Below are 144,179 nucleotides of genomic sequence, written 5' to 3' on the forward strand. Positions count from 1 at the left end.
ATTTATTTATGCGTTGTTAAAAGCTTGGTGATACAGTGACTGCTCACTGGACACAGTGAGTGAGTGCACTAAGGGAGCTCCTTGAAGGGAATGTACATGTGCCATCTACTTGTGTCTCACTAATGACTACAAATCATGCTGCATCTCTTCAATCATACGCTCCTGTTCTGTGGAGCAGTTCATACTCCAGAGGATGAGCGGTCTAAAAAACAGGTTGACACTTTGGAAGTGTTCCCGCATCCATCAATCAATCTCTGTGATTCTTCAGAGATCATTATTGTTGAAAATAGTGAGCGATCTCACATGTCAGAGATCACCGAATTTGAACTCTATTTAGTTTGTTGGTGTTGAATTGATTTAACCCTCCTGTTGCCTTAGGGTCAATTTGACCCCATTCAATGTTTAACCCTCCTGTTACCTTTATATTTACTGACATATTTTACCCTTGGGGTCAATTTGACCCCAGCAATTAAAACCTCCAGAAAATTATTAGAATTAATATTGTTTTCCAAGTTTAAGTGTGAGGTACTTTATGTTTGTTTGTTGACTACCTAAATAGCCCTTTAAATATATAAAAAAGTTGATATTTCTTATATGTTTGACACAGTGAAAAACAGCCTGGGGTCAAATTGACCCGAAAGAACACCGACATTAAACATTGAATCGGGTCAAATTGACCCTCAGGTAACAGGAGGGTTAAGGACATCTCATTCAGTTCGGTGGACTGGACTGCCTGATTTGGAACGGTCCAAATGTACAAGCAGTTGCCCCAAATCCTGTCTCAAAAGTGATGATTAGTAAAGAAGATCCCCAAGTCTGTAGTAATATGTAATCCATCTTCTAAAAGGTTTATATTAAAATCACCTACAGTGTAACAAAGTTCATCCTGACCGTTTATCAGGTCAAGAGAACCGAACAGACTTTCTTTGTAATCTTTGATGACAGGCAGGCGATAAATAGCACCAACAATAACATTCTTTCCACCAGAGACAACAGAGAGCTAATATATATATATATCACATCACTTCAAAGTTAGATTGTAAAGATGTCTCTAGAGTCCTCTGTAAGCCATGTTTCTGATAAGGCAACAACTGTAAAACCAGGATTGAGTCGAGATAAATAATAAATTAATATGTCATAGTTTGTGGAAAGACGTCTTGTATTCAGATGAAGAGTAGATAATATATTATGATTCTTGTAACGTTCTGGTGACCCCCAACTCCCCATGTCCCCACTTGACCCATATCCCCTCTGGTCACCCAACAGTCAGCTGTGGTCCTTCACTCAACCCTGGCTCCTGTTGTGTTGGCTAAGAAAGCAACTCGTACGACGTCCAACTTGAATCTCTCACCAGTCCTTCCATAAACAGACCTGCTACTGTGGTCCCACTGGCTCAACATGCAGTGGATGTTAAAGTTGTAACTCTGCTTTCTTGAAGCTTTTTGACATTAACTCGGTGGACCATAGAATAATGCTTGTCTGCCTTGTGAAAAAAGGTGACGAACATTTTCCTTCCTGCATTGGAGTGACCTGTCCGCGACTGTCCAGAGTGATTGTTCTTTAGTCCTCCGTCTGCCCTCAGTGCCCCCGTTCCTATCTGAGATGGAAGTGGAGAGGCATGTGTGGGCACCCGGGGGAGCCCGTGCTAACTTTGCGCCTGTCCTCTGCCCCCCGGAGACGGGGCTTTGTTTGAGCAGCGCCTGGCTGTACAATCAAACCCTGACCTTTTCTTTCCTCGGACATCGAACGTCAGGTCTACCAAATGCACCATTTCTTGTTTCTATTCACCCCAGTGTTTGTCCTGTATGTCGCATCACATGTTCCCTCATTGTGAGGACCAAACTGATGTGTCTGTACAGAAAGGGAAGGGTAAAAAAAAAAAAAAAGGCATTGAATTATTGCGGTCTTGTATGAGACAGGGGGATTGCCTTCGCTTTTTTGACACCGGGTCTTTTTTTTCTTTTCTTCTCGCAGCGACGAGTATAAGAAGCCAGAGAGAAAAAAAATGAATAGATGAATGGATTGAGGAGGAGAGGGCAATATTGATCATGTTTTATGAACTCGCTAGTCTGACAGGTGATCTGACGGCGAGGAGCTGCCACTTGTGTTTTTGTCCCAAGATCCTCCATCACAATGTCCAAGGTAACAATCAATCTATCAATAAAAAGGCAAAACAAACAAAAGGCTGAAAATGATGCATCACCCCCCACGCCCCTCCTTTCGGTCGCTGCGAATAAAAACAATGACAACCAAATAGATTTGAGCGAGCGCACAAAGGCCCCACTGCAAACTGGGGTTGGGAGGCGGAGGCGCTAAACACAATTCAGCCTTATCGCGTGTCGTAGGCCTCCCTCGCTGAAATGATTGTTTCACTCAAATAAACAGATTGAATATATCATGCATCCTTGTTGTAGATAGAAATAAATCTTTCAAATCGGCCTTTTCTTTTTTCTCCCCCCTTTATTCCAACAAAGCAATTTCTTAGCAGGCGTACCGCTGACTGAGGAGGCCGTCTCTCATAAATTCACCCCGGCGAGTGCATAAATCTCCCTTAGAGATAACATCAGGTGTGGATTGAAGAGAGCTACAGAGCAGCAGGGACGTGGTAAAGTCTCTGCATGTTTGCACTGCGGGCATGAGTCTTTCCGGGTGTATACACATTTGCTCAGCACCTGAGACCATTTACTGTGCGCGTGCATTTTGTTGCAAGGTTTTATAGGTGCATCTGCTGTCTGTCATTTAAATTCGATATCCTACACGTGTTTACATGCTGTGTTGGTGATTTTATATGATCGATTTTAACACGTGATTATCCGGCTGCCACAATGCACATGATCTGCCCTGATTCCTCAGTGGACGGCTCGGCCTCATCTGCATCATATCAGTTTCTTTGGGTTGAGAGTCTGTTTGTCCACGGTGTATCAATTCAACCATATTCAACTTTGCCCACAGTTTTCTTGCCCTTTTTCTCTTTTAATCCCCACCATCTCTCCCACACTCTCATCCTCAACCCTTTGTCTTTACTTCTTTTCTCTCCCTCTAGCGTTCTCCTCCTTCCTCGCCTCCTTTCCCCTTGTCCCTTTTTTTCTTATTTCGTTCTCGCTCTCTCCCACCATGCAGCCCTGCGGTTACTTTCTGACTTGTGTGCAGTTTAATAATCATTAGGACGGAGCCCCTAATGAATAAAGTCACTCGGACTAATTGCTCGCAGTGTTTCAAGATACGAGACAGCGTGGAAGGGAATGAGAAAAAATGAGAATGTGGATGTTTAATAGCTTGTTGGCGGGATTTTAAAGATGTAATTAGAAGCGCTTACAGTAGGATGACCACACACCGCTTGTTTGTTTTTTTGCAGGACACGATGAATCTTTTGGTTGATGGCGCGAGGCGGCCCTCGGCAAAAGAATGCGGTTGATAACACGCAGAGAAATAAGTTCAAGATCACTCTGGTTGGAAAATTAGACCAAGTGGAGGATCCATTTCTTCCTCCTCTCATCTGAACATTTGACTGGTAAAAGCATGACAGCCACTTGTAAAGATGTGTATTTCATGTGTGTCACCACAGAAAAGACACATGTGTTGTTTGGTGAAGTGAATTTAAAAAGTTTCCATTAGAGTTATTGAGGCTTTTAAATTCTAACCTCAGACCACATCAGTGTCGTCCGGTCCCCTTGAGTGTGATTGGTCCAGAAGCCCTCATGCTAATATATTTTATGTCTTAAATAAATGCATTTGGTGATTATATGCCTTAGTGCAACACACACACACACACACACACACACACACACACGTGCACACGCACACTCACACCCCCACACACATCCACAAACCCCTAGTAAACGAAGAATTGAAAGTTTTCTCCCAACAAGAGAAAATTGGAAGTGTTGTGAGGTGAGGACCCTGTCACTCTGGATCAAACATATTAGTAGCCACCTAAGTGCAGGTGGACAGGTGTAGCTTAGCCCCGGGGTGACACGGTATCCTGGGGAGACTGCATACAAGCATTGCAGTGTGTGCGTTTGTGTTGTTACTCCAAACACTCTCAAAGGAGTATGCAGGTGTATTGATTTTCAGCACCATGCTATAGAAGGAAGCCTTATATTGGCATTAAACCCTTTTGACATGTGAACCAGTGAAAACCACATTGTGCACTTGATAAAACACACAAGCAAAGAACTGTATTTCACCTAGCATGTGAAAGACGCATTAAGTGCACGCCCGCGTGTGTGTGTGTGTGTGTGTGTGTGTACAAGAGCAGCAACCACACAGGAATTTCTCTCTGAGCTCAGACTGAATTAAAGAAACATATACACATCCAAATGTTTTGATTTATCACAACCTGCACACTGTGCCGGTTGTGATAAATGTGTAGGCATACTTCCGCAACCAATGCGCCAGGCATGACAATTGGGCTGCCTCTTCACGCTAAAACATGGCCCAAAGGGTGCAGCGCTTGCTTTTTATGTCTCTCTCTCACGCTCTCTCTTGCATGCCATTCATTTTTTTCCCACTATGAAGGTGTTACCAATTGGAGGAAACTAAAACATTCAGGCGAAATATCTTTGCTCTTTGATGTTTGTTACTCGAGTGGCGACCTGTATCCCGTGATATCCTGAAGACCGTGATGACAAATATACAAGGATTTCAAGTTACTATGTTCCCTAGCAACATAAATCTATATCCCTCCCCCTCCCCATGTTCACGCAAGCGTCCTCAGTTTCACTAGCACCCTCGTGAAAGTAATGCCGCCCATGTGAAGATTGCTTCCGAGTCTGACCGGGCGGAGTGGGGGAGGTGGGGTTAGCGCTGGGTTTGAGTGTCCATCAGGGAGATGATGGCATAGCCCGATGGAGCGAGGTGGTTGGGGTTATGGGTAATAGTCGATGGCCTTCTGGCTTTCACTTAGGCGACCAGTTAGTTAGGTCAAGAGTGGGAGTATACCACCTCCACCACCACCACTACCACCACTTCCTGTGATGCTTTTTTTTCTTTCATCCCTCGCTTTGCTCTTAACCCTTGTGTTGCCTTCGGGTCATTTTGACCCGATTCAATATTTAACCCTCCTGTCGCCTTCGGGTCAATTTGACCCGATTCAATGTTTAATGTCGGTGTTCTTTCGGGAGTCAACAAACAAACATAAAGTACCTCACACTTAAACTTGGAAAACAATATTAATTCTCATAATTTTCTGGAGATATTAATAGCTGGGGTCATATTGACCTCAAGGGTAAAATATGTTAGTAAATATAAAGGTAACAGGAGGGTTAAACATTGAATCGGGTCATATTGACCCGAAGGCAACACAAGGGTTAAACAGTTTACCCAAAATGTAAAAGACATATTTCCCAGGAAATACATTTCAGAAAAGGAAAGCACCAGCCACCTCCAACACTGCATGAGACAACGCATTTAGACCCTATTAAATCTGGTGAGTCACTGTTCTTCCTAATGAACACACATAACATCATTTGCTCTTTGTAATTATTTATAATCTGTTTTTCTCTTACTTTCTTCTGACTCTCACTGTATGGCCTATTTTCTGCCCGAGGAAAAAACAACAACATTCAGAACGCCATATGTATGAGCATCAGGGCAAATGTTATTTGCTCAGCCCCCATGGCGGACTCAATTCGAGGAGACTCCCTGCAATGGATGGCTGCCATGTCTTCGCCCCAGGAGCAAGGCAGTGGAACGTTCAGAGGGTACAGGCGAACCTCTCATGGTTGTTTCCCGACCTGCGCAATTCAGAGCGTGGCTTGATGCTCTGTGCGGAGGCCCGATGTAATTCATTGAGAGCCAGATGTCGAGAGGCAGGCCACCTTAAATACAGATGGGTGTTTGAGTTTCAGATTATCATTTTCTGTTTGGGTGTTAGCGAGTAATTAAGGAGTGAGGATTTGTTTAAGGGTATTGATCTCGTAAGTGTGCTTTGTGTGCATTTAGTCAGGGAGGACGGGGGGGGGGGGGTGACGTGTGTGTGTGTGTGTGTGTGTGTGCGCCACAATGGATTTGTTCACATGCATGAGCCGTGAAGCAGGTGGCAACAAAACAACCCCCTCTCATAGGTCCAGAAGTGTCTCCTGTCACACTGGTTTTGGTCATGCGGGTGGCCCTCCATGCCAGCTAAACATGCACAACCATCAAAGCCAGCAGGCTTGCCCTGTGAGGTACGCCAGACCCTCGCTGTCCTCTTGCCAGTACTCATTCAAGCTACATTGTACCTGTCATTACAACCCCATACACACTTTTAACTCTGTTTGTCGGACATAGAATATTCACATGGAGGGTGCTTTAATGCATGTTAATCAAGAATATGTATTCACACAAGGTTTTTTTATTCAAAAACAAACTGCTACTAAATGGTTATGTCACAATATAAGGTTATACAACAGGGACACCGTGAATGTTTCTTTAAGAGGAAGGAGCAGTTCACTGTTGTGCAGCTGTTGTCACGTTGGCATCAAACGGTGGTCGGCCCGAGGGTGAGACAGCATGAGATTGGTTGCAACATCTTCAGGCCCTACAATGGGATCTTGTTTGAGTGGTTGTATTGTGTTAATTCCATTGCTCTGAACACGAGTTGATGAATTGAGCTGGTTGCCTTAGAGACAAGTGGCAGTAAAAAAAGAGCATTTCTAATGTTTTCATGGCAAAAGACAGCCTGCCTGTGAGAGCCTTGAATTAAAAAAAACCTCCCTTTGTTGATATCAATTACCAGGTGACTGTTAATCAATTACAGCGACGGCATAATGATTTGTTGTCAGATGTTTGAGGAATGAGCAATGGCGGCCTGAGTTGATTTTATCCTTTTCTTTCTTCTTTCCTTTTGGTTTCCGGTTGACATTTCGTTCTCAAGACAAAGGCAAAGTGAGGTAAACAGTCTCCTTTTGGGTTGGTTTCATCTCTGTTCGGATCCCCCTGTTGTTGGCCAACTCTTTCTTTATAAGCAACAGAAGAGGAGCTGATTGTTCTTTTGCTCTGTAATTTTCTTACTGATGGGCTCTGTCGGCTCCGTCTGTGGCCACAAAAGCCCGCTTGACAACTCGACAATTACCGCCACTCAATCGAGAAAGAAATGCTGCTGCTGCTGCTGCTTGTTGTTGTTGCATAGCTTTCCCAGCCTTCAAAATCGCACAACATTTTAAATGCTTCGTCGCGGATGTGGGTCCAAATGCAATCTAGCATACTTTTTCGAGAAATTGCCTTATGCTGCAATGATTGATTAGTACATCGATGCACAGTAATCATTGAGATAAAAACAGCTGAGAAATGCGCCTTTGAAGACTGTAACAAAGACCCGAAGTTGGAAGAAATGTCCGGTTGCTGATATGTTTGCTGTGTGGTTCCTTCATTTCCTGTTTCGCAATAACAAATAAAGAGTTATTTAATGAATCGTTTTGATGATTTCCATACATAGGATACGATGAGCGCAGTTGATCTGGACTCGGCTACACATACCACATGTGCTAGCAACAGCTCAGCTTCTCGGTCACTGCTACATAAACAATGTGGTTGTCAATATGGTTAAAAAACACACATGTATTGCTTTTGAAAGTGGCGTACCAGTGGTTTTTCGATGATAGACCTGAACTTTGACTGGTCGTCTTCCCTTACACTGTTCCATTATCCTGCTGTCTCCAGAGCAGGAGCATAGTTCTATTTGGAGCCCAGCAAAGCTCTCAGCTAATGCCCCCAGGGATGCAGCGTCATATCTGGCCAGGAGCGATGCAGAGACGTCTGTTGGTGGCGGCTTTGTGGCTTGCCTTTTACAAGCACATCTGGCTCCGGAAGATTAGTGTGCTACTGGACCCCAGGAAAATACACATCACGTGTACTTCAAGGAACACAAAAACAACAAGCCTCGGAAATGCTTTCCGGAGCGTTGTGCCGGGGAAGAAATGAATCCCTGCCATAAACAGATTTATTTATGTCAGAAAACAAATCCAAATGTGAATGTAAATATGCAGAAATTTGATTTGTTTTCGAGAACAGGGAGTTAATCAAGTGGAAGTTGCTTTTAAAACATGCCATCAGTCTCCCGGAGTTCCTCGATCATCTCACTTGCCCTCTAATGTCTCTCCACACTTTAAGCTTTTAATGTCTTTGAAAAATGGTTGTCTGACCGGCACATCCATTTTTCCTTTCCTCCTTAATGACAATTGTGTATTTATCTGTCCCTGTTTTGCTGCGGCGTTGGTAAATAATACACTCTAGGATGATGAACAATCCATCGTTGGACATGTTACGGCAGCCTCGTAATGAACTGAAGTCGTTTGTGTGGCAGTAATTACACACGCCTCTGATTAAAGATGGCTGTGCTGGATAGTATTTGGGTAATTATTCCCTTTTGCTCTATGTGATCAGCTCATAATGTCCAGTCAGGGGTAGTGCGGGGATGGGGAGGAAGTTAATGACATGCTAAGGCTGGTTGGAGTGAATATCCAGTCGCTTTTTCTCAATCGCTCACTCCCTTGGCCTCTGTCGTCCCTGCAGCACGAGTGACTATCTTTATGTGTCGTGTCCCAGCATGTCGCCACTAGCCAGGCTAAAGTAATTGCTACCGAAATGGCCTGGTTGCACTCAGCCCTCGTTATATGAATGCTAATGACAGCTAGCCGTAGCTCTTAACACGAACACGTGACTGCCCCACCAACAATGCTAATTTAAGTCATCTTTTTTCCCCCCTCTTCTTCTTCTAATTTCGTGCTCCATGGATGACCTAATCCCTCTCCTTATCCCAAATTGCTGTTTGTAATTAAGACTTCACTCCCTCATCTCTCTATTTAGACACTCTGCCTCAGCCGATCGGCTGTCTTTCTTCCAGCAGTGCATTCCTTGATCCTCCCTCCAGATCGGCATCATCTCATCTCGCCAGAGGTTATGTTTTCGTCAGACCAGCCACACCCCCTGCAACGACCATCATCCATCACACACGCAGACACAAACATCCATTCAGTTCAACCGAATGACCCCAAAGACAGAGTCGAGGCACAGGGGAGTTGAGAGCTAGTGATGTTAGTGGTCAGTCAGCTTCATTTCAAATGTTTCTGGCATTAAGGACTCTCAAGGCTGAGTCGAGCTGGAACGCCACCTGTCATACCTGCTTCAATGTTCACATCGACAATCTGAATGCACCAGGTAGCAGCAGCCCCCTCCCTGCTTCCTCCTGTAGAGGTCACTGTGTTCTGTCCGCCGGTTGAGCTAAGGGTTATTAGCATGTGGACAATAAAGAATCTTAGTCAGCCGGGCGCAGGATGAGAGAAAGACGCTTACCGCTGTTCCCCAACCAAACAACGAGGTCCAGGTCCCAACCTTAGACCTAACATTTCCAAAAGCAACGACCACAAAGGGGAATGAAAGCTGTCGGACAGATGACTCCCTTTAAGGCACGTCCAGTGATATGAGTTGAGTAGAATTGGAACAAGTTCAACGGGAGGTACTTAACCCCTCACTCTCTGAAACATGCGTCCAAAAAACTTGACTACAATGTACACCTCTCGACCCCGATGACCGAATCCTCAAGATTAGTCTTAGCGTGTGATGTATTGAACATATATTGTTTTAAAGCGGTGAACCTGATGCTTTATGTTCTTAGGTGGCAGCTTACTGCAGTAGTTGTTTGGGTTTGGAAATGGTAAACTATCTGCTTTTGGCTCATGTTGTACTTTTACCTGCACAGTTGAGGCTCGTGCCAAAGTCACAGAGACACACAAAACGGGTTCCAATGCCAATTCATATGGTTTCCCTTTAAATCTTGGAACAGTGACAACCTGTGCCGTTTCAACTCAAAAAAACAACAACAAAGATTTTATAAAATTAAGCCAGAGGAAAGACCAAGAAAGAGACATCATTTTGCCAACCGACCACAGCCCCATGCCCACAGAGGGGTGCTGTGGGGCGCCATCCCAGACAGAGAGCGGCACAGGAAAAGCAGAAGAAAGCAAAGCGAATGGGCAGTGAGAGGTGGCCCCCGGTTTATCGGCTGCGGCAGGCTTGGCGAAGCTTCCCAATGCTCTGGGGGAGCCCAGTGCCACCGTTTTAATCAATGTAAACGAGGACGGAGGGGACTTCCGTTAATGCTTAGCAGCGATTCGCAAGATGCCAAGAACAGGGTCTCCACAAGCCATGGCGGACCTGGCAGCGGCCGTGGCACATGCCCAGGAGAGAGGCGCCAGGAGCCGTTTGTTTGACAAGGCCCAGAGATGGAGCTCATGCTAAGAACAGAGGGGCTTTGTAGTCGGGGCCAGATATGCTGGAGCACAAGCGGGAACGCGCACTCACACATATGGCGAGACACAAAAACACACAATTTTCGTACACGCATTTGATGGACTTACATGACCTATTGAGTCCAGATCGTGCACTTTTTTTTGGTATCGTTGTCCATTCTCAGGGAAGCACGTTCTTATACAAGAGCTGCATGAAGTCCCTGGTCGACTTATGCACACGTGCTTACACCAAGAGAATAATACTCTCCACAGGCGAGCACACTCGCACACAGGAGGTTGATCCTCCTCTGCGCATGCACAAACACACAGACACACACACACCTCTTTAGACTGCGGTCATTTTCCTGTCATGATTTAAACAGTTGTTCCAAGGCCTCTTCCAGCCACCCATCCACCAGCCCTCCCCGGCCCGTTTCCCCTTCTCCCCCTGTTCTTCTTCTCGCTCTCATCTCAGCCAGAATGAAAGTGACATCTTTGAGCCTGCATCCCTCAACTCGCACTCCGCCGCGCTCCGACTTGACAGCGGCACATTCAAGGCAGTGTCAGGCTGAAATTATACTGTCTGTGAAGCTCAGTAATGAGGCAAGGGATACAGACGCACCGAAGAACAAGCACACCCTGGAGCAGTGAGAGTCAACCTTCGTCTTTGAAGAGTGATGAGGAGTTGAAGGAAGAATCAAGTGGATGAAATGAAAAGGAGTGTTTGTTTTTATGGAGTCTGTTTTATCTGATACTTGAAGATTGCAGGTTCAATACAAAATGTGTGTAGTCTGTTAATTTAGTGCAAGTGCGCTTTCCCTTGAGAGGTAACACTTTGATTAAACCAGAAGATGGGGGTGTGATTTTGATATTGTTTCACATAAACATTACTAAGCATCAAAGGCAAAGCTTCTGAAAACACGTGTACCGAGCACTCGATGTGCACTTGTGACACAGTTTCCCAGGGAACAGCTCTGTTCACGATGTAAATGAGCATTAGAATGACATCATAGTTAGCATAAGGTCAAAATACTCCACTGAGGTTGCAGCTTCACATCACTGACAGCTGACACGGAGACGAACCTCCACTGTGGCGGCTGTGCGCCGCTCACTGTCACTCTCAGCAGCGGCGCCGTCGCTCCTGCACTTGGGATGTGTTGTCAAAGGTTGTGTTCATGACTCAAGCCCCCTTGACCTTAGTTTCATGGTTTCCAAGAAGAGGGAGATGATGGTTATATGAGTATAATAAATGCAAATCTTGTAACTGCAGCATTTTCAAGTGAACTAAAAAAACAATATGTGAAGCATCTAGAAAGAAGAAATATGTTGAAAGTGGGACTTTTCACTCATGGCAGTGCAGTCCTATCATCCTAGGGAGGTGTTGTGTACGTGGCTCTTCCTTATCTGGCAGTGCATGTGCTGTGGAGTCATTCCCTTCTACTCTGACTCAAATCATGTGCTACTTACTGCAGGCCAACTTTAATGGAAGGTTCGTAGCCAATCCCTTTGCCCATGACGAGCCTTCTCCCCTGCCAACTGCTACTGACACAACTCGTGACACAGCCCAGGAGGAAGCCAAATGTAGGCACAGAGGAGGGGGTGCATGGGCAGAGAGAGAGAGAGCGAGAGGAGGGGTGGGTGGGAGCCAACTCTTTAGCCTTCAAGGAAAAAACGAGTTGCATATTTCTGCCACCATGGAAACATACCTCGTGACAGCACCTGCCCCCCAACATAAGCTGCCCCCGCCGTGACCTGTAGCATTCCACATCAAGTCTGAAGCAGCCGAAGGAACAAGTTTGATTAGACGACGGAGAGCGAGAGGAACATGAGAGAGATTACACACCCTGGGATAGGGGTACAGTTACAGTCAGTGGATAGGGGTGAGGGGGTTGGCGATGGTGTTGAGCTACTCTCGAATCTCTACAAGAGGTACATTCTCATGCGAGAGGGAAATGAGGGACACTTGAGTCTAAAGTTTCCATGGATGAGTCAGCCAGCTGGTGTGAAAGAGATGTTAATATTCAACACCAAAATCGACACAGTATTTCCAGGGTCATTGCAACAGGGATTGACATGTTTAAACATAGCAACGGTGGCAGGAGGCACCCACCTGCAGGTGCACACCTACTCCTACTGTTATTGGCCAATTATAACTACGTAACGTGCCTCTTTTGGGTTACAGTTCATCTATAACCTTATATAAGCATTCACCTGATGCTTGCCTGCTAACATATTCAAACAGAATGCCAAATGCTTGCACTTGGCATAAGACTGAAGAATGAGATCTGTGATCAACCAGAGCCTCGTCTTGAAACGGATCAAGCTGCACTTTCCACACAGCGGATGGAGTTTCAGTCCCATGACTGAGCTGCCTGTGTGGAAATGGAAAGCCAGCTAACACTGGTTGAGTCACTCCCAACTGCCAACCCTTTTCTTGCTCGCGCATTTGCCTTTGTGGGGGGTATCAGTTCCAGCTCTCTTCTATGTGCAGGCACACAACATTGGCCCTCCTCCTCCTCCTCCTCCTCACTCACACACAGAGGCACGCGTCACCCCTGTCTGCCTTCAAATGATATGTCCTACTCTGCCCCCGCAGAGCGAGACCATGAATGGGCTGGAAAAGTGGGGCCCCACAGAAGTGGGTTCGCCCCATGACGTGTTCAGCATGGAGGAAACATGAATGGGAAAGGTGCATGCATATGCTCAGGGATCAAACACTAAGTAGATGAAAGAATATGGTATGTATGAAGCTTAACCATCAGGTTTCTTGAATGGGGCCTTCATGCACTGGGAGCATTTAAATGTGATTCAACCGAGAAATATTCTCGCGCTTTTAATTATTCAGCATAACCCGACTAAACCTTCTGTGTGTTTCCGACAGTGGTGTAATTGATTACAACTTTCAAATGCTCGTAAGTTAGTGTCAACCCGATGCTCAATGGGCATGAAAGCCAACGTGCTCCATCAGCGCGTCCCTGGGATCGACATTAAGATGCAGCGCACTTGTTTTCGACAGAGCGTTCTGTAAGAGCTGCACAAGTCGACGGAGTGGGAGCCGAAGAAGCTTCGGTGGGAGCGTTGGGGATCTGCCCTTGCCCTTGGTGGACGTGTGTTTAAGACAGGCGGGCAGCTGTTGGTGCCGGCTGGAGGAGCTGCTTTAGAGGCAGGGGTCCATCCCGTAAATGGAGCCGTGCGGTTCTGATGGATAAGCACATCAGTTCCCCTCCTGCAGGGTCAAACAAATGGAGGGTTGCACAGAGCCTGTATCACTCATGATGAAGGGAGCAGGGGAGGGAGGGACTGAAAGGTCTAGGATAAGAAGAACAATCTTCTTTTTTTGAGAGGACATGATTCATTCAAGGTATTTTAGAGAATCTTGATTTTCAAAATAACTTTTGGGGTCTCTACAAGATGGATCATGAAGAGTTGAAAGATTTAAATCCCTATAGTCATACAAGACACACAAAGTTAAAACTAAATTTCAAGACGTAATCCCCATTGTCATAGCACATAGAAATCGTCACCACTGCAGTGTTAAATGTCTCACTGAAAGCCGCCGAATTTAGATATTCACTCATCAATGATTGTCGTGTGGCTTATAACGGTGAATCATTGGCACCAGCGGACTTTGGATCCTGTAAATAAACTCTGTAGATGCAGTGAAAGCCGTGATGTAGCATAGCATGCGAACGCAAGATCTTTCTGCAAGTTCTAAAAATATGTATTTGAATGTTGTTAAATATTATCCTCTGTTTAAAGTTAGGTTAACCTCCATCCAGGGAGTTGAAGTATAACTGGATGGAAAGACAGAATAGGACATGTTCAAGGGGCATATAGTTGAAGATGTAGGTGGAGTATGATCCGTCTTTACTGTATATATTCTGGTCTGGGTTCACGGATTTCTCTTACCATGTGCCCAATATCATAAAGTACAGAACTCTTTGTGACAAGTAATTGCTTTAATACATTGTTACACTTAATGAAGAAAAAAAAAGTAATGACAAATGTAAAAGGAATTTGTTGAAAACAGTACTTTATCCGTTGCAACCTCAAAACAGTTTTTTTCTGTAGCTTCATAGTTTTCCCTGACTACTTGAGTCCTTCGTGCTGCATGATGTTAGCGTGTGGAGCTCTCTCTGCGCTGACATTGAGACACTGCTGAAGAGGAGACGTCCTTCCTCTCCGGCCCATCCCCCACAGTGCTGCTTCATTTAGCCTCCATTCCTCAATCCCTCCATTCTAACCAGCCAGTAATTTATGTTGCATCATTGGGCCCCCGTCTCTATAAATCAGGAGCCCCATCTATGGAACATATCTTTTTGATAAAGCTGCCTCTTCATCAAGTGCTGTTGACCCTCCGTTACTAACCGCATTGATTCGTCTTCAGAATATTTTCGGCTTCATGGGCGTTTCTAATTTTTTTTCCACCTTCATTTTTATTTTTTGTTGAAGCATGACAAAAATGGATCTATGGTAATCATATTCCATCTGTTACACTGCACTCGGTCCATTACTACACACCATCCTTGCTTAACCCTGAGAATTTCTCTCTCTCTTCCTCCCTCCCTCTCTCTCCGATTGTACCTTAATGTTGCTGTTCGGGAAGCAGAATCTAATTCCAAAAAAAGCCTCTACATGCTTACAGTCCCAACTATCTCTCCTTTCATTCTCCAGCCTCCCAGCTCAATTTCACACACACACACACACACACACAGACAAACTTTGGTCAACGGCAACTCCTGGAAAGCAAACAGGCCTTTGGCTGGAGGAGCCAGATAGGAGCTGGTTGGCTCCCACCAATCCTTTATCGGAGTCAGTCCTGCACATCAATAACACAAACCCCACCATCCTCCTCTCTCGCTCCATCCTCTGTCACCAAACACCCTCCCTTCCTGCTCCTCCTTCTCCCTTCCCTCCAGCTTGTCCTCCTCCACTTTTAATCTTTCAAAACAAAACAGCAAAGCCCCCTAAGAGAAACTGCATTAAACTGAGAAAGTGATAAAGCAGTGCTTTTTTAAATTTCTTTAACATTTGAAGCTGGAATAATTTTCCACATTTACATGTGCCTTTTTAGGTATCTTCCTGTGCGTATGCTAATAACCTGTTGATCTTTGCGTCTGCTCTGTGTGGCCTCGGTCAACTCTACCACGCCGACCTGGGCAGACAGGCATGAACATCAGTCAATTAAATACTTTTAAATGCCTTCCTGTTACTCAGGCGAGGGCTTTGGTTGTGCCGTGTGACTCTCACTTTGATTTTTGTGTCCAAAGCTTTCTTTTATTGACGATGAAGGGAGAAGTCATTTTTGTATTCTTCCGAATGGAGCGGCGATAGCAGCACATGTTCACCCTGAAATTATCTGGATGCTCTGATTGCTTTCAGGTTGTTTGATCTTTGTACCCCACATCCAGTGAAACTAGTGTCATGAGCTAGATTGTGGAATTAGCTGAACACACATACACACTCACAGAGTAATCCCTGTTTGTCTCCTGAAACATGATTTGAGCTGGTGTCTCGCTGACCCTCCGATAGAGCAACAACCCACAACCTTAAATATCCAAATACACATTTGCATTTGTTTTTCGGCTCGGTTACCGTGATATTTCCTTAGCATGGCGTGCGCCTGTGCATTTTCACATAGCTCTGGGGTGTTAGCCTCAGGGGGGATAAACACGACAAGACTTCTTGCTAACTCCTTTCACATGGAAGAAGTCACATCCCAGCCAAATGTGCAGCAATACTCGCAGAAAGCCTCTGAGCAAAAATGTGCAATTCCCTTTAAAACCGTGTCGCATAAATTGAACATAAAAGAAATACCGGTGCATTTTATATTAGACGTTAAAACCAGGCAACATGCCACTTAAGGGCACAAGGTCTCGCTCTAACTTATACTGAATCAATAGTGCAGGCAAAAAGGCTCACTAATCAACCTTCCAATATTGCTATTTGCATATTTGATCCAGGATTTATTCAATGGATTATACATATTACCTGCATGATGTTTAATTGCCTTTTTAATAGACTCTGTGATTAAGCAAGGAAGTCGGCGTAGGCTGGTGGAAGAGACAAAATGAACACACACAAAAAAAAGGAATCCTATTAGAACAAGTTGCTCGCATGCTCCGGAAAAGCGTCTGGAGGTGCCGGAATGAAATAAAGCAGAGATCCGTCTTGTGATAGAGGCGGCAGTGGCTGTTCAAAATTCATTCATTTGCCTGGTATTTGTTTAAGGAGATTGAAGAGGAGGCTGCTTGTTCCAGTCACCGCAGAGATTTTATATCTTATCATGCGTTGACAGATGACGGGCGTGAGGCACAAAACCCACACGCGCGGAGTATTGTTGCATTGCGAGCGGCTGCGAGGATGAATTAAAGTTTTAGTCTTAGATGTAAAGTTTTCTGGCACTTTTGAATGATGTGGGGTGAAAGCAGGGATGCTGACCTTTTAAACACACATAAATAGTACATAACCATTATCAACGGCATGCACATTCTCACAAGGAATGCACTTTGCCACACAAATGTGCGTCGGTAGATGTCAAAACCGCTTGACATTTCTTCTCAGAGACTGGAAGCTAATAGCTCCTATTCATGCATTAAGAGAGAACCCCATTGCAGGAGGCTGAGCCCTGACAATGGGCTCCCTTAATACACAAGCAATGGACTCGCTAAACTTTGGTGGTCTCAGTGCCAACGCTCGGTAACCCAAGTGAAGCCCTCCAGAGGCCAAAGTAGGCCGAGAGGGTTGTGTGCCAGGGTTCATTTGATTGTGTGTCCTCATATAGTGTGAGAGCCACTGCACTACATTCTCAAGCTCAAATGCCAGTTCCATCTAATAAAGCTCTTGATAGCTCATTCCAAAGGCCGTGGATGCAGACACACACATATAACATACATTGGTACGTTTTGGTAAGTACGCAATGATCACATTGCCTTTTCCTAGCAAGGGGGAAAGTAAGAAAATAAAATAAAAAAACTCTCAGTGAGGTCACCGTCTCCTACAGTTAGCGGCCAGTCACCTGCTCTCATTAATAAGGAAATTAATGTTGCATTCTGTTTCAATTAACCTTCCCCGACTACAGGAGCAAGACTGGGAGGGAGGCCCTGGTACCCGCCGAGGTCAAGGTAATTGAATCAGAGGTGCAACCATGACAAGGCCTAGGAGTTGTTGCTATGGCGTTGGGGGCAACTGCGCTGTCATTAGGGTGGAGGTTGAAGCTGCGGTGTGTCGGGTTGTGTGCTATCTCAGACGTGTGACAGTCATCATCAGCGCCATCAGCCTTCATCACTGTGGGGTGACTAATTAGCCGATTGCCTGACTTGATTGTTGGCGGCAGTGCATCTGCATAGTGACTGAGGTAATTTATAGCACGCTTGGAGGAAATATTCAACATGACAACAGAATTATATTGAGAGTGAATTAATCTGTCTGGTATTTGTCAATCTCATGAAAAGAGAGAATAGCACCAATTTAGGTCTTTTTATTTTCTTGTGAAGAAGAAATAGAAGATTCCTCAGCAGGTCGTATCTCTGGCATTACGCCCATATTGGGCGATTCCACACCTCGACATGTCCATCCACCGCTTACTATCAGTCCCTATTGGTTTGTTTACATGTGAGCCGAAAGGAAGCCGTCAGCGCTTCTTAGAATACCATGGCGGGGTAAATTGTTTCAGAAGGGTAATGCTGCCAAGACTAGATTTTTATTAACATAACAGGGAAATATCAATAATTAAGATATCTGCAAAGTGTTCACAGAGAGTATATTTATTTTTCCAACATCTCCTCCTGCCAACTAAAGTATGATGAACATTTGTGTTTGCTCGCTCAGCTGAAAGGACTTTCATAAGATCAGCTAACACCTCAGAAACACGTTGACTTCTTTAATATTTAATGACATTAATAATCTTACCTAACCGAATCTCATGTGTTTTAGTGGTCTAAGCCTTACATGTGGGACAAGACACTCAAATATTGGTGCATAATATATTTAGTATTTTTTACAGAACTGTCATAGTACTAACATTTTGTTATTGTAAGATTTCCCCCTCTTTTATCAACCTATCCATTTCTCTCTCTCTCTCTCTCTCTCTCGGCGTGTCTCCGATGATGGTTGTCTGCTCCTCGAATGCGCTGCTGAGCATTGGCCAACAGTAAAACACACCTGGGTGTGTCCAACGATCTGATGAATGACCCTGCGGCTGGCGGTCGGATCGATGCGAAGACTGTGTGTATGTGTGTGCGCGCCAGAACATGTTGGGGGGGGGGGGGGGGTGTATGAGATGAGCAGGCGCATTCTGTTGAGCTGGAAATCCCATTAAATCCCCGCTACCACACACACACACACACACACACACACACTTGCTTTAACACACTACATCCTCCGCTCACACACATTAGTAAACACACCCACTTGCTATCTACGTCTTTACTGACACACACCAGCCCACACAGAGCACATTACCCAACTGTACCTACACACACACACAACACAGGCCCTACCTTTGTTGTAACAGGCCGGCTATAACTCACTGCTCTCCTGTACTGAACCAACTAGAGCAATGCAAAGCTGCTGCTCTCCTCTCACTCCTTCAACACAGTCGGGCACAACTCTCAGATCTTCCGGGTTTTTTCTGGGAAATGTCAAAACGCCTGTAACGGCGGTTCTCACGCAGCACAATATGTTTGTTTGTATGTGTTGTGGTCTAGTGATATGGATACTATGACTCATGTCTCTGCAGGCGCCCAGCATGTCTTTTTGGCAACCTCTATGTGTGTGTGTGTGTGTGTGTGTAAGCAGCCACCTTGCCGTCCTTATGCCTGCGCTGAGAATGTACATCATTGGCCTTCGGAATAATCTCTTTCTATCTGTCTCCGTATGCTTATCCCTCCTCACCTGATCCCTCCTTTCCATCCTTGTCTCTCTTTCTGCCTAACACCTTCAATCCACCTGTTTCCCTCAATCCTTCTTTTGTGTACCGCACTCTCTTGTCGATCGCGCTTCATTTGTCATGTCGCTCTCTCTCTCCCCTCTTTTCATCCCCCTCTCAATCCAGGGGCCTCTAGCGTGACATTCTATCTCTGACACATCATGCATGTCCTGCTCCGACGATGCCGGCGCACTGACAGATCAGCCACAACGTGTGTCATCTGGCTAGAGGAGGGAGAGAGGGAAGGGAGGGCTGGGGGGGGGGGGGGGCAGATAGACGTGAATGATCGACCACTCCCTCCATTGCCCACGACCGGCCAGTCCAACCACAGACAGTTGTGTCCACACTTCGAGACACGTTGTTTAGTCCGGACTAGAATGTGGATATCACGCAGGATTTTTTCATCTTGGTGTGTAATGTCTGCAAAAAGTCAGCCATCCGTATATTCAGTGGAAGATTAAAATGTTGTATAGCACATTGAATATTACACGTTTCTATTGGGATTTTGGGGAGGACACACTGACAAAAAACATCCCGGATAATGGGGTCTATATATTTAGCATTTTTATTGTTTATTACCGTCTGTTATTTTCTGTGGTAATCACATTGGTAACTCCCTTCACTATTTGTATTATGGCTGCACACACATCCATCCTACATAACAATACTTCAATATAACTCTTCACTCAAGCCTACAGGTCTCTAAAAATAGAAGAAAATAACCGATGCATTTCGAGGCCCTTCATCTATTTGACACAAAGACAGCAAAACCATATGCCTGACAGAATACTATATGTCCTTACTGTTTCCCATATCACACAGAACAAAGCTTCTGGCTGGACTAAATGACATGTGTATGAGGGCAATCTGTTGACATATTTCATGTTTTGTGTAGAACATTTGAACCGCAGATAACCCTGGATAAAAGGTCAGTTGATAAGCAAAAACAAAATAATAATCTGCCGTATATTATGACTCTCCATATCAAACTGGAAGATGCAAAGCTGCCCATTAAGGCATTACATCTTGGATGCATGGTCCCAAGCGTTGGCCTGATGGCGGCATTCGATGAAATATCAACGATGTTGCACCGTCCTCCTGGGGGGGGCTTTGAATATTCGCTGTACATTTCATAGCAATCCGATCTGTGCTACAGTAATGAGTCTCACCGCAAATGGAGCAACAAAAGGAATGGCCCAATACTACAGCAGGAGAATAGTTAAATCTGCTAAGTTTCCAAAATTCTGTTGTTGAGAAGAAAGCACGAAGTACAAAATAAATCATGTTAACTACCCAGTTAAAAAGGAGGAGCCCGGCCTCGCATCGCTTTCCCCAGTCAGCACTTGAAATACGGTCGTAGAAAGTGACTACTGTATTTTCCCCGTCTCTGCTTTCTCTCACTATTCCTCCACGTTGTTCCAGTATGTGTGTATGTTAATGGGATACTTGGAGAAACGTAATTAATGCATGCTCATGAGTATCCTATACTACAGTGACAGCACACTGTACGCGCAGTACATGTAGTCAGGCAAGCAATTATACATAATGCATAAATGGAATGCCAGAGCTTATTTCTCCTGTCATTGGCCGCAGCCTCATCGCTGACCTCTCCAGCCGCCGCTGGCTCACACGAGCACTTAAATGCCCGTTAGTCAAAGCAATCATATCAGCGAAGTCACGCAAGGACCAGGGGCTTAAAGCACCCCCTCCCCTCACCCACCTCCCTTTCCTGGCCCGGCTAGCCTTGTGAAGTCTCGCAAATCCGCCACAGTCTTCCCAGCAAATACTGGACACGCAACAGCCAACATGGAGCTGGTTAGACAAGTTGCTATGACACTGCACCTGTGGAGCCCGGCATGTAGTTTCCATCCCCTGTATGCTCCTCCCTCTGATTCTTGCCCTTAGCTATGTAGTTTTGTATAACCTAAATGAGCTGAGTGGAGCTCTCCCAGTAACAGCAGAACAGCTAATAGTCTACATTTCCAGGAAACCGATAAAGCGAAAGTGCAGGGTTGGACTAAGTTTATCTCCCGTATTCCGATACCACACTACTTCAATAATGTTAATGTATAATGTTTTTATTTTTCACCTCCTAATCCGTTCCATTTTTCCAATCTTAAATTGTTACAACATTATTGTGACTACTGTAATACACAGGTGCTATATCTGTTTTTAATGATAGCAACATGGACTCTGTGATGAATTAGTTTGAGCTGTAGTGTCTGTAAAACTGGTTATGTAACCGTCTCAATTCCTGAATTATGCCTTTTTATCACCGACATATGCAAACGAGACCGTCAGCTAGAATAATGTTATTCTTAAGGAGGTGTGCTTAACATCCAGGGCATTATACGTAAAGGTCTAGGGAAGTAATGTCTACCTAAGCAAAGAATGAAGTCGCTGTCTCTCTGTGTGTTGTCATCCAAGCTTCTTCTTGCTTTGTTGGGCCCTCTGGTGACACGGGAGAACCAGAATTAGTCCAGAACAGAGCACACTCTCAGACCCTACTGCAGTAAAATAATTTAAAAAAGGAACTTTGCTGCTTGGAAGTCATTATTGTTTATATTTATTTCCCAAGGAAGAATTTCAAAATACTGCACAATAGAAATGGCTTCAACCAAATGTAAATACTAACACGATAAAGTATGCCTTTCTTTTCATGTTTTAGGAAATATGGTTTCCACGTTAATCTTCCACGCAACTTCCCGTGCCGCAATAGCTCTTTTTTGGGATGTTATTCTCAACCTTGCAATCATGATACTTCCAGGAGCTCCAAGCAGCATATAAAGGAACATCTTTCCCTGTAGCTTTAGGCTTAGACCCTGAGTTATTCTGGGAGGAAGAAGAGCAGTTGATTAGAGGAATCCCATAATATCCCATATAGTATAACACCATTAGTTTCTATCTAGGCTATCATAGGTTAAACTATGTCAACTACCTTACCACAGCACCTTACGTGATAAGTAATGTTTGTATATTATATATATGTGTGTATGTATACATATGTATATGTGTATGTATAAACACTGTTAATCTTCACATCCTGTAGCATGCATAACACACTTACACAAATGAACCCCCTCAGACTCTTTCCTGCCCCAACCCTCCTCTTCAAAACTACACAGTGCCGAACATGAAGTGCTTCAGCCTTGTGCAAATGCAGATCCTAAAATCCATAGTCTTAGTTTAATACTGCACTTTGACCGTGCCTTGAAGTGGCTGCTCCTTCTTCTGCCTCGCCTTCCGTCCTCTCTCTCTATCTGTCTCACTCACTCTCTTCCCCTGGAGCTGGTTCAGTAGTAGTCCGGACCCCTTTGCTCTTTTTCAACCGACTGGATTTGTGCCTTTATAATGAACTGAGTCAGTGCAAGAGAATGAGCAGGATTAATCCAGCCAACGGCATCGAAGGGATTTGATGATGTCATCCGTATGAATGAACCAGTTAGCGGATTATTCCCTCCGAGGTGGAAGCGATCCAAATAAATGAATGTGAACTCCAGGGCAAAAGGCGGAAGAGTTGGAGGAGGAATATTGAAAAGGCAGGTGTGGACCCTGCCCTGGAAACAGAAAGGAGGATGAGATGAAGAGAGAGACTAGGAAGGAGAGGATACTAGGGCAGGACAGATGAGAGGAGAAGATAGAGACAGGAAGTGAATAAGTGAGGATGAAATGATTGATGGGTGAGCCAAGGGAGACAAAAGAAAGGACAAATCAGTGGAAGAAGATATAGGATGGTTTCAAACCTCTGTCTTTCCATCTGTCAGGACAAATGGCATCGTGAGAGGTTGGTCTGGGCAGACAGTGCTTAGTGGGAGGTGTCAGCTTTGAGCTATGTGAGCGCTGGAGGAAACTGTACCGGAGGCCCCAGCTGTGGCAATCACTGCTCAGTGGGCCGCTGGGCCAGAGCAATCAGGCCACCAGCAAGCCATCAGCTGAGCTCTCTCCCTTCTGTGTGCGTCACCCACCTCTCCCATCATCCCGATCAGACATGTAGTCCTGCAACTGTGGAACATATCAGAGAAATTACACACCTGGAATCATAGCGCATCTCAGGAAAATATACAAAAAAAGGAAATAAAAATACATTTCAGTTCATTTAAGAAAAGTGGCAAACAAATCATCTCAGACGGAAGTGATTTCCCTCAAAGTGTGAATACTTTGCCTTGTTTGCTATTGGAATAAACTGTAGCTCAAATAGCGAGGGGGGTGAAGTGGGCCTGTCACATGTACAGTATGCAGTAACACTTGCCGTCATAACAAAAGTGTGCAAGTCAGCAATCAAATGTTTGTGTGAACTCAAAAACACAATAACGGAACATTTTTATACCCAAAAGTACACATTTATCACAGAAGTACCACCACATGCAGTAATGGGCCCTCCTGAGAGCACGTGTACCTTCTGAACCACCATGAAGGGGTGGTTTCGGTTGTTTGTAGCACCTTTACCACTTCACAACCATTGGAACTTTATTTATGGATCACATTTGTGTCATATTTTGGTCATATTTGCACAATCCGACACAGGGGGCTTGTTGTATTTTTGATTCCATTGAAATCAATAGTTGATGTTTTGGATTTTAGACAGAGCAGCAGAAAAGAAAGAGCTCACCAAGCACCACAGCAACATACCCCTTTAATTTTTTCACAATTATCAATATTTGCTGGTGGGAAACCGGTGAGAGTTTATGCTCATATTCAGATAGCTTGTAACGTCTGCATTGACAGTGACCCGGGTGCCACAGCATTAAACCTCTACGTGAGTTCTGCCATCTCCATGTGTGCTGGACGTGGAAGTGCATGGCTCTCTGCTGTCTCGTAGAACAAGTTGTACTCTACATCATTTAAAAATATATAGAGGAAAATCTGCACTTAAACCCACCATTGGGCATTCCATTTAAACTTGTGCTAAAAGTCTAAAAGACTGATATATGGATGCATATTAAGAATGCTTTCCTGCTCTTTCCCTTTCCTCTCCCTCCCTTTCTACTCGCCCCTTCATAAAGGTCTTAATGAGTTGTCGGCGGAGCTGAGGCAAGACATCCGTAATGTGCCATGAAATATGTAAGCCAGGCCTTTTGGAAAAGTGTCTGTTTCATGCCCCCCCTCTTCTATCTCTCTCATGAGGAGAAGGAGAGGAGGTTCCTCTCTGATTAATGTGCACGGCGATGGCGGCGGGGGCAGGTAAGGGGGCGCGGCACAGTCCAACGTATGAATCCGACCCGACACTCTTCCTTTCCCCCTAATTTGATTATTGGACTGATGAAGTAGCAGCAGAGATTAAGTCCTTCATCAGTTCTGAGAAGGGAGGGGGGAGAGAAGACCATCCACTCTAACTCTAGCGTCCTCGCTATATGTCCTTCCGCCTACTCATTATCTTGGTGCCTCTCATCCACTGTAAATCTGAAAAGCGATAGCCAATGATGAGTGTGCTTGTTATTAATCCACCATACCAATTGTTGAAAAGCTGAACACCGAAGTTCTACCATAATCTGTGTATGTACAGCATGTGTGTATGATTTGTTTGCACCCTCTTCTTCTCCCCTCATGTCAGTGGAGGCAATAGAATGTACAAGAGACTCAACAATGAGGCGTCATCAAACGCCTTGCACAAAAGGGTCCCACTCTTTTATGGGCCTGCCCCGCATCTACCCCTTAGCCCTAATTTATGGGCTAGACCTTTCTGGTTCTTTTTATATATGCTCCATATTCATTCACCTTCTGCAAATGGACATAAATCCTAACACCCTTCCAAAACACACACACATACACACACACACACACATACCCCTACACACACACACACACACACACACACCCCGCACCCCTCAGGGCTGTGGTATTTTAAGGCCTTGTTTTCAAAGTAGGAATGGCTAACTGAGGGCCAAGACAGAGAGCCAGCTCCTGCACTTTCATGTTTTATGACTGGAGGGTATTTCTTTTTCTGTGTCTCAGCAACTGCTCAAAGGTTTGGTCGTTCACGATTAGTATCCATATGATCGGACAGAATGTGCGGAAGCTTAAAATTACCCATCACAAAATGTGAAAAGGGGGGGGGGCGCCAACAAATCCAAATTATAAAAACATGCCCTTGTAAACCTGCAGGCCACGTTCCCCTTATAAATCCCAATCCATACTGGAAATGTATGCAGCTGGACCAGACCCTCTGCACGCCCACATTCAACCATAAATTGGGCAATGAAAAGCACCTCATGAACGTTGATGCAAATGAACGATCCCGCTGATCACTGGAAAGAACAGGAAAAGGATTTATTTTCCACACGGAACTTGAAGAAAGAGAGGTAGTCCCTGAACACTCGTTCCCTCCCAATTCTTCCATTCACGTCGTCCTCCAGCAGTGTCACTGCAGCCATCCATCGTGCAGCATTACACACCAGTGTCACCGCAGTGTTTATGTTCACAGCAATCTGACTAATTGCGTCACAACTTGCAGAAATGATTGCGACGGTCAGCGGTATCCCCCACCCTTCAATCTTCTTCTTTTTCTCTAAATGGGAGTTTGATAGGTGAACACAATATATTTGATTGATTGAAGTATTGTTCTGGCCCACATTATGATTAGGACTGATAATTAGGATATGGAGTGTAGTGATGCAAGACTTGCAACTGGCCTCATTTCCCCACTTTGAGGAAGATGTTCCAGGTGAGGTGACTGGAAGCGGCAGTGTGTGCCGTACAGGGCTGCAAGATCTTCCATCAAGTTCTTTTTTTATAGATCCCAACTTTTGCCCGGGAAGTGGCTTTGCCTCTTTCTGGCTCCGGTTTGGTTTTACATTTTACATTTTACATGAGACCCCAGATCTCCAGGAATGTACTCACTATGGAACGTCTTGTTTTATGGAGGGATGAGCAGAATCCAGCATAGGTCACGACATCCTGTCCTCGCCTTCAACTTTTACAGTTACCAGGCATATAAATTGCCATTGGATGTGCGGTGGAATTTTGGCTTCACAGCCCTTGCATTGACTGGCCGCCACCATATTGCACCGTGCAAAACGTACATGCACAGAAGTGTGCACTGGCTCAGTATAAGTGGGGCTCTGATCAATCTGTTGAATGCAGGCCCAGCTGCTGTGGCTGGGGAATTGTGTTGGGGGGAAATCGGAGGATTCGGAATTAGCAACTGTCTTTAACGCATTTTCATTTCAAAGGCCCCTGCATGCAAATCAATGCTGTTCATGTGGAAGGAAGGGTCCATGGGTGTGCCTTCTTCTCTGTTTAACATGTGGCCATGCACTCCTTTTCCTAAAATATCCTTAGAATGATATCTCATGATGTGTCCTCTGAAAATAAGACCCTTGATGTATTGTCACACCTCTCTTGATTGCAGCCACTATTTTATGAGAGTCTCCTTTTTCATAGAATGTTGCAGTTGGTGTGCAGTTGCCAGCAAGAGCCCAGAAGACAAGTCAGGCAATGCCCTTGGCTGATATAGTTGAACAAAAGGTCCTATTGCTCGTGCCAAAAGTCATAATTTATCTCTCAGGTTTTAGGCTGAGAACTTACCACACACAGTGTGCTATAGCTAAAGCTCAAGTACATGCAGTGTGCAAGTGTATATGCACGAGTGGTCTCCTATGATGGAAATCACGATAACGGCTATACTTTATAATAGATCCTAACACTTGGTACACATGTTAGAGTGTTTTTCATCTCTTAGGCTGGCTTCATGCTGAACATCGATTGGCTTAGTGGGGTGCTAATGTGTCTGTATCACCTTCATTGCTTGTTTCCAAGACACGTGGCTGGCACCTCTGCTCTAAAACTTATATGCGAGATACTTAAATTAAAGTGTCTCACTGTGTCCTTCCAGAATAATGTCAGTCTAAAATACAACCTGGTCAGTGGAAAAGCAGCTTACATGACAAGCACGTCTTTAAAAATGTAATTTAAAGTATAGAAAAAGAGTTTGGAAATTGTGTCGTGTTTGGGGAAGTAAGCATTGGCGTTGTTATCGACTCCCGGTATTAGCTCATTCACCTCACTCTGCTGCAGCCTCGGCAAATGCAATGCCGTTGTTGGTGAGCGTGTTTCTGCGCGTGTGGCAAAAGGGGACGTGAACAACAGGAGCTTCCCTGGAAGATGTCCATCGGTGTTCGTAAGTGTGTGTGCCCATGTCAGGTTGTCCTTGTGTCTGCCCTTTGCCTGCTTAGTGGTTGGTTGATTAAAGACCTGGCCTGCTCTTTTTTTATCCTGCATTGATCAAATTCAAGCATGCAGCCAACATACTTTACTCAAATATCATCAGCAACTGTACGGGAGGATATGAATACAGTTTCCAAGGCTTTGTAGGCTACAGACACTAACAGTGTGTGTGTGTGTGTGTGAAGCGTCTTAGATGTCATCGCGAAAGGTTGTGAGTTATCACGTGATGACAGTGTTACAATACTTGGGTCCCCTGTAGCAGGCATGCACAGTGTCCAGATATGGCTGGGGTCAAATAAACCCATGCTTCTGGCTCATCACAGACAAGTTTGAATCATACAGCATGCTGCTAATATTGGACCAAGACACTGTGTGAAAGGGCCAGAGAGCTAATGGTAAAGATAATTAAAGGTTTAGGAACATGCTGGTATTAATGAAACTACTGTGGATGTATATTCTGTTATGTATGAGATATGGTGATCACCTTAGATAGTTTCCTAAGATTTGTTTCCATATATCATATTTTTTTCAACAGTTTGGTGGTAAGTGACTCTGAATACATACAATACCCAACCCTTTGCCACCATTGCATTGCAAAGGAGTAGAAGCCATAATATTTAGCTTCAGCATGGCATTACCTCTAATAATAAAAAACACATTTTAGCGAGTGAAAATTTCGTTTTAAGAAAAGTTTGTTTAAAAAGAAAAGAAAAATGACTTTACTTTTGACCCTAAATAGCCCCATTTTGCATCCCTATATTTTCATGACACCGCTTATCAGTCGACATGTTCCACATTTCACTTGAGATCCATGCAACACAGTGAAGAGGCGTGTTCCACAGCTGGATGGCCAGAACCATGCTGTGTACACAAATTGCAGACTGAGGTTTTGAAAAGAGAGAGAGAAGAAAAAAAAGTTCCATGCAAATCTAAACCCAGCTCTTGATGTCATTCATTCATCGGTCCTGACAATGTGTTTTGCAGTGTAACCGCACGACATGAAACGTCTGAAAGGGAGAGAAAGAGAGCACTCTCCCCTCTGGCTGTGTCTCTTGGGGAAAATATAGTAGTACAGGGATTGTGTGTGTTCTTTTCCCTCCATTTGCTGCACCCCCTCCACTTCCGTCTCCCCTTCTCCCCGGGGTTTCAATTACTGTCTCCCTTCACCTCTCATTAACACTAGCAGGCCGCTCATTCTTAATGCTCACGCACACACACAAACACACACACACACACACACACACACACACACACACACACACACACACACACACACACACACACACACACACACACACACACACACACACACACACACACAGAGACATACAGACAGAGAGCCAGACACAGAGTGGAACACACATGTGAACTCAAATAGAGCCCAGTCAAGTGTATCACACACACCACACACACACAAACCACTAATTCTCATATGTTTCATGCTGAGCTCTGTAAACACAGCGCTGCGGTTTCCCCCGTGTCTGTAACTTGTGTGAAAGGTGTTACTGATAAACAGCAGTTCATCTCCATCATTCATATTCATCATTTTCTATCACATTCAGAGCATCATACCTGGAACCACAACGCATCTTGCATGATTGATGGCATTAATTATTGTGGGCTGATGTTTCACTTTCTTTCTCAAGGCAGCTAAAGTTCCAGCAATATGGTGAGAGACGGCGGTGATGTTTTACGTCGTTGGCATCACTTTACCCATCAAACTCCAGCCTGCATCACTTCATATTTTTCCTCAATATTTTATTGATTTCCTATTTTCCTATTTAAGCAGGCCATTTTCTGCACATAACAGACGTTTAGTTCAATACTGAGGGGAGAACCAACATTCCTGCTTCAACCGTCACAGATGAAAAGGTGCATTTACCTCTTTATTATAGTAGATAACTCTTCACCTCATCCACATGCAGCGGTCACTGGTCCCGCATCCCCCCATCACTCTGCTGGACAAGGACAGGGGGCCTTCTGGTTGAGACATCTGAGTTAGCCAGCAGGCTAATTCTGCTAATACAGATTAGCTCCCATGGGAACTGCTGTATTGATTGGACAACAAAGGCTTGGAGAAAAACGGTCCAACATTCAATTATCCACACCGATAGACATAATGCCATTCTACTCCTCCCTCTCTCCCTCCTTTCCCCTGTCTTTCTCTCCTCATCCCTTATTCTTTACTGGAAGAATCAGTGAGGTTGGAGGAGGGGAACAGACAAACAAGCAGGTGTGTGTGTGTCTGTTATCTGATTGTGATCCTATCTTTGAATGAGAGCCAGGGAGTGTTTGGGTGTTGTTGGTCTCCGGCTTCACTCTCTCTGTCTGTCTGCATATCTCACTCGTTATTAAAATGTCCATTTTTTTTTTTTTTTCAACAGATGCTATTTTGAATGTTAATGGTAGGCTACATTGTATTAATTCCACTCCTATGCAATGCAATGATAAGGCTATCATGTCAACACGGGACATTTGCCTCAACATGGCCCGATTTCTCTTGAGGATGCAGTCGTTATGTAGCCTACTGTCTGAATGAGGGGATGATGTGGAACTGTTGCGTGTTGGTTGCATTATAATCCGGCAAATGTGTCCAATTCACGCAACTAAGAACATTTGGAAGACATTTCCTCGGAGAGGAAACACTGCCCAGGTATTTGAGTTGCTGCTCAGGCTGCTCGTATGACCCCTCCTTACTTTGTTTGCCATCTAAATGCCAATACAATTCAAAAAGCTAAACTGTTTCTAGCTTGTGTGTGTGTGTGTGTGTGTGTGTGTGTGTGCGCAATGCTTTAAAATCAACTGAGCATGTTTGCGTGAGCCGTGTCTCCGCACCCTCTTTACACAGTCACAACGCGAGCCCTCTCTCATTAGCCGCCACCATTAAAGCTAACTCTGATTGCCTGCGGTCAGAGCTGTGTGCCATGCTTCTATTCCTCGGGATGGGAGGATGGGAGGCGAAGGCTTCTCATTTCCTACAGCCAATGACACGTGAAGGCAGCGCAGGTAACAGATGCATCCGCAAAGTATGCATAAACGCGCGCAGGCTAACACACACACACACACACTCAAGTTTCAGCCCCACGCACACACCTGGGTCATCACCATTAGACGAGCCTGGCAGTGCGTGAGTGAGTGAAGTAAACGGCTCACGATCTGAGAGAATTATTAGCTAATGGCTGGAGCATGTGGACAGAGTGTGATCTCTCGGAGGGCGAGATGAAAAAGGAGAAAAAAGAGCCAGAGATGGGGAGTGAAACAGAGAGGCGGCGAGAGGAGCATCGTCAAAAGAATACTTGCACACTTGGATCAGCATCATTGGGTTCTATTGATGTCACACAATGTGAAACTTGATTGGCGAGGTCTCTCTTTTTGGAAATGTCAAAGCTTTCCGAACAGGTGAGAGAATGTGCTTATAACACAGGTTGCCATATTGCTTGTGCCTAATTTATTTCCCATTACGCAAAATGTTAACAAAGCATTAATGAGCTGCTGACTACACCATTCTAACTTTAAAGAACTATGTCAAGGGAACATCCGCTCCTGCTCTGTATGCCATTGTAGCTTTCTGAGTAATAATTTGCATCGCAGCAACATTTCTTCATTAAATCATTTTCACTCAACACTTGAAATGTTCGCAGTTTTACAATTTGGATATACTTCCATGGTTTGTACATAGCTCTACTTTCTGGCAATATAACATATGAGGGAGGTGAAGATGAAGTGTCTGAAGAAGCACAACAACTGGAGCAACATCTTTCTTTTCAGACGTGGTCGGGGCTTTGCTGGAGCGATTGCAATGTCGGGCGGCCTTCTCTTAGGTCACTTCGACCACCGCCTTGATCCAGTCTGAAATATCTCCGCTCCACTATTTGATGGATTGTTCAGACACTCGTGGCCCTTCGTAGAAGAGGCCTTAGTGTCAGGTTATTCTGTCTCCTGACATTTGATTTAGTGCCACCAGTAGGTCAACTTCTACATGAATGGCAGCTGGAACGAGGGTCACGAGTTCACGCAAAGAACGCAGGATCACACGTCACATGAAAAATCCATCTTGTCAGGCAAAGTAATGCATTTAGTGTCCGGTAAGCCAGGGAACGCACAGGGTCAGGGGAGGCCAACATTATCACTTATCCAGTATTTATATTTCAGCATATACCAGATGGATATATGAATGTTGGTGCAGACCTTCATGAGGGGCAGGCGATGCATTCTAACAGCTTTGGTGATCCCTTTAATTTCCAGATTGTGTCATTGTACGGTTGACACTTTGGGTTTTGAGTAGCAATGACCTGAGCTGATCCTCAGGATTTGTATCATCCAAATATATTTTGTGAGGGAGGAGACTTCACTCTGTTACAGCTTTACAATCACAAATGGAGTTATCCTGCTAAGAAATACTCCAACAGAGTAGTACGTCTTCTCTCTAGCACAGGGGTTCTCAAACCCTCTTGTGTTTGTTAGAACCGCCTTTACAAAATAAATGAGAATTTTCTTTTTTTTAACCACCATCTAGTATTTGTACCTCAACAATGAGGTGTGTCATGAGGTCTGTCATATTTATAATGCATACAGCTGTCATTGCAATGTATCAGATACATATTTAATCAACATGTAGGTCAAGATAAGAATTGGAATTTATTCTCAATTGGCAGATACCTAATACTTAATATACTCTCATCGGGATCATGACCCAAATAACTTGATCTCGACATTTCTTGAATCAACAACCGGTCAATAGATGAGTTGTCTTGGCACAAACTGTACACTTACTCCCTTTGTTCTCCATAACAGTTATTAACTGGCAAATATACTGTACACACGTTTTCTGTCACCATGTAAATAAAAATAGAAGGACCTTCCGTCCTTTTCCTATGGTGTTTAAACTATTCATGATTGCGCAAGCTTTTTGCTCGTGTGACTAATATCACCAAAAGTTGCATTTTGGCTTATAGTCTTTCCATATTTAGTCTTGTTGCTCTTCACACTTGGCTTGAGTCAAACCAACCCATTGCCACTGGACAGAGGTGTCAGTACAGCATGACTAGACAGGAGCATATCACACTAACGCATCACCCCTTTCACAACCACCCAGAAGTAATTTCAGGGTTCGGGCAAAAGAGCCAAGTTGTCCAAATGAAAAGGCTCTCGATGAAGAGAGGAGGCCATTTTCCCGAGATGCCGAATTGACTGTTGCAAACAAGAGGCATGACCGAGATAAAATTGGCTCACCTGAATCCATTCCTGGGAGGGGGTGGATTGTGAGATGAGAGGAGGGCGAAAGCGTGACAGAGACTGGCAGAGAGAGACGCAAAGAGACAAATGATATACCATGGCAGAGAAAAAAGGAACGGGTGTGGGTTCAGGTTCATGGGCAACAGAGAGGAATAGAGATGACAGAGTAAAGAAAGAGGAAGAGGTGATATTATATAAGTAGAGGATGGAAGACTGAACTTTCGTATCATTCGTGCTCTTATCTTAACCAGAGCAGTTTAGTAAGAGTTATATCCATTTTTTATCATCATCTCTACGCAAGAGAAGATTCACACCCTCTTTATCATCAATAATAAAACCTCATCCCAGAATTAAAAATGTAATATTTCCTACTCATCTGCTGTGTATCTTCTGTCTCTGGGTGAAATATATTGATACACATTTAGATACTAATATTTCAGAGATAAATTCAATGGAATATGTTTATTGAGATTTGTAAAAGCGATGTTTTAAATTAAAGCTCTGTGTAGATTAAGTGTGTGGATGCAGCTTTTGTATGTCTCTCTGCAATCACTTCCAGTCTTGAAAGCTGCATATTTTAAACAGATATTAGCCATGATATGACTAGAGATAAAAGCTGGTGTAAGTATGATGCAACTTTTTTCCCCCCATCTAACGATCCTAATTGCAGATCACTTTTCTCAAATTAATTTCTCCTCAGCAACTTGGAAACTCTGTGAAAGTTTTTGCTTGGCCGGTATCACACTTTTATAGCCCAGCATAATTGGGACCATAAACCGGGCCTGAGCCTCATTCAATAATGATTCCCCGCTCCAAATACCTGCTGGCCTTTAGCAGAATATTACTTATTAAGCACTCCAAAATATGTCGGAAGTATCATTCGTAAGGTCAAGCGTGGAGAATCTTTGAGAGAGGCACATCTTTATGAGCTTGGCTTCTCTCACATCTCTACGCATTGCAGTTGGCATGCTAATGGTCGCTGGCGGACGTTTGTTGCCTCTAAGATGTTAGTAGCAAACATACACATTTCTCTAGAAACTTTAGAAACTTGCAAACTGGATCCAATGTTTTTTAAATTTTGTATTTAACTTGTTATGTGAAGTGTTTTTTATTAACTTGTTTCTTGGTCTCACTGTTCAGTGTCTCTTCATCAAGTAGTTTCAATGTACGTGTTTCCTTTTCCAACATCTCTAGTGCACTCACAGTTACACAATGAAATGTTAAAATCCAAATGTCTTTTTGATATACATTACCGTTCAAAAGTTTGGGATCACTTAGAAATGACTTTATTTTCAAAGAAAAGCACTGTTTTTTCAATAAAGATAACATTAAATTAATCAGAAATACACTCTCTACATTGTTAATGTGGTAAATGACTATTCTAGGTGGAAACGTCTGGTTTCTAATGAAATATCTCCATAGGTGTATAGAGGCCCTTTTACAGCAACTATCACTCCAGTGTTCTAATGGTACATTGTGTTTGCTAATCGCCTTAGAAGAATAATGTCTGATTAGAAAACCCGTGCAATTATGTTAGCACAGCTGAAAACAGTTATGCTGGTGATATAAGCTATACAACTGGCCTTCCTTTGAGCTTGAAGTTTGGAGAACAAAATTAATATTTCAAATATTAATCATTATTTCTAACCTTGTCAATGTCTTGACTATATTTTATATTCATTTGATAAATAAAAGTGTGATTTTTCATGGAAGACACGAAATTGTCTGGGTGATCCCAAACTTTTGAACGGTAGTGTAGCTTTTCAATAAACTCAAATGTAAACCTTTATTTTTATTCTTGTGTGTTGCTGCTACTGTCATGACAAATTTCCCCTTGGGGATTAATAAAGTATATATCTATCTATCTATCTAGACACTGTGCGGGATGTTACACATCTGATGTGCTTTTTTATCTTGCTAATGCATAGGTCTTGGCTAGGCTTAAAATTGAAATTGTCCAGATTTGAACAATACCCATCTCCACATCTTAATGCCACAAAGATGGACCACACAGCTTGAGGAGCTTAAAAAATAGAGCAAATGGACAATTGGGTTTACAGAACAGAAAGAGCAAAGGGCAATCCACACCTAAAGATTCATTTCAAGTGGCTGTCACTTGCACGTCTCATAGAACAGATAAGTGGCCATTTTATCAAATGCAGCGATCCACACAGAGAGACATGCACATGTGATGCATGACACTTCAGCCCCCCCCCACATGTCTTTATCCGGTCTAAAAAACAGTAGCTATTTTATTCTTTGGCTCATGTTCTGTATAGTGTTGCAAACCCATCTATGTATGAATGTGAATGAACGTGTATTAGTTGAGGGTCCTGATGGGCAGGTGGCACCTTGCATAGTAGCCTCTGCCATCAGTGTATTAGAACATGTGTGGGAATGTGGGAATGGTTCGTTCCAACGCCTCAGTCACCCTGCCGAGCGGAAATAGAATTGATGAATCCAAATAATCCAACAGTTCAGTTATCTTCCTGCATGCTTGTGTTAAGCCTATGTTACGAATGTTTGTTCTCCAGAGTTCTGATCCTCTGTCCTAGGCGCTGTGCTGCTGACAGGACAGCTGGAGTGAATGAAGTCAATGTCGGTGTGAGTTGCACATATGGATGCTTCGCTTCACATGTGAACTCCCATTAATGTTTAACCACCGAGTCTTTTAAAATGCATCATCAAGTGTATGTATGCGATAGACTGCATCCCCTCAGCTCTGGGGATGCTGTTTTATCGTGAATGCAAACTTTTAAAAGAAAAAAATGAATGCCATCAGAGTGAAAAACAACAACATGTAAACGGCAATCTATAAAACACCTTCATAAATTATCAATTTCAAGTCTGCGCCTTATTTAAATCCAATTTATTTCAGTGTGTTGAATATCCACGATACATTCCCTTCGTTTGATTCAGGAGTACATACGCACTCAGACACTCTCGGATCTAATTCTTTGAGATGAATCATCCCCGGTGTAAGCAAGGTTTCATGTTGGTCTGCCTTGTAACCGCTATCCTATTTCCCTGATTGTCTCGTGCTCCAAACATTGTCATTTGACATTGTTGTGTTGTATCTCCATCTCAAGCAGAGTGACGGTGGATTTGCTTGATTTGTTTAAGACAAGAGTTCAATCATCCCTGCAATCCCACAGTGTCACATCAGATTTGATCACACAGGATATTCAAGGGTATGCTGCTGATTATCCCCTGACAATACAGATAAAAGCTCTCTCTCTCTCTCTCTTTCTCCCTGTGTTTCCCAAACACATTGCTCAAACAAACACACACACACGTACACATTCAACACCATGAAGGCTTCCACGTGCTTGTGTACACACAGGCACAATGAAACCCAAACCTTTGACAGTGCACAGACCATCCCCCTCTGGGTCAACAGAGAATACAGTGAGCCTGTGGAGGAGCAACTGTTTCAATGCTGGACCCGTTGTGTACCCATTGTGAGCCAAAGCCACCATCATCAGAAAGACGGAGGAAAGAATCATCCCTGAAAGAACGCCACAGATCGCTTCCCCTCAGCTTCTTCTCCCAGGAGACTGGCAAAGAACAAGGAGAGTCCATCCGATCGAATGTCACGCAAATACACAGCCCCCACGCCCAGCGGGCCTGTGATTGCTGTTGGTATACCCTGGTTATTGACCCGTGCTGTGTGTGATGTGTGAGTTTCTGAGACTGTAAGTTCAGGTGGCGTGTGTGTGTGTGTGCGTGCATGTATTGTTTGTATCAGAGACGGATTGGAAGGCCATCATTTGCTGAGCTGACCCTATCTCCAAGGCACGGAGGCTGCATGGAGAGATCAGAGCTACTGTGATGGAGGAAGGATCTGTGTGCGTGTGTGTGTGCGTGCGTGTGCGTGAGCGTGTGTGTGTGTGTACAGAGAGACAAGATGACATAGCCCAGAGCCCCTCTGCAGCCGAGTCAAAAGGATAAGAGGGAAAGCGAGATGGGCAGCTCCACAGATGGCGGGAAGCTCTGGTAAAACTGTTGCCGTGTTTATATGTGTGAAGGGATGACACTTGGTCACATGTACATGCATATTTAAGCACATGTGTTTTGACAGAAACGTAAAGTCAAATGCAAAATAGGGCATCTAGTCACTGCAGGCTGACTCTACAGCAAGGTGATGTTATTTAAATAATATTGTATATTTTGCTTATTGTTATAAAATCCCATGAATAGACCGAAACCTCTCTATCTCAAAACCTCATGACTTCTTACCGTGTCATATTTTTGTAGCAATTTGGCCAGTTTGTGATTTCAAAACTATACTTTTTTTGTCAAACACTAGAGGTAGTTTTATTATAGCCTCTTTCCATACGACTGAATTTACTTCTTGAACTCAGATTAAGTGATTTTGTGCCGTTTTTCCAATTGAGGAAAACGGTCGACATAAAATCGCATAAAATAACATCCTCCTCACTTGTGTGACACACACAAACTTCTTGTGATGAAAAGTGACTGGCACCCTGGGCAACAGCTGCTTTCGGCCCAAGGCTCACTTTACAGCGCTGTCTAATCCTTATGCAGGTTAATCCAACTCTGACCTCCTCTAGTCCTCACTGACCGATCATATCTCCACCTCTACCACTCTCATTCTCAGCCACCCTTGTCTCCCATCACGAGCAATCTCTTTCCCTCCCTCTTTCCCTTATATAGCCCTTATCTCTCTCTCTCCTTCTTTCTTCTACTTTTGACCTCGCCTCGCTGTTTCTCTTCCTCCCTTCACCTCAGTGTTGCCTTAAGGAGATTTCAAAGCCCATTCGGCAGCAGTTCTAACTGCCAAACTGATGGCCAGATAAAGTCCCCATTTACCTTGTCCTCAGTTTCCCATTAAAGCCCATTTTTGGGGACCGTAACTTTAGAGGAAATGGGAAGGAGCGTGGAGAAAAAAAAAGAAATCACCCACTCGGTCACCCTTAAGCCCTTTTTGCTGTTTATTTGCAGCAGCATGAAGAAGGAAGGGAAGCTTTTAGAGGAGGAGTGGAAGTGAGAGAAGTAGAAATAGGACTGGAAAAGGTGACTTGAAGTGTCAGTGGCCCCGTCCCCATAGGAAGGCATTGCGGTGCGCAGCTGCACCCTCGGGCAAGGTAGCTTCATTGGCAGCAGAGATGGATGATCCGGAACACTGTACACTTTGTGCGTATAGAAGTTATTCATTTTGCCTGCACAAGGGCATAAGGCACTTTAAGTAGCTCAATTAAAATGTATATTTTCCTCATTGATGCCCTCCTGGGTGAGCTGGAGAGATGACAGTGAGGCTTTCTAAAGGTTGCACGGGCCGTTGTGCATGAGGGCCCTTTGGCAGGTGAGTGCAATTTAAAGGGGAATATTTTAGGGCAAAGGCAGGCGGTGGCGTGGCTCATTGGTACAGATATATAACCGACGTGCAATGGTGCATGCCACAAGTGGTCCCCAGAGAGGCTGGGCACAGTGCCAGCCCAAGTTGGCACTGCCACCTTCAATGACTTGGGCATCACTGCCACCACGGGGGGGGGGGGGGGATTTTTTGTACACTTTTTTTCAACCTGAAAGCATTGCTGAAACATTATTAATTCTCACTGCACTGAAATGCGGTTCACCTTCACCATATTTTAATTAACCCACATCAAGGCCCCGTGTATTCCCGAAATGCAACCTCACAACTATCTTGTTCTACACCTTGAAATAATTAGACTACATTGCACAGCGTGACATAAAAACATGACATGGAAACATCGCCTGAAGCAAGCGAGCCTTCCAAATGACGTCTTTGTCGAAAACATCTCTACCCCATCCGAACCTTTAAATGAGCCAAAGCTGACAGACAATCCGGGACCCTAACCTGTCGCTGTCTGTCCATCATGATAATCACCATGTCTGTGCACCCCATGTCTAAACAAACAGACACAAGGACAGAGGTCAAGCAGCTGAGAGTGTTCATAACTATGTGCGAGGCCCCACGCTGAGAATCCCCACCACCACCATGTCCTTTTTAAATCTGTTTCAATGTTAAGCCTCTGTTGTGCTGTTTCACCACGCTGTAGCTGAGGTTAGGTCTTTTTCACTACCTGTATTTATACAGCTCTATGTGGATGCTCTTGCTCAAGAATACTTTTGATTTGGAAAGGAAGAAAAAACTCTTTGACACAACATACATCTTCAATCAACCCATCAACAGTGATCCATAGTGGCAGGGCCTTTATTAGGTATGGAGGCCTGTGGTGTGTTTACTCCTCTTTTGTCTGTAAGAAATACATTCAAGACATTTATTCTTTTTTTCATAAAAGGCTGTAAAAGCCATTATTTGATACAAATCTCACGAGATATAAGCCTGCCAATAGCCTACCAATTAAAAATAAGAGAATGTTATTACTTTTATTCTTTGTAAAAGCTGAGAATTCTGTGAGTTTTCAAAACTATTTTGCTGAAAAGTTTACGTGGTGATATTTATGTGAAATCAAAGCCTTCTCGCTCGGTCTGGTCGAGCTCCTCATTCGTTGTCATTCACTGAGATTGTTATTGATGGCCAAGATTTATGTTTGAGCAAAAAACCCAATACAAGCAAATAATAAAAACAAACCTCCGTCTCTTTTCCCATGTTTGCGCATGTTCTGTTCATGTAGTCCAGACTCACAAATATATATCTTAGCTGGGTCCCTTTTATATCAAAGGAAGACCATATTTGTCCCCTTGGGCTGTTTTTCTGTGCTGCGCAGCAATCAAGGGCCAGAGAACTGGCTGTTAGTCCAGGATTAAAGCCTGCCCTCTCCACATCCATCAGGGGATAAGGTTACACACAGCCCTGCTACTCAGGGGAAGACCGACTGGAGCTCCTTCTTCGGACCCAGATTGATCCTCCACAGCAATTTTAAAGATTGCAGGCAGCAGCGAACTGGCTTTTTGAAGGGACGCTTCCTTTGCTTCTCCAGTAGTCCAAGAACAGAGACACATTCTCTTTATGAAGCCCAGCTCATTTTCAAGCCCGGAGGGGTCAGTGGAAAGAGTCAAAGAGGAACGATGACATCCTGTTTTTAAGGGATTTGGAAACTTGCAAAACTCATGACACTATCACATGAAGAAGAGGTTCATTATCGATGGTCAAGAAGACTGAGATAATTTGACAATTTGCCTGAAGCGAAAAAGTGCTAAAAATCAATCCACTAATTTTCAAGGAAAATATTCCTCGCGCCTGGTCAGCCAATATATCTGTAGCTATCTTTCCTTGCCAGACTTTTTTCTTCTTTTATCGTTTTTCCCCATATATCGCTCTGTCCCCTCTAGGCCTGGGAAAGAAGGATTACTGGTTGTTTTCACTGAGCGCCCTTTGTGAACCTAAAACAAGCTTGCTTTATGATAGCCCTCCCCCCAGCTCCTCTGCATAATACCACATTGCCTATTTAAAATGGAGGCCAAACCAAGCAAATAGCCGGGCCTTATCTTATCCTCTGTCCTTCTCTTCCTTCTCACTGACGAGAAGAAGAAAGAGCGAGGGGTAGTAGTGGGGGAGGGAGGGAGTGACTGATGCCTTCACCGCGGCATATAGGGTTAATGCGTGCACTGGTTGCGTGTAAGCACTGCTAAATGCACAGTGGCTTGAGCGGCCGATGCATTATGAATTTAAAAGTAGGACCCTCATATACAAAGTTGCACGCGCACGGTGTATCATGACCATTCAATGTAATATCTCTCCCACATGCAAAGACCTAGACCCGTCGAGAGATCCACGCGGGCCTCAGGGTGCTCAAAGCTGAGAAGGCAGCTCTTCCCCCATCTACTCCTCTTTCTGTTATCCCACTCTTCCCTCGACTTTCTTTTGACACATGATTGATCTACGCGCTGCTGGACTCAGGTGGGCTGTTTTTATCCGAAGCATTTCTCAGGGAAGACCTGTGCTCTAAATGATTTATGGCTGCGTGCTCTTTGAGTGTGGGCATCTCTGTTTTCATGTGTGTTTCTTGGCATGGCTGCGTGCAGGTTAACTGGCAAGTTCGCAGCACTTTTGCAACATGAGACATCTAAAATATGTAACGAAGAAGACTAACACGAACACAGCAAGCTTGAGGAGCAAAGATAACGTGGACATGGGTAACATAATGGACTCAGGATTTGAAATTTAGGCTAAAATGTCCATAACTCTAGTGGAGGGCTTGAAAAAGGGAGAAGAGATATGTATGGGGATGCTCAATTGAAGGCCCAATCCCAAACCACAAGTATTTAATCTCTGAAGAATAATATGATTTTTCTTTACCTTGACAGGAAATGTCCACCAAGCTAAAGGTTCGGAGAGCTGCTTCAATATAGTGCAACGGTCCTGATCCACATAGTACACTCCTATCCATTAAAAGCCTTGTCAAAAGACCACTTGGGTCCCAACAGAGCTAGTCAAACTAGGGCATGATTCTCACTTATACTGACCACCCGCTTTTTGACAATCTGCCAGGGAGAGTGTGAGACCCTTTAACATGGCCCCCCAAGCCCTGTGAATGAGGTCAATCCATTTCCTAGGTGTGTATATATACGTGTGCATGTGAGGAGTGGTGGAGGTTTCCCCATAATTGCCAATTAGTGGCTAAAGGTATAAGCATCCACCACAGGAGAACGGGTGGAGTTTCTTTTAGTGATCTGGGTTAGACATGTGATTCACATTTTCAGCATTTTAGTGAATTCTGAGTTTATGAGAATCCATAACTATTTGATGATCTTTTTTTTCTCCGATTATTCTTATTGCATTGCAGCTTTATTGGGCAAGGGGCGTAAAGCGATAGCAAGTAGGGGGGGTCGTGGAACGGCTTACAGCAGAGAGTGATAGCTATAGGCTTTATCTTAAAATGCCAATCTCAGACTCATAACTATACGATATTAGCCTTATTATCCATTGTGCTATGAAGCTCACCCGCTGTGAGGATGTGTTCCTCTCGTCCCTCTGTGGTTTTTACAAAATACATTATCTTTGCGACTCCCGTCTGTCTGTACATGCTATGTGGGACATGGAGTCTCGCTGAGCATTCAATCTTTCATGACACCACTACTCTTTAGACCTGTTTTGACACTCCACTCACTCAGCATGAGAGAATCGCTCCCCACTCTGTCATCCTTTTTCTTTTTTTGCCCCTCCTTTTCTTGCTTCCTCTCATACTGTTCCCTCCATCTCTCCCAGTCACGGCGAATCTAACGCTCGCAAACACCGGCTCAAAATGCACCACCAATAGGTGTGTGTCGGCACTGTGTGTGTGTGTGTGTGTGTGTTGGTGTGTGAGAGGAACGGGGGAGAGGACGGAACCAGGAGTGCAAAGCAGGGAACACTATGTAGACACTAAAGAGACACACACAACTACTTTCCCAAGTAAATGTCAGCCTCTTTGATATTCTGATGGTTCACCCTGATTTCTCTAAGCAGATGATGCGTGGCCACTGCAAATGAGAATATGTAGCGAACACACAATTTGCCTGTGAGGGAACACAGAGTTGGGCCACTAGGCAGGCAGACATGTGGTATCTGCAAAAGGAAACACTCCCGGTTACGCACATTTAGCCAGCCGCGTGTGTAAGAGAGAGACTTGTTCAAATGTGAACCTACACATCATTTTATTTCACATTCTTCTCCTCTTTTACATTTTATTTGAAAGTTATGTGTAGGGCAAATATAGAAACATGTGTCTCAAATTACAACACGGCTAACTAGTAGAATTATTTTCATTTTGTTCTAGGCTGTTCTCATACTCTGTTCTGTGCTCCACCTTGAAGTAAACCACTCACACAAATCCCACAAAATCAAAGTGTATTTAATCCCCATATTCACACACGTCCCTGCCAGGTCTGAACAAAGCCCATGTGGTATATATACTGAAGAACCTCTGACTGCGGTGCTCTAATCTGCATGGTGACCACAGCTGGAAGTGGAAGTGATGTCACTTGCTTTCCATTATTTTCTGCTCAAACTTGTTGACGTTCACAGAGCACATCAATAATTCAAAAGGTGACATGACAGTTTTTGGTTTCACGCAACACGTATCTTTAATATTGTAACATTATGACACTGCATTATCTCTAACTGGAGTGTACTTTTAATAGTTTCTAGATTTTATTTGTAATAGATGTTTGCAATTTGAAGCAGCCTTTGACTTGAAGGGAAAAATGCAGGAAGAAAATGTTTTTTTTCTCACTTATTTGAATACTTCAAATTAAGTGTTGGGTAAGGCTACAGTAAGTGAATTTTCTGAGTGTGATTTTATTTAAAATCTCCAACGGGCGTGTTCAGAGAAAAGATTATGTTCATGATCTGAGCGAGAAGAGAGGAGAAGGAGAGTCCCAGCAGGCAGCTGATAATGTCATTGGAACTGCTGCTTCCCTTTGCCCTGGTCGTCTCTGGCAGACTCTCTGCGTCCCCATATCCCGGACCCCTGCCAAAGTGCCCCATCACTCGCTCCATATGGTGCCAAATATTTGTGTGCGTGTGTGAGTGCATGTGGAGGAGGGTTTGGGGTATTAATTCCACCACTGTGAGTCAGTCCTTTCGCTGTCTTTTTTCTTCTTCTCTCTTTCCCCACCTTTCATTTCCATCTGGCCCGACTTTGCTGAGCTCAAGTAAGCCAAAGTTCAGCTGAAGGGCAAACTGACTTTACAGTAGTGGGCAAGAGAGTCATGTGTCTCACTGGTGCTGGCAAGCTACACGCCTAATTGACCCCTCTCCCACACACACACGCACACACACACACACTTTTAAAAAAAAATCTGATTCCATTCCCCCAAAGCTGGTGTTGACAGCACAGGGCGGTGCACGGGAACAGCACGTCCATTCTCTCTAACGCCTCCTAATCACTGGCACTCCTCCTCTCTGCTAAACCTGAGAGGGGAGAAACGAGGAGAGACTCAGGGAGATAATCAAGGAATATGCAATTAGATAAAAAGAGGAAAAAGAAGGGAAAAAAAAGTGAGTGCTGAGTGGCAAGGAATACCTGCAAAGGAGAGACGGGGAATCGCAAGAGACGTGGGAGATAAAGAGGAGAGGGAATGAACACGTCCTATTTGTTTTCGGGGGAGGGGTGTCCATTGTGGAGTAATATTTAGGTGAGGGATACCGTGGGTGAAAAATACCCCGTCGGTTTCTGCTTTCTACCCCCTTCTCTGTTTCCCCATTTCCCTTCCTGAAGCCAGGCGGTAAAGCCACCATCAGTCTGAACAGACACAATCGCTGCGGGCCAAAACAATGCACAGAGGAAACCAGGAAAAGAAAGCAGTGTAAGTAGGCAGAGATGTGGACAATGCGCGAGGGAGGCTGCTGTGAATAGCAAATGTGGTTTGGATGCTGATTTGCACATGCATCACTCAAACACACACACACACACACATACATGATAGAAAAGGCCTATGTGGAAGCTAAACAATGTGTTTAGGTACCTGCAGTGAGGCTTTCTGTCACCCAACATGAGCAAAGACGCGCACTCAAACCACGCGTGTATTTTCAGCATCCTCGCAAATAACTGTATGTTTAGTGCCTAAAAACTAGATGATTGACGGGAAATGCATCATCGCATTATGCTTTCTTGCCGAGAGGTAGATGAGAGAATGTCCCAAGGTAAATATGAGGCTAGAGCCAGCAGCCTGCAGATAGCTGGGCGGAAAGTGGAGGAGCAGAGGGAAGCTAGTCTAGCGACTGAGACTCTGTCCAAAATCTGTCTTCCAGCGCTTCAGAAGCTCGTTAATTAACTTATCTCTTTTTAATTTTTTTATAAATAAAAACAATTGGTCTTTTGATACTTTGTTTTCATATTAAAAAAGCACATAGCACGCAATTAGTGACCTTTGGAGGTCCAGGTAGTCAAGCTTGGACTTTTACTTGCTTTCAGTCTTTACCCAAACTGAGCTGAAGCTTTGTATGCAAAGTGTCGATACATCAATCTTCTCAAATTAGTCTCAACGAGAAAGCGGATATAAATTTCTCCCAAAATGCAAAACTATTCCTTTAAGTCAGTGTCTGACATGACTTTTTGACTACTTGAAAAATTAATGCGTATTATAAATTAACTGGTTCTCTCCTGAATCAGTCTCCGTTGGATCAAAATCTTCTGTTAGATGACAGAAGACAATCTTCATAACAGGACAATTGTACCATCCATTGATGCCATCTGCATCATACTATAAAAATAACAGAGCAATACTGCACATAAAGTAAATGTTAAGAAGGATTTTGACCTTAAACACAGAGGCTTGTGATTACATTTAAAAAAAACATACTCAACCGCCTCAAACTTCGTGACAGATTCATTATGCTGTGTACATGCACACTGGTCTCATACTGACGCCATGGCACGCAATACAATGGTTTGCCATCGCTAATCTGGCATAAGAAGCCAGGCAGCATATTTTTCAGTCCTGCAACGCAGCTTATGTTCTCGCAACAGGGAGTCATACGGTTCTGGCTGTGCTCTCTCTCTCTCTCTCTCTCTCTCTCTCTCTCTCTCTCTCTCTCTCTCTCTCTCTCTCTCTCTCTCTCTCTCTCTCTCTCTCTCTCTCTCTCTCTCTCTCTCTGTGTTTCTGTCTCTTACACTCTCTGAATCACACCAAAACAAACCAAGGCCAGAAATGCTGCCGTATTGCATTGTTCCTCCAACAAACTAATTACAAGGCAATGCATACTCAACCTCCATTTATTAACGACAAAAATAGCACCAAGATAGCGAATCACAGCGCTGCTCATTTGGAAAACATGGTGAGACAAAAGGGAGTTAATTAGGACATGGGAAAAAAGGAATGTAGAAAAAGTGAGTGAAACAAAAGGCACTCATCAAAACTATCCCTTCTCTCGACTGCGCAGCATGAAAAGGGCATGTCAACGATTGAAGGGTTTTGACTGGCAGATGATCCTTTGCTAAATAGGAGAGTAGTTGTTTTTTGAAGTCAACGTGTCTTTAATGAAGCCTGTGTTAACAAGAAAACAGCAGACAAGAATCTCATCTTCTCCTCCCTAACAAGCGGCAGTTAATTTGACAAGCTATCTCCCAATTTTAATCTTCACTTGCTTGTATCTTCACTCATTTCTATACATCTCATAATTGATTAGTTGGACTAATGGTACATGGGTCTGTTAATCGGAATAAAGCTGAATACATAATTCATAACATCACATTGAATTGCACGTGAGAATGATGTGCGTAGAGCTTTGAAAATGAGGGAAACGCCTGCCTATAAATAAATGTGAGCTAAAGTGCCAGCGTGTTTACTAGTGTGACCATTCCCTCTATCAATTATTCAAACTGACAAATGGCCACAGGCCGCCTGGTGTTTTGGCCAATTACAAACGGGCATACTGCGGGGCTAAACAGGGCCACTTTTAGCCTTGGGCTTCTTCTCCTGATGCCTCTCAGTGTGACAAGTCAGGACCCAAAACAGAGCCATCGCCACAGGTGGGGTTGTTGCCTGAAGTCAACCAAAACAACAACAATCCCCAAATGTCAAAAGTAGTGTGTGTTTGTGTGTCAGTGTTTTCAACACATGCGAACAAATGTCTGCAAGTTTATGTGCACATGTGTCACACTGGGTTGCTATCAAAAGGCCATTTAGGGATTTAGTGTGTGTATGTGTGTGTGTGTGTGCAGGCAAAGTATTGCCTTTTCCTTTCTTTCATAACTGTTATTGTTGCTATATCGTGACATTTTCATGCGCATACCTCAAGGCCTGTATTTATGATACAGAGCAGCTTTGCATGGGGTAACAAGACATCGGAGCATTGACATTCGAAAACACAATAACAGAACACAACAAGAGCTCAAGTTCCAGCCGGGAGGGGGAAGAATAAATGCCTTTACTTAAGCAGATAGTTTCGGTCTCATCTGATTGACTGGTCACGTTTCTATCTGTTGTAAAATGTCCATGAATAAACGCTTTACCTTTGACCGCATAACAGTTGATTTAAATATTAATGCACTCACCAGAAATCATCTCTTATGCCACTACTATAATTATATTACTCTGCGGGACAATGATTGATTCAAAATAAAAGATCATGTTTTTTTTAAAATATATGTATGTATTACATCGCATAACCTTTGTTACTTTTGTTTTATAGAAGCTGTAATCCATGCATGAAATGTATTTTAGGACTGCTTCTCATGGATTATTGCTTGATTTTAATGTTAACTCTTTACCAAGCTGAAAAACAAATCTCTCTCGCAGAGTCCTCTCGTCGTCTGCATTGGGCTCACCGGCTTCGATCGGGTCGCGCAGTCGGTCCCGTCTAACCATAACCCATGGATTTGCAAATGGGCTTCGGATGTGGGGATATCACATCTTCATAAAGACCCCTTCTGTGCGGTGTCATTCTCATCACCTCGGACCCTTCCAGAGTAAGAGGGGGGTGAGATAGAGAGAGATGGAGGGGAAAGCAGGGAGGTAGTGCGTGAGGAATGGAGGGATGGGAAGAAGAAAGAGAGGAATCCATCAGTCGTTCTGTGAGGCGTGGGAGTGGGAGAGCGTGGCCTGCCATGAATCACCTCGCAGTCGGCATCACAATGGAGTGATAGGCCCAAAACAGCTGGCCCTATGATCGGTATTGATTTTTCTGTCCTGTCACAGTATGTGTGTGCGTGCTTGCATGGTTTGTGCAAGAGAACATTTCTGGTGTGTGTGTGTGTGTGTGTGTGAGTGTGTGTGTTGTGAGACAGTAGGCAGGGAGGAGCGAGTGTAAATGATTTTCTTCTTCCCTCTTACGTCCAGTGCTGTGTGATTGTGTAATTGGCTGGTATTACTTCACCTCCACTGTACATATGTGCGTTCATCACTCCACCATCATGTTTGCAGAAGCCTGGGACTAGTGACGTCTGTGGAGGTTAGTTCTCACAGCCAAACAACCCGTTAGCCAATAACTCGGACTAAGGCCACTGTGGATTTTTGCCACTATGGACTTTTACCACTGGGACGTTCAACCCCTGACCACCCACTAGCTCGCACACATGACGATGCATACATGAGGCTAACAACTCCCAAACCTCTACTGCATGTTCTACTTAGGGCTCCCCCCCCCCCCCCCCCACACACACACCATTTGTCTGTTTTCTTTTGGAATGGACTGTGAAGAAATGTCTTGGGACTATTCAAAATAAATAGTAACACATATTCTGGCTTTATGAATATTTAAGCTCTTTTATGTCCCTCAAACTGCTACAAATTCCTCCGCATAATCTTCACTTCGGAAAAAAATATTTTCTAAATATGTCCTCTCTCGTTAAAGCTAGAATACAATTCCAATGGCCTGGTTGCACACTCTGGATGAATGCACTGTCAACAATAAATGACTAATTGCTATTTCCCCTTTCAGTCCACTCAATGGCTTTCAATGGAGCCTATTGACTCGACTAGTCTCAGTCTGATGGCTGGTAGAAAGACACCCCCCCCCCCCCCCCCATGGCCACAAACAGACATGCGATAATGAGTAACCTCTGGTGGTCAAAGGGTCAAGAACCTTGAGGGTGTCTGGAAGTGGACTCAACATGAGGGTTAATGACTGTTGGAAAGACAGGAGAGAAAAAGCAAGACAGGAGAGCATACTCTCTGACCCCCCCCCAAAATATATTTTTTTCATGGCTCTGTGCATATACGATTGTTGCATTTCCATATGGTAAAAAAACCAACCTTGCTCTGCTTGTCTTTGCGCTCATGATAAATTAATAAAATGCATAACGATCTTCTGCACGTGAGGCTACCACCAAGAGAGTTCAGATTGTTTTTGTTGTTTTTGCGAGACACAAATTTGAACACATCAACTAACTTTTTGTCAGGTCCCTGGAATACAGCAGGGTTGGTTTAAAGCTGTCTTCATTATGGCAAAGGTGTGATGTGAAGTATGTGTTTTGGCCTGAACCTTTAAGAGATTTGGCTGTTTTTTTTCTTCCAGCAAGCACAGACAGGGTGAGGAAGAGAGGGGACGGGGGGAGGCCAGGTGAAGTGAACATCAACATGGAGCCCAGAAATAAGGCTGAGACCACCTGCCCTCCCTCGAGCGACAGATGAACCAACATAGCTCGGAAATGCCTCTCCTGTGCTCAGAAAACAGTGCTAGATTCTGGCGGCAGCCACTCTTGTCTCCTTGGCGGTGTGGATTTATCGGAGTGAGGCTGCTGTGAAATTCTGCCCCCAAAAGTTCTATATGTGCACCATATATAATAGGATTGCACTATGTATATTCTTGAATCATGCTCCATGCCCAAGCAGGAGTGTACATTCTACATTATCTTAATACTTTAAACAGAGGAATATGTATTATTTGGGACTACAAAGAGAACAATGCTATCACTGCCATATCTAATAATAGCTCCATTACCATATCCTTCAGGGCTGTTACCATGGGGAGACGTGTGCTGGCGTGTGCAGTGAGATATAGCATGAAGCATTGCTTAGCGTCATTTGAAAAGCAGCCATCTAAAAAATACCAGTACTAAGAGACCTCTGATACTGAGGCAGTCCCAGAACACGCCACCAGGAGCACATTCCCTCCCCGACCTCCTCACAGGGTTCGTGTGCACTTTTCCTGACAATGGATGCGCTGTTAACTGGAGCGCCTGATTAAAGGTTGAAGCCAACGCAGTCGAGGCAAAAGAAGAAAAAAGAAAAGCCATTGATGTTTCCACCAACATGTTAGAGTGCCGACTGGGCTGAGACAGAAAGAGCACTATTGTTTGTGAGTCTTGTCAACTTGGAGTTGATGAATTTGTCTTTGTTTTGCTCTCACGGTGCAAACCGTGCAGCATTTATCGGATGAAATGGGCTCAATCTGAGCTTATCTTTGCAGCCGCTGAACAACTTTGTCACAGTTTAAGATGCCCCGTCCTGATGGAGTACTTTTCTCACCCGCTCTTCTATTTTTCCCCTCCACCCTTCTTCAAACAAATCAATACCCTCATAGTTTAGCCTTTCATAGGAAAGATTACAGAGAAATGGCTATTAAGGGCTTAGCCGCTATCACTTCTCCCATCTCAAAGCCACTTAAAAACTCTGGCAGTCTCGGGTTGGAATCCGGGTCCGGTGCCCCGTCAGACTGCGGGAGTAGTGACGGAGGCCGAGGATCACATTGACTTCAGGGATGCACTTCATACTGTGTGCGCACCATCAACTTCTCCTTAAAGAACTTTGATGGGACATAGTCTGAGACACCAAGGACAGACAAAAGTGGACAAGGCCGAGAAAAGTGAAGAAATGTTCCAGAAAGTGTCTCCACAGTTATCAAAGTCACTTTTTTTGTTTTAGCTGAGAGTGACCACTCTTTCAAAACTGGCTTCCTCCTCTATCAGGCGGGGGCTGAGTGTGACTGGAATGAGCAGCAGGTTGTCTGGCCTAAGCAACCAGGGAATCAAAATAGCCCCCACAATCAGTGCAAATATGAAAGGCAGGCCACTGGGACTCCTGGCCTTTCAGAGGAAGCACCCCGGGTGGTTGAAACAACCCAGCGCCCCATGCTTATAGCTACTGAAGTGCTGAGGAGCAGCTGCTATAAAGAGCTACGGTAGCACTAATGCAAAACACGTTTTATTTTTATTTTTTTCGAACACACAGCAATCGGGTATGAGAGTTCCTCATGCAGTGGAAACGCACACTGTTGCTCACGCTATTAGATGTCCGCAAAGCGGCTACATCAGCTCTCGTTTTCCTGCAAAGTGATGAGAGAGAACATGAATAGCATATAATTAGGGTTGTTGGCATTGCTTCCTCGTCTTCTAACTGTGTTTGTTCTCTCCCTTTCTTTTTTCACGAGCCTGAAATCCACAATGCTCATTTGAACATAAAGAACAAGATTTGTGTTGTTTTGGAATAAATTGCTGTGGCTTATTTGCTCTGTATTTCTGGCACTTGTGATTGGAAAAGTATTGTGCCCTCTCTTTCTCTCTCTCTTTTATTCTATCTCTTACTCTCTCGCTCACTTTACACACTTAATCCTCATGATTTAAAGTGCAGCAAATAGGTTTTTCTCCATTTTTTTCCTCACAGAGAAAAAGTGTTGTCAGAAATGAAGCATAAATGATCACCACCAGAAAGCAGTGAGGGAGAAAATGAAGCGACTGAACCACATTCATGGGCGGGATTAGCATGCAGTCAATCATTCACTGATATAGTCCAATGAACACTTCTCAATCAATAAATGGCCCCGCTCCCTCCAGGTAAAAACCTTCAGGGCTACTACCGCCAGTGACCTCAACGCCACCCATTTCAATGAGTGACGGTCTCTGAAACCGGCACTTTGAAAAGTAATGTGGGATTATTTATGCTAAAAAGAAAGTTAAAGTGTTCAGCACGGGCATCACGGACCGACTTGCCACAGAGACTTCCTCTTATTTAGAAATCACAAGTCAAAAATCCTGGAAGAATCCATCTAGTGACCCTTGACGTGTGGTGTCAGTGTATGTATAACAGCCTGTGTATATATATGAGTATATATGCCCTTTAATATGTGTGAATTGGATTAGAGTGATTTATGGTGGTCTTGGGCAACACAAATACCTTTAATATCATTTAAGAATATAATGTGAATATTTTGGGTTGGCTTGATGGACACAGATTGATTTTGTTGTACCACTTTTAGGTGCCGCATGATAAGATGTGCTTGTCCTCGGATTTGATCACCCACTTCAATCCTGTTGTCTTTTCAAGCCTGATTGGTTCGGTCAACCGTATTCTACATGGCACAACACAGCACGAAACAGGAGTCATTGAAGAAAAAGCTGCATATCTTTGGATTCCCCTCCCCCGCCGCCACACAAAGTGCTGTTTGCTTACATTCATTAATATTGAACATGTCTTGGGTCCAAATTACACTAAATGCCACACTGCAATTCTTCAGGTCCCCTGCAATACACCTGCCAAATGTGAAGTAGACCGGGTGAACCGTTCTTGAGACGTGCAAAGGACAAACCCAAATGCAAACAGACGTAACGCGAACTGTTTCCATCCCTTGTGCTAAGCTAATAGGCTGCTACAGGTCGGTTCATACATACGGACCTGACAGTGGTACTTTCTCAGCAAGAAACAGAAAACATGCATTACCCTGAATTCAAAACTCTTCCATCAAGCTTTAAAAAGACACAGTAGATGAGGGACATTAACCTTTGTTTTGATTTTCCAAACTCAGTATAAAGTATTAGTGGAGTATTTGATTGCAAGTGAGTCCGCATTCGCTTTGAGTCTGATGCTTTTTGACACATTCTGTGGGGATATTATTGAAAACGGATTCAAGTTGCACACAAATTCCCCAGTACTCTTGAAGGATATGTCATTTGAAAGTGATACTCCTGCATGCAGCACTCAGTGCAAATCGAATTATCCGTTTGTATTGAAGGAGTTGAACATACTAAAGTTCATACTGTGTCTCCATTGAAATAACACTTTGCGACCTTTTTTGATAATTACATGCAAAGCAGCTCATTGTCTTTCCTGTCTTGTCACTGGCATTTTAGACATAAAAAAGTGTACACATGGAAGGTTTCTGCAGAAGTGAGATCCAAAGGCGTAAGTGTATCGCCACTGTGACATGAATACAATAGCTGGCTGAAATCAAACTCTTGCTATGATTATTTCTACAATAATATCCAGACTTCCCAGCTGAAACCATGCCATTTTGATCCAGCTCCCTCAGATGATAATATAGAGCAAGTCTATGGAAAATTGTGCCCTAGAGCAGTACACCACACTAGTGTTATGGCACCCGCATTTAAGAGTGGTGTTTGGGTGCGGGTGGGGGAGAGCTTTATAGGCAGTTTCACAGAGAATGTCACAGGATATCTTACTTTGGACACTTTTTTGATCATTGTCACAGGCTGCTTGCAAGCTAAGCCTTATTTGTTGTGATCCATGATATTGCAAGATTTCCAGGATGCTTAGGTCACTGTATTCTGGCATTTTGCAGTCCTGGCTCATCTCAACCTTTCAAGTATGTGACTATTTAATGTAAGTTAAAGTAAGCAAAGTATAGTCAATTTAAACTTGCAAAAATGATCTTTATTTGTATGCAAAAATCATGCTTTGCATGCATATAAATAAATAGTTTATACAAAGACCAGTCTTTCTTTTTAAGTAGTTTAAGCACAACATTTGTCAGTCAAATATCATGGGTTTCAAGTTATTACATAAAAGGAAAAGGAAAAAGTATAAAGGTAAAGTCATGATGTCAACGATAAATCAATTTGACAGGGTTTATTGTCGAAAAGTCGAAAATCAAGACAACCCATTTATTGCCAATATGATTTCACTGAAATTATATAAAATCATAATACACTTTCATCCAACTCTGATATGATGTTTTTTCTTTGACATGCTCTAGCTCTAGAAAACTCTCATGGAAAAGCTCTCGGGTGAATTTCAGTCAGGCACATGTAATTACCAAAAAGGACCTCTGCTCCTTCAATGGCTATTCCTGTTGCTTGTCAAGACCTTCATCCTTGGCTTTGATGACCACAAAGATGTTCAGGACGAATGTATTAATGACCTCTTCGACAGCTGTAGCTACGTCATCGTCAAAAAATGTGTGAAATATATCAGAGTGAATGAAACAGTGAATAAAACAGTATACGACTGTATTGTCATTGAGGACAAAGGTGGAGACAGGAAGGGTTGACGAAGTATGTATCCACTGGTCGGATAATCCCAGCTAAGGTTAAATCTACTGTTGAAACTTAATGAACCCTTCAGTAGTGCACTAAGTCATAAACTACCCTGGATTGCACAACGTTGTCTCCTCTACCCGGCAGACCTTGATGAACTCCTCAGGCTTTACACCTGATGAGGCCTCTATTCGCAGACCGCATAGTCTCGAAATATCAACACACTTTCAAAGAGGTTTTGTTCTACCAGGCAAAACCCAGTTGGGTTGCCCTTTTCATTCTCTCCTTTTTGGCTCTCTCCCCCTCTCCCTCTTTCTTTCTCTCACTCCATATCCCCCTCTCTGGCTGCCTGTGGCTCTCTCTGGCCGGGGGTAGCCAGGAACACGGGTGCTGTGATATGGACAGCTGGTCGCTCCTTCTCTCAGGGCCCCAGGAAGTGTGAAATCTGGGATACCTTTCATAGCACATTACCCTCATTTTGGCAAAAGGAGAGAGACAGCACAAAGCCAGGAGAGCAAAACAGAAGGGAGGCAGTTATTTATACTGGAGTGAAATTTCCTACTTCTTTAAATGACCCTGGATCATGGGCCCTGTCATCAATAGTCCCTCATTGATTCGTTTTCTGAATTGATTGAGGGCAAGGAGAGCTAATATTTCTCATTTCGACACGTACATAATGGTTTCAGAGACTTGTCCAATGGAGCTTCAGATGTGTCAATAGATGAGAATGAATAGCCGGCGACTGAGCTTTTTGTCTGACAACCACCTGAGGACCCTTGAGTCTGGTATTACGGTTATTTTGAAATACTACAACTATGTACTGCAATTACTGCGGATGTCGAAGTTGCGTGGCTCATTCGCAAGTAACACCTTCATTATTGTTATTTCACTGGTACATAATAATGCTTCTCGCCACAGCTTGTTCTAGACAATGAAGTCAAAAACAACCAGTAAAAGATGAAAGAAACTTGAACTTCTTTATTGGCCCGCTGCCCTTTGAAGGCTGGTTGAGAATGGCTTTGGTATGACTTCAACAAGTGCCAAGGTCTTGTTCTATTTCAAGTTTGTTGGCTGTCATAGTTTGGTTGCACTGACAAATCTGGATGCTGGAAGATGCAATAGCTGGTAGCATTTTAGAGAACATGATCACATGATGATATCTCTTTTGTGCGTGTTCAGACTTCACTCTTCATTATGACGGAATTTGCTTCTTTTGTTTTGCAAACCCAAATCAAATCCTGATTTCATCACATTCGCCACTGCAAGTGTCCTCCCAGTGGAGAGGGAAATGCAATCTCGATGTGAGCGAATGGATGAAGATGACTTATTTCTCCGAACTCGCTCATTACAAAAAGATATCGGAGACAACGTTGGTGGCAGGGAATGCCAAAAGGAGAATGAAAAAAGGACGAAAGTTTGCTGATGTGTGAAAGCAGATAATGTCGGGAGTAGTGTTTTAACTTTCTCTTATCTGATCGCGGACCTATCTAAATGTATCGGCAGCCTTCTCGGCTCAGTGGCCGTCTGGCTTGAGAGAAACTGCACTAAGATTCCCCCGTCGATACGGTCAGTCCTCATTCGATTAGCGCACCCCTCATCCTCCTCCTGTATTTGGATTAGTGGCCGGAGCGGGTCTCGCACATGGACCAGGATTTCTGCACGTTCCATCCGCAGCTTGTCAGTATGCGTGGGACACCGTGGATCGGTGTTTATTGAATCATTTTCCAAATAGGGGAAACGATAATTACAAGAAGTGGTGGCTCTGCACATTATACAAGTGCTGTGCCATGACTTTGGAGCCAAACGGGCTTTCTTATTAAAGGCGGCCGGGCCAGCGAAGCTCCTAATCTATTTCCAGGATTTCCAAAGCTTCAGCAATCCAGGGATTAGACATTTTCTCACAGATGTAGAACCTTCCCCTCCACCCCCACCTCTTTCTCTCCTGCGTCCTTACTGCTCAGGCCAGGCCCCCCCCCCATATCTCTATCTCGCTCTGGTAGTGTTGGCGTCTGCAGTTTGTCAACGTGAACCCTTTCTATTCTAACACATTCACACAAACACACGTGCACACACACACCAACTGAGATGTGTTCTTTAAATATGGAGCACACACACACACTCTGAGGTGCCTGCTCTGGTTTGCGTGTGGAGTCATGTGGGCATGCGAATATGGACTTTGCGATAGCAGTATCAAAGTCACAGAATGCTAACCTGCCGTCTGACACTTGCACATGTTGCCAGACTATGTGCACATATAGTCACGCACAGCATGTGTCCTCACAGGGAGACACGCTACCACCATTTTTCTTTACATCCCACTGCCGACACATGCACATACAAACGAGCACAAACTGACAGCTGAACAGAAGTCACCGCACCCAGCCAACTTTTAAACATACAACATAGAATGTGTTCATGCACCCTTCCAGAACTCAAGGTGTTGATCATATACATATTTTGGAAACGTAAAGTTATGACAAAATATGATATATTTATTTATTAAAGGATAAGAAGGAATAGGAACATGTACTCTGAACAAGGGCAGACATGGTGAGGAAAAGGTTTTCATATTTAACTGGCTTAGTTTGAGATATTTTTTTCTTTTTATTTGAGCAGTCTAATGGGGATACAAATGCCTTTTACTGTTACTGTTATTTTGATGGTAATCTTTTATGAACCACTGTTTGTACCATTTTGCTGACTTATCATTGTTGTTCATTAGACAATGAATTCAGAAATACAGACAAAAAATAGGTTATCCAAAAGCTTAAAAAATTGATTTCTGTGCCACTCACACACATGACTCGTCAGCCCATGGACTTGTCTTTAGTCCTGTCCTCTCTTCAATGGGATGCTGCTTCACGCCGTCCTCTCGTCTTTTCATTGGTCACTTCCTCTCCTGGTGAATATCTTACACACGACACACAAAAAGTGCCAGTTACCGGTGAGATGAGCTTTTCTGTGGGGGAAACTTTCCTTTTTTTTCTCCAGTTTGGGGTCTGGAGTCTCCTGTCGAGGTGTTCAAAGTGCTCTCACGCCTCACAGGCTTGGGCAGTTGGGGTTGTAGGGATGGACCCCCCCCCCCCCCCCCTCCAACCCCGACTGCACTCCAACCTAATCATGGAACGGCTAACAGATGCGGTTTCCGCGCTTGAATCACAGTCACTGGAGCTTGGAGGATTCTGAGATATTGGCTGGCATACAGGTTCTGCTTAAGTTGACGTATTCATATTCAAGGCTACAGAGAGGTTGAATTTTTTTAAATGGAGCGTGTACTCAGTTTATTAAACGGAGAGTCGAGAACAAAAAGAAATTGTGAAATAAAGATGAAAACGGGAGAGATACGGGAAATTGAGCTGCAGCTGTAGGCTTTTGGGGCGATAAGCCTGTCTTGGTTTGAGCTATTCTAACGTCGAAGCAAACAAAAAATTCTATACAATAAAAATATTGCAGAGGTAGGCCGACCACTTAAAAAAAAAAAGGATTTGGCACATGTGGGCTTCATAAAACCAGCTACTCCAGGGATGTAGACTGAATGTGACCAGATGAGACAGTTAAACACACTCTTCTCCTTCGCAGTCCAACCCCCTGCACGGCGCTCAGGTGGGACGTGGTCTCAGACGAGACATGTCACGACTCGCCTGATGGGATCCACAGAGCGGAATAACGAGGTCCGACAAACAGTCCCCCACCTCTGCCTGCCAGTTTTCCTGCCCCCCCCCGCCCATCCCCCCCTGATCTCCCGAGCAGCCCCGACTTGACCAGCCATGGGACGTTGTGCCGGGGAGGGGGACGTTTGGATTAGACCTGATCCCTTCAGCTTTCAGCACGAGGCAGAGGAAGGCTGGAAAAAGAGGCATTCTATCAGCGAATTAAACTAAGATTCATCCAGGGCTTATGTGATTAAAAGGGGAAGAGGACAGCATCAATTAACCAAATCCCTCCCCAACATTTTCGCCAATATTTGTTTGAGGACGTGCTGTCTGCGATGTAAGCCCCTTTTGATGCCAGGCACACATATTTTTAAAATGGGCCTGTGGCTTTTAATGGGAATGTGAATGTAAAAGAACACATGACTTGCGCATGTTGATAAACTGACATGTTTACGCCTCGATTATGCCGACTAGAAATGGCAACAAAACAGACACGTTGCTAAACTTGACGATGCTATTTTGCTATCTGAGTAACATTCAGAAATCCATCCAGCATTTTCTTCAAAGGGAATCTTGGCGTACATTTTTCGGGAGGCAGGTTAACTCGGAGGACCTTGTCTTTGTGCGTCACCTCAATATGACCCTTGTTGAAATGTCACAGCGAGCGGGCTGAGCCATCACAGAGAAAGGCTCTTGCAACACCTTTGTGTACAGTGTGTCGCCATCTCATTAGCCCTACAATATGGTGATCTGACATCCTCGAGGGTTCTCGCCCCTCCCCGAGACGTCTGTAATCTCGGTTGACACCGCTCCCCCGCTCATTGTTTCCGCCACCATTGTTCAGCCGCCACATCATCGGCTTGATAAACCACGGACATGTCACTTACAATTGGCTACCCCTGATTAGCTCAACAGGCTAATAATAACAGAGCCTGCACACAGGCATTAATAAAAACACACTCAGAAGTCACACGCAAACAAGTGGCATCTCGTAACCGAGGCCTCATTGCTGTACAAGCGTGTCTTTAAAAGTTGCTTCTTCGACTATTAAGCCTAATTAATGGGCCTGGTGTGGAGGGGCGATAACCGCTAAACAGCGATTATCGGCCAGCGTGACACTCAATAAAGAGCCACTCTGCACACAAAAGCCTTGGCTGCACTCAATGGCGAGTGGCAGCAAGGAAACAAGAAGGAAGAAGAGAAGGAAGGGGGAGGAAGTATGAGAGGAGGAGCAGTAAAGGAGGGAGTTCACAAAAAAGTGAGTGATGGAGGCAGGCGGTTGTTAAAACGGACGTGGTTGGAGTGATTCTAGGAAAGGAAGGAGGGGGAGAGAAGGGTCCTTTATCCCTGATCCCCAGAGTGTGAGCAGCCAGATCAGAGGGCTCTGCCAGCCGACAGGGGGGTTCACGCTAGTGGGGCTGCAAAGCACAGCTTTCTGAGACACACGCAAGTGGCCCCTGGGCACACGCTGCAAATAAGATGTTACAAACAGGTTTTGGGTATGGCTATGAATGCCCTGAGCTTCAGCCGGTGATGCCTTTGTCAATCTGTCTTGCGTGCTGACACACACAAGCTTCTGTTTCTTCCACTGTGTATTAAAGTACAGGCAGTTTTTATTTAATGGCCCTGTTTTTATCTCTTTTTGTCTCTGGTACACACACTCGCTCGCGCCTCGTAACCGGGCTACATTTTCAGAGACAAGTCCCAGCGCGACGGCAGCAATTCCAAATTCATTTGGGTTCTATCAGACTGTCCATTTGTTGCAGTAGACTAGACGTCAACATTGTCTGTTTTTAGTAGCACCTGTGCGAAGGTGTTTGCTATGATAGAGGTGGACTGCAAGAATATATTTTGTTGTTGTTATTGCATTTGTTCCATCTCTGCTGACTTCAAGCACCACTTGATTTGAATTGTTAATGCTTATTGCACCGATTGAGACCTCAAAAGCACTGCTCCGGAAGCAAGGAGGATGGATTATTTGTGGACGTTAAGACCAAAAAATGGTGTGATTGAATCAAAAGTAAGGGGTTGTAGTGGTGTTGATGGTGTGTGTGTGTGTGTGGGGGGGGGGGCGTTACAGGTACTGGTGGGAAATGTGATCTGGGAAGTCCAGTTGTGGCAGTAATATATATGTTTGTTATATCAGATGCATAAACACATCATTCGAAATGACTTAAGACCATTTTACTGCCGACATCCTCATTGTTTATAAACTGTAAGGGTTCATTGAGGCAAGATTTATATTTATGATTATGGTTTCTGTGTCTCACAGTGACAATTATTAATCCACAGTCGGTAGCAAAGTTATCTCCATGTACATTGCATTGTGTGGCAGCAAAAGGTGCATTTCTTTTGCCAGGCAATTCTGTCGGCAAGTTATAGAACCACTTTTCATGTGTCGCAGATGATTACAATAACAGTCCATTTATTAATCTTTCTTTAAAAATAGCTTATTTATCATTATAAAAAGCTACAAACCAGAAGTTAATTCTTACATTATCAGTTATATATTTTCTACAGTTCCATTAAAGTTGCAGAAACACTGTAACTGCACCATTACTGTCATTGGGGCGGCTTTAGCTCAGTGGGGTAAGAGGGCCGTCCTGCAACCGCAGGGTTGTGGGTTCCCATTAGTTGCAAGTCGGTCCTTGAGCAAGGCACTGAACCCCAGTTGCTTCTAAGGATGGGTTAAATGCAGAGAACTAATTTCCCCTTGGGGATTAATAAAAGTGTATATTCTATTCTATATTCTATTATGTATATAGTGTATGTATATAGTGTGTGTCAACATGCTCATTCATTGGTTGTTCTATCATTTGTAGGAGATTCACAAGTCTCAGCAGATCGTCTCCTGCATGTTGGTTTGGGATGTGGGAGTTGCTGTCAGTTCATTGATTTCAAAGAACTGGCAACCCAGTTATAAAGTAATCACTGGCAGATGCCATGCTCAACGCAGTGGCACTGGCTGCTCATTAGTAGGGGTGTTACTGAAAGCATGCATTATAATGAACTGCAACAATATATACATATATTTAAATGAGTATCTCTGAATGTCACTAGATATTATTAATAGATCTCAACATACTGCAAGTGTTACCTGATTTCTACGGTTAAATTTGCCTCAGGGATGTACTCTCCGGAGCACGTACATTTGTGTGCAGGTAGACCTGAGCTTTTTCAAAATGCTAAAGTGTAGTTGTCATGTGATCTAGTGTGAAGCTGACAAAAATGAGGGCAGGAGGTGACGCTACAAATGAGCTTGATGCTCGAGTCTAGTTTACATATGAGAGGGTCATTAGGAAAAGAAGGAGTTTCATTCCTTGCGGGATGTCGCACTCCGCCAACACGCGGAGGTGGCGCCTGGCCCAGTCATTTATTTTTCACAGGAGGTTCTCGAACCACATCCAGCCTGTGAAGGTGTTTTGGCTGGGACATATGGACCTTTCATCACCCTCTTTCCCTAAGAGGGTATTCCACCGCTGAGTGTGAGACCACCTTGGAATCTCATTTGGGAAAGCTCTTGTTTTGGGTTACTTTCTGTGTTGCTTTCATTTGTAAACTCGTGCAGAGACATGCACTCGCGGCTGGCTGCGTGTTTGCGTGCGTGGGTTTGACCGTATGACTGAACCCACGCACACAAACATGCAACCGTGTTTGATCAGTGAACTGAGAAGAGGGAGATGGATTCTTATGAATTAAAGAAAATGTGTTCTTTCAAGACAGAAAACAAACTAAATGCTAGTCTTTAATGATAATTACATAGGGATTGCACACCCATTATTGGAAAAGACTATCTAGATGACATATTCTGGTTATGGGTGCATTTGCTTTGGCTGTATGTGTGTGCCAGTATATGCTGGTGGAGTATGGGGGTTGTTGGGGTAATGAAGCACAATGCTTCATAGCCCCTGGAGTTGTATCCCAGTTTGCGAATTACATGCTCATCACAGTCCAGAGCAGCGGCAACTTACACGAGATGTGCTTTTTGACTCCGGGTTGCCCATCACGCAGATATACCTCCAGCCTCCAGGCGAGGCCCATTTACCCTAGACTTCATATTTATAAGCCCTGATGTCTATGAGCTGGAGTGCAGCACGAGCAGCCGAGCGAATGTGCAGCGGACGCAAACCATGCTTGACGTGGCCATCTCTAGTGGAGTAAATAAGATTCCAGCTGGGAGGAAAATGCACAATCATTGCCCGGGAAGTGGGCCCTTCCGCCACGAGATTCATGCAAACCTAAGCAGGCTGCTGCTTATTTTCTTCATTGATGCTGAGTCAGAGTCCCTACTCAGTTAACCATTCTTTAGTGGTTGAGAAATGACTTCAGGAATGTGCCTGGTCTCCTGTAGCAGCTAGCTCTGGTCAGACCGACGTATGTTAGCTTCAGAAATCCATCACTTTCCTCCCCCTCGATTTCTAAATGTCAATTCACACAATATCCTCCCCATCCAGAAACGCTTCCCTTCAGCATGACTGAATTCTCCCAGGGAGATATGTGAAAAGACACAAGGAAATTCACTGCTATCAATAGAAAAGTGTCCTGTGTTATTACAACACTGTGTGCACTCAAGTACAGGCTATAACTTAATCTTCGTGAGGAAATGGTGCTTGGGGCCTGGGAAAAAAAGCTAATTTGCATGTCAGAATAGTCGCTTTAATAGAGAACTTAAAACAAGGTTACTTGATATCGAACAAGTCTAAAAATCTGGCTTCCAAGCTATCTTGTATGAAGACCAGGCATTACTTAAAATAGCCGGCGGAAGGGCCAATCATAATACTATATTTTGAGAATGTAATTTTCTCATGCCTTGCCAGTAATTAACCTCCACACAATACGGTATTGGAAGCGCCACAGACACAATTCCAGCTCCACAGTTTTTTTTAAAGACGAGGCTATATGATAGGCTTTGTGTAACAGGGGAATGGAGGAAGAGGGAATAAAAGGAGCCAAGATTCGACTTTATCTTCTGCAGGGTGTCTATTCTTCTGCATTCTCTGCCTGGTTTTATTCAAAACTGCTGTTTCTTCACTTCTGCTGAATTGGGTTTTGTTCCTGGCTAATTCCAGCTCGTCTCAGTCCAGGACTCGTGGGAACTGTCGCGATCGCTTACAATCACTTCAGTCAAACACCTGGGAGATAATTGACTGGGCTTCGGTCAAACTTGTTTTTTCCCCCTCTCTCTCAATCCCTCTCGCTCTTTCCCTGAGTCTTGACAATGGAGACAAAGAGCATAGGCACAAAAAAAAGATCAGAATCACTAAATCCATTCCCAGACAAGGCACTGTATAGATGGTCCGAGTGCCAAATTGCCTTGCTCCAGTCTGGGCCAACAGAATGTGAACATGGCTGAGGGACAGTTGTGGTTTGAGCTTGGCAGTCCCTAAGGGGATGTGGTTTTGGAGAACAAGAGTGAAACACACATAGACAAATGTATTATCTTCTTTATTCCTTAACAAATGCTTCCAGACCTCAATTCCCAAACCCAGAACCTGCAGCATAGCAGAACTGTGGACAACCATTTCTGCAAGATTTTGGACCCAGGCCTGGTGATGTCATACATGTTCCGTAATGCAGGAACATTTAAGGTTTGTCCTCTATGTAACCAACTGTAGCTTATAATACTGAAGGTGTTAGTCAATTTATCCGGACCCTACTGCATATTTAGTCCGGTGTAGATGCATTTACTTCCACTCAAAACAAGACTTAAACTATCAAATTCTGTCCATGTCTCATTTAGTTCATCACTTGAAGGCAAAATGTCAGTATAACCACTTTGTCTTAATAAGGTTGTGGAAGCATCAAAAAGCTCAAACTGGGAGAGAACACCAGTTGCAGAACAGTGTTCTCGACGGGTTATTAGTCGTGATGTTCTTTACGGATACAAAACACAACAAATTATGAAAATGAAATGTTAAAGTGTGTCTTTGTTGTTGTTGTTGTTGTTGTTTTCCTAAGATGTTACATTGGGGTAGCAGTTGAAGTCGAAGCCCCTTCCACACCGCCTGCTCGAGGGGCCTTTGGCACCGTTTTTTCCCGTCTCGCTTGTCTGTATGAGAGATACGGGGGCGGAATGGGGGGGCCAGAGTGGTTCCGACCGCTGAAACGGATAGCCTGTGCGGTGGAACGGGTGTGACGTTTTGGCTATGTTTATTTATGAAACGCTCGCAGCAGTTAGCAGCTAACCCACAGCGACCGAGAATGGCAGCAAATCGGGCCGACAACGAGGTCCGGGAGCAACTCACCCTTCCAGCAGAGGACATCAACACTCAGTTCACCCGCCATCATTGTTTAGGACACAGGTCCCTGCCCCGACGCTTGTGATATTCGTCACACTTGACGCCGACACTGTTGCGTAAAGCGTCACGCCTCTTTTGCTCCTGGCGTTAGTGTTCGGCACAGTGTGGGAAAGCAAAGCCGGCGCAATGTAGCATCTTCTTCGCGGCAGGATTGTGCAATCTCTGTGCGGCAGTATTATGCAATCTCTAAGGCGGCTACTGAAAGCAGTTGAAGTGTCAGCTGAAGTTGAAGGTCAAGTTTACACTCTGTATGTAGTTTAAATGCTGAAAACAGATGAAGTGGCAGTCTACATATTAGCCATGAAACTAGTCAGGGGCTCTATGAACATCAACACTATCTCCTAGAATCCATCTATAACATTGGTGATAAGTGGCTTCCCTTATCCCACAGCAGTCATGCTCAATACTCCCAGATTGGATGGCACACTTTTCTATTGAGAAAAGAAAGGGAACTAACTAATCAAATGTGTATAAGTGTCTCTAAGTAGCAGGAGCACACATCAAATCACACTCCTATTCATCTTTATACAGTAGTTAGATTTTAAGGTTACACTGTTAGACCTAATTATATACCAGTTTCATACCCACTGCAAGTGGAAGAATCCTGCATTGTGTTCCTATTAGTGAAAGCAATTTACTGAATTTATGTTATTGACTTGCTAATCTTATTCAAGGTCATGATCCACTCTAAATATAATCCATAAAAAGGAACCTTGCAAACAACAGTGGACTGAGTGGACTTCTTATCTTACACTTGGCAGCACAGTGGTTCTCATATACTGTACACAATGATTTATCTTCCATACCATGTGGCCACCTCCCGATGAGAAATCACGTTTTAGCATGGAGGTGGTTATATCCTTGGCCTGTTTACTCCAGTTGCTTGTGGGGCACAGGGTAAAATTAGGGTAATTATTATTAGGATTTGGAAATGTTGACAGCGTGACATAGCCGAGCCCGCCATACTGGCAAAGAAAACACGGTGACTCAGTAACTCTCACCTGTTTATATGAGAGGCAATCCAACAAGGACTGGGGTCTCTGGAGTGATTTCATTTTGTTTGCGTGATCCGTCTCCCTAATGCATCTGATCCTTCACTTCTTTGGATTGTAATACTTTGTGGACGATGCATCCTTTCATTATGAGCGAGGCCTCATTATCCATTTATGTGGCTAATGCAGTATAACCCTTGTGAGCTGCCGTGGACAGGAAAAAAACAAGAGCAAATATAAGTAATTATTATATGTCCAGCATTACAATGCTCTGGCAATTTCAATCCCTATACCCCCTGTGACCGTCACTTTAGTCCTGACTGCTCACGTGGATCAAAACACGATACCATTCAGCATTGAAGTCACGGCAATAAAGTTTAAGAGTCAGAGTACTGGACCCTTTGAAACGCCAAAATGTTGTGTGTCTTCTGAAGACGGTTCTGTAAATTATTTCACACATCCACGAGCATTCATACGCCTGTGCCAACTTTAAACCTGAGAAGGAAAAGGCTGTTGCTATGGGACGGGACGATGCAAGCTATTCTGTCTGTCCCTTTGAGCAATCATCAAAGTCTTAAAGGGTCTGCACATGTGATCTCCCCACGTTGTAACCTACTCGGGTTGCAGTTGAAAGCATGCTTCGATGGCTTGCATCTTAGCGCTTCTCCTTGAACCCTTTGCTATTAGAAGTTCCGACAGCAGCCGTAATGATGTCATGACAGATGTCATTATCGAATGTCCTCCTCTTTGTACTGCACCAACAAGCATGTTACTCACATGATACAACAGAAATAAGCCCCATTTTATTCAGCCGGGGTTATGCATGTGGAATTATTTCTCCATGTATGTTATCACGGTGGCAATTAGCAACATATACTCGTCTTACTTATCACGATATCCCATACATCTCATTTTCTAGTCTATATTAGGATGACTGATGTCTTAAAATAAGAATTGAAACCTCAAAGATGACTATCTGCAACGCTGTAGATGGAACATTAACAGATTTCCTTTTCATTATCAGGCAGGAGCAAGATTAAATCATGTCATCTTCCAATTCCATATCTATCTTAGTGCTATGGAATACATGCTGGCTCAGACGGGGCTTTGGCTGCGGGAGGAATTTTTCACATTTCTGGCCCATTGCGCTCGGCTGGGCCTTGATGAAGCCAAAGGTAGCTGCTTTAATTGCTCTGTTGTATAGACTGTACACAAGGCTACCCTCGCTAAATACAGCATGCTTAGATTAATGGGAGCATTCAGCGTTGGTGCATATTTAATGAGGACTGGAGGCTGCCAGACTTTACTTTTCTATATGAGGAAACACTTTCCCGTCCTTTTGTGACACTGGCGCGCTGTGTGGCGCCCTGGTGCCCGCCAGCTTGTGTCCAGAGTGAAGCTACATCCCACCTAGCAATGACAAGCAAACAAATAAGGCTCTCCGTTCATTTTATTCTAATTGTTTTAAGGCAGCAGTGCAGCTTGAGAGGCATTGTCTGAGATGTTCATACTCTCATTCACAGACACACCCAGTAAAACACATAGACAGACAGAGCACTATGCACATGGACTGTTTGGTACTTTTCCACGGTCACACACAAGAGTGCACCTGTTGTTGCTGCAAACACACACACACACACACATTCATAGCTTATCAAAGAGAAACGAGAGTTTATGATCTGATATGTTACAGGAATAAGGGTGTGACCCTAATTTCCATGTGCATGTGGAGTGCAATGGAGTACAGAGAGAAACAGCAGTCAGCAGAGAAGATAACCCCAAACATTCACTCTAAATTTATGCCAGTATCCTATTCCCTCTCACTGAATTAATGCTTTAATCTCTCCCTCTTTGTTGCCTGTGTACTTGGGCTCAGGGTGTCTGTGTGTGTGTGTGTGTGTTGGGTGTTGGGGGTGGGGGATTATATTTCTTCGCAGCCACTGTTTTAGTAGTTTTTGGAACGGAAGAATTTACCCACGCCGTCCGGAGCCGACGAAATTGCACCATTTCAGTCACTCCTCTATTCAAAGTCACACCAATAGTCCCCATCAGTTCTGCTGTCTTTGCATTTCTCCTCCACAAAGAAATAGCGAGTATTTTTTTAATGGAAGATTACCTTCAAATGCAAGCTTAAAAGATTATGCGCTTCTATATATGTCTTTGAGGTCCATTATTCGATGTCATTTCTTGAACGTTCAGTCCTCTCCCTCGCTTCCCCATCGCTCCTCTTTTGGTTGCTTTCTCATTTATCTGCGCATCTTTAATTCACCACTTTATCTTTTCTAATAACACTCACCTGCTCATATTGTCCTCCGAAACGACCTTTTTTTGCTGCCAGATGCCTGTGTCAAATGTATGACTTAAGGTACTGCATCTTTGATCCTGCGGCTCACTCTGCATGCAGTACCACCGACCCGTCTGCTGACAGACCGTATTCATAATTTATTCCAGTCTAAAATGAAAAATCAAACGTATGCTGGGGAATATTCATTGTTCCCACTGCCGTCCTGCCACCCAACTCCTCGCTTTATGAATTATTTTGACTATTGGTAATGATGTCCTGTGTTGGTAGGCCATTACAGGGGAGGAACTTAATTCGCCCATTGTAAATTAATTGCTTCTTTCTTAGCGGGAGTAATAAAAATGCTATTAAGTTAAATACCTCTATCATTAACCTAACTTGGTTAATATGGGTATCAGTGGGGCTCAATAAACAAAAGCTGTAGCGCCTACCGCCACACAGAGGTAATTAAAAATGCACTGTCATTAATTATATTGGATGGAAGATTGTCCATTGAGTTTGGAGTCGTGTTGACTATTCCCTTCTCGAGCCACCGCTCCATCGTCAGAGTTTTATCAGGCCTGGACTTCCTGCTGTTCATCTGCAGTGTACGAGTCCTTTCATATAACCCAAACCTATCTTATAGTTTCACAAAAGTAAGTCAATTTTGTAATTTTGAGATGATTTTTACCTGCAATAACGCATTTGTATTCTATTCCCGTTGCTGCTCTATCAGCTGATGCCGTACGGTTGAGTCATTATGCGGCAAAGCACACCGCTCATTTCAGATTCTAACAGATACACGACTGGAATTAAGCAAACTGCTATAAAGTGTGTTTGATCAGGACACCATAAAGCAATTGGCAGGTTAAACATCTGCTATCTCAGCCTGTGTAAACAGACATGCACTATACATAAAATCCCGTTGACTGCAACACCTTTTGGAATTCAGCGGAAGTTTTTCTTGTGGATCAAATGCTGTTCCTTTGAGGCACGACACATCCACACTACCTAAATGTAACAGCAGAGCTAAAAGCAGCTGTAGTTGTATTACTCATTCACAGCAGGATATGCTTGTGGGAAGCTGCAATAAAAGGCTCAGTTCATTCCAAAGCCTTATTGCACTAAAAACAAATGACTTACGTTGACGCCCTGCAAACATTCCAGAAACAAGTCAACTGAGGTGCCGGAAGAACTTGTGTGTTGCATCAATAAGTTGAGAAGTGGGTGAACAATATTGTCAGTGTAGAAATTAGCTTTGGAGATATTCTGATTTGTTTGTTCAGGAGACAGCTATGACAGCCTTGAGATTAACGTTGCCGGCTTCATGTATCTCCGAGCTCGTTGTTTTTCTCCTCTTTTGCTCGCCTCTTTTTTCTCCTACTTTTTTCTCTTCCCCTCGCTGTCTCCATCTTGTCACATTTCTGAAAAACTGTTGGCACAGGCGTGAAATTGATGTGATGAAAAACAACTGGGATATCTCGGTGAGCCATTTGCTTTGCCGTTATGGCCACCCTCTCTCCCCTTAGCGTGACTCTCGGCTCTCTGTTGCGATTGGAGGCATACTGCAAATTAGCCAGCAGCCATCTGAGGTTACCAGCCAAGTGCACCGCTGACCTCACTCCCTGCCAAGCTCACCCCTCCTGCAACCAGCTCCACGCCCATGGCTGCAGCCTGAACTCTGTTTCAGTGATGCTTTGGGCTTTCTTTGGTTTGTTTGCTTTGTATAAAATGATAAGAAATAAGAGGCATGATCCATTCTAATAATTTTCTTTGGCACGCCTTTAATATTCCCGAGTCAATTGAATTCATAAAGAGAAGGCGGTGCGAGTTGGGCATTCCTAATGTTGCTTCCGAAGGTAATGTAATTCGAAATTACATTTACGCTGACAAATCGCTGCGGATGCTCAAAGTAACTATGAAGTAATAATGAATAGGTATGCGTCTACGCAGGAGATGAAGCATCGTCCTCAAGCCTGGTGGTGAATTTCTTTATTTTTTTATTACTGACTTTCCGAACAACCGTGGAAATAGAACGTGCAAGGGCAAATACGAAAAAACCTCTCCCCTCAGTTATGTTCATCCTAACATCTCCCACGTGAGCCATGAAATTGCGCTCTGACTTATCCCGGAGCTTTACGTTTACAAGAAGAGATAAGGGCAGTTCAGACCTATTGTTGCAGCCGGCATGACCCTAAACATGAAAGGGCATCTTGGCCATCTCCCATTGTGTGCAGCCACAGTATATATTGAGCTGCATAAACCCAACCTTTTGTGCGAAGTGAAAAGAGAGGGTCCTCTTAATTAAGCAAGTGAGAATGCAAGTGACTTGCTACGATCATAAATGAATACTTAAGAAAGTAACTGTGTCATCCTGGATGTGGATAAACGAATAAGTTGCTGAATGCATGCGGCAGTAAGTGGGTTAGCATGTAAATAAATGAATAAGTTAGCAAATTAGTGTTTAAGTGTGTTAGCATGTAAATAAATGAATAAGGGAGTGAATTACAATGCAAGGGATTTCGCGGGGTGAATAAAGACATTAAGGAAGCGAGTGTCAGCAGTGCAAAGGAAGTTATCTCAATGGAGGAGAAAAAAAGGAAAGCCTTTGAGGACACAGTTGTTAAAGCGCCGCTTGTTGCCGGTCGGCACGAGGCATACATCTGGCTCACGCATGTCGTATATTCTCATGTACAGATGACATGCCAATTACTCCTTAATTACACGCGTCATCTGGACTAAAGTGCCCAACGCCAGCACTGATTAATCCTGTTTATTGTGGCGGCGATGACAGTCCCGCTGGACAGAGCGCCACGAAACACACACCAAGGGATCATGAGCGGGACTTGAGACGGGGTTGACTGGTTCAACTGGAACTTTCTACCACTAACCACGTCAGGTAGCACGAGAAATAAAAAAGGTGATGGAAATCCAGAAAGTGGACATGGCTGGAGGCATAACAACATTTGACTGAAGAAAAAAGAAGAAAAAAAGCTTTTGGTTTCCAAAAACACGGACATTGCCTCCTCACGAGGAAAAGCCAACATTGTTGCTCAGCACAATCTGCAATCTGCTTACACACACGTTCATGTTGATGGGTGGCTGCCAAGTCATTTGAATATCATGTCCAATTCAAATCACCATTTTCCTCACATCAAAACCAATTACTTACGTCATCGTCACATCTGCACCTTATTATTTCTTCCCACTTTAATATTGCTAACGAGGGAGAGAGAGTGCATTTGCGACACGATTTTATTTCTGAAACGGAGATAGTATTGGAGGGGGGGGGGGGGGAGAAGGAGGGGTAATGAGGTCATGTTGGCACACTGGCCGAATCTGTGTGTTCGTGCGTGTGTGGTGAGAATCGAGGCCTTCCTGTGAATGAATACGTAGCACGTGCGAGCCAGACACCCGTCGTAAGCAGGAAGATCTGAGACCGTGACCGGAATATGCGGGGGAGGGGAGGGCGGTAGCTATTAGATGAACACCGAGAAAGTGGACGTGGTCGGACCGGCACAGGGAGGCCAGCGGGGACCGGGGGTCAGGCCCAGCGGCCGGGACAGGCTGTTGGTTTATCTTCAGATGAGTGATGGAACAGGAGCATGGTGAGGTGGATGCTATTGCCTTCCCATCGTTCTCAACCCTTTGTTGAAGTCCACACTTCCTGTCCCCAATCACTCCTCCGCGTACTTAGCCTCCATCTTCCTTCCCCTCCTTCCATATTTGCCTCTAATTCATGCCCTGTCTTTGTCCAAATCGTTCTATCGCTCTCAGCGGCTCACTCCCTCTTGCTTTTGTTACTCCCTGTCACACTCTCTTTCACCATTAGCTCCATCTCCATCCATCTGCTCCTTTTGTCTCTTTGCTCTTTTTCACGAGGATGCCTTGGCAAAAATGGGTATTGACTTTGTCTTTTCCTTCCTCTCATCCCAGCTCCGCTTTCCTTTCCTCCCCCCCCCCCCCCCCCCGCCATCACTATGTACTCCAGCACTGTACATGTTCCTTTTAGGAGGTGATGTGAAGAGTAGTAGAAATGCACCCTGTAAGGGGGAAAAAAGGTGATGATACAATCAGTTTTATTGTGCCGTAAGGATTTTTTTCAGGCTTGTGGTTACACACCCCGTATGCAGGCTGTATGGAAGAATTGCAATTCGCATGCATTTTTTTTTCTCTCTCTCTCTCTCTCTCATTCCCCTTTTCCTTCTCTTTTCATTGCTCAAAATAATTAGACTGCAGTCTGGACTCAGGGGTGTAACGTTTCTGCTCACGTTTCCATGATACAAGAGTAAAATTTTAAAAAAAATTAGAAATGGTTGTGCTGCTCTATAAATTTCTACCTGTGTGTCACCAACCTCCCCCCCCCCCCCACCTCTGCCCCCACTCTCTCCCCTGATGATGTTTTAACGTGGAGTTCCACGGGGCACAATGCACTTGACCTAATTCTTCCCTGGCGCTCCTCCAGTGCTAAGAGTACATAAGGACTGCACTGTCAAGGTATTCCGCCCTGTCTCTCTATTATTTCAGAAATCAAGCAACATCTGTTGTGCTTTGGGCCATCCTCGTGACTCACAGGAGGTTTTCTGCAGTTTGCAGAAAGATGCACCAAAATGTGCCCGTAGCCAGTGACGAGATCTCATTAATGTACTTTTCTCATTCTGGAGTTCATCTAGACTCCTGTTATTAAACAAGCAGATCACAATCCAAACATGATCAAGTAAGCGTGAGCACGTCAGAAAAAAAAGGTAATTAATGTAATGCTTTTGTCTAGATTACACTGGTGCAAATATCAGTGATTTTAACATGCCATGAATTTTGACTCAATCGGTTTAAGTTTGCTACTAAACTTCTAAAGTGCCTGACTGGAAATTCAGCATGACAACAAGCACTATTTCCATGTGTCTTTTGAGTGGACACATATTTAACTCCATCTCCTCCACACAAGCATGTCACATGTCCTCTAGTTACAGTGCTGGGCAAATGGCATCTGTTGGAATTTTTCAGTAATTTCAAAGTTTGGGTTAGTAGCATTTTAAGTCTTTTTTTGCACAGTATTTGTGTTTTGCAGCCCAAACCTTCATGGCACTTGAATTTTAATATTCCAGGTGAGTGCTATACCCAAGCAAAACACAAAGTGCCTAACTAGTCCCTGCCCAGAGCGCTAGTTTAGTGCAATTCTCCACCAAGAGCATAGCACACCAGGCCTGTGCTCAATGCTCACCCTCTATGTGCCACCACTTTCTCAAATGTATCTTGCATGACTCGCTGGTGATTTTTAAACAAGCCCAATAGCAGCCCCACAACACACGGCTCCGAAGGGGGACTCCGACTCGCATCACCATATGACCGTGATATTATTCATCTGTGGCGTTGGAGGCAGCAAAGCCGCCACTTTCCCCCGGCTCCTCCAAAACAGAGCTGGAATAAGAAAGGGGAGGGTGGAACCGTCTTGTGTTGCGCCCCTGGCTCCTTTTTTTGTGTTTACCTGCCCCTGCATGGAACTAATGCTATTTTCAGTTCCAAGACTCCGCCACGGCTAACTGGCCCTGGCCCCTTCATGCCATTTGCCTTGATAATGGGGGCTGGACTCTCAGCGGGAAAAGTAACCAATTTAAAATGTCATAATATTTTTAATTCCGTTGAATTTGGTCAATCGAGTCCTGTGTGATTAGTTGACACCACATCAGTATCTTACATTTGCCTTGTTGTGTATCCACTTACACTTCCTGTTGCCCGTCTTGTATGGCATTGTATCCGATGTTATTGCAGAGCGTTTGACTTCTGTGAAATGTGACCGCTTCCTCCTAATAAGGAGAAAACAATATGACTTGTCAAGGGACAAGAATCGCCCGAGCACCAAAGAACGGAAAGCACATCAAATGACATGCTGGAGAAACAAAGCATAAGCCGTCTTTTAACAGTCTGAGACAACAAATGATTAGATGTAACACTCTGTTATACCTCTGCCCTCAATTAATTCCTATGAATACAGCCACCATGTATTAAAATGGCCAGATGCTAGGATAGATTCTGTTGGGAGCAATGACATGCAACAAAGTGATATGAATCATCACCCCCCCCAACCACACACACACAGAGCTAAACACACACACACACACACACACACACACACATGCTGTGCAGCAGCCCAGTCTCAGAGGGCCAGTGACACAATTTATGGAAAAAGGAAAACAAGACACAGCCACTTGAGTCTGGATGGACTGTCAAAAACGACACTGTTAAAAAACTAACAAACAAAAAAAACACTGTCAGACTGCATTGGAGTCAAACATGTAGGCACACATTCAACACTCTAACAGAGATTTTAATATCAGATTCAATCGGAGACTTTGAATGAAAATGAGAGACTCTTTACAATGAGTCAGAATATTCAAACAAAGATAATTATCTATGGATTAGCCCCATTTTGGATTTGAGAGCTGCACTTGTCAGCTGATTCATGGGAGAAGTTCTTTAATCATGACGACCCTTTGTTTTCTGAGGAATGCCAGCAGCACCACCCCGACTCGAGCAGGTCTGATTGTAGTTGCGCGTGTTGCTGGCCGTATTCTCTGAGCACACAGAAAAGTTGTCACGTTAAATTATTTTTGAGCTGTGAGACATTTAGCAATTAATCAACAGTCACTTTGAATTGATTTGCGATGTAATGGTTCCTGGTGAAGTACATGTGTCTGCAAGGTTGTGCTCTATAATTCAAAGTGTGCAGCTCCGGCATATGACAACATGCTATGCATGAGATTGGTGTGAACTAGTTTTTGCACTTCGACCTATATATTCAGTCCCCTGTCGACATGATATCTGTAGGAGTGGATAAATGCAACAACAGTGTGAAAGCAAGACCCGAGGTCATTGTTTAGCTGGCAGAACACTGGACCAAATATCTCCTCTGATGTGGTGCTACTAAACATTCCCTATTTCTCATTCTGCACGAGTCTGTGACAATCTCGCCATATTTACCCGTTCATTAGCATCTCTCTGTGACTGAAACAAAAGCTGTGGCGTTTCACAGATTACCTGTACTTCAGTGGGGCTGTAGAACCCCCCTGTTCCTCCTTTTGATATGATTCTTATATCTACAAATATCTACCACAGCACCCGTAAATATCCAGCCTCGAGCATGAATGTGTTTGCAGCAAACAGAAAAAGAAAGAATCAAAGGCCATTCAAGAAAGGAAATCATAACATAATATCTATATTTAGCTTACGTTGTCTTAATTGGCATGAAGAGTACAATCAGATAAACCTTTTGACTGTGACTCGCATGCCGCTTCAGGAGAGGGAGGAATATCGTTTACCAGCATATACATCTTCTGCCAAGATTTTTTTCTCTTTTTATTTAAATTTAGTTATTTTTTGGCACGTCTGTATTCACTACGGTGCTATTACTCAAGTCGTGGAGAATCTATCTGACCAGTTGCTACTGTACCGGCAGTTGGGTACATCTGTTGGACACATAAACACCACATAAAGACTGGGAAGGTTAGTTTAACCACTTTTTCATCATTAAATCTCTGTTGTCTGAGTGTTTTTATGTCTGCCGCAGTCACAAAGCCGGCCACCGCGAGCCGCATGTCACTCCCATGTTCCCCCCTATATTATGTCTCCGTGGTACTGGTCCATCTGGGCTCTATGAGGTCACTGCACACGCCACCTGCTCAGATCGGGTGTCGCTGTTGCTTCTGGGTAGCATCTCTGGGCACGCGTGGAGAGGCAGATGTATGGATTGAGTGGTACAAATGCCCTCAGACACCCATAAGCATACACACACACGCACACACACACACATAATGTCTTACTGCACTCACAGGACATACACATGCTCACACACACTCTGCGCAATTTACATATCCAGTCCCGCCCGCAACCATTTTACAGATTTTTGTGCAATTTTTGTGCTTAATGAGACTTACTGTATGCGGTCCACTAATTTAGGGAGACAATTGCTCCTCGCATGCTCAGGTGGACTTAATAGGCTTACAAGACTGAGAATTGGATCTGGGTTAGCAAGTTCCACGGAGTGAAATTCTTACGTCCGAACAGAAAAGGAACCACGTTGTTAATGATCTAATGCAACAGTGTCATGTCAGAATCACATTATTCATGGCCTTGCTAAGAAAATCCCGGAGACAAAGACAATTTACATAATCGTTCAGGTAAATGTGTGAATGGAGGAAGTTAATGGCATTTGGCATTGAAAGATAAGTCTTGCTGTATACCCAACAGATACCCCACTGTGTTTGAAATGTCCACAAAGCTTTTGTTTTTATTTTTGCCGAGGCAGTGTTGCCTATACATGTCCTGTTGACACTATATACATGGTTGATACTGCCACCTGTCCTTTAAATTGCCTCTCAATGGACAAAGAAATACTTTCCGAAAGGCTGAATTACCCACTCTGATACTCTACACGCCAAACATTTGAGTTTACTGTCTCGTCTGGAGTTCAATTCAGGAACGGAGAAAACAACAGAAACACATTTTCTTGGGAAAGTACGATGATTTAATTAAAGCTATTCACACAAATTGCTAAACAACCTACACTATCGTTAGTGCGTTGAGAGAACAAAAACACTGTAAATGTGGTAGACATCTACTCTAATATAGCCCATTTTCATTTGCTGAAGCTCTTCTTTTTTTTACGTTAGTGACAATTTGTGACAATTCTTCCTGGAAAGCCCTGATGAGACTAGTTATTATTATTGCACGAATGACATTTCCTTGTGGTTATTGCACAGTTGTGCAGGAATCCCAGTCGGTGCGGTGACATATTTACAGGACCAGCCTTGTGAGAATGTTGCTGTCACTTTTTGGGGAGCTATACAAGGTCAGAAGCGTCCTCTCACTAAACTCCGAACCGAATACATGACTGATGATGGGCGGTCACTCCTTGACGAATGGACCTCGCCAAAAATATCATTGATCCTGAATGTCGAAGGCTACATATCTCTGACATATTTCTAGTTTAAGGGGTACAAACTACAACAATAGATTCAAACCCATTTAGTTAGATTTGCTACGATGTGACGTTCACACTTGGGGAATAAGAGCAACTAATCCCCCAAATCATTTGATTCTATTCGTGAAACATTTCACAACAAAGCTGAGATCATGAGTTTGAGTTTGAAACGAAAATCGAGATTCTGCAGGAATTCCATCAAGAAAATATTGCAACTACAGTATTTGGAATTCATTTCAAGATCAAGCTACTTGTTTCAAATCCCAGAAAACACAATATCTAAAAGCAGAATGTGCCGTGTGCTTTTCTAAATATGTATTAAAACAACACTGGGTATATGGATTTGATAAAGTATGATATGGTTTTCAGATGGACATTTTTTGCAGTGCACGGAGATGATTTTACTATGTGCGCAGCCAGACTCCGCCTGCTCACCGCGCGTCACTGGCGAGTAGTGTGGACTCGGAGTCACTCCCCTGCCTACTTTTAATAGCTTTGTCATGTGATGGAAAGCAGTTGTAAGACAGGTGCCCTCGGTTCATTCTCGGCGAGGGGCAGCAGTAGCCTGTGTGAGAGCGAGTGGGAAGCGTGTGTGGATTTCTTTTTTACTTGATTTCTTTCTTTTTTCTTTTTCTTTTCCTTCTGTTTTTTCTTTTTTCGGGCCGTCATTCAGTGGCTGGATGGCGTGGGACAGGTGTAACCAGGACTCGGTGTGGAGAGAATTAGAGGTGAGCGCACTTCTTTCATCTGTCTAGCCCCTCTGGACTTTCTTCTCTTTTTGTTTTTTCGCCCTGGAGACGCTGGACGACACTGGCGATCCGACACAGTGGTTTCCACTCTAAGTCTGCGGCTCTCTCTTCTCCTCTGCTCTGCTGCTGCTGCTGGCGGCCGCGTGCCGGTGTAGTGCGCGTCTGGACACAGTTGAGGATGCGGGGGATATACAACACGGGAATATATGACAAGTGGAGGGGATGTTCGGAATCCCCTGTTTCACCTCAGTTAAAGATGTAGTTGTCGTAACGCGTGCGCAGGCTCAGGATCATTCCTCTTCTCCCCATATGATCTCTGCTCAGTCGGAGCGAGTGTTTGCAAGCTTGCGGATATCCTTCCAGACGCGGACTGCACGCGCTCCGGTGCGGAGAAGGTGTTCATGCCCAAACGACTGAAATGTCTCAAAGTCAGGTAGTTCGCTGACGCGTGAAATCCGCGGACGATAACGCTCTCTTTGATGTGCTGTGTCGGGAGAAGGCAAGAGCAAAGGTTGTCCACGCTGAGGACTATCTGGCATTGCGCAGGAGCATCATAATACCACCGGTACCGGGCACGTCTGTATGCCAACATCCCGGCCGGTGGAGTGGTGCGCTGGCTGGAGAGCAGCGTTGCATCCAGCCAGATTTGATCAATTCACGTTTGTGCCAATTCCCTCTTACCTGCTGCGTAATTGTCTCTCTATTTGACCAAGAAATAGCTCCGGTCGTCTTTAAAACAAAATGCTTCTTATCTTTTCCACCGTTCTGATTGAAATGCACACAGACAATACGGCACATCAAAGGGATACGTATTGGTCCCCCTCCTCCTAATGTGCCGAGTGCGCCAAGCTTGTGGACATTAAAGTGTACCTGGTAATACGTAGGTACTTGTCAGCACAGGAGTCACCATCCGTGATGCTTCAGAGATTTTCTCTGTAACGAAACGGTTGTGACTGCAGTTTGGCTGCAGAGCTGTTGTTATCCACGCCGCGTGATGAGAATGTGGGAGAGAAAGCTGCCTGTGTTTAAAAAGAAAAATGTTAAGAAATGATGTGTTATTTCACAACCGATATAGGGATTGCGTTTTATTCGCATACGCTCCCGCTGCACTTTAATGACCGGGGCATAACACACATGCTGTCACTTCAGCCACGCGGGCTTCAGGAGAGAGTCTTCGTGACCGCTTTCCAGTTATCTGCCCGCGTCAGTCCCACAGACGCACGCGTTTCCTTTTCGACACACTCGCATGAAACGCATGCACGTAGACTCGCTTTTTCTACCGGGAAACTCGTCCAGGACGTCAGTGCTCCCTCTACTAATCTTCCTAGCAGGTGCTCTCTGTGCGTTCCGTGCGTAAATCACCGGAGCGCTCTGGCGGCGCTATTTTCATTAGTCCACCAAGACGTCCATGAGATAATTGGGCATAGATTGCTCATATCGTCCAGCCTCAATACATCCCCCACATCGTTGCTACCGTATTTGCCCCCCCCCCCCCCGCTGTCGCTCTCGCGGTTGCAACATAGCGAATCCTATCGAAGTCATCGTGCGTTCGCGTTGGTGCGAATCCGACGACGGGATGAGCGGTGACAGCGGTGTGTGGCCGGTTGTTCCTACTTGGCACAGCATCCTGTCCCAGCTTTGCCCTGAGCCGAATCGACTCTCGTTCCTCGTCAGTCTGCAGGTCAAATACCTCCCGGCTTCCCCCCGAGGATATCTATCTAATATCTATCTGTCTTGAGGCCAAACTGTGGCGTGCATCCATGGCTGACACAAGTCAGAATGCTCATCCTCTCAGACAGGAGCCAGTTGGGCCGGGTTTGCATGTGCACAGTCAGAGTGTAAACACACCATGTGTTGTTGCCTTGTGTATGTTTCAGACTATGGATCTAACACTAAAATGAGTGCATTATCCATAATGGTGAGTAGGCTGTCATTCTCTGGACAAAATCAATCAATATTGTGCAACAATTAGAAATAGGGATCGCACTGTATCGACGGTATTGTAAATATTCCATTTAAAATTAACATGCAAAATCAGCTAAGCCCTCATAATTGTTGCCGCCTCGATCAAAACATCTTTTCACGTATCGATTTTCTGTCCAGAGCTCTTCACTTGCGGCGGATGATTAGCGTGGGGAGGAAGTGGGGACAGCTGCTAAATACAGTACACATAGGCTCGAATAACAAAAGTGGCTGGTGAATAACGAAATGTCAACAGGCAGCATTTAGCAGGCCTGCGCCTACGGCAGTGCTCGGGGAGGGATGGTGGGAGGGCACGCCGTTCTGCAGGTCGGAGCGGAAACAGGTTGCAGGTCTGCATGTTGTTGTGCAAAATCAGATGAGCCGCATAACTATTCTGACAATAATCAATAGAGACGTCGTAAAAAAAGAAGCAGTTTGTTGAAGGTGGCAGATATATTCCCAATTATCAAATGAGTAAATGTGAAATTACAATTGTTTTTGAGATGAGAAGCTTATGCTTTGAATGTTTCACAAACTCATGTATTTGGTTGGTTTCGGATTCAACAGCAGGTGTTCAGAAGACTTTTGTCCGATGTCCAGATTTAGATTCCCCCATTGTTTTCAAACTTGGCACCAAGAATGTATCGTCCGATTTGCATATGAAACAAAAATTTGATTTTTGTCTGACGATCCTCGTTGTTTCCTTTATTTCCCCCCTCCAGTGTGCTGCCTTGGTTGGTGAAGACCAGCCCCTCTGCCCAGACCTCCCTGAACTTGACCTGTCAGAGCTGGATGTGAGTGACTTAGATGCCGACAGCTTCCTGGGGGGCCTCAAATGGTACAGTGACCAATCAGAGATTATTTCCACCCAGTATGGCAACGATGCGTCCAATCTTTTTGAGGTGAGTAAAGCTCACAGTTTGTTTTTGAATCCCCCGCATCCATATGTTTTCATATTCATTATGTTCATCAATATGTATAGCATGGGAACGTGCTGTTTCTAAGCAGCGTAGTGCTATGAAACGTCTTTGCATCCGCATGTGATTTCTTATGCGCTCTCCCAGGGGTCAGGAGCGAGCTGGAATGATTACAATGCGCACATCTCGAAACGCGAGGCACACAAAATGTCCACCAGTTGACAAACACGCTTTTACATTGCTCCGAAGTACAAAAGGGGAGATAACCACAAGAATGATAAGCCCAGGAAAACCTTTGTTCCCTTGTTTGCATCTTGGCATTCTTATCAAAACGTTGAGCGTTTATTTCAGCCAAGAGTCAGTACCGCGGCACACATCTGAGAGACCGCTCCGGTCGTAAACTCTGGGCACTGTATTGCAAAACACTTCTCAAAGGTTGGAGTGTAACACTTTAATCTTTGCTTCCCCCCCCCCCCTCTCTCTCCCTCTCCCTATTTCAATCTCTCTGTCTCCTCCCATCCCTCTCTTTCCATCTGACTCCCTCTCTCTCTGTCCTCACCCGGTGACAAACGAAGTCCACAGAGGGTGATGATCTGGCCAGGGCCATAAAGCCATCGGTCTTGGGACTGAGTTCCAGTCCCCAGTTCATTATAAGCCTTTATCAGTGCCAGAGATAGACAAGAAAGACTGAGATTGGATGCTTTAGCCTCGCCTCGGGACCAAAAAGCCTGTCTGAGAAGGCAGTGTGTGCCTATGGCCCTGTCATGTGGTCACGTTTTCAGGGTCTCTGTTTTGTCTTTTGTGCGCGTGTGAATGTGTGTGGGAGTGTGTGAATGTGTGTGCGTGACTCCACAGTGGTCATGCAGGCAACAGTTGATAACAGACTGAATCCGTTCCACGTTTCACCTCTCTACGACTGCCACCTTTTCTCTTTATATCACCATACATTCTAGCTCTGTTCACTCAAACACACACACACACACACACACAGAGGAAGGGGCGCCTTAAGTACTGGTTGGTGTGGCCTTGGCTCTTCTGGCGTCTGAGAGTGATATGGCTTACAGCCACTGAGTGGCTCTGGGGATGGATAAAAATACCAATGAGAGTGTATGCGTGTGCTTGTGTGTAATTTTAAAACACAATGGAACTTAGCACCTATACGTAGGACCCTTGTGAGGGAACTACCTCTGAGCGAGAAGCCGCGTGTGACTCCCCGTCTGTATTTTGTGTTCCTGCTGTACATGGCAGTGAGCGCGTGATGTTTTCACACACTGAGCGAGCCAGCAGCTAATGTACGATGCTGAGCTTATGGAGAGGCTTCAAATGAAGCAGTGAAAACCGGGGTTTCAAAGGAAGTACTGCATTTCCCTGACTGAGAAATTTCTTTCTCCATCTTTGGAAAGTTTCAGGTCACCATATGAAGTGCTCAGTTCATCATACAGCAGGACCCAGCTAATCCTACTTAATCTGACAGGGGAAAGTTTGCCGCTTGGCAAGGATCACAAAGCTAGGGCTGCGGCTGTACTTCCTGCACCCCCCTGATTGGCCTCTACACAGGGCAGAGAAGCAACCAATCAAAAGTTTAAGATTAGAGAACATGTTAATAACCGGGCAGAGTTACAGCCTGCCAGTGTGTACTCGCTGTTTTCTTTCATTTTCCCTTCCCCTCCAACGTATACATCAACTTAACAAATCAGCGTGTCGTCATACGAATCGTGTGGCAGGTGTTGAAGCCTGCTCCGAGTTGCATGTGTAACAGCTGGGTGCAGCTGTCACGCTGAGGCCCCTCTTTTAGAAGTCCCCATCAAACAACGTGCTGCCCGGAAGTTTGAACCGGCTTTCGGTTCAAGTGAGTCAACTGTTGAAATGATTTGCAGCTCGGGAGGAAAGACAAACACCTACTGTTCTCCTTGGACTGGGTCTTGTGTTCAGGTTGCAGTAAATGAGTAGGCAGAGTCGGTCTCGGTTGAACAGTTGGAACCCGAAGCATAGGCAACGTCTGTTTTGGTAAAGAAGGGAAGGGAAGGGAGGGGGGGGGGGGGGTCATTGTTAACACCCTGTATGAGCAGTGTAAGTGTTTGTTTGGATGTAAATAAGCCCGTGTTTCGATCTGTTCATGTGTGTGTGTGTGTTCGGTTCCGTGAGCAACATACGGTCTGAGATCACAAGCTGTCCCCTGGCTGGCCTTTTGCTCCATTCCCTGCCACCGTCCCAACTGTCTCTGACAAAAATGACTCTCTCACACACACACACACACACACACACAATAGCTGTCGCTCCTGGCACCGTGTGTTTGACACCTCTTCAAAACGGGCCGACCGTGAACGTCCACAGTCTATTTCGGGCTGCAGTTGTTAAGGGGTGGTTACTCCAATAAGTTCCCAATGTACTGCCAAAGATAATAGCATAGAAGCGTGACCCAAAGCCTTTTTCACCGCAGGACTCCACTCCGATTTCATGTCATGCTTCAGCCGTTTGATTGATGGGAACGGGTCCTGTTAGTTTTAGCCCAGGCGGATTCCGACGCGGACGGCCCGGCGGCGGCTGCAACGGGATGCGCCGCGGCCGCGCCGCACGCACGGAGACGGACGCGTCTTAGTGACTATGCAGAAACATTGGCACAGAGGTCCCCCCTCTGAGATGTTACCGCTGCTGTACCTGTCCCGTTGTGTGCGACACTGACGGCGGATGGACAGGTGGGACAAAAGGACGGAGGCAGATAGATAGAAGAGAAACGAAAGGAGGAGCAGCCATAGACAGAAAAAGCCAACAGATGACACAACAGACACACAGACAGACAAGGGGACAGACGGGGAATGAAGGAGACAAATGTACCAGCAAAAGTTTGGACTTGTGCCAGCCAGAATCAAAGCTCATGGATTGAAAGTAAAAGGTTGTGGGCTTTGCAGGTAGTAAAATAAGATACCAGGGCTCAAGGCATATGTGGGCCACGAGAGCTTTTTATATTACTCCCATGCGGTGTGTGTGTGTGTGTGTGTTGGCATCAGACGTTGCAAGGCATCACCCTGCTTTGACTCGCTTGTTTGAGCATTTTGGACAGATGCTCTGGCGCTTATATTTAAGTGAAGGCAGATTAAATTGATTGGGTGATCTTTAGGAGGCTTTGATAAAACATGTTGTGATGAAATGTGTTTTCTTCCTTCCCTGCGAACACGTGTAAGCACAGATCAGCTCACACACTTGTTGGCCCGTGAGCTGAAACAGGAGTGCGCACAAAGTCATCGACCCTGTGCTCTGCAAGGAATCGTCTTGCCCACACACACAGACACACACACAGACACACACACACAGACAGCAGAGACCCTTATTGTCCCTGTTCTTACTCCCTGCTGAATGCCGGTTGCGTTTATTTTGCAAATTTATGCTGACATTTGAGAGTACACCACCCGCACCGGTTCACCGCTCCAGCAACGGGTGTATGAATTATCATATTCCCCTGTATAATATGATTTTCTCAAGTGAGTCTTATTACAATACGCCATACTTTCCTCATCTCAAGTTTCCCCCAGTTGTTACTGTGCTGATGCATTGTTTGCACTGTGTGATGGAAGAAATCCTCCATCACTGTCAGCCCTGCAAGGCAAAGCGCGCTCTCAGACCCGCGGCGACGCTGTTTCAAGATGCACAAATGAGAGGGAGCGCAGACGAGGAGGCGCAGGCGTCGAGTAGAGCGATGCAGACTTAGGCTGTCCAAGCCCGTGTCTTCTTGGAGCGTCTGTCAGATCCACTCCACAACAAGAGCTCTCAGCCCGCCGCCCTGCAACACTGTGGGCTTTGCGCTCTGCCGTCCCCCTCCTGCTCCCCCTCCCCTCCTCTCTCTCTCTCTCTCTCCATCCCGCTGCCTTTTTTTTTTGCTCCCAAGGCAAAGCATTTGTTCCCGGCTGATGGGGAAGTTGAAGCTGCAGCGGCAAAACAAATATATTCTGGCCTCCGACAATCGCTCCTGGAGCAAAAGGCTGGAAGGGAGCAAGGAGGGGAAAAAGTAAAGAGATAGTGAGAAGGGGAATGGATATACCCCCCCCCCCCCCCCCAAATAAAAGAGTCCCCTCAGGGAATGTTTTGAGAGCAAGGGAACATCTTTTGGTCTTCGGTGGCTTCTTTGGCTGCATTTCTAGTCCCCCCCCTCCCCCTCTCTCTCTCACACACACACACACACTCAAGACACATTCCCAGTGGGCCGCCGCTGCTGATTGAGGCATGGGTTGGTGTTCCTGCCCCAGCTGATCCCCCCCCCCCCACCCCAACCTCCCCACCCCCCGTGGATACCCATCTCTCTCATCACACCGGAGCCACCGATGTGTTCGTGTGCATGTGTGTCTTTTGTGTAATTGAGACACCCTAACAAAGATCAGATAGTGGTCTTTTCTGGCTAGACACAACACTATCATCGCTTTCTGCTTTGTGTTCATGTGTGTGTATTGGACAGGAATGACTATTTTTAGTACCTGGGGTAATCTCCACTAAGAGCCTTTCAGAGCTGTTTCACTTAAACCTGGCCAAAACACTAAGCCAATAATCCCCCGCACACACACACACTTATACTCACGCACACACACAGCAACACGTTTCAACGATGCTATGCGATAAGATCAACCTGCCTTGTATTATTTAGGAGTAGGAGGGATGTATAAACAGTGGATTCCTAGAATGCTTTTATGTTCTTCTCCTTTTGCAACAAAAAGAGACGGGGGACGCACACGACGGTGTTTGCATAGATGAAACGAGTTGATAAAAGAGTGACAGGTAGAACTATAGCCAGTCGTGAGAAGTCGCCAACAGTGTGAAAAACAGACAAAAGGGGAAGCCTTGACGGACAGAGAGAGAGAGAGAGAGAGAACGGGGAAGAGGACTGAGCGTCAATCAGTGAGCGCCGCAATTCACGGCGAAGCGCTATCAGTCTTGGACGATAGCCTGCTTCCCCTCTCCAGGAAAGGCCAATCGATCCCAGGTGTGTGTGTGTGTGTGTCCAGTGCCAGCTTGCCCAGCAGTGGCAGTAGCCTCGGCCAGCCCTTCTGCTCTGGTAGTTTGCCATTTTCTGTCCATCTCTGTGTGTTTGCGTCACAGCTTCCAGAGAACTTTGTTGATTCTGAACAATAATTAATAATTCAGAGAACAAATTATGTCTTTACGGAATTAATTAAAGAAATAAAAAAAAATATGAGTTCATTTATGGGATGAGCTGTCCAGCAGTCAGTAAAGAGGGATTTATTGCTAAATACAAGCAATTCACTGCCCTCTCTGGTCAAAGCGGGGGCCTCGTTGGTGGTGGAGTGGAGTCAGAAGTGTGCTCTGGAGTCTCACCCAACTGATGTTCAATATTGTACAGTACATGTCAATGACGAGTTTTCCCTGGTTGAGAGTCTATTTTTATGAGTTTTGTCGTCCATGCAGAAAAACCCCTCCCCATTCTAACTCGGCTTTATGATGTGCACTGCATTCTTATAGCTCCAGCTTATTTCCCCCCTGAAATATTTAAGTCTGCACAGGCCTCAAATAGTTCAAGAGGCTCTCTTAGGCTCTGCTGATGCATGAGTGACTGGCTGCTCGGATGACTCACTTGCCGCCCAATCAGTAGTGCCTGACTCTGAACTGAAAGCAGAAGCTTTTGCAGACATTTGGTCATTGCAGATCCAACACATTCCTTCCGCTCAACCTTTTGGAAAACAAAATTGTGAACGTATGAAGGTAAAGGACAGTCCGTCTCAAGCGAATGGCAGCGTCACTGATGAAAGACTAATTAACTCTTGCTTACTAGATACGTCAACATGATTATTTGGCCAACGATAGCCAAAGCAAGCATGTTTTTAATATCAGAAAAAATTGTCCGCCATTGCGGCGCTGTTGACCTCATCAAGACGGCAGCTCTGCTTGTTAATCCGCTCTTTCCAGAATGTTCAGGCTGCACAGTGAGCAGCAAGACCCTGTTTCATACGGCTGAGGGCTGTGTTGTATAATAGCTTGACGGGCAGATTGGACACTTGTCATCAAGTGCTCTTGGCAAACATTTCACAGGCTAGTTGTGTGTTTAGGTGCTGGCCAGGCTCAGCTAAATGTAAGCGGTGAAAGGCGAGCCTATCCGAGATGAAGGCAACGTGATTCCACAGAGAATAGATCCTAGATTAAGATGAAATACAGATGAACATTCAATGTTGGTGCTACAAAGAAAGACTCAAAGAGCTTTCATGCTCCCCAATTCCTTTGATGTTTTTTTTCTCATTTCTTTACCTGCGAAGATCGACGCACGCCCCACATCGCTACCAGTAGCGCATCACGCAAAGCCTTGTGAAGTCCTTCGCGTTTGACCACTGCTACCACACGTGCAGCCCATACACATACGACACTTAAAAATGTGCAAGAAAGAAGAAGAAAAAAAAGCCCCCGTTCAGATATCACGCTCACAAAGTCACTCTCGGCCGAGAGGCGTACACACTGCGGCGGCAGCCTCCCACCTGGATCCACACGCACGCACAAGTCAAGGTAAAAGATAATGCGTTTATTTAGTAATCAGCAAATAGCTTTTATGCAGTGGGTAAGTGGTGAAGCCTGTGAGGCCGCGATAAGATCGTTTGCTCTCAGGTGTTTCCCTGTCGTGCCGCCGATGGCATTGAGTGCAAATTGAACGGGGTGACCTTTTTTTTGCCGCAGAATCGAATTGACTGCATTTCCCCCCAAAAAGATTCTGCCATTTCAATTACCATAAATGTGTGATATCGAGTCCCCCGTCATATGCGCAACCGCACGCAAAGATGTCGAATGGGACAATGACACCGAAACACACCTTTTGTTTGAAGCGGCGTGGACCGCTCTATCTTGTCCGCCGTAGCCTGACTCTCTCTGCGCTGGCATCTTTCCGAGGAAGACATTACTGTGACGAATGAAACGCCACAAACCCTCGATGGGCTTGGCAGGGCCTGAAAGGTCAGGAGCTGTATTTGTGTGCCGGTGCAGGCGTGTACGCGTGTGTTTGTGTGCACATGTGTGTGTGCATGTGTGTGGTTCCACGTAAAGGTGGTGTCAGCAGTAGATGATAACATTGAGTCCTCGCTGGGAAAAAACGAGTTGTGGTCCCTTCCACTCCCCTCGCAAATCAATGTAAATGTCACAACCAAAGTGACCAGCCTTCTGTGTGTGTGTGTGTGTGTTGTCTTATGGACAGCTGCGCTTGACTGCTGATGGTAGACTTAAATTCCAGCCCGAAAATGTGGCATTGTCCATTTTGCAAGATGGACATTGGAATCAGTCTCTGCTCCTTTTATTCTGACTCTCTCTGCATGAGCTCCGCCCCCCCCCCTCCCTGTGTTCCTCCAACACATTATCAACAATGTAACAGTATGTTCAAAGGCCCCTTGCTTAGTGGTGCACATTCAGAGCTGCCGACTTAAGCAAATAGCTATTTGCATTCTATTAGGCGAAAAAAAGCCGAGGGAAGCACCATTCTTCATCCCGTCTCTGCATCGAGCTGAATGTTCCTTTTTTCAAGCCTCCGAATATCAGTTTCTTTTCCTCCGCCTCCCGCTATGATCGTCAAAGCGAGTCAGAGCAATCGCAGCAATCAGTGTTTTCTCACGCCGAGCCCATTGGGAAGCTGCTGCCAAAACAAAAAGAGCGAGAGTCCAATCATAACGGCGGCGTGTGATTCGGTGGCGTTAGCGAACGGTTGCTCGGACCATCTGTTGGACGGCTGTGGAAGGAAAACAACAGCGGCTCGGGGCAGGGCTGTAGGATGGGGAGGCTCCACCGGGACACGCGGAACCCCCTGTGATCCTCCTGGCTGTTTGCATAGCTGCGTGTGAAGGCTTGCGAGTTCATATGAACACGAGTGTGGATGGGAAGGTTTCATCGGGGGCGTCCATCGCAAATGGTTCACTTTTGTCAAAAAAAGGTACACAAAATGAACAACGTTTTTCCTAAAAGTGAGACAGAAAGAGCCCGGTGTGTCTGCGGGGTTCTGACAGCCTCAGCTGAACACGGCGGCTGTGTGACAGAGTTCAGGTGGTTAGCTTTAGCAGCAGGGTTACCGCTCAAAGGAGTTTTTCACAGAGAACTAACATCCCTCGGGTCGGTGTTTCAAATGGGATCTGGGCTGCAAGTCAGGATGTGTAACAACGGTTATCTTGCTCTCTTCGGCTCACTCTCACACACACACAGATATCTCCTCTTCTCACTTTCTCTTTCCCTTATTAGCTCATCAGATAGGGCTGTAACAGTCTCAAATGGTTCCCAGGAGATGCATCATCACTGCACACAGTCTCACACACGCACACACACACACACACACATTGACTCACTCACTCATTCACTCACTCTCTCTCACACACACACACACACTTATTCACTCGCTCACTCACACACACACACACACTGGTCCTCATTGATTTGGTCGGAGCGTTTCCTCACTGATGTGCAACTCGCATCGCCTTCGAAACTCGGACAGACATCTGGCATGTAAACTGTCAGCTTCTGCAAAGGCACTTCTTCTTCATTCAGAGAGCTGCCGTTTTTGTTCAAGCACAGGCAAATGCCTGCCAGGGCGGAGGGATTATCACAAGACAAGTTGTGATATTATTGCGAAGCAGGATGGAGAATCCTAAAATCAGCTGTCTGGTGCTCAGTCTGGAAAACCTTGTCTGAATTTAGGGGGTACAAGATTTAGCAATTTACAACACAACCCGTCACGAGGAGCCAGAACATCGACTGAACCCGGAGTGGTGACAGTCGAGGAGAGACAGAGGGGCGGTGCGTCCTGCTGATGGAGCCGTATAGATACGGTTGGCCACCAGGAGTGCGTTCAAAACACGGAGACTCTCAATATCTCATCGGTAGTATCATTTGCGAGGGAAATTGTTTCAGAATAACAAGACGCCGTCTTGACTCTGTCGTCAGATGGAAAACAACGGGAGCCTTCAGTTTGCTTCTATGTATTACAGAGCCAATCACAGCCCTGCCCACAATGGAGGTTTAACATTTAGTTTTATGATTTGGAACATTGCCAGACTGTTTCACCGCCGCCTCACACACAGACGCAGACACACAGAGGGACTTAACAGTGTTATGTATGGCTTCATTGCTCCGCATAGGCCATCATCACCCTCTCTCCATCTCAGTAAGCTCATGCTAAATGACCAGACGTCTCTGGCGGCTGCCGTGATTTGTCTCTCTGCCGTGCATCGTGCCGTACCTTAACCCCCCCCCCACACACACACACCTCCTTCTCTGCTGCCATATGTTGTGCCTGTGTGACCGGTTGACGTGTCAGGCCTGACTAACGCCTTAACGGCAAGGTTGACGTTGATTTATTTCCTCTGAAATCGGGGGGCTGGGGGTAATAACACAGAATGGCATTATTTGTTTATAAAATCCGAGGCTGCTTTTCTTGGCAGACTCGAGATGTGACGACTTGATACCCCCCCCCACACACACACACACATACACACTTGCCACACGCACACGCCACGCAATTTCTGATTGTGCCATGATTAGAAGGTCTGGTTAGTCGCTTACCCTCCAAGGGAATGTTTTTTTTCTTCAAATCTGACAGAGCAGAGAGGAGAAGGAAAAAAAAAAAGACAAAAAAGATTGAGATGAAGCAATGCAATTAAATTGTCAAGGCACAGATTTAACCCCGCCACGCAATTTGGGGTCCAATTTATTAGGAATGTTTTCTGTCTGAACTAAACGGATGCTATTCCTATATCTACAGAAAGAGAGAAGGAAGGAGCGTTTAAAAAAGAGACGGGGAGCATAAACAGCACTTTAAATAGCAGATGACCCATTTAATGGGAGATATTGTATCTTCTCACATCCAGAGTGTCTGTTCCAAGTTCTGCCTCTCGTTTGTTGATAACGACGGGGCGGTTTAGTCTGTTGAAACTTCATCTCGGTGTTATTCAGTGATCGGGTCTATCATTCTGGCACTTTCACAACACATTTGGTTCACTTTAACATCTAAACGATGCATTGCCCTAAAAAGCTCGTTAAACTGTGATCCCCGGCAATTTTGCTCAGGAGCCTCGGAATCCTCAAGAAGCAATTAGCAGATTTAATTTGGCCATTTGCCCCCGTGTGCAGAAGTGGGTGTTTGTTTAAAATGGCACTTTCACCTTACGTTATCAGCTGCGTGAATAGTATCTCCTGGAACACAATGCTGTGCCATGGAACTCAATAAAAAAAGGAGCTAATGAGCAAAAGGGCCTCACCTAATAATGAACAACTGGAGTTGGCTTTGTCTTCTCTGACGTGGGGAAGCTGCGGTGAATGAGGGGGGAGAGGAGCTCTCCCAGCGGCATGTTTTATGGCTAATTGCAGCATTTGGAATAAAACAGTCCCAAAATGGCACCCTTTAGGATTGGAGCGGGGTTAATATATTGCGATCCCACAATTAGCCCAGGATTGTTAAAATCTCTTTAATTCGGTGAGGTCCATTAGGCGGGACGGGCGAGAAAGTGCTCCCACCGAGACAATTTCTCTCTTCTCTCTTTGTTCCTTGTGCCCTCTTTTTCCTCTCAGCAGCTGCCGTAGTAATCAATATAAGTGGACATGTCAGGAGGTTTCCAGGTTATCCCGGCGTCACCCCCTTTGGGTGCCGTAGCTCCTAAAGTCGGCCCGAGCAGAGGTTTTGTTTATAAATATACAAGGGCCAAGTCATTGGTCAAAGCTTGACTTTAGTGCAGAAACTCCGTGTGGTCCATAAGCTGGCGTGGAAACGCTTGCCCTCCTGGACAGGGGTATTAGATCATGCTCTCTCCGGGGTAGAAACAATTACTGAGGTTGCTCTTAACCCCAGTTCCTCAAATCCCCACTCGGCCTATGAGTGCCTCCACGAGAGCCGCAGCAGCAGCTTCAGCATGATCGTCACGACTCCAGGTTTTTACAAGTGACTCTTTCAGAATACGAGAGTCCCTTTTGGGTTATCTTCGGGGATACACTGTGCCTGTGGGAGCTTGCCAATTGGTCGAGGTTTTTCAAACGGGATTGAAATCGCTACATTTGAGCCTGCCAGAGCCGTAGAAATTCCCCAATCCTCTCCAAACCATGACATAATGAAGCTTGCACGGCCCTCTCCACTCGTACAGTTACTCATCTCACAGTGTGACACAGACTGCAATACCTCCAGAATGTGTAGGTTTGAACTCCCTGTCGAGGTGAATAAAGCCCCGTCCAAACACAGCATTGCTTTGATGTTTGCTGAGTTTGGGCCTAAACAGATGGCTGGCTCATTAAAGACTCATTTGTGATAATCTCAAATGATCCTACTTTCAATTTCTCATGCAAGGATGTATGTTGGTGCTCAGAAAAGGCTCCGTCTTTATCAGCGGTTAATACCCACCCCGCTTAGTGCTCAGGTAATAACTTGGGATGCTGGAAATGTGGAACATTTTAGTCACATAGGGTTCCGGCACAGTGGATTTGAAGCTCCTTGCAAGTAATTAAACAGCATGCCACCTCATACAGAGCAATTTCCTGCAAGGCATTTGCTTGCCAATGCGACATGGCCCCCAGTCTACGCCGTGTTATCTCTGTGAAATATGTCCCCTTTATCATTTTTTTAATAATGACTGAGTGCTCATGTTGTTCGGAGAAAATCTACTCGATGAACATCAGATTAACGTTTTCCTCGCTGTTAGTTAACTAACTGAACGTTTACCTCTTTATCTCTGTCATCTATAAATGAGAATTGGAGGGGGGAAAGCATTAAAATGGCCGCTATCTCATTGGTGAATCCAAACCTGGGTGTATAATTATGTAAAACCAGTGGGGTAGACAGAAACAAGTGGGCGGGTAAATGTTGTGCACGTGGGAGCCTTCTGAGGTCTCGTGCTGGTATCTGAGAGCTGGTTGGCATAATGATGGCCACACGCCGCCGCCGAGCGAGGAAAATCCTACCATGTGCATAAAGGGATTTGTTCTTGTTGGGCTGGCCACAGAACATCCCGAGGTGACGATGCTGTTTATCTTTCCGCTGTCTTAAAGTCCCCCGGGCTTTTATGGCCCTGGAACTTACAGTTCCTGTTGTAACTTGTCAAAGTGGAAAGGCGCAGCCGTGCACACACACAAACACAAGCTGCGTTCCTCTCACTCTTAATATCTATTCTCTCTATTTATTCTTGTTTATTTCTCGACATACATGCATAGTCATTATCCCCGGTGAAACTTCATTGTTAATAGTTGGCAGCTCCTATCTCTTTCTCTTCCCCGTCCCCCACCATCCATCTCCATACAGTATTTTCATCTCTCCGTCTGTTTATTTCTCACACACAGTTATTATCTCTACCATTAAACAGCCAGCTGCAGCAATCACACAACTCCTCGGGTACGTCAAAGAGGAACAGGGTAGCAAGAACAAGCTTTATTTTTCAAGAAATGTTGAAACAACTGCCCGCCCATTGTGAGCGTCAGCTGTCACGCCAACATTTTAAATATATCACATTCATTTAGCATGAGCGGGTGGCAATTCGGCTTATCTGAGGATTGCTTGCGAACGTCTCGTCGGCGCTCAGATCGTCTCTCGCTTCCGTGAAGGAAGAGAGAGAGGAGAGTCCACTTCCACTCATTGTCTCGCTTACCCCCTGCAAACCGTCCGTACCCCCCCCCCCCCCCCCCCGACCCGTCTCCCTCTCCCCGAGATACTTGCTACTTGTCAGCCCTGGTAATGGGTTTCTTGGGGGAGATATTATTTTGGTCCAGTAAGCTGCATGCTTAAAATATGAGTGACAGGCTTGACTCACTTGCACAGGGAGAGAATTTGTTTGTTTTTTTAAAGGCTGGCAACATAGAGCCAGCTCTGCTGCAAAACAAAAAAGAGGAAAATAAAATCGTCCCACTCTGCTAACAATGAAAGCCTGCATGCAACCACCCACCACCTTTACTTCCTTAGAATGGAAAAAAAAAGCAATGCAACTTCTAAACTAAAATGTCCTATTTTCCCCGTCTATCTATTTTTCTCCCCTCCCCCCCCCTCCCAAGAAGATAGATGAAGAAAATGAGGCCAACTTGCTGGCAGTGCTTACAGAGACCCTGGACAGCATCCCGGTGGATGAGGACGGATTGCCTTCGTTTGAGGCCCTGGCAGGTGGGGACGTGACCAATGCCAGTGACCGGAGCTGTCCCTCCTCCCCTGACGGCTCGCCACGCACCCCTGAGCCCGAGGAGCCTTCCCTGGTAAGACCAACTGCTTGACCTCTTCAAGAACCTCCCATCACCAACACTCCAGGGTTAAAACAGAAGTTATTTCAAAGACATCACCTCTCACCCTGCACACCCTGTTGCTTTTGTGCCGGCCCATGGAAGACTCTTCACCGAGAGTGGCCGTTTGTCTGTTTGGCAGCGCCCGATCCACACTGTGCCACAGGTTCCACGATGTATTCACAGTACGGGGAGTGGCAGCGTGCAGACATGCAGTGAGGAGGGGAGTCAATGGAATGGATCAGTGTGTTCGCTGCTCGTGCTAATTACATAACCGTGCTATTGTGGCGCCAATTCAATGATACGAACACTGTGGTTAGGCCAACTATGGTTGACACAGTGCCACCGGCACTGAAATCAAGCCGGCACAAAATGAAAGTAAGGGGAGAAAGTAATCCATCTAGTCTACTCTCAGTGGTCCCCGACTAATCTCCTTCTGCCCGAGTCATCTTTTTTGGCAAAGAGACGGGTCTCTCGATTTAGTCAGCCTACCTTTTTTGACACACATCTGGGCATTTCTCTAGTTTAACGGCTTTGACCTCAAATGTTATGTTATGTTCAGTTTGTATTCCACGCCGGTTCCTTTTACCAATGCCCTTTAGCCGCATACCTGAGTGTGTTTCTTCAATCACATTAGAAAAACCTGGCTTTGTGTACGCAAAAACAGCTGCACAGGAAGAAAGAAAAACAAAACGTGTCCTCTCACACACTGTAAACTGCTTAAAATTCTCTAATCTTTTAAATACGTCAGTGATATTATCCTTTCTAACTGCAGCTTTGGTCTCTCCTGGTTGTATATTTACAAAGCACAGGCGGTCTAATTGAAAGAAAATGGTAATTTGCATAACCCACGCTCAATTCCCCCTCCTTCACCACTTTCTCTTGTTCTGTTTGGGTCCATTCGCAGCTGAAGAAGCTCCTTCTGGCACCTGCAAACTCCCAGCTCAGCTATAATCAATACACAGGTGGCAAGGCACAGAACCATGCAGCCAGCAGCAACCACCGGATCAGACCACCACCTGCCGTCGTCAAGGTAGGGACACACACACACGTACACACACACACGTACTCACGCTGCCTTGCTGCTTTTCACTCCTGAACACACATTTTTTTTGTTAGTGTTTGTTTATCTCTCTCTCACTATGTTCTTGCAACATCTGCTTTCTTGCTCTCCCTCCCTCTCCCTCTCCCACTTTTCTTGTTTTTGGTGGCCGCCTTTAGAAGATGTTAGAATACTGCTCTAGTCTACTATCCCAGGGGGCCATCTCGTAATGAAAACAGGCTGATTGCTGTTGGGCTTTCCAGCGAGGCATCGGCACCGTTGTCTCATTAGCTCCACCACTTATCCGCCTTAGTATGGTGCCTGTTGGAAAGAAAGAAAAAACAGAAAAAAAAACAGCGACAGGCGCTCTTGCGGGAGAGATTGATGCCTTGAGCGGACAAGATCAAAATATCAGACTTGATGGTCTCATTCGGCAGCTCTCGAAAGGATTTTTTTCTAAAAGTGTGGGGTTGATTAAGATTAATTTGAGCCAGTTTAAGAATCATAGGTTTAGGAATGTTATTAAATAAAGTATGTGATTTCAGTGATCTGTTAGCAATGATGATGCAATGTGCCGTGCTGAATATACAGTCTCATATACAACTGACAGCATGTGTTCTTGTTTGGGGAAACATGTCTGACATCTCGGTTGTATGCTTTTCTTCATGCATACATTTTCTTTGAAAAAAGCAAATGTGTGTGATCATATTTTGTGGGAAACACAACACAGTCCCAAATGTGTGTGTGTGTGTGTTACGCACACGATGTTTGCGCATGTAGTGCGTCAACCTTCCTCGCACAGTCTATTTTTGCACTGTGCCTTTGAGTCATCCATTTCTGGAGCACGGCGAATGGAGGTCTCCCGGAGGACGCGGTGCGCGTACAAAGTGGCGTGGTGGTGTTCGCGGTGCCACGCAATTAAGATGATGGGCGGACCGCACCCCCGACATCGCCTCCCAGACAGTTGGCTAACCGCTGTGCTCGGGCTGTCTGAGGCTCTCTTTCAGCCTCTTGTGCCATATAAAGCACTTACCATTCATCACAATCTGTACAAACAACACCGAGCCAAACTTTGTGTTCAAGCAAACGTAATAAGCTTCTCTTTGTTGTTGTTGTGCAGACGGAGAGCCCTTGGAATGGCAAAGCGAGAGGGGGTTCCAGCCAACAGAACCGCCCGGTGAGGCGGCCTTGCACTGAGCTGCTGAAATACCTAACGGCCACCGATGACATCCTGCTCCACACCAAAGCCAGCGAAGCCAAGAGCACATGGGGGGGTGCCAGTAGCAGGGACAAGAGTGGCCTGGGTCTTGGTGCCTCTTCCTCTTCGTCTTCGCCGTCCTCGTCATCTACCTCCTCGTTCTCCTCCAACTCGTCTTCCTCTTCCTCCACCACCTCCAAGAAGAAGTCAGCTGTGCTATCTCAACAACAACAGCAACAAGTGCAACATCAACAGCAACAACAACAAGTGCAACATCAACAGCAACAACAACAAGTGCAACATCAACAGCAACAGCAGCAACAACAACAGCAACAGCAACAACAGCTGCCACCGCAGCATCACCAGCGAGGTGAGAGCCGGGCTGCAGGCCAGTGTAGTGTGGCTGGTGTTGGTGCTGGGAAGTGGCAGCGTTGCTCTCACGATGACGGGGTTGAGGAGTCGGAGGGTGCTTCCATCCCTGTCAGCCACAGAACCTCCACCTGCGGCCATGCACGCCCCAAACTGGAGCACGGGCCGCCCAGTGAAGAAGGAAGGCCGCCAGGCGATGTTGGCCGCCTGGCCGCCGCTAGGTTTATTAGGTATATGCATTCTTATTCCCTCCCTCCCCGAGAGGTGAGTCACAGCTGTGAGCATTGCCGAGAGGCTGAGGGCGCCACTCAGGCTAGTGAGGGCTTTGGCAGGCAAGGCCGCAGAAATAATCGAGGTGCCAGCCGTGCACCACATAGGCACGTCACAGTAACTATTAAGAAAAGGGATGAGAAGCCGGGGCACCCCTTACTTAGCCAGCTGCTCACTTCCAAACGCAGGCCTTCTCAGTATCGAGCCCACCAACTGCCACCTCAGATCACCCCTTCACCCACCATTCAGAGCAAATCGGCAGGTAAGAGGTCTGAGAGCCCAGCACAGGCTCCCTCAAAGGTGGAGAAGAAAGAGTTGGGAGGGACCAATGATTGTAGAAAGCGGGGAGTAAGTCAGCTTGAAGAGCCTGACTCAGGGTCCTTGTTGTCACCTCTGGCCTTTGACCTAGAGAGCTGGGTTAACCAGCAAGACTTCGGGCTCGACATGGGCTTTGGACTAGAGCTCCGGTGGCTAAACCAGGGGTTCTGTGGGGAGGATGTTGACCGTGACGATGATGATGATGGCGTTGATGATGATGACCATGTCACGGGCAGCCCCGCTGCAGTGCTCTCACAGGGCCCACCAAGCCCACTCTTCCCAGATACTAGAAATGCAGAACCCGCCCCTCCCTACATCATACAAGGGCAAGGGCACCCACACAGGCAGACACTCAGCGAGCACCCCGACGTCCAGGGCCTCCCGTTGTTAGGTAATCATGACTGCATCCCCCCACTGGCCTTATCTGTGCTCTCTCTTCTCCCTCTCCTGCTCTAACCACTTCCCAGTTTGACTTCACAACTAACCCCGATTCTAATTCGACTCTAACAGTCATTCTGAGGGCGTAAACAATGACAACAAACAGCCTGCTCGCCAATGCTTTGTGCGACTCCCGGATGCATTCTTTCTTTAAACAGATTGAGATTTATTTTTTTTAAAGGAGGGGGTGGGAAAAGGGCCGAGGCTTCGTCTTGCTACTGTACGTCTTGTACTCATAGAGTCGACCCTTGAACAATCTTTGGCTGATGGAGCCGAGTGTGCTGAATATGCTGGTTTAGACTCGGAGTCCAGGTGCTGCTCTAGAGAGCTACGCTACTAAAGCCACGTTCCCTTAGCTGGAGCACAAGTCGGCCAGAGCCTCGGGCAACTGCACAAGCTTCCTTGACTCTCCTTTCTTCCTTCTTTTTCCCCTCCTCTGCTGTTGGTGCATGCGATTATGACTTTTTGTGTCCAGAGAGGGGCTCACCCACTGTCATGTGTCTTGTTTGTGGCATCGTCTCTTTATGTCTTTATTCCATTTCGATCTGTTTGCTGTCTTGAGTGTGGTATGTCTGTGTCTCGACGCCTGTGAAAAAAACGTATACCATCACTTCATCCTGCCTCACATAGTGGACAGTCTAACTTTAAGGAAAACAATTGTTAAAATGGGGTCAATCTAAAAAGATTTGGTTTTCACAATAGTATCCATAGAAAGACTTACTAACTAGGAATGGTTTTTTTTGTAGCAATAATTGCATTTAATGCACCAAATTGAGATTAATTGTTGCAGAATGTGGACTTGTTCTCTTCTGCCATGCGTGTTATACATAGGTCAATAATTACACATGCTCCTTTGTGTTCTGCAGCCAAACCAACCACCTTGCCACTTCCTTTGACCCCAGAGTCTCCAAAGTAAGTGTGAGATGTTTTTCCACGTTACTCTAGGCAAAAAAATGCACCGAAAAAACGTACAAAAAACACAAATCCCAAAGAAATCTACACAGACTCGAATCCAAGTGGAGGCATCTGTGTGACTCATTTCCATTTCTTAGATCACAAAAGCTTTTCGAGGTCTTACTGTGACCTGAGAAGTAAAATATTGCACTTTTTCTTTTGTCTTCCAGTGACCACAAGGGATCACCATATGAGAACAAAACCATTGAACGCACATTAAGTGTGGAGATTGCTGGAACCCCAGGTAAGCATACTTTTCTTATTATTTAAAACACATGTAGTATTTTACATAAAATAGACACCAGTGAGTGGAAATTCTCACTTCCCTGTTGCAGCTATTATTAACACTGGCTTTTTTAACATCTTGATAGTTCCATTAAATTTCAGAGTTCAAGGTGAAGGCATAGGAGAACATTTTTATGTGCTTGAGTATTGATTAGGCTTTCCAATCTCTTCGGGGTTTATTAGCAAACCCCTCCCGTCCTCCCCTTTTACAGAGCTAATATGCTTTTCCTCTTCCTCTATCAGATCCTAATACTCTCTGACTGACAGCTTACTTAGCCTACACATCATGGGAAAATTGAAACGGCAGTGTTATTGTTTTAATTGGTTTTGCGGTGTAATTTGGTTTTGCCTGTGTGATCCGCGCCGTCCTGTCCTTAGGCCCCTAGACAATTCTGCAATTAGATCAGGTGACTGGGGAGTAAATTTCCAATGTGAAGACGTGTTTGCATCGGATGCTGTTTTGTAACTGTCGTCAGAGTGAGGGTTTTTTAGCGTCATTATTGCCGTCATCCTTTTGTGTTATTGAGTTATAATTAACTCCATTGGAGGACAGCTATAGGCAAAAGACACAAGACACAAATGAAGAGAATTTCGGAGAAAGCTGCAATATTGGGCGTCATATCTCTCTCTCTCTCGCTCTCTCTCTGCATGAACAATGTCAGTAATTACCGCCTTCTCCTCCAAATTAATCATCGGAGGTCAATAAAAAACCAAATGGCTGCCCTTTAGCCTCTTGTACTGTGTGATGGTGCACTGGCCCCGAGTTTTCCCTGCTGGTATTCATTTACCAGCAGGGAAAACTGTCCTCATGAATACCTCATGTTTGCCCCCTGCACCTTCTACTTATCTCTTGAGGGACATATCGGACCCTAAGAGATCTCCCTCTGTCCCTCTGACCTTGGTCCAAGGGATGTTTAACCCTTTTGTGTAGATACGCTTTGGGGTCAAAGGGGATGCCTGTTGAGACCGAAAGAAGGGAAAGAGCATGGCTGCTTACGCTGCGGGGCAATCAAGTGTGGTTAATATTTCTTTCTGTTTTACTGCACGCGGGTGAGTTTATTGACCTGTGGCCAAGTCCGGTTGACCGTTCTGTTCCACCGCATCTGAAAGTCAAATAAAGCCCTTCACCTGAGTTTACAGTCCTAAGCAAATGTAGGGTTGAATATTAGCAGGAAAATCATTTGTCCAGAATACTCGAGGTTAGTGCGTCCCTTTCCTACTTAGGGATTCACTTCTGAGTCTCGTGCTGCAAGGAGACGAATGGATATGGATCCCAGTGAGCGCTGTTGAGCGCTTTGAGGTCCGGAGTTGAATGTCCTTTGCAGATTGACAGTAATATTCCACTACAATAAAAAAAAAATGATGGTGGTAGTACTGATAACCAGATGGAAGTAAGCCAGGTGTGTGTTCCACCCTCTACCTTCAAGGCAGGTCGACAATTCATTGTTGGAAATTCCCATGAATTGCTGCAATATCATTTTATGCCTTTATGATGAGTTGTAGAAGTAGTGGTTACTGTTTCATAGAAAGATTCATTTGGTTAGCAGGAGAACCTGAACATTGTGTCCTGAACCAAATGATGCTTAATACTAAACTAATGAAAGTGTTGGACTGTTGGCTGCATGTTTCTCGGTTCAGTGAAGGTTACAACAGGCAATGCGGCCCCCATGGGATGTGACTGCTCTGGCCTCTAATCTCTGCCAAGCTAATAGATTTACCCTGTGCTGCAGTGTTGTCTTTAATTACTGTATCTCATGACACTGGGGTGGTCTGCGTGTTGCTATTTGCATAGCTTACCACCGGATCAACTCTTTAAGCACAGCGTTGTTATTCGCTCCTTGCAAATTACAGCTGGACTAAAAAAGAAAAAAAATGCTTAAAAAAACCTCCTCCTCTTTCTTTTCTTGTTCACTTGCTCCATCGTTTCCTTTCCGGTGGCTACATGATTGGTGTTTGTATCGGGCGGATTATCCATCACTAGCGAGTTTGACTGAGAGACACATATTTATCTAATTCTGATTTATTTCACCCCCGTTGCTAATGGCTCCTAGTTTATGACCCCACGCGCACATTGTTTTGGCCAGATGGCGCTGGATTGGTGAAACAGAAGCTCCTCAGGCATTGTGTCGCGTCCCCCACCGTCTCTCCCTTCTTTTCATAGCTCATTTCCATCGGCAGCAGAAATAATACGTCGATCTCACATTCAGAACTGAGGGAAGAACAAAAGAAAAGGGGAGAAAGAGGCGAGTGGGGTTTGCAGTCCTACTCACAGTCACTTTCAGAAAATAAGTAGGATGATAAGCCGTCGGATCAGGCATTCCAAACACAGCAAGTGATTTCAGAAACCTGCATATTTATGTATCAGGCTCCCGCACTCCCAGTGCATATACTCTAACACAGGATTTGAGACTAATAGCGTTCATCTGGTGCGATTCACCAACAAGCGAAGAATGCTGTGCATTATAAAGAAGGCGAAGAAGAGGGGAGAGCGTAGGTGTTTCAAAGTGGCTGAGTTTGACTCCAGTGAGAGACTGTTCGTGACGAGTGAGAGTGTGTGTGGGCACATTTGTTCCGTGTGAGACAGAAACTGGATAGGATGCTGGGAGACGCAAAGGGAGAAATAGAGATTGATCCAGGGAAGATGGCAGACAGGAAGAGAGGAAAAGGGGAGAATGCACGACGAAAGGAAAGGGAGAGAGAATAATGGTGGCGGCTGTTTGTGTGAGTGCATTAACAATGCTATAAAGTGGGCTCATCTCAGGACTTCCCATATAACTGCCATCTGTCTGGTTGTAAATCTGTAAGAGGCTGGGGAAACTTGGGGGAGGGAGGGGGGGGGGGGGTACAAGTAGACGGGACATGCCATCTGAGAAGAACGACGACCCATTCGCCCGTACATCCTGTGCTTCTGTGACATCTTGCCATGGCAACATCACCAGGCATGCTCCCGTGTTTCACAGAAAAAGGGACATTGTGCTGGATAGTCGTGAAACATGTCGCTGATGATTTTTTTTTAGGCTGATAAAAAATGTCTTTGGTTTTATTCAGATGAATTGGCTGCTGTCCAGTGCAGACATTTCTGAGCCAGCCAGAGATATGATACATGTACTTCAATTTTTGCAGGGTTTTGTGTGTTTCCTTCCAAGGTCAGGGAGGAAGTGGATGGCAAGTCATCCGTATTACAGCACCAGCGTATTAAGTTACACCAAGCATTACATTAATGTCTCAAGATTGCAAAAAAATAGATATCAGGATGAGGCCAAGTGAAAGTGAATATTTTAATCAGGCATGTATCTGTGTCCACTGTCCACAAACTGACCTGGGTGTTTATAGATGAGTGAGGGGAGGATGGAGAGGTGGATATCTGGGGAGGTTTGCATTGCGATTCCATTTTCCTTTTACTGCCCCCCACACCTCCACCAACCTCTGCCTTTCCCTCCCTCTGCAGGTCTGACACCACCAACCACGCCACCACACAAAGCCAGTCAAGAGAATCCTTTCAAAGCATCGCTCAAAACCAAGTTGTCTTCATGTTCCCCATCAGCCTTGGCATGCAAAAGAGCCAGGCTGAGCGAATTGGGCCCCGGCGCTCTGGCCCCGGCCCCAGTTGCCTCAGGCGGGGGCCCCACCAGGAAGGGTCCCGAACAGACTGAGCTTTATGCCCAGCTGAGCAAAGCGTCCACCGCCCTACCTTACTCGGTCACCCAACACACTGTGGGCTGCGACCTTGAGGAGCATCGCAGCACTGGCAACAATAAGCGGGCGGCGCCCTGTGGCTACAGTGACCATGACTATTGCCAGGCGTCCGCTATTACTAAGAAGCACGGCGGCACAGCCGCTGTTACCGTGACTCCAGCAGCAGTAATGACGGTCACCCCAGGTGCCACCGCCGCTCCCGTGCCTACTGCGGGCAACGTGGGGGACAGGCATGTCGAATGTAAGGACTCGGCCATGCCGCCATCCTCTTCATCTTTTCGTTCTCCATCGTCAGCTTCATCTGGTCGTTTGGCTCAGCAGCAACATGTCGCCTCTGTGAATGGAGACGCAGCCCGGGTCCAGGAGTTCGGCAAGCAGACCCCCCAGATCCCCTCACAAGAGGTCCCGATTGACTGGGACCAACTCTACTCTGCTGCCATCAGCAGGAAGCTCCTGTGTGATCAGGAAATCAGAGAAGAACTCAACAAGCACTTTGGTCCCCCTTTACAAGCCCTTTATAGCCAGGGTGCCAAGGAGAGAGAACCTGGCAGCAAACCCAGTAAGGCTGCTATGTCCCTTGAGGAGGCAGAGAATGGCTCCTACTCCCAGAGGCTGCCTGGCTCCAGCTACCTGCACCCAGGGTTCCTGCCCTTCCAGGATGAGCTAGAGCTGGGTGAGGGCCGTGAGAGTCGCTTCCTCTATCCCTGGGAGGGCACCCCTCTGGACCTTCTCTTTGACTGCCCCCCCTGTTCTCCCTCCTGTTCCCCACCATCCAGCTGCTCCCCGTCACGAGGCTCAGTCTCCCCACCTTCCTCCCTCCTCCTCTCTCCCAGCAGGCCTTTCTGCTGGACCAGCAGCGGATCCCGATCTCGTTCTCGTTCTCATTCCCACTCTGACTCCCGCAGCTCCTCCTCGCACCACCGGAGGCGCTCCCTCTCTAGCTCACCCGACAGACGCCCCTCCTGGTAAGACGATTCTCAGACCCGCGCACACAGAGCCTCGGCTGCTCCTCACCTCTGCACTTTGCACAGGAGCTTGGAGCTGTCAGGGGATCTAGCTTTGGAGTGTAAAACAGGCCTGATCAGTCATCTGAGCTGGTGTCAGACAGGATAGACCCCGGTGACTCTCAACATGGGTTCTTGATCTCCTGCTTCTTTGCCTCGTCTGTACTAAATGCAGAATATATTTGGTTACACGAAGGGATTCAAAAGGACATGTTGCAGAGATTCTAATCAAAGCGTCCGCAGCTATTAAACTAACCAAACGCTGCCTTTTAAACCAGACGGCACTTTAATGTCTATAAAGTGACAATGGGGAAAAAAGATTGGTTGAAGGGTGTGATTTCCCAAAAACACACAATGAACCAAAAACACAGAACATTAAACGCGCCAGGGGCACTGGCCTTCTAAAAAGTATGAGTTTTAATCTCTAGGCGGGGAGTTTTATTTGAACGTCTTCCGAACACTCACCCCTCCCCACGCTCTCCCTCACATGCTCCTGTTTCTCGTTTGAAGCCAGGGCTATTGTTTTAAGCGACAGCTGTTGTTTTTACTGAGTGGCAATCCTTCCTCTTTTACGTCCCCGTAGATGAAAGCCAAATCCAGGCTGTGGGAATGTAGTCTCCCCCTCTCAAAAGAGACTCCTCATCATAGCTCTGTGTGAGGACTACATGTCCCATGTTTTTCTTTGATTAGAGCTGAGGGGGTTTCTGTCTGGGTTTTTTTTTGGTAGAAGGCAAGTCGTAGTTACTGAGCAGGATGTGAGTAAATGGAGTTCGTCAGTAGTTGTCCAATGAGTGCCTCGCAGTGCAGGACTCCACTGCAGTCACTCAGTTTGTTTGCCTGATTACTTAAAGGTCAGTTTACTCCAGGGAGCCAAGAGAATCACTTTACTCTGCCCTTGTTCTTGGGCTCTCCACCAACTCGCTCACAAATAATACAGTAATAGTCTCAAGGCATTCGATCAGTTTCTAACAGTGACAAGCTTTCTGAAAAATACTGTCGGGATTGGATTCTTGAAAGGGACAGAACAAGAAGTGTATTATATTTTCATACAATAAAAGATAAATCGAATATCAGCAAAGTAATTCTCAAAGTCCCTCCTCTCTGTCTCAAGTTCCACTGCGTAGGATCCTCCATCTCTCAAAACTGTCACTCCTTTGCTTTACTGAGCTTCCCAAATGTCTCCCCCTCCATCATTCAGATCTTGCCTCTTCAGCAACACTTCAATAATTAAGGATCAGAAGCTTACGGGCTGCAGAGATACAGGAGAAGCTCTACAGTCTGGTCACCGAGGCCAACAGTATTGACCATTTCCCTCATACAACATAGATAGCTGGTGCATGTATGAAGGTGCTAGCTCGGGTGTGTATCAAAGAGCTGTAGGAAGTCATGCACACTAAATGTGGCCATGAGCTAAATTAGGAGAATACAGAATGCTTTCATCTGGAATCAACCCCGTTTCTAACATCTAAATGGGTCTTGTGAGGTTAATTTGAATCCCAAAGCCTAGAATAAATTAGCCAACATGTCACAGGCATTCAGGAGTCATCAGTATGTAGCATCATTTACAACCGTTTTTTAATGTGTGAACATATTTTTTTTATATATTTGACATTTTCTGTTTTCCCACAGGTCTCGTCACAACACAGATTCCAGCAACTTTCGTTCCAGGACTCACAAAAGCCCCCACCCTCAGTCTCGATCTCCTCTCAGCCGCAGGCCAAGGTGATTATTTACATTTCCCCTTCAGTTACATGTGCTCCGTATCGTATTGTCGCTGTTCCTCAGGTTAGGACAAATGTTTATTCTTAGAAACTGTCAAAATTCAAGAGTGAGTATGGTGTGCAAGGAGTTATGGTTGATTCACAGTCACGATAGACACGTGCAGTGTTAGTAACTTTCTCCTGACACCACTGATTCCCTTTACACATCAAGACTGAAGCTTTTTGCAGCTCGGGGCCCTTGTGACAAACATTGGGGGCAAATATGTTTAATTGATCATGTTTTATAAGACAAATGACAAAAGAATCACAAATCATACCGAGGCACATTCATACTCATGCGTCACGCTCCCAGCTGTATAACAACGCATATTCTACTTACTGCCTCTCTAGTTTGACGTGAGCCGCCGCAGAGGCGACCATTTTCTATGCGGAGAAGTACTGTCACAATGCAGGAAGAGAGAGGGAGAGAGAGAGGGAGAGAGGGAGAGGGAGAGGGGGGGGGGAGAGAGAGAGAGAAAATCTCAGTGCTGCAAGCTGATGTGGCGCCCGCGGGCCAAATGACACCCGACAAGCCTGAGAGTCGCTCATCAGTCGAAAACTTAACGGACACATCTGGTCCGGGGAGAAAGTTGCACTTTCCTTCTTGATGAAGCCCTAACTAAGCAGAAAGCAATGGCATGTGAAGTTGTGCTGACAGTTGCAGCTGCCTGGCTCCCGCGAGCCGATCCTGGGGGCTCCGTAATCACAGTGACATCTTATTAACATGTCCATTTCCTTTTCATTTGAAATCCCCCTCTCAACCATCAGCGGTGAGAAGATAGGGGGACTGCTCCTCGGTGAATCCTCACAATTGTTCCTCGCGGTCATCAACAGGAAGGGTGAATTTAGAGGACGAGCGAGGACAGTGATGTCATGCGTATCCTTTTCCCCAGCAGGTACGACAGCTACGAGGACTACCAGCATGAGAGGCTGAAGAGGGAGGAGTACCGGCGGGACTACGAGAAGCGGGAGTTCGAAAGGGCCGAGCAAAGAGAGAGGCAGAAGCAAAAAGCAATAGTGAGTTAACTGACTCGAACGCCATCTAATTTCCCCACCATCCTCTTTGTTTTTCTTCTGAGCTTGACTTTGAGTCTTTCCCGTCGACACTGGTAAAAGACGGCCTGCAATCACTGCTGTGGCACATGTAGAAACCTCCCACACATGACAGCCCAGTTCCACGTGCCACCCCACTGAAACACACATGCAAAGTGATTTCCTGAACGACTCAGGCGACAGCCCTTCCTTTTTTATCTCGGCGTTGTGTATTTTTAACATCTCCAGTGTCTGGAAACTCTGTCGACTCTTATTAATCACACCGCATGGGGTAAAATGTTGAAATTGTGGAAAATAGAATCGAGGAGAGCAAGTCGGAGGAAAGGACAAAGAAGGAAACGGCCACTGATCTCACATTTCTCCCATATCTCCGCGCTCCACGTCTCGGCGTGTGACACGACTCTGGTTTTTCAGCGAGGTAGCGCCACCGCCACGTGTTGATAACGCGTCCATCGAATGACGCAGTAATGCAACGTGGCTCGGCGTACATACGTGTTCAGAGATGACGAGACGAAACAAATTGCGAGCGGCGGAGCTCAAGCTTGTCAAGCGAGGTTTGGGAGGCCGGGGATGTGGAAGCGTCTCCTGCTGTCTGTTGCTCCCTCACTCACTGTTTTTGCCTCATTCTCTCGCTCGCCCACACACACAGGCAGCCCTCAGGGTGTCGTCACGAGAAGCCCGCCTATTTATCAGTTGTCAGCAGCTAAACGCCTAATTCAGCGAATGCTTTTTTTTGTCTCGTACACTATGTACGCCTTTAAAGGAGTGGAAAAAATGCATAAAAACAGTCATCTGTGAGTTAATCTGTATCCTCCTCAGCAACTATACAAGTCGGACGGGGCAAAGGTAAACTTTGAAGTTTAGCACCAGGCTACTGATTTACTACTTGTTGGAGTTACTACTATCCTCAAGACAGCATTCAACATTCCACTGGGCCTCAGTGGACTTGCCCCCGTAATGGCAAGTAAATGAATGAATAAATACATAATACTAGTGAAACACTATAGCCCCAAGCTTGTGCTGCATTATATGATTAGCATATGCAATTAAAGTACTCAAACACCATAATTGCAGCCTTGTGCAGTTTGTTCCTAAATTATTCCGCTATGACCCTCACGTCCTCTGAAGTTGAAGGAAATCCACGTCTTTTACCCTGTGGCTCAGTGCTGCTGCTCCTAATGCTCCCGCTCTATTGGATATGAATATCTTCACTCTAATAACTGACCAGGCCTAGTTTACTGCACATTGTGGAAGGGGGGAAAGATGCTTTTCTCATATCTAGCTGAGTCACCTCACCGCTTTATTTTTAGACTTTGCAAAAAGAAGAAGCGGCCCCTTATACTTAAGACATGGCATCATTTGATAAAGATCACTCTGCCTCTGGTTGATGAGTTGCAGAGAGAAAGAGGAATTGTAGTGCCGGGGCAGACTGAGGGCGCTTCCACACGGCAACTCTATCAGATAACAGGAAGCGGGCTGAACCAATCACAGAGAAACACAACAGACAGACGGGGAAGAGGGACAAAAACGGGGGGGGGGGGAGAAAGTCAGCTGCAGTATCCACAGGAGTGATCAAGACCAATTCATTAGGGCTCAGTGAAGAAAGAGAGGGGGAAAGAAAAAAACAGAGTCCCCCTTTTAATCTCCTTCCCTCCGCTCTGTCTTTCCTCTTAACGAGCAGGAGGAGAGACGGGTGGTGTACGTGGGCCGGCTGAGGTCCGACTGCACCCGGACAGAGTTGAAGCGCCGCTTTGAAGTCTTTGGCGAAATTGAAGAATGCGCTGTGAACCTGAAGGACGATGGGTAAGGCCCCAGGATGTTCTGTGCGTGTGTGTGTGTGTGTGTGTGTGTGCATCTGTAGTGGTGAGGAGGTATTCGTGTCGGGGGGGGGATAGGGAACATTTATTCCTCACCTCTGGAAGTCATGTCGTACACAGAAGTGGTCTGCTGTAACTGTTCAACTTAGAGCAAAGGAAAGTGCGAGACAAGGATGCGGCGTAAGCAGTCTCTCACCGTCTCCCGATCCCTCCAGGTCTTAGCCTTCGGAGCCCCAAAGATACATTTTTATTGATTCTCTTTTGCATATAAATAGCGCGATCGTCATCTAAGACGAGCCCCCCCCCCCCCCCCGTTCAGTGATTGTTGCCCCACAGCACCACTCTGACGTTTGGTTTTCTATTCTCGACCAGGGACAATTTTGGCTTCATCACGTACCGCTACACTTGTGACGCCTTCGCCGCCCTTGAGAACGGACACACCTTACGCAGGTCAAACGAGCCTCAGTTCGAGCTGTGCTTTGGCGGACAAAAGCAGTTCTGCAAATCACATTACACAGACTTGGGTAAGTGCAGCTTTGTTGTTCTCTCCCTCCGCCCCCCCCCCCCTGAAGTCATGCGGGACATTTGCGTAGCTGGGAGGACTGTCAGAGAAAAGAGATGGGGGGGGGAGAGAGAGAACAAAGGGGAAAATAAGACGGCAAAAAAAAAAAAAGGCTTGAGTGATGCTTCCAGATCCTTAGAGACCCATCTCTGTGCTGGTAACACATCCTACAGTGCTGAATGTGTCCACCAGGCATTCATGGCTCAAGGGGCAAACAGAGTTCAGAGGTCAATCTGTGAACAGACCAAGAATAGAGCTGTGGTATCATAAAGAAAACCAGGCAGACTCCATCACTCATGGGGACTTGAGATGCTTGTTTTTACCTTGTTGATATAAAATGCAGGCGTGACAGCACTTAAAAGCATGTGAGCAGATGTGTTTTCATCTGCCATTGTATGTATGTGTGTGCGTGCGTGTGCATGTGTGTGTGTGTGTGTGTGTGTATGTGTGTGCAAAATGTGAATCACTTTAAGAGAATGGCAAACAGGAGGGATGAAGTAGAGATGAAATTACGAGGAGAAAGGCGCTTTAAAAGAACGACAAGAAAAGAGATGAGGTGAAGAAGAGGAAGGTGGGAGCAAGGTTAAGCCCAGCACCCCCTCCCTTCTCTAGAGCGAGGGTTCCGTCTGTTGCCAGCTGTTGCGGCACTGAAAGGAGGCAGAGCCTCGATGTGGCAGGTAGGGGCCGGTCATTTACTTAGGGGGAGGGTCCACTGTGGGATACACACACCTACTGCCTTCGTCGGGGGGGCAGGGCGTCACGGCAGAATTCATCCAAACTAAGTGATTGCTTTGAGTAAACCTCCATGTATGTAGCCGATGGATGTACATAGCTCCTGTATTGATCAGATGCATGAAGCTCAGTCAGAAATCGGAGCTGAAATGGATGAAATCAATGTAGTTTTTTTTTTAAAATCACTACTTGTTGCACAATTATTTTGTTTGTGATATTTGTCGAGCCAAACTTAAAGAGATTCCCCATTATGTAAAGTGTTGCACACCCACACACACTCATCTCCTTCATGTGCTGATGAAACAGACGATAGGTATTGACTCGTGCATCTGCAGCCAGTTCTCCTCCTGATGTTTATTTACCAGCAACTGGCGAGGTGGGGAATGATACGAGAGGGTCAAGGGGTCACTGGAGAGAGAAAGAGCACTTTCCTCAGTGAATGAAGCGGTCGCTGTACATTTTCAAAGCACATGCTCGAACCTTTTAGCTTTTAAAGAGATGACATGATGAGAAATTGACACACTGAGAAACAGTTGCTAATCCTAAAGCCTTGAGCAAAGACATTATGCTCAGATTGACTAATCAGTCTGCTGGAATGGAAAGGCCTTCAGTCGCCCGCCTCTTTGTCAGGAACAGGCTATTCTGATCGTCCCCATACTGATAGCACAGGATAAAGAGATTGAGAGGAAGGGAGGATCTTATTATAGCGCGGTATCCAAACCCATCCCCGTCTTCTCAATCTCGTCGGCTCTCGCATCTTTTCGGTGTGTTCGGAGACACTGTCCATTAGTTTTAAGTAGAGCGGCGAGGTGTTTTTCATCCCTCAAGGTGCGCAGCGTGACATAATCCAGCCCTTGGCCATAGCATTAGATCACGACTGGCGCCTGCTCGCTGCCATGGTCATTCCCATTTCTCAAAGCTCTCGGAGTGTGCTGCTGGGCTCATCGGGGGGCCCCATTTTTGAAGCTGTCTGTTGGCAGAGATAAGATACTCTTCATGTTTTATCAGGTTGATCAGAAAAAATAGGACATGTGAGAAATGGACAGACAGCGGGATAAGCTGTCACATCTGTTGCGTCCGCGTAAAATAAGGCACTATTTCCTTTCTTCTATATATCTTCTAGAATTGTCAGCACTATAGAAGATATTTGTGTAATAATTAATAGGTTGCTCTGTAAATATCCAGTGATGGTTTGAGCTGCTTTTCAATAATTTATTGTGCCCAGCCAAGAAATACGAACATGGATATTTGGGGTGCATATCAACCCACAACCTGTGCAATAAGACAACCCAGTCGGTTGAAAACATGGGACTCAACAAAGACATATTGTCACGTATAGGATCAATAGAACATACCGCCCAGATGTTTCTCAGAGTCCAATCAAAACAGCTTTTTTGGGAAAAAACGTTTTAGACAGTTAGCATGAGAAAGATACTCTTTAAGGTATGGACACGCAGACTGTGCATGATGATAATGCACAGTCTGTGTGTCCATACCTTAAAGAGTATCCTTAAAAAATAAAGAATAATGCCATTATCCTTTATTTTTCAAGTTTATCAAATTGCCATGTTACTGATGACACCACACTTAATGTAGACACACATGTTTGTTATCAAGACGATACAGAACTCTCAAACTCAAGAGTAAAATCACTATTAAATCAACATATTCTGTGATCTCTGACTAGTTTCCTCTGAAAATAAATGTGAACCTCTTGTTTTTATTGTTTGATTAATGTTCAAAGAAAGGCTCCCAGGTCTCAGCACTGACCACAATCCTACTTGTCACTTTCAGACTCCCATTCGGACGACTTTGATCCCGCCTCCACAAAAAGCAAGTATGACTCCATGGATTTTGACAGCTTGCTGAGGGAGGCCCAGCGCAGCCTGAGAAGGTAACCAGTTCAGACCTGCTGTCACCAAGAGGGACTTCTGATACCTCACTGTTGTTTCTCGCTCCTTTGACGACGAGACTACCAGAAGTTTTACACTCTATTTCATAGAGTATATAAGATTAAGTCTATAGACCTATATCAATATAAATGAATATATCAAAAATAAAGTTTACATGAACATAGCTGCTGAAGAGCTGGGAAGAGACATTGCATTTCGGGAAAGCCAGTGAACCCTCAGAACCTGAAGCCCCTGATTGGTGCACTCGACTGCTGTACAACCATCAGTGGAGGAAGAAGAAAAACACTTTCATGATTTTTTTTCTCCAAGCACTACAATGCCCACAATTCTTTGAGGGTAAAAACATGCAGCTTGTTCAGCCAGATTTGTTTTTCTTTTGCTGTTGATTTTTTCTTTATTTTTAAAATCTGGTGTTTGGATATAGTGTTACAAACAAGAGTAGAGGGAATTGTATCTTGGAGGTAAAATTCTCAAGGTAACATTGTTGTCTACATTTGAAGAAGAAATGTAGTCATGTATTTACAAATATTATAAAAAGGAATATTTTTATTTTATGTACATATTGGATAAAGTTCTTTATTTGTTACAGCTATGCACTGTAAAACGCAGCCTTTTTTTAAAATGAGGAGAACATTTCTTAATTCAGAATGTCGATCTGTAGTAATTACAATACTGTAAAACATATTGTACACCTACATGATGTTTAGAAGACATGCTATGATTGTAAAAAAGAAAAAAAGATGTGTCCGACTGCTCATTTTGAGGGAGCACGTGAACAAACGTCCTTTTTTAAGTTATTTTGTTGGAGGAAAAAACAGTTAACCATGTATAGTTTTCTCTGTTTGTAAAGTTTCTCAATCAGTGTTTTTGCTTATACAACCAGTGTAAAATGCATTTTTAACATGTTTTTCATGATTGTAAAAAAGGTACCCCATTTGTTATTCATTATTTCTGAAGCAATCAATACATATACATATATATCTATACATATATAGATATATAAATACTGTGGAATTCCATTGCTTTGTATGGTTCTCCTTTTGATTAACGTCAATGAAAGAGAATACTGCATTCAAATCTTTAAAATCAGTGCATACACATATTTATCTATTTATTTTAATATTTGAATCAAGAATATTTATGGGCTCCATTTTACTTGGCGTACCTCACAAAATGTATTCACTGTTTTTTGTTGTCCTATGATTTGTGTTATTTAACTTACAATCACTAGACAGGGTGTACAATAAATGGTTTGGTGGGGATAATATGACCTTCTATGCCTTTCCACAACAATCAGAACATTCAGCTAATCACTCCAGCAGTCAGACCCTCTTCGTTTTAGTGATTTCTGTCTCCACTCTCAGTCACATCTGCAGCACGTCGCTGTCTTTCCTTTCCACACAGAAGCAGAACATGAAGCAATGAAATGATTTTGCAGGAATTCTGTTATACCACTGTAAACAGTTGTTGTCATCGCTCCACTCATGCTTGATTATGTGAATGCCAAACAAAAGTTTACAATTTCCTTTTCCTGAATTTTTTAAGATATTGTATTTGATGTACTATATATATGTATATATATATATATGATTGATTATATATATACAGTATATATATATGTATTTATATATATATTTATGTATGTGTATAAATATATATTTATATATGTACAGTATATATGTATACATGTATGTACATATATATAAATAATGATAATACGACTAATATTATTCAAAAATAATAACAAGATGATTAATAACAATGATAATAATATAAATGAAAGAAAAAAATATATAAAAAGCAATAAATTATTTTTCAGAGTTGTATTTTAGCTCCTATTGTTGTGTGATTTTTGGACTTGACCCATTACCCAGTCGCTGGTAGCTAGGATGACACCATTCCAATATATTGGCATCTCATCACCGTGCGGTCCCCGCTCTTCCCTTTAAGATGTAATTGAGTCTATGTAATTGTAATGCACGCGTTACCTTGTGACATCTGTGCAAACGTGACCGACTCTTAACTCCACCCTGTGTGTAAAACGTGTCGAGTTGAAACTGTTTGTTGTGTAGTGCATGGCTATTACAGGATGACAGTCGGTACAGTATAAACCACTTTGGATATCTGCCTCTCAGCTGTCTTAACTGGCAGATTTTAAATGGCATTCTATAAGCCTACTAGAAAACTACTCAACAATGTATCGCATGCCACCCCCCGGCCCCCTCCACACCGCCCCCAATCACACAGTCCAGATATCACAGCGCCGTCGACATGACATTAAAGGTAACCTTGCGGTTTCTGGTTCAATTAATATCCCGTTCCGAGCTCGAGCCAAGTAATGAGAGAACCCGGTTCCATCACGGGAAGGAGAAGGCTTGTGTGTGAGAGCTTTGCTGATCACAGGCTTCCTTTCATGGAGTTTGACTGTGGAGACGAGAAACGGCACATTTCTATGATGCAAAGAGGCAAAAATTGGTGGAGGGAAGGATTAAAAAAAAAAAACATTTACCTGTGTTTTAAGACATTGTTTTACTTTCTTGCTGTCTGTATCGCGTTTGGGTAATGGTGTCGTGTCCCATTTGATAGATGTGGCTTTAATCATTGTAATAAAAAATGCTTTGTAAATTGCCTAGAGTAGCAATATATTATAACACCTTATGGTTCAAATTTCAAATGTGGCGGACTTTTTAATAATGTGACCTACTGAGGACTTTGCCACTGCTTAAACGTCTGTTGGGTAATCATGTTTTCTTTGGAAGGACAATATGTGTATGAGCAAATGTATGTATGTGAGTGGGAGTTTGTGATTTTAGGCAGGTGTGTGTGTTTCTGGGAGTGTGTGTGTGTGTGTGTGTGTGTGTGTGTGCTGGGGGGGAGGGGGGTCGCTATGGGTTGTTCCCTGTTTGTGTCCTATCCACGTTGCCTTCTGCCAAGTCCTTACCAATGCCTTTGTGGTTCTACCTATTGTACGACTTTCTTGTGAATTTCATTTTTTTATGTGCAATTCTCATCAGCCTCACCATGCCAATAAAGGGAAATGTGTTTGAAAAAGAAAATACCATTCTTTCTTTTAGTGGCTTCCCTATCTCCTTTCCCTTGTGATTAATGTCCCTTCATCAGACACTGATCAGCCGGCGCGGTGGACTGATTATGATTTGTGCTCTTTCTGGTTACTATCAACGAGACATCCTTGAAGTTAAAAGGGAACATTTAAAAAAAAAAAAAAATTATGAAAGCAATGCATGTTGTAGATGTGGATTCACATTAAATGCTTCATCTCCTCCCTCCTGTGCTTGTATATCAAAGTGTTGAATGAAGGCTGGGTGACGAAGGAGAAATGACACCAGCCCGACCTCAGCACATCTGTCTCTCTCTGAAGTTTCTCCCCTAAAAAAGAAACTCAGCCTAGTGCAGAGAAACTTCCCTCTTTGATATTCATACCACCTGGGAGAGAGCACTGTAGTCTGTGTGTCCACAACTTGACTCCACACCATGAGTCTGCAAGTTAATTAAAAAGTTGGGGGGAACAATTTCATTAACACGATGGAGAGCGAAAGTGAGTTGATGGTGTGCTTGATATTCAATGCGGCTTTTAAATGGCTATAACAACCCCCCCTCTTTTATTTATATGTAACACACACACACACACACACACACACACAAACACACACACATCTTGGCACACACACACATCTTGGAGCTTCCATCGTGTCTTTTTTCTCCCTTTTTTTTACTGCCGCAAAGAGAAATATGGGAGGAATGTGCATTAAACTTTAAGGTTGGGGGTCTGATTGTGTTTTTTATTAAGGCCGCAGTTTAGCCTCGGAGAAGAGAGCGGCTGGCTTTCATTTCGTCTTGGCTGGCGCATTACAGCGGGAGGTCTCCTTCTGCTTGCCCTTTCCACAGAATGAAACAGTCCCTGGAAATCTCACTGCTCCCTGTCGGCTCCGTCTCTCCCACCTCTCTCTTTCCATCACGATACAATGGCTTTTTTAAAATCTGTTTTGTGTCTTTTTTCTTATTAACCAGTAGATAAGCAGCTATCTCTACTCCAGTTAGAAGTAAGTAGTGGCCTTGGAGATAATGGGGTTTGATGGGGCCGGGCTCTCTGTGGGACAAGCGCTGAGATGTTTCCGCTGAGTTGTGTTGCTCTTTATTTTATTTGGTATCTCGCTGTGGCTGCTGTGGCGGATGCCATTTGAAATCCTGGAAATGGCACCCGACTAGTCAGCCTTTGTCTGCGGCTATGTGACACGATTATGGAAATGGTTAGTGTTTTGGTGGCCGAGCAGTAGTGGGCAACTTGAAAATGAAAATCTTGCACTAGCCTGGCAACTCTTTCACGGGGGTATCCCCCTTCCACTGCCTCCCAGTAAGCAGGTTAGGCTGTGGGAAACGCAGTCTTCGATAATAAGATTAGACTACCTGAGACTAGTTAATTAAAGCCTGTGGGGTGGAACATGAGCAATCCTACCAGTTATTTACAATCATGAACTCTTTTTTCTTTTTTTTCTTTTTTTTCCAGCTGAGCTGAGTACACATTTCCTTTCTGTACCAATAGAGAACGACTGTCATTGAAGCAGCAACATTTATCCCCGGTTCTATCACACTAATTAAAGTTAGGTGACACTGATTATCTCTGACTACGAGGCTGGCAGACAGAATAAAAACAAGATTAGAGACGTAGGATCAGGAAGATGTTGGTGACCAAAAAAAGATATCAGAGAAGTAAAGCCAGGATGTGACGCTGAGTTCTTGCCCCGAGTGTCCCTTCGAGGTGTCTCCTAAATCCCCCAAACTCCTCTTCACTTTGTGCATCTTTCTCTCCGTCCCTCCTGTAGTTTTATTATTTATTTTTAGAGGATTTCATATAAACTGAGTGTGTTATATCAATGTGTTGCCAGGCAGAATTAGGCGCTCAAGTGAAGCAAAACCAACAAGACTTTGCCAGAACTGGACGAAGCGAAAACACGAAACATCATATCAGGACGGCGTTGGCTGAAGGCGAGATGCTGTTCCATTTCCATTCCAATCAGATTGCATGTACAGACCAGGGCTAATTGGTTAAGTCACATGGCCCGTAGCGTGCGGTGGTCACGTGACACTTTTGTTCTCATATGATTAAAAAAATAAACATTTCCTGCTGTGTTGCCTGAACGCATCATCTGGAATGAAACTGCACTGTGTGCCCACCGTCTCTGTACATGGTCTTTGATGAATCCGACTGAATGAACCGGTAGATATTGCTCGGCTTCCGTTTATTTAAATGCCTCTTTGTTCGCGACATTTTTTTTCCCACAAGCCTTTTATCATATGCCACCTTATGCGAAAAGATAATGACAGCGCTATTAAAATCGCAATCTCCCTATCCGGCATTCTAGTTTCAGCACTTGCTGGCGTTAAAGAGTAATGAGGAACAGAAGGACAGTATTCTTCTTCCCCCCAAACTATCAACTTTGGGGACTGAATGTATTCTTCGCTAGATAATTAATGGCTACAGACAAATGGTGGTTGATTGAGCGACTCATCCCTCTATTTTCAATCACCATCTGCTGTGTGTTGCTGGCAAAAAACAATGTTAATTACCTCAAGTGTGCCCAAGACGTGGCGTATTAATTAGAACAACAAAAAAGAGACTTAAAAGATTCCAGTGTTTTAGTATCCGTAATGATGTGTGTGTGCGTGCGTGCGTACGCGCATGTGTGTGTGTGTGTTCGTATAGATTTTCTTGATGGATTAGCACAGGAATCGGATCCAGAAGGCAATCATTTGGTGATTTGGCCTTTTGATCATTTAATAGCAGATCAGTGTTGCCTCGGCGTGCTCCCGTTTACCTGCTTCCTGTGCCTCGAGGCCATGGAAGGCCTTTCGGAACGCCGGGGCTGGCAACTCTCCGCCACACAGAAGGGACATCAGCAGAAAGATGAATCTCCACTGTGACCGCAGGGACAGGCAGCTGACAGAGAGCGTTAGGGCTCCGGATGCAGACCGCCGGGCTTCTTCACCTGACGGGGTAAAAAAAAAGGGAAGACGGAGAGAGGAAAGAGACGGAGCGGGACTGACTCGACGTGACAAGGCTGCGACGGCAACGGACCAAAGCCGTCCCCTCGCTCCCAGACTCCCGAGTGTGCAGGTGGTGAGAGTGGATCCCATTAGGCCGGGCGTCACGGCGGCGCCGCTAACGAGCCAACGTGGAGAGCGACATGTAAATGTGATGATGTGAGCAGCATATTATCGGTTATTATTTGGCAATCACGGAGTAGCATCAATAACAATTAGCATAATTTCCATGACTTCAGTACTTAATGACTCCATTCAAAATACTGACAAATCAAATATGCTTATTTCCTTCACACAAATCGGTCATTTACAGTCTGTTACGGACTGGATTAAGAACTTCGAGTACCGCAAAAAAAAAGTCGCGGCAGACCCGAATTTCGAAAGGTTTTCATCATCAGTCATCTTTTATGGCTTGTGACCTCTTCAAAGTCTGAGTGAAAGGAAAGTTAGAGCGTCTGTAGTTTCTGTGCTGTGAGTATTCCCCAATGAAACAGAATATTTGAATCAAATCCTTTGTAATTCATTGGACGGCTCAAAAGTGGGCGGGCGAGGAGCCTCAGCCTTCTGTAGCTCCACACCACCTCCCTTATAATGGAGAGAATAATTGATAGATGATGTCTTATTATCAGTTAATAGCTGGGTATTACTTTATGTAAGCACACATCAAAGGAAAGGATGATTGGATTTTGACCTTTTATTTTGGGATTTTATTTATAGGTGCACAATTGGGGATGGGGATATCTAAAAGGTCCAAAAAAGCATTTATTTTATCTGAGCTTTAAATGAAGCAATGGCTTGTGAGCAGTTTAGTTAAAGAGTTATTTGATCTTCAAAGATATTCATATCATATGTTAACCACCAGGAACAACCAAAGAGCTATTAAGAAAAATAAACAAAATATTTCACGACCCCTGAAATTCAGCTCATGACCAATCATGGGGGGCACAACCCCCAGTTCTTTGGAAACCACTTCTTTGGAAAGTATTAGCCAGCTATATATATATATATATATATGTTATGTAAACTGTCCCATACTAGATGGTTCAGGCTTCATAATGGCTCCATTCAAGCAGTCTTGACAAGATGGTTTGGAAAGAGAAAAGCTGAGTGCCCTCTCCTGCTCTATGCTCTATGCTCTCTCTCTCTCTTTCTCTCTGATCCGCTCCTCGCTTTTTCCCCCCTTTTTTTTCCGCAGAGTGGTCCGGGAGGATCGCGGAGTTGTGTCTAAATCCAGTTCCCAGCTACTTAGCCCCCACCAATCCCACTCACTCTGACACAAGGGCGCAAGCGAGCATCTCTCCTCTCTCTCTCAGACCCCTGCTTGAACCCATGTATCACACAGCAAGCCATCACAATACAGTAGAATGGGCACATGGACAGTTATTGTTTGTTTGCACTATTTATGTCAATGTACAGACTGCGGCAAATGGCACCGTAATGCAATCATTCATTCTTGCCGTCCTGCGCCCCCGTCCATTAGGCTAATGATATTCCGTAACCGTCCTGGGTTCCCTGGCTGTTGAAATCATGAATGTGAGAAGTAGGAGAAAGCAGGGAGACCACTGCTTAATTGGAGAGCCATGATCAGATTCCAGCGTCTGATAGCATCTGGCCTGTAGTGCCCTTGAGCAACAGTCAGAAGTTCCCGGCAGCTTCAAAGGCAATTTTTTTTGTGATCTGACTAACATATTGAGAGTAAAAATTGGATATCAAGAAGAAGACGGTTTGATGCGCTATGTGCTCTGTATCGTTTCACAGCGCAGACGAACCTTCAGTGACGTCACCTCGCCATTTAAAGGCCACGGCTTCTCTGAAAACAGTTTCAATCGTACTGCAACCGGACGCAGAGCGCAGGGATGCTTTTGTCAGACTGAGCTTGAGGCTGTAGGAAAGGTCCTGATCTGTTTATCAGCTATAACGTTGGCGTATTCAACAGTTTAGTTTCGGGCATTAGCTGATGAGCACTAAACACAGAGGAGAGATGAGGCTGATGGGCATGGCATTAGTCCTGCAGGTATTTGGGGATAAACCAAATCCGGCGATCAGAAAAGCCTTTTCACTCGATGGGTGAATATGTTGACGTGCTGGAAGCAGTCAGAGGATCAACAAAGCTGCTTGAATTCATCTTCGAGGCAGCATGGATATTTAGACTCAATTTAATTCCATCCCATCGTTGTTTAGATGTTTCTGTGGCTGCTAACAACCTGGTAATTAAAAGAAAATGGCCACAGTGTGTCTCTTTGATTTGGGCTCCTCTGATTCTCTACTCTGATAGCATCAAGTCAGGCGATGTGCTGTCAAATGAATTACTCATTATCTCCATGAATTTTTTAAATCCTGATTTTGGGGACACCCTTACAACTGAAATGCCAGAGTTATCTCAAAGCATTAGGACACATTTTGTAATGGAACTTTCTTCTGTTTGTACTGTCAAACATGTCAGCCCAAATCATCCTGACTAAAGTGCATTAAAATGCAGGGACAGTCAGGCTATAATTACTGGGGAAAAATACCCCATCCTTAATGCACATGGTAATAACGCAATTAAAGTGGTGTTTCTTGGACTTGGTAATCTTCTGTGACAAGGCTTACAATTCAATTAACCCCGTCTTAACACTTTGTTTCAACTTCCTGTGAGGCTAATTTGCTTTAAACTTACTTCAATTGCTATAATTATGCCTTAAGAAATGTCAAATTTCTGAATTATCAGTTGTTTATGACGTGGAAACACTGATTCTCCGTGGATGGGATCTGCTCTATTCCAGAAAGGGAATTTGTCTCCGAACAGAATGATAGCTGTATGTATTATAATGATAGCTTTATTTATTATAATGCTGGGCTGGCTTTATTGATCGACGGTGATGCGCTCGACTTGTTGCAGTCATACTAATCGGACTGAGCTTCTCCAGACCTGAATATAGGAAACATTGCCCATCACCTCTAAAATCCAAATTATTTATAGTCTCTTGGTTCTCTGCACTGTAAAGTGTGATGATGCATCCATGACCAGAGAGTTTCCACCTGATATAATTTCCAATAATATCAGAATACAACTGGAGCCGCATTCCTCCTGACGTCTATACCAAAGCCCGCCACGTATCCAACCCATTTAATCACTCCTTTCTTGTTCTCCCTCTAAGCTCATGCTGGCCGTGTCATATTGAGTCGGCAAACTTTCCATGTTCTCTAAGAGAAGGTCATTGGGCCAGGCCCAATCTCGCCTCTGAAACTGAGCCAAGATTTCCACTGCTGTCGTTCAGATTAGTATTAGACGTGAGCGCCTTTCCTAAGCAAATCAGACAGTGTGAAGGACAGAACTGTTCTGGCATTGGAGCACGCCTGCTTCTTGTTAGAGAGACAGGGCAATAAGTTGTAGGACAAAAGGAAGTTTGTGGGAAGTCTTTACATTTTCGTCAATGCTTATGTTTAAACGTGACAAGCCGGTTCGCCATGTTAGATAAGAAGCAATTGTGTGACGCTGACTTGAACTACAGGAGCTGTCTGTGGACTCACTGGATGTCAGTTAGTGAAAAGCAGCGACACATCGGCAATATCCTTACTGCGAATACGTGAAGACAGCTTTTACTCTTCAATTATGCCCACACACTTGTTCAAGAAATATTTTTTCGACTGAGTTTTGCTGACATTTACATTCAGGGACAATTTCACATCGGATCCTCGTAATCATTTGTTCCATAAAGAGTAACCGCGTGCCGGGATTCCTGTGGGCTGACACCGCTGCAGACAGCGTATATAGAACGCTGACACGCGAGACGAGGACGACGCAGGACACATATGGGAGAAGAGCACCCCCGGTCCGCGCGGGGAATCTGACACGGCGCGGGTGTAAAAAAACGCCACATACTGTAATTCAAGAGTCGTGTGGCGAGCGTGAACACACTGGGCCGGCGGATTGGTATTGATTCAGCTCCCGAACACTTGGAAGGACAAACTCGCACCTGGACTCAATCAACGCTGATTGGAGAGTGGCAACCGGCCCACATGCACACGGCACAGCTGATGGAACAGACGACCCGACCCACGAGCGCACACAAGAAGCTCGTCCACGCTCGGAGCCAATGTTTCCCATCGGCATTTTTTTTTTAAATATTTAACTTGAAAATGTAAAGAAAGCATGATGTGAGTTCTCTCACACTTCAGCTGAGAAGCCTCGACGTGATCAAGACCTTTAAGTGAGATGTGCATTTATGTGATTTTCACCACAGTGGGAAGCTTCACAGAGGGCTCGGTCCTGGTTTGCAGATTTCTGTGGCTTAATTGGAAATCCTGTGTCAGTTATTCAAGTCCCCTGTTGTTTGTTTGGTACTGAATTACTGCTTTCCCTGATTTCATCGAAGGCGTTTTTTTTTTTTTTTTTTTCCACTCCCAAAAATCCTCAACGTCTTTGCTTTTGCATTATTCCACCCCTCAGTCTGTAAATGCAGAGCAGTAAGAAAAACACAAACATGTGAGGTGCAGTGTTTGGTTTAACCCTGTTTGGTAAACAAGAATCAATATGTATATGTCATTATTAATGAATTAGAAAGTTTGGAGGAACTAAATGGTATAAAAGTTAGTTGTTTGTTGTTCTGCATACTGAAGCAGCACCTTCAACAAACACTCTTTCTGAACTCGTACCTTTTACCCCAAATGTGTCTCCCTCTTTCTTCCCTAGTTTGCCTGCTTGTTTAGATCCCTTTCTTGCAAACATGTTGGCAAGCCCACTGCGCTGCTCAGTTTTGGGATTATGTCAACGCCTTCAGCAGATGCTATTGCATTACATAAAGAGAGATGCCATGTGGAGAGCTTTCACTCACTCCCAATGTGTGCATTCTGGCCCCGAGCAACGAGTTTCACATCCAGTCCAATCACTGACGTGGCAACCGAGGATGGTGGGAGTGTTCCAAAAAGCTTTGCTGCATCACTTGTCAGAGGTAAATTCTGACTGAGTTTCTTAAAGTTTTATTAAGCGGTCGGCGACAACTCGGGGAAGAAACGTTCACAAACAAACAGAAAGAAACACGCTTTGATATATCACCTAATCAGGTGCTTCAGGCTACCATGTTAACACCATGATGGCTTTTCACATGTCAAAGCTTTTGGAAGTTTTCTTTTCAAAGTTGAAGCTCTGATATCCATTATGCATGCTTTTACTGCAGAACCCACTGAGAGTCTGACAGTCAACCCACCCATCTGCAGCACAATGCAGCTTTGCAAGCTTTCAGCCCGTTGGTGTGATTTTGTTGTTGTTGTTGTTGCCAACAACATCCAAATAAGTTGGCGGGCTAAAACCGGGGTTGGTCTTTCTATGTACATCATGCCTGTGTTAAAGGATACATTATTATTAATATTATTATTATTAAAATATTATTTATTTATGAGTGCACTTAAAGCAGAAATCCAGCATTGATATATTTATTTAGTGGTGGTGTTATTATTATTTGTAAATATAATAAGGTTCTAAACAATTTGCAACTTGCTTTCTCTCTTTTGTAATCGCGTTGTAGCTGGACCGTTGCTGAAATGTAAATGTTCTCGCGCATTGTGTTTTATGACACATGTAAGTAAGCCTTTCTTTCTCCCAATACAATCAACTCCGTCCAGGTCTGATATCCCAGTGGACGCACAGCAGGTTGTGTGTCGGCGGAGAGGAACAGGATGGAGCGGCTATTTTTACCTGAAGCCCAGGAGTGAGCTGAACGCAGAAGGTGAGGCGGGAGGAGAGTGGAACTCGGGCAACGTTTGGGATTGTGGATCGGGTAACGTTAATCATCTGGACAGCAGAGACATTAACTGTGCATGAAGCTCGGTCTCTGGACATTGCATGTACTGTTGAAATACTGACAGAGGGCATGAGTGAGTGTGTGTGTGAGAGAGAATCCCAAACAGAGAGAGGAAGTCGTTGTATTTCTGTGTGAATCCCGGAGTAAGAGAGGACATACTGTCGTGTCGTTGTTTGTGTGTAATGCTGCTGCATGTGCCGAGGTGATAGTGCCTTGACTCACTCTTGTAGATGAAGTGCACTTTGCTCAAAGCTACTTCCCCCCTCCGACCCCTAGGGAATAGACTGTGTTTTCCAACTCACTTTTCGGGTTGGGAAAACACACTGATGAAAAAGGATGAGGCTACAGCAGCACACTCGGTCTTCCCGGCAGCCCGCGTCACACACTAACATCATTACAATTTCAACTCCAGTGCCTTCTCACAAAACTCTGCATCTTTACAATATGTGTGTGTGTGTATATGTGTGTGTGTGTGTGTGTCCGCTATTGTCTTGTTAAAATGTTACAATGGCTGCTGAGCGCCTTCGCATGCCGAATGCAATATTGTGCCTTAATATGCCCTGGTATAATGCCTACAGATTTGCAAAGTGCTGATACGGCACATTTCGCAGTGGGAACATCGGAGTCGCACGAACGCGGAGCGTTCACCCCTGAGAGAGCGAGGGGCTCACCTTTTGTTATTATTTTCGGAGGCGCCGATTCGCACTGACCTACTTTGGAGGCGGGGATTGCCGAGGCTCAGATCACCAATGCAAATAGAATCTGTTGCTTCCCGCCTGTTGGATTTCCAAGCACATGATGCAAAAAATGACGAGATGTTGTGCGTACTGCCATCTTTGTATCTGCTATTTTGAAACGTACCTGGACTCATCTTTATTCTGTGGTGTTTTATTTTGACTGAGATGTTATTTAATTCTTGCTTGGTTTGCCTTTGAAACCTTACATAGAACTGCTCAGCATTGCAAATGACAGTGATCGCACTGTGACTCGAGTGCGACACTCCACCTGTTTGACAGGTCGCTGTCAAAAACGGCTGTCACTCTGTCAGCCGCAGAACCCAGCCACTATCATCGACACATGTTTTTTTTACAAGGCATTCGGGTCTTGCGCAGTAGACGAAGGCAACGATACTGGTTCTCTTGAAATTGTCATTTCGATGAGCAAGTGCCACCGTGTGATGCTGGAGAGACTGTGACCAAAAGCTATCAACATTAAAGTGCCGTATGAGATCCCTTCTTTATAATAATATCATAATATGGATATGTTGAGGTCAGCTGTGGTGTATTTTATGAATTCACACTAAAGTGCACACCGTCCTCCAAAGGAAAAAGTGGGTACAGTATGTATAATACAAACTGTTCCGACCTTTAATCCTTTTCTATCACCTTTTCTATATACATGCAAATGTGGTTCCTTTTAAATTAGTGTCCAGCTACAAGTGCTTTAGCATGTCGGTGCCATCGCAATCTTTTATCGCACGCTGTAAAGTAGACACACGGGGAGCAAGTGGCCATTTTTGCGGAAGGAGGCAAAATCGGTACCCAGAGTGCCATCGCCATCCCTGCAGGGGACGGAGTGCTCTAAATGTGGTGTGGCCTTTGTCGCCACGTGTGAAATATGATTTGGCGAAGGGTGTCATTTGAAGGGGCCCGGTTCGGCAGTTATGACAGCCCCCGAGCACTCTCTCACAGTCTCACTGTCTTTCCCTCGGCCTCTGTATCGCTGCATCTCTCCGCTATCTTATCTATCCTTCACACATTCTCTCACACCTTTTCTTTCCAACTCTTCTCTCTATTTTTTTTTCTTTCACATCCTCCATTTCTACCTCTATTTCTTCCCCGGGATCTCGTTTGCATTATGAACTCACGGCACACCCACAAACACAAACTGACTTCCTCTACCTCCCATCTGGTCGCCGTGTAATACGAGCGACCTTGTTCGAAGTTGAACCAACCGTTTGATTTCAATCGGTCTTCAATACAGCACGCGGGAGATAAGAGTCTCAGTGGCGGGGGCATGTTTCCAAATCCAGATAATACTGAAAATCGGATTCCCACAATGGCGCACTAGTCCCTGTAATTGTCTCTACTTGAGCTGCAGTGGTTTTGTCCCGGGCTGAACTTTTTAAAACTGTACTGGGATGCATAATTCTATTCTTATGGCTGCAAATCTCGGGCATTCTGTGGTTGTTTTTATTCACCAGAATCTCTAGTTTGGAAATGTCATTTGCCGAGTCCTTTCTCTCTCTCTCTCTCTCTCTCTCCTCGACTATAATCAACGGCAGCTCCCATTTTTGTAGATTATACAGACATCGGTGTAAAGAGAGGAAAGAAAATTGCTGCCATGCTGAGTTTACGCCTGACAAACAACATCCACACGGAGATCTGACACTGCAATTTGCACTTACACACAGAGGCAAATCCTAGCTTTATTCAGATACATTACCAGTACAGGCCTATTTTGCAAATCAATCATGCAGCACAAAAGTAGTGGCGCAGAGACTTATATGTTCCGACTGCCCAGAGTTGGAAAGCAGCTAAAAAATATATAAAAGCTGTGATGTGGCAGGGTGTTTATGGAGAATATGAATGAAGGTAGCATGCAGCTTTTATGCCTCCTTATAAGCCCCCAAGGCTGGAGAACATTACTACTCTAGTTTCACCAGTGATGGTCTGCTCAGAGATGTACATTGTGCTTCTCTCATGTGTGTGTGTGTGCGGGTGTGTGTGAGGGTTGGGTTGGGGGGGGGGGGCGGGGAGGTCACACCCATAGATGTCTAGTAAAGTGACCCCCGTGAATCAGAGGCTGCCAGACTTCCTCTCACATGATTCCCCTCACACATGATATGCTTGATAAATACATTAAAACGTGTTTGTCTGGGGTTCATCTCCGCAAATGGATCGGGCTCGGTCAGGCATTCCAATGAGCTGCTACGATGGCCCGATGAAATCATTAGCGCTCACTAAAATTGTCTTCAAATTTAAGATGTCTTGCAGTGTGTCTGTGTGTGTGTGTGTGGCATGGTGATGGTGGTGAGAGGGCAGTCCATCAGCAAACAAACGAGGGGGAACTGACGCAAGTGCACGGGAAGAGGTGGAGAGCTGATTCCTCTGACACAGATCTGAGATGAGGTTTGCAGCCAGAACCAGGCGGCTCTGTCGGAGCTAATTCGACATTATCGGCATGCGCCTGGCCTCTTATCTTGAGCCGCATCTTTGTACACAGTGCTCAGATTCTTATTTTACAGCGGCGGTATTTTTCACATCTGTCGAGGTTTGCAGCTCAGATTTTTTGGTTTATTTGAAGACTGAACCTACATGAAATCAACGTGTCAGACCACTTTATATTCCTGTTTTAATAACGTCATCCGTGTTTGTCAAAGCGCTCTGTGGGTGGTGAGTGGAAGAGGAATGCGTGTTTGCCAGGCTCCACCAGCAAGTGTGGACATTTATTGGGATGAACCCCTTGAGATTGTCCATCTTCTTTCTCAAATGGACAATTTTGTTTGCGCGTCCAGGAGCGGTAGCTGGAAGCTCGGTGGCGGTGTTTCCTTGCGGGTTCTGCAGTGGCTGCTGCGTTGATTTCGGTTTGATTTGCTTGTAGCAACATGGATATGAAGCAGACAGCGTTATTGACTTTAACTCATGTAGGCAGAGCAAGGTTGCTTAATATTAAATAGTATAACTATATAGAATGTACACTTCCGTTCAAAAGTTTGGGATCACTTAGAAATGTCCTTATTTTTCAAAGAAAAGCATTGTTTTTTTCAATGAAGATAACATTAAATCAATCAGAAATACACTCTATACATTGTTAATGTGGTAAATGACTATTCTCGGTGGAAAAGTCTGGTTTCTAATGAAATATCTCCATTGGTGTATAGAGGCCCATTTCCAGCAACTATGACTCCAGTGTTCTAATGGTACATTGTGTTTGCTAATCGCCTTAGAAGACTAATGGATGATTAGAAAACCCTTGAAAACCCTTGTGCAATTATGTTAGCACAGCTGAAAACTGTTTTGCTGATGAGAGAAGCTATAAAACTGGCCTTCCTTTGAGCTAGTTGATTATCTGGAGCATCACATTTGTGGGTTCGATAAGACTCTCAAAATGGCCAGAAAAAAAGAACTTTCATGTGAAACTCTCCAGTCTATTCTTGTTCTTAGAAATGAAGGCTATTCCATGAGAAATTGCAAAGAAACTGAAAATTTCCTACAGCGGTGTGTACTACTCCTTCAGAGAACAGCACAAACGGGCTCTAACCAGAGCAGAAAGAGAAGTGGGAGGCCCCGGTGCACAACTCAGCAAGAAGACAAGTACATTAGAGTCTCTAGTTTGAGAAATAGACGCCTCACAGGTCCTCAACTGGCAGCTTCTTTAAATGGTACCCAAAACGCCAATGTCAACGTCGACAGTGAAGAGGCGACTCCGGGATGCTGGCCTTCTAGGCAGAGTGGCAAAGAAAAGCCATATCTGAGACTGGCCAATAAAAGAAAAGATTGGTATGGGCAAAAGAACACAGGCATTGGACAGAGGAAGATTGGAAAAGGTGTTATGGACAGATGAATCCAAGTTTGAGGTGTTTGGATCACACAGAAGAACATTTGTGAGACGCAGAACAGGTGAAAAGATGCTGGAAGAGTGCCTGACACCATCTGTCAAGCATGGTGGAGGTCATGTGATGGTCTGGGGCTGCTTTGGTGCTGGTAAAGTGGGAGATTTGTACCAGGTAAAAGGGATTTTAAATAAGGAAGGCTATCACTCCATTTTGCAACGCCATGCCATACCCTGTGGGCAGCGCTTGATGGAGCCAATTTCCTCCTCCAACAGGACAATGACCCAAAGCACACCTCCACATTGTGCAAGAACTATTTAGGGAAGAAGCAGACAGTCAGTCAGTCCCGGGGTCCAGTGATGAGCGACGCCGCGTCGGAAAAAAGCTATTGGTGTGGCGGGAGTCGTGATCGCGTGGACAGAGCCTCCTCCGAGAGGGGGACTCGACAGGGGGAGTGTCCAGTGGGAGGGTGACAATACAAACAGGATCCCAAGGTAGTTCCTCGAAGTCATGCATGCTGGAGGAGATGGTGAAGGCCATGTTGACTGCACTGCATGCAGACCTGTGTCTGTCTGTAGGCGACTGGCAGGGGGTCCAGGAGTGGGTGGTGGTCTTTGGTGTGATAGTTGAGCGTCCACAAGACTTCATGACCATCACCAGAGAGGCTGTAGTCAGGCGGTCCTGTTGTCTTGGGTCCTGGGTTTGATTTGGGACGGGATGATGGGGTGGGGGGCCTTTATGGAGGCCTTGGAGGGAGGCTGGGTGGTGAGGTGTCTTTGAAGAGGACACACCGGAGACAGCTGGCTTCGGACAGGTGGGGGGAGGAGAGGGAGGCCAGCTGCTTTCTTGCTGGGGGGGGTTCTGCTTTTTTTGGTGACTGCCTGCTCTCTCTCCCGGATGACGAGGAGAGGTTGGATGAGGGTGCTCAGTGGAGGTGGGAGGGATGATGGGGGGGGGGGCTGCTGGGCTGGGGAGTGGGGGGGGTGGGGCTGTGGGGGATGGTCTCAGGACTGCTCATTTTCTTTTCCAGAACAGAACTCATTTAGCTCTGCCAGAAGCAGCTTGTTCAGTTCATGGGGTGGGTTGGGGGGGTTTGTAGTTAGTGATCTGCCCCTGCCAGACAGAAGCAGAAAGAGTTTGCTGAGGAGAGCTGCTGTTGCAGTTTGCAGCTGATCGTTCTGTTCTCTCACCTCCTTGTCAAACCTGTGTTTGGACTCTGTGTACAGGTCCTTGTCCCCACTCCTGAATGCCTGGTCCTTCTGCAGTCTTAGCTTCCTGAGTTAGCTGTGAACCCCAGGTTTTATAATTGTTATCACTCACCTGGAAAGGGATGGAGCTGGCTGAAGCACATGGAAGTTACAGCCTCTGTGTACTCATCCAGGCTGTTGGTAGCAGTCCTGAAGACATCCCAGTCAGTACAGTCAAAGCACGCCTGAGATCCTCCAGAGCCTCACTGGTCCACTTCTTGAACTTCCTCACCACAGGTCTGCAGAGCTTTAGTCTCTGCCTGTGAATCAGATGAACCATGCTGATTGTTGTGTAGCAGTGGTCCAGAATGCTCTTCTCTCTGGTAGGGCATTTAATTAACTGTCTATATTTAGGAGTTCGTGGCTGAGGTTTCCTTGGTTAAAATCCCCGTACAATAACTAAAGAGTCCGGGAAGGTCCGCCCACCGCGTATCTGTTCAGCGAAGGGTTTGCAGTGAATGATAAAGATTCCAGGTCCTGCTGTAGAATCACCGTTACATGCACCAGCCGTTGTTGAGGTAAAAGCAGATTCCTCCACCCTTTTTTAGCGAGCTGGAGCGCAGAGTCTGCCATGATTCCGTGAAACACAGAACGGAGGATGAGGAGAAGTACCAGCAGCTGGAGTTCGTCCAGTTTGTTGCACAGTGAGCGGACGTTGGAGAAATATGGTAGCCGCATAAGCGCCCCGAACGCTTCTCTCTCCGCGGCGTTCACCACCAAGGTGAGCACACCTTACTAAAATGTCCAGTAACGAGTTGTTCCTGATGTTCTTTACAGCTGGTATGCTGTCTGTAATGGAGTGGCCAGCACAGTCACCAGATCTCAACCCCATTGAGCTGTTGTGGGAGCAGCTTGACCGTATGGTCCGCAAGAAGTGCCCATCAAGCCAATCCAACTTGTGGCAGGTGCTTCAGGAAGCGTGGGGTGACATTTCAACAGATTACCTCAACAAATTAACAGCTAGAATGCTAAAGGTCTGCAATGCTGTAATTGCTGCAAAAGGAGCATTCTTTGACGAAAGCAAAGTTTGAAGAAAAAAATTAATACTTCAAATACAAATCATTATTTCTAACCTTGTCAATGTCTTGACTATATTTTCTATACATTTTGCAACTCATTTGATAAATAAAAGTGTGAGTTTTCATGGAAAACACGAAATTGTCTGGGTGATCCCAAACTTTTGAACGGTAGTGTATATATATTTTTTAACTTTAAAGACTTTAATGTAGTTTTAGTAAGCGTTCAAATCAGGCGGTAATTTGAACTTCCATTCCTTCTAATGGCCAGCAGGGGTGTGATTAGAAGGATTCTGATTGTAGAGTAGAAGTTTATACATTTGCAGCTCACTCTTACCTCCTTTAACATTTCTTTATGATCTCAATTGCTGGTAATACATCTTATACATCATAATTTTACAGCATGATGTTCATTAAGTAAATTATGGTCCCACATTTCTGTTCATTATTCAGTGTTTTGTTGTATTTAGCTCCACCCTTTTGTGTCACTTTTGGATTGACAAAATCAAGATGGCGACTGCCTGTCCATTCTACTTAACATTGTTTGAGTATCTTACATATGATGAGAGCCAGATGGAGGCCCTAAATGTTTCTTTCTCTTGTCAATAGACATTTTTAATTTCTTGGGTGACTGATTTTGTATACGAATTTCCTTTTCTTGTTTTTGTGGTAAATAGATAAGATAAGATAAGATAAGATATATACTTTATTAATCCCCAAGGGGAAATTAGTTCTCTGCATTTAACCCATCCTTAGTTATTAAGGAGCAGTGGGCTGCGGTGAAGCGCCCGGGAAGCAACTGGGGGTTCAGTGCCTTGCTCAAGGACACTTCGACTTGCAACTAATGGGGAGAGCGGGGATCGAACCTACAACCTTGGGGTTGCAGGACGACCCTCTTACCCCACTGAGCTACAGCCGCCCCCCAAAAAAAAATAGTCAATGGGAATATGCGTATCCTCTGTCAACATATTCTCATTCAGTTCTCGTTCCAGATATGATGAAGCTGTGGGCTTGTTGCACTAAGATGAGGCCAAGTAGTCTGCATGCACTGTCAAATATTCCATTTCATATTGTCTCAATTTAACTGCGAGGACATTATTGTATTTGGTGTCTATATACAAAGTAAGTAGACTCCGGAGAAGAAGCCACAAAGCAGGCATTAAAGATACGGCATTCTGGACCTTATCAACCAGCTTTGTAACTAGCACACTTCATAGATGCTGAATACATTAGTTTTAGGGGGTGTTATTCAAATTGGTTGATCCCTTTTGGCCCTTCATAAGCATATTAATGGTATTTTTTTCACACAAATGGCTTCTGGTCATCGAGGCATAATCAAACAATGAATTGCAGTTGCCACCATAAACAGTTTAAAGCCAGGACAAAACAATGTAATATTTATGTGTTGGAGCCATTGTTCTGTGTTATTATCGTATTATGACTGGGTTATACCGCGTAGCTTAGAAATGCATAACCGTGGCCATTATGACTGTTATACGTCCATAATTTGTATTACAATATGAAAAAGATTGCTTTTTTTCTCTTTTCTATTCACATTTGGCACATTAACTTTATATAAGAGTTTCAGTAGCCCTGTGTGTAAAAGAACTATCTTGTGTTAAAAGTAAATACTTTCATGTTTTAAAACTAATTGAATAAGAACCACTTTGTACAAACCTCGCCTGCAGTACAATTAGCCGTGGCAATGCATATCTCCCAGGATATCTGCTAAATCGGCACCCCGCAATTTTCCAGAAAGATTATACACAGCACATGCTGTGCTATCAGTTACATCTGTGCAATTAGGACCTGTGCATTTGCCTCTTCGGTAGATTCTATAAAGTGAATCCATTACTTATGCATTTTAATGTTGGGTAGTGCTAATTTGCAATAGTTTCATTAAAAAGGCAACAATAGATTAACCGCACAGAGAGATCAATTTCCTAGCATCCATTTGCAGCATTTAGAAAAACACAAGGGTGTTGTTGATGCTCTGCGTCCGTATTCGCATCCGTCTGCAACATTTTGTGTGTACAGTGCAAGAAAGATTGTTTAAACTTTCCGTTTGGTTGCGGCGGTGTAGAAACACTACCTGTAGGACCAGTGGGCCGCTTCCGTTGAAACACACGTTGAAAACACTGAGCTCCAGCACGCTGCCGATCGGAGGAACTTGTGACTGTTAAACCGTGCAAATGACACAAGCACAGGTATATTTCGAGAGATTCAATTAGACTGCACGCACAGGAGGCAGATCATTGCAGGGTCACGATGCTGCTCTATATATTTAGCGTTATTTAGAGCATCTGACGTAACTCAAACTAATTCACTCAAACATTATACTGCTCATCCCCATACATACGGATATTTATTGCATATTTTCACCAATGCATAAACACTCAGCCACCGTCGCATTTATCTGCTAATGCTTCCCAGAACAGACCAGCCGATATAATCGATAGCTTTCTAAAAATATTTAGACTAGGAAGGATCAATGTGAGAGATCATTCCAATTCTGCTGCGATATATATATATACACAAATAGAGCATTGACGGTATTGAATGCCCTTAGGGCTCCATAGTTATATTGCCCTGCTGTCGAGGTGATTCCGCTGCCAGTGTGCGCGTATAGCTACAATCACGATATCTGGCTCCCCTTCACCCGTGCATGCAGAGCTTTTTACATCTCATAATGCAAGGTTGAGCTTGTCTCGCAGAATATAAAACCTCAGGCTTAGAATAATGCCCGTGAAAGGCGGCGCGTGCCCGGTCAGAGGCACTTTACTTCGCCGTGTGATTATGTTGAGAGATTTTGACTCTGCCGCAACTTTCAGCAGCAGATGTACTTTTCAATCTAAACTCCCGGGCCAAACATTCTGACCCGGCTGTTGTCGAGTCGTTTTCGCGAGGCTTTCTCGTGAAGCCGTTCGACCGCGATCCGACCGCTGCGCCACGCAGAGATGTTGAAGCACTCTGGAAATCTCATCTGTAAGTGTCTTGGTTACGCAGCAAATAACCAGGTTTCCTTTTGTGCGTTAACATTCCAGTTCATATTTAAATGAATCTGATGCATTTGTGATCTGGTTATATGAATAACGTTAGCTTTTGTGTTTGTTTTTACAGGATACGGATCGATTGAAAGAGGTTTCCACTGTGTTGCCTGTGGCGTTGGGATGGATCAGCTGCTCAATCAGTGATGATTACGTCCTCTTAGCATGGAGGAACTACTTACTACTGCTTCCTGTTTACCTTATTTGGCACAGGTTCATGTGAGAATAGACTATTTTTGTGTCTATACTCTTTCTCTTCGTCACGCTTACACACATTAGTGCGTACTCGCGACAGGAGTAACATATCCACTATCACACCAGCATTCCCCCAGGACTCATTATTCCATCAATGTTCTATTAAATAACCATGAAAAGAAGAGTGTAAGTGAATGTTTGTGCTGGAATGGCTACCATGTGTTCTTCAACAAAGATAAATGTGCAAATATAATTATATAAATACAACATTTATTTATTCTCACACCCTGGAAACCACCATCAAAGGTAAGGCACCATCAAAGGTAAGGCACATCCAATCACCTGCTTTATATTCCTATTGCCCCAGAGTCGATGCTGTTGCTGTGAGCTTATTGCTGCATTGCGTGCCTAAATGACATGAGCGCTGGCATGTTCGATGTCATTAAAGGTAAACGAAAGTTATAGACGTCTAGTAGCGTTGTAGACCAATGTTTTCTGTAAATGAGTCCCTGGGTTGTTTGTATATCATGTTCTACCAGCAAATCGACGCAAATGCAAGCCGTTAGCATTCGGGATAGCTATTGACAGTCTCAAAGCAGAATGTCAATGTGATATGAGCAAATTGGATGTAAGAAGAACTGTACATGTTTAACTACATTTCCTTTTTAATCAGAACTGTCAAAACATTTTAGTATACCAGGAACAGCACTGCATATGAGGGTTCTATGAGGAAGTAAACGTTGTGTCTTTTGTGGGTCGTGTTTGTGTTTGGGCAGGGAGTGCATGTCCTTTCTAAAATCTAAAGAATCTTGTTGGTGAAAGATGGATGAAATAGTGACTATGATGTATATTTCTATGAGCACGGCTGGAGTCGGCCATCTCTTCACCCTGCAATTCAACGAGACCCTGAACTCCAGCGGATGGTTTGGCGGTGCTGTTCTTGTGAGGCTCTGGCATCAAATGTGAGCGAGCTTGACACGGGCCTTTCTTGATATCATGACTCCCCCCCCGGCAGAGATGCAGCACAACACGTGGATTGCCGTGTACACATTCTGGAAATACACATTCTAAATTAACATAAATCTAAATACTGATGCAGGACGAAGCTGAGGAGGTGGGTAAAGTTATAGTTTCTGGGGTGTAACAGCAAGAAATGTGTTTGCAGATAAAATGGGTGCCCAGCTGTTGGAGATAGGTCATGGTCATATATGATTTAACAGTATACGGAACGTGTGGCTATAAAACTGAGGAGGGGTGCTCAATTGATCTCCTTCATCTTCATCATCCCTACTTCCTCCAATTCACCCGTGTCCTATCCGGATTTGTCCAGCAGTACGTTGCAGTGTGACTCATCAGCAGGTTGGGAACTTAAAGATCATGTCTGTTGGCAGGGGATGTATACGGCGGCGGGTGTTATAGCATGTAATTAACCAGCTCCACAACCTTGCTTATGACTTAGCTTGCTATCAGGGAGTATTGCTCCGGCCGAGCCATCCTTCCTTCCTTCGGAGCTCCATAAGCCAACAAGCGATTAGAGGGAGGAAGAAGGCTTTTGATTGCTCGATGCCCCCCTGAAATCATTCATACCCCCCTTCAACCTCCTCAAGGTGATGCTGCAGTTACTAGGCACCGAAAGAAGGTAAGGCCTGGAGCCAATGTAGGGGCCAGTTGTTGGGCCCAGTTATTAATTCAAGCAATATACTTGATGTAAAATATGCTTAAAACCATAAAGCTCTGTCTACATTATCCCTAGACCGAGAGTCGTAAAGTTGTAATCCTGTAAATTCCCCTTTTTAGTATTTTCATAATATCATTTTGAGATAACATTAGTCAACCGTTTCGGTAGTGGAGGGTTATCCCAAAGTGCATGTTATTGTGAAAAAAGCATTAAATAAAAATTATGTTTTGGCACACCCCATTGCTCCATTTGCTTCCCCCATTAAATTCACTCAAATTCAGTCATGTAGGACAAGATTTCTAATTACCGTATTTAATGTGTTAATGATTTAATTATTCTTTTAATTAATTTGTTACGACTAAATGATTGCGTTAATTCAAGGGCTCTTGGCTTGTCTTTGGGGAGGGCGGGGGGCCATAGGGCTCCGCAGATGACTTGCTGATGCTTTTTCCATATCAAATGTCAGGGACTGGAAACAGGAGAGTGAGGGAGTAACGCAACAAATGCACGAACATATTTTCTCCAGCAGCACATTGAAGAGGCCACGGATGAGTTGGAGTTTTTCGAAGCAAGTTTGCAAAGAAGTCCTGTTTATTACAAGACTGACAGGGAGAAATGGCTGTGGGCCTAATCTGGAGTAAACAGGCTCTCAAGGCCTCTTGGGGGGTGGGGGGGGGCATCTCAAGCACAGCAACCACCCAAGCCTCAGCATCAAAGGGATCACCATTTATTATTGAAATGCCTTTTAATGTATAATGTAGTTCATTTATTTAATTTTGATTCGATAGTCGGGGAAACAGAATTGAGCTGGAAAGGTCAGACAAAATATAAGCATTGCAGAGCGCACCAGCTCTATTAGTTTTTCAAACAAATCTACATCCGCACACTATGAAAATGTGGCGTGAACTTTTTCGGGCGGCTGCAAATTGCCTCAAAGTTTTATTGATGATAGAGTAAAAACCTCAGTTGGTGGATAAAGAGGCTGCTATTCAGTATGCCGGGGATACAGCGTACTGTTGAAGGGATGCTTTTATCTCCCTCCTTGCAGCCAAGACCCCACATTCTCTTTATACGTGCCATGTGCAGGTTATCGGGGGATGTAAATCATTGTTTTACTGTGAATCCACAGCACTTACCGTCCCATCCTCTCCAACAAGGGGGCATGTCATTTGCATGATATTTAATGCGTTGATTGCCATTATCACTGGTGCATTTCCCCAGTGGAAAATAGAATCATAAATGTAGCAGGGTGGTAGTTTATCAATTTGTGCTCCTAATTAAAAAGTTGGGTACACTCAAAAAAACGATTCAAGCCCTTCTTAGAGGTGACACATTTAAATATTGTTTGATACATTTAAATAAATCAATTACAAAAATAGATATTTATATTTAATGGGTGTAACACAAAATGTATGAATACTTTCATTTATTAGATTTATTTAGGTTAGATGGTGTGCATATCAACTCAAAATAAATGTGTTTCATTGAGGACTACCCTTTGCACATGCGCCTTCTGAAAATCAGTTGTTTACATGAGGTGAAGACATTTTCAGGGCTGTATGGTGGTCTAGTGGCTAGCACTGTTGCCTCACAGCCAGAGGGTCGTGGGTTCAATTCCCAGTTGGGGTGTTCCTTCTGTGTGGAGTTTGCATATTTTTTTAGTTAGTTAGTTTATATTTTGAGTTGGACAAACACAAATTAATTTAATGAATATCGTTATTTTATTTTAGATGTATTTGATACAAATGAGTTGGACTAACTTAATTACATTGTATTGCACTGATGTGCTAAATTTTAGTTGGAGTTGCATATAATTATTGGATGGAAAACCTGCCAACAATTTAATTGAGTTCATCCAATGAATCATTTCTTTGAGTGTAGTTGTATGTTTTGCATATTATCTCCTATAGCTCCCATTTTGCTGGCTTGTGTTAACTCCTGCTGCTAGTCTCCATGTGAGGCTAACCGCCTCCTGATTCAGATACAGACTCAACTCCATCAACTAAGTAAAGAAAGAAAGTCAGTGTGTCCTTTAAAGTTATTTTTTAAAGTTTGTAAAAGGAACTCCCGCCTCTTCTTTATGATTAGTTTGTGAAGTTCTAGACGCCTTCGAGTGTCCCCGCATTGGCGGTGTATTTCTGTATTTCTCATATTGAGCCTTTCTCCACACTGTAGCTAACTCGCTTGATGGAGAGGCACAGGATGTAATCTGGGATTAATTACTGGAATTCACCGCGCCGCGCCTCTCTTCACCGGGCGGCTCTGAGGCATCTGGTGGTGTCCGGGCTAATCTGGATGACAGTGGATTTGGATGGCAGCTGGAGGACGCAGGTATCACTTTAGTGCACCAACACAGTGTGCGCATGAAGCTTTGTGAGTCAGTCGTATCGCAGCTATTGTGTATCATCAATGTGTGCAGGTACAATTCTCGCTTTGGTGTGTGTGTGTGGTTTCGTATTTGTGCAAACCCTTTTTTTTGGTCATGTGCGAGAGTAGGTGAGTCAGTAGCAAGTGGAAAAGCTTGACAGGAGTCCCACGCAGGCTGTCGAGCCACGGGTGTTTACAGTTAAAATATTTGCCTGTCTAGGGGATCTGAGAAGCTGGAGATAAGGCAGAGACAGGCCCTGTCATCAACAGAACTGTCTGTCTCGCTCCCACCCAAGTCCTCTTTATTAAAAGAACATTGATTTCTCTTAGCCTTTGATAATCTCTCCCCACCGGAGTCTAATCAAAATCAAATGTTTGCCACCAAGGACAAGCACGTCAAAAGGATTCCTCGCTCGCTGGCTGCCTCTTTATGCAGCTTCGCTTTACGCCGGAGCCGTACGAGGAACGGTGCGAGAAGTTGTTTTTCTTTGCGGAATAGCCTGAAGTGACAGTCGAATCACAAATGTTGTGTTTAAACTCACCACATTTTCGTTTTTCTTTTTCAAAAAGCATTTTCATCTCTATTAAAACTTTATAGCCGCCATCATTCCTGCACAAGTTGGACGCCGCCGCTTTTTGCTCGCTTCGAGCTTCGCTCCGTAAGATGTGTTTACACATTATGTGTGATCACGAGTTTGTACGCACGTATTTGTGCGCGTGGATACAAACACATCCTCGCTTCCTACCTCCACAGGTTTTGCTCTTCCGCTGCGTTCCCATGGCGACTGGGGGGTCTGCATCAGGTGGACGCCATGGGTTAAAGCTGTAGCCTAAGCAGGCATCTGGGCTTGTCTCCCAGTTGCTGGTTCGGGCCCCTCCTGGGCCTGCTGATGAGCGAAATTATTTTTAATGGATCTTCATAAAACCATCTGTATGAGCACACCTGCACACTGGAAGGCTATCGACAAAATGATTATGACCGCAGGACCCAGAAATTGCTCTAAAATGTGTAATCATTTTGTTTGCTGTATCCACAGCCTCCCTTCGCTTTCATGTATCTGGATTCTTTGGGCCCGGTTCAACAAAGCAAGGTTATTTCCCTCCGCTTGGGTCTATGGCGCGCACAATTTCCATTTAGATTCGAGGCGTTGTCTTTAGCGTATAGCAGGTCTCGGCTCTGTATTAGAGGATGCTTTGTATTAAATGGCATGCAAATCGCTCGTCTGACCTGGCCAGAGGTGCATTGTCCGCAATAAATAAAGGTTAATTGTGGATGTTAATTTCCGCAGATTTCTATAAAAAAGCCGATTTTCCATCCAAGTTCCATATTGTCCCTATCTTTCAAAACAGCGTTGACATTGGTAAGCAGGAATTCTTTCAACCCGATAATTTCTCCTAAGTGTGCATAGTGTTTAACAAAAAATATGCTTTGCCCTCTTTATTGTTATAACTGGATGGAGGAAAAAAGTTTCCATTTAATATGCAATCATGCATTTTGAATATCTTCTTGATTTCTTTTTCATCTCCGACCCATACATCTACCCCTGTGCCCCATAGTATCATCATTTGAAATGCTGAAGGGACCCAACACAATCTTATCCGACAGGTTCAACTGTTTCTACCACACATCCCCCTGTTACTTCTCATCAAATTTGATTTGGATGGAGATATAGCTGATGTTTTATTTATTTTCCCCCCGTGAGAAAACCCCCAGGTACCCTCTGGGTGTCATGATTTATACGTATTGAAGAAAAACAAAAGACAGCCACTGTCCTTGCACCTCCTGGCGTATACTTTAATGAAATTCAATGAGATGAAATTTAGCACAACCTCCATTGGGGTTGGCTGTATCATTTTGAAGTGCTTCATTACAGCAGTGGTGGTGGCCTGTGGGATATCTTCATTTGGGATGTGGCATGCCTCATTCGTCACTGTAAGATAAAGAACCAAAGGCCACCGTATAGCTGCTATCACATTGCCCACTTTTGTTGCTTTATTTAGTCACATAGTTGCATTACTCCTTGAATTCTGCATCTCAAAATCCAGTGAACTAAAATCTGCACAGTGCCTTGATTAGCTGAACAAAATAAAAGTGTTTCAACGTGTCATGAGCTCATGTAAAATCAGTGTCACTGATACAGAATCAGTGAAAACAGTTAGGGCTTTGTGTTAAAATAATAGTGTTCCATTACAGCTGCGCATGGCTGTGTGCACAGACTCCCATGGGTCCCTTTTGTGTAGCTCGTTGAGGTGCGTGTGTGTGTGTGTGTGCTGAAATGTGTGTGAGATGTATGAATGCCCAGCCAAAGCTCTTTTATAATTCTTAGAGCCAGATGTTCCTCTGATTGGAGGATGAGGAAAGAGTGATGAAGAGAAGAGACAACCAAATAATGAGGCTCGCTGCATCAGAGTTGCCTCTTTCGACTGCTGTCTTACTCACACTCAAGTGCAGTTTGCCACTCTTGCCCCAGTTTGCTCTGATTCTGTACTGCGCCTCTTATCTCCCTCCCAGATTGATCAGTGCTCTCTTTTTTTCTGTGTTTGTGCATAACCCTCTCTATCTCCATCTTCTCCCCCCCCCCCCCGCACTCCCCCTGATACGGAGGCAGATGCTCTGGGCCCCCAGAAGGTGAGTGTCTCTGATATAAAAAGGCCTAATGAATGGGAGCCGCCTGTTTGTGTGCCTGCCGCCAAGTAGTGCAGCTGCACGGACGCTGCGTGGCACCAACAAAAGCCTCCTCCGTCCCCCTTCTGCAGATCCGGTGCACAAGTCAGGAGGTTGCACGTGTGCGGCCTCAGATCGAGGCAAATGAGTTAATCCATAACAAGACCGAGCACAAATACAAACAAGTGGGCTTGACCCATTTGTAACTGCGGTCCAAATGGCTTTGTCCCAACACAAGGTGACGATATTGATGACCCAAGGCCACTAGATTACGTCCACTCGCTCATTGTGCTGTAACTTACGTTGGGTTAGCAGCGTCCCTGTGCTGAATCCTCTCCCTTTGGCCTGCGTTCCACGGCGATTTTCGGTTAATTACTCCTAATGAATTTGTGCATCCTTATTGTCCTCAAGAGTGGTCTCTTGTCAGAGAGGGGAAACAAAATCCCAAAGCGGTTTTGTCAGTCTCTAATCAATCACCCAGGTTTCGATTGATGTCTGTCTGGTCTACTTTCTTTCTCTTTTTTGGCAAGGGAAGTATTTCTTTCCCCCTTTGTTTATTCCATTATCTTAAAGCTTTGTTGGGGGTGTAATGGAAGCTTAGAGGAACAGGTGATGGGGCTAATTAGTCATTAGCGAAGAGATTAGGGTCCCAAATGACAAGTGCATGCTTTACAAGGTCATAATTTGATTAAAGTCGCTGCCAGCTGATGGGAGAAGCTACTCTGAGATGATTAACTTTACCCCCATTCCTCTGTCACTTTCTCTCCACATGCCACCAAGATGATCTCTAATTGTATCATACATAAAGAAGCGAGCGCATGTTTGCCAGTTCATGTGTGAGAGACTGATGTACCACAGACCGGCCTCAGTCTATTAAGCTGGCTAACCAGTCTGGGGCCCTTTTCATTTGAGATGATGATGGAGACAGTCGACAATATAAACACCAGTTGATCCTTGACTACTTGTTGGATTGTTCTCATATATATACATATATATATATATTATAAATATACATACATATATATATATATATACTGTTGTATCCAGCACACGAATGACTTACTCTAGCAACACACTGGTTGCACTTTAGTGTTGCATTGTCGTACGTGTGCTCCAGCTGTATGTCTCTGTTAACAGCTTTGCATAAACTGCTTCCCCAAAAAAAAACACTATTATGTTATTGTGCGAATTAAATCAAGGAGATAAAAGGTTAACTTTATGATTGCAGTGCAGAGCGGCGTACATCAGTTGGGCACTGATAGGCATCCACGTCATGTATGTACACGTATGTGTGTAGACAAAGAACAAAGAAGGTCCGATTACCACACATTAAATCTCACATTCTCTTTCTCTTCCCTCTCACTTTCTGTTATTCTGTGTGTGCGTTGGAAAATACAACAAGAAACATAGCTTCCTGTGACAAGCTCCCAGACTCTCCACAACAACATGGGTTGTGTTGCTGCCGGTGCGTGGGTCCATGTTGCAAACAATAGGGTGCTTTGACGCGAGCATTACGCCGTCGGTGTTTGTTGCCCTTAACCATCATTCCCGTGATGATGCATCTTCTTGACATGCGGATGACTTTTGCATTTGCTCATAAAGAAAATGTGAGATCGTCAATTATACTTGGGTCAAGGGGTCAGAGCAGCCTTGAGGCACTGTGCTCTCCTCGATTGAGATGCCTCCCGTGTGCGTTTTAAAGCTCTCGGGAAACAAGCAAACCACATTGCTCTCTGAGCTGAAGACTTATTGTGATTTTCCTTGGAGGAAGAGTGTGTGACGCATATATTGTTGCCTGGCAAATGGACGGATGAGTTAGTTGGGAAGGGTTTTCTCCTCGGTGACCCGTCTTTATTTCATGGAAACTGATAAGTTCCGGGTCCCAAACTGTCAAGAAAGTGGATCTATAGCTAGACTGGCATGGGGTGGAGTTATGAGATCAAACATTATGCAAGTGTGCAGTTCCTTGCGCCTCATGTGTGTGCCCTGCCCTTCACCTCTCCCCTGAATCACCTTCTCTCCCTATTGTTTACTAGTTGCTGTTTTCTGCGATCAAATATTGATACGGGTCAGTCGCGGAGCAAAGTCACCCCATCTCAATTTTTAATGTATAATATAGTACCGCAGCTGGTGATCCCTTCACTTTTATACTTTCGAAGCCAAACACTTCCCTACGAGTCCCATTGGTTCAGGAATTCAGTTTATAAATATGTTCCCCTCAGGTCCATTGAAAGCCACACTGCAGCCTCATATGTAGTGAACCATGCCACCAGTGAATTAGAAATACACTTAAACCCCTTCAAAAATCGAAGAGAGTCAACATATTTCCACTACGCCTCCTAAGTGGCCTTTTGAAGAAAGTAATAACCTTGAATAATCTTTTAAAAGAATAGGGAGAGAGAAAAAAAATGGAGTGGGTCAGAAATGGGCTAAGGAGTCTCAGAAAGTACGGGTCTGGTGGTGTCAAAGAAGCCATGAAGGAGATATTGAGTCGGTCTCATTTATCTTTAATACACACACATGGATGAGGACTCACATTCGAAATGTGGGGTCAGTTTCGGCAGGTCACTGAGCATGAGAAGCATGAAAATAGAGATATCGTTGTTTACTGTATGTAAAAGCTTTATAGATTCATCGGTTTTATCTTCAGTTGTATATTTTTGTGTCGTCCTGTCTGTTATCTCTGCTGCCCAGATAACCCAAATGTACCCCGTTCTTCTATAAGAGGATATGACAGCAGTGTATTTTTTATGAATGCACCTGTGATATATGGACAAGTCACCTCGGATGCATCCCCGGTAAAATGTACTGTTCCAATTCAAAAGTCTGCATCTTGCCAAGCACGGTCCAAATGCTGAGAGTTTTTCTGGACCGACTACCAAATGCAAATTCAACATTTTTAATCATCTTCAGACCTTTTTATCTACTTAATTTGAGGGAGCAGGTCACACCTGGCCATCGAATCATTTGTAAGACAATTGTCCAATTACTTTTGAGCCTCTGAAAATGTGGGCGACTGTTTAAAAAATGGTTCTAATTTTTAAGCGGTTAATGCGATACTTTTGTTATATCCATTGAATTAAAGCTGAATGTCTACACTTTAACCACATATTGACACATTTCTAATCTGTGTAAAGTTGTGTTAAGAGGAAAATAAGAAAAATGGTGTCAGTCCACATACTTATGGCCCTGACTCGCGCCAAAAGATGACGTCATAGTGACTACGTAAACGTAAACACTATATGGTCTTAAGAAGGTTACGGTAAAAAAAACACTTGGTGAAAGTTCCCCCCCAGACATGTATAAAAATGCATCATACAAATATGAATTTACCTTGTATTGTTATTCGACTAAACTTCAATTGTCTTGTTAAAAATCCTCAAATCTAAATTATAATCTATGAATGTCAATATTATTCATGTCAAAAGTTTAACATCTGGACAGAAGATGTCATCTACTTCACCGGGAGGTCATTTCTCAAATCTCAGTCTGTCTTGCCTTTTAAAAGCCTCTTCATGGGAGACTGAGTATCAATGTGAAGAGATCGCCGAGGGGACTCGGGTCTCTTGTGGCTTTCTGAAGGCAATACCACCACTGCTTATTTTAGACGGCGCTCGCCTCTACAGCACAAAGCGGGGTCACTTTACATGCAGGACCAAACCATGAAACTCTATCCGACACTCACAAAATAAGAATGCTTCGAAGTGAATTGACGGTCGCTTGCCTCTTTTGCCTGAAAGTGGCCTTTCAAAGGGTTAGTGATTTTGCCCCGGGAGAAAGCACTTGGCACGGTACACTGTCGAGGGGAAGGGTTAAACACAACATCTCTCTTGGATCATGCACGCATCAACGCAGCATTGATATTTTTTTCTCAGCTGCGCAGAAGGGCAATCTAGCAGGTAGATGGTGTTATTGCTGTAACACATGTATATTCTGTTTTATTGACTTATAGAGTCAGGATTTGCTTCAATCCACTTAGAACATTAGATATAGGGTAGGAGGCAAGCTATATGTATACATATATATATATATCTTTTTTTAAAATATATATACTGTATATATATTATTTGTTTTAATATATATATACATATACATTTTTTTATATGTATATATTTTTGTTTTATTTATTTATATATATATATATAAACTTTGGGTGGGTACACACTTGTGTCTTGGTTAAGAAATGACTTAATCTGTAAATTGACAGTTGATGTGCTCTTTTCTAATCTGCTGCTAACTGCTTCATTAAATGGAAAAGATGGGACGATGCAAAACATGCTGATGAGCATTGCCAATGAAGTGAGATAATCTTTTTTTTTACTGTCTGCTACAAAAACAACATAATGCGATAAAGGTTTAAGCCAACGGAACAAGCCCCTGGATTTGGAACCGCAGAGAAATCATGTAATGCCGTAAGACTTGGGTACTTTTGAGGAGAAATAAACAAAGAGCTGCGTTGAGAGATGACAAGAAGAGGAAAAAAGAACAACTGAAATAGTTACACTCCCCATTTCAACCATCTCTCGTGAGAAAATAGAATCGGAAAAAACAACCACTATTTCTATCTGTTGGACCAGCCAAAGGCACATCAACTATTTTCTCTCCTCTCTCCCCATCGTCACTGAAAGCAATCATTTTAGAATTGATTTTCATGGCTCACAGAGAAATAATGGGAATCCTTTCTAATGTAGAAATGTATGTGTTCCTTTTGGTTAACCAGAATAGACCATATTTCAAGCTTGTCAGTTAGGGGAGTAAAAATACCTCTCAAGATTCTGCTCAACTTTTTCCCTCCTATTCCCGCTGTCTGAGTGACATCTCATCATCTCTAAAAATCTATCAATCTGATTCTATATTCTTCTGATTTTGGAAATGATGGGATAGGTCTTTTTAACTCTCTGGGTCCACTTTTGTCTCCGTTTTAAGGAGAACAAATGGCACGCCAACCAGCAAATCATTATTCACGGTTGCAACGGGGAGGGGGGGGAATGACAATTGCCTTAACATGCCCCAGTTAGCACTCACCCAGTGCATTCACACTCAGACACACTTGCATCTTGTTGCTATGGAGCTGAAGTAAAATCTACGTGTCCATCCACCGCACGCCCCACTGTCCCATTTGAAAAGCTCTTTTCCACTTGCCCTCTTCCATTCTCCAGAATTGTACGGGCTCTTTTCACCCACTACCGCTCACAAAAACAGAGTAAATCCAAAAGCAGCAGCTCCTCTCCCCTGGATGAGCCCAAATCCATTTACCTTGGGTTTATCCATCAGAAGCTGTCGAGTGTGTAACACCCTGCCCAGGTGCCATTACTGTACCATTACATACCAGATTCCCCCAGTTTATTACCACTATAGGAGCGTGTCAGCTATTATTAATGATAGCTCAACCCCTGCCGATGAAAGAGACTATTGATTGACAAAGGAGGTGAGGAGGTTGAGGATCGCCCAGACATTACCTGTATTTTTGTTCTTCCTTTTTAAAAATACTGCAGCTCTTCAGCAGCATTCTGCAAACTGGGACAAAGTGTACTCTCTAACTTACACAGTTTCAAAAGTAGATTTGCAGCTAAGATTCAGGTCGGCAACATCTAACACAAGGCTCCTTGCATCTCTGAAAAAATAATACTGTACAGATGTGGAAGCAGATTGGAAAAGCTGTTCTCGTGGAACAGTGCAAGGGGGGAATTTGATCAGATATGTACATAAAGACAGAGAAATCTGCCAGTCATTTAATAAAGTGCTATTCCTAGGATTTAGTATGGGTGTTCTGTGAACTTGACGGACAGATATTTAAAAGATTTGCCAACATCTTTTAAGTCTTTTAGCCACAAGTAGGCCAAGCTTGATCCTACATTTCCCACAATGCAACTAAATAGTGCATTTCCTGGACCCTCACAGCCTTGTAAATACTCAAATCACCCCTATCACTTTCTGCTGATGAGTACCCTTCAATCTCAATATGATGACATCATCAGAGTGTGTGAGTTTGTGCATGTGTAAGA

The 144,179-nt window shown here is 44.7% G+C and overlaps 1 protein-coding gene across 12 annotated transcripts; it reads left to right on the forward strand.

The window, feature by feature from the left end:
- Positions 1 to 75,857: 75,857 nt before the first annotated feature.
- ppargc1a (peroxisome proliferator-activated receptor gamma, coactivator 1 alpha) lies at positions 75,858 to 112,617 on the forward strand. Of its 12 annotated transcripts, none has more exons than XM_056442264.1 (13): positions 75,858 to 76,047; positions 78,753 to 78,932; positions 91,932 to 92,126; positions 93,058 to 93,183; positions 94,313 to 95,738; positions 96,652 to 96,697; positions 96,910 to 96,983; positions 100,473 to 101,685; positions 103,354 to 103,446; positions 104,378 to 104,501; positions 106,216 to 106,340; positions 106,727 to 106,878; positions 109,443 to 112,617. In XM_056442264.1, exons 1-13 carry the CDS (start codon positions 76,000 to 76,002, stop codon positions 109,544 to 109,546), a joined length of 3,906 nt encoding a protein of 1,301 aa, XP_056298239.1. In that variant the 5' UTR covers positions 75,858 to 75,999; the 3' UTR covers positions 109,547 to 112,617. The 12 variants fall into 12 exon arrangements, with proteins under 12 accessions (XP_056298239.1, XP_056298240.1, XP_056298241.1 ...); XM_056442265.1 differs by having other exon boundaries at positions 106,219 to 106,340; XM_056442266.1 differs by having other exon boundaries at positions 104,381 to 104,501.
- Positions 112,618 to 144,179: the final 31,562 nt, after the last annotated feature.

The sequence above is a fragment of the Pseudoliparis swirei genome, chromosome 21, assembly GCF_029220125.1.
Source record: "Pseudoliparis swirei isolate HS2019 ecotype Mariana Trench chromosome 21, NWPU_hadal_v1, whole genome shotgun sequence".
In the NCBI taxonomy this organism is placed as follows: Eukaryota; Metazoa; Chordata; class Actinopteri; order Perciformes; family Liparidae; genus Pseudoliparis; species Pseudoliparis swirei.

What these genes read in the sequence shown, in the direction of transcription:
- ppargc1a (XM_056442264.1), top strand. Translation starts at nt 76,000, where the DNA reads ATGGCGTGGGACAGGTGTAACCAGGACTCGGTGTGGAGAGAATTAGAG. An exon ending in CCTCTCAGCCGCAGGCCAAG is followed by an intron (nt 103,447 to 104,377) that starts GTGATTATTTAC and finishes CCTTTTCCCCAG; the next exon opens with CAGGTACGACAGCTACGAGG. An exon ending in GTGAACCTGAAGGACGATGG is followed by an intron (nt 106,341 to 106,726) that starts GTAAGGCCCCAG and finishes ATTCTCGACCAG; the next exon opens with GGACAATTTTGGCTTCATCA.